Source organism: Enhydra lutris, unplaced genomic scaffold (assembly GCF_002288905.1).
Source record: "Enhydra lutris kenyoni isolate GAN:26980312 unplaced genomic scaffold, ASM228890v2 scaffoldscaffold94, whole genome shotgun sequence".
NCBI classification, from domain to species: domain Eukaryota; kingdom Metazoa; phylum Chordata; class Mammalia; order Carnivora; family Mustelidae; genus Enhydra; species Enhydra lutris.
Genome location: NW_019154178.1, coordinates 3,821,012 through 3,950,019, shown reverse-complemented (window position 1 = coordinate 3,950,019; position 129,008 = coordinate 3,821,012). Strand labels below are relative to the sequence as shown.

At 44.1% G+C, this 129,008-nt stretch overlaps 7 protein-coding genes across 9 annotated transcripts in view; 4 read left to right on the top strand and 3 right to left on the bottom strand.

Moving 5' to 3' along the window:
- Positions 1-18,325: 18,325 nt before the first annotated feature.
- On the bottom strand, positions 18,326-36,582 carry LOC111139016 (interferon-activable protein 203-like). 3 transcript variants are annotated; one of them, XM_022491102.1, is made up of 8 exons: positions 36,357-36,581; positions 31,908-32,192; positions 30,643-30,773; positions 29,877-30,044; positions 25,728-25,895; positions 21,012-21,431; positions 19,471-19,656; positions 18,326-18,465 (listed from the first exon to the last, which is right to left on the bottom strand). In XM_022491102.1, exons 2-8 carry the CDS (start codon positions 32,170-32,172, stop codon positions 18,397-18,399), a joined length of 1,407 nt encoding a protein of 468 aa, XP_022346810.1. In that variant the 5' UTR covers positions 32,173-32,192; positions 36,357-36,581; the 3' UTR covers positions 18,326-18,396. The 3 variants fall into 3 exon arrangements, with proteins under 3 accessions (XP_022346810.1, XP_022346811.1, XP_022346812.1); XM_022491103.1 differs by lacking the exon at positions 29,877-30,044 and having other exon boundaries at positions 36,357-36,582; XM_022491104.1 differs by lacking the exon at positions 36,357-36,581 and having other exon boundaries at positions 30,643-30,775; positions 31,909-31,965.
- A 21,692-nt stretch (positions 36,583-58,274) lies between these two features.
- On the bottom strand, positions 58,275-69,531 carry LOC111139017 (myeloid cell nuclear differentiation antigen-like). The gene is made up of 8 exons (XM_022491105.1): positions 69,459-69,531; positions 69,211-69,351; positions 64,661-64,945; positions 63,402-63,544; positions 62,791-62,958; positions 61,388-61,810; positions 59,804-59,992; positions 58,275-58,584 (listed from the first exon to the last, which is right to left on the bottom strand). Exons 3-8 carry the CDS (start codon positions 64,923-64,925, stop codon positions 58,450-58,452), a joined length of 1,323 nt encoding a protein of 440 aa, XP_022346813.1. The 5' UTR covers positions 64,926-64,945; positions 69,211-69,351; positions 69,459-69,531; the 3' UTR covers positions 58,275-58,449.
- A 21,095-nt stretch (positions 69,532-90,626) lies between these two features.
- LOC111138807 (olfactory receptor 10C1-like) lies at positions 90,627-91,571 on the top strand. Its single transcript, XM_022490709.1, has one exon. It carries the CDS (start codon positions 90,627-90,629, stop codon positions 91,569-91,571), a length of 945 nt encoding a protein of 314 aa, XP_022346417.1.
- Positions 91,572-98,475: 6,904 nt separating this feature from the next.
- LOC111138806 (olfactory receptor 10C1-like) lies at positions 98,476-99,420 on the top strand. Its single transcript, XM_022490708.1, has one exon. The coding sequence runs from the start codon at positions 98,476-98,478 to the stop codon at positions 99,418-99,420; it is 945 nt and encodes a 314-aa protein (XP_022346416.1).
- Positions 99,421-114,197: 14,777 nt separating this feature from the next.
- Positions 114,198-115,151, top strand: LOC111139059 (olfactory receptor 6N2). Its single transcript, XM_022491185.1, has one exon. It carries the CDS (start codon positions 114,198-114,200, stop codon positions 115,149-115,151), a length of 954 nt encoding a protein of 317 aa, XP_022346893.1.
- Positions 115,152-122,468: 7,317 nt separating this feature from the next.
- On the top strand, positions 122,469-123,407 carry LOC111139062 (olfactory receptor 6N1). The gene has a single exon (XM_022491189.1). The coding sequence runs from the start codon at positions 122,469-122,471 to the stop codon at positions 123,405-123,407; it is 939 nt and encodes a 312-aa protein (XP_022346897.1).
- Positions 123,408-127,031: 3,624 nt separating this feature from the next.
- LOC111139009 (olfactory receptor 6K6) overlaps positions 127,032-129,008 on the bottom strand; it is a 6,338-nt gene continuing 4,361 nt past the window's right edge. Inside the window, 1 exon segment of the mRNA XM_022491090.1 lies at positions 127,032-127,069. Coding sequence (XP_022346798.1) covers positions 127,032-127,069 — 38 coding nt within the window.

Sequence of the window (129,008 nt, the reverse complement as noted above, 5' to 3'; positions counted from 1 at the left end):
CAATGAATCATGGAACACTGCATCAAAAACCAATGATGTACTGTATGATGACTAACATAACACAATAAAAATAAACAAACAAAAAAAGAGGTGGCGATGTGAGTCGTACCTTCATCCATGACAGCTTGCCACTGAAGAACATGCTTTGGGTATGAAGTTCTAACACTATAGGCCTGACATTGCCAGTCTCTGAATCCAGGCAAACCTGCAGGACAAGGTGGATTCTCACATATTCTGTATTGTTTTCTGGGACCATTACAATCCCTTGCTTCAGAGCCTAGCCTAGAAAAGATAGTACAAATAGTCAATTTTATCTTATTTTAATGTTAATTACTCATTTAAAAAAATTTAAAGGCATTAAATTAAAAAGGTAGAATCCTTCATATTAAATCTATTTTGGAAAATGTGGACACGTTAAATGATTGCTAATGGTAGGAAATCTATATGCTTATTAAAAACCATATAAATATATATATATTTTATATATATATATATATATATATTTTATATATATATATATATTTTACACAAGGAATCATTTTGAAGTAGGAGAGGGAGGTTCTTGTCTCATGGAGTTGAAGAACGAATCTATGAATCTTATGGACAAAGGAGAGTGAGTAAAGCAATAGTTTTATTAAGCAAGGATACAGAAAAAACTCAGGAGTGAGAGGGGTCCTGACAGGGTTGCCCCTGAGGGCTTTTAGGGTTGGTCTGTTATTGAAGCCAAGCCAGGGAACGTCTCTACTGATAAGTAGCATCTGTTGGGTAAAGACTAGTGATAATGCCTTTAATGGGTTACTTCCTTTTTAGGGCCTGGTAATGCTTTGTTGGTCACAAGTGACTCTTAGAACAAGACCCCACCTCTGACACCTGGGGCAGGTGGTCTGGTTTGTTCCCTTATCTCTGGTTTCTTTACTACTCTGCCTTTTTGGGATTTCCATGAACCTGATCCCATAGCTCCCACCTATCTCTCTCTACATAGCCCTGCCGTCCCTTACTCAGTTTGACACTTTTTGCCCAATGAAAAGGTAGTTGCGGATAGAAAGCGCAGAGTGCCTGGATTCAGAAAACTTAGATATTATGTCCTTGTACTTCCCTTTACTGTCTGTGTGGCCTTGGGTCAGTCATTCCACTTCAGACACCAAATTTAATCTGTAGTAACTGGTGTAATCAATGAAACTGGGTATCAGGCACACCACGCTGAGTAATTTATAGCCCCTGTTTTTTTCCAAGCAACCCTGAAAGGTTCCCATCTCAGAGGGAAGCAGCAGGTTGTCCTTCTACCCACCTGTCAGAAGCCATGTGAAAGGGCTCTGGGGATGGAAAGGTGCCAGTGTGATCAGCCACATGCGGGGCACGGTGCTAGCATGTGCCCCCCTGAAGTCCTGGGGCTGTAAGAGAGAAGAGATCTGAATGCGTTTTCTTAGGGCATAAATGTTACCATGCGACAAATACTTTAAAACATTTTTTAGGTCAACCGATCTTCTGCAGTAAAATGCAAATTTTACCTTTACAAGATAAAAGCAGATCTTCTGAGAAGCAGCCAAGCCTTTATTTTCTTTTATGGTATGTAAAATGTATCAAAACGCCATTGCCTTTATGTAAGTGGCTTATACAAGAAGAAATTCTTACAAAGTGGTGGGAAGCGTGCTGACCGGACTGCTTACATGTTGTAGATACTCAGCCAATGTCAGCTCCCCTTCCTCCTTCCCTAGACAGGACGGGGGGCACTTGGGTGACTTTGTTACTCTTAGAATTTCAGATGGATTTGTTAATTGGAAAATAGTTCTGATAATAGCTTGAGTTTGCACTTACGAACACGACACGTGGAGGTCTTCTCCCATCGTTACCAGTCTGCAGGAAAAACATCCCGAGGCTACAGTGATAGTGGTCTCTGGGGCCCATCAGCTCTGACCCCACTGACGGGGGCACTCGGGCTCCCCACACATGCCCTCGGTGATTCTCAGCTCATGACTATTCTCTCTTGTTCTCTGGCTTATGTCTTCCACACCACACACTTGCTCTGAAAGTCACTATTGCCTAGTGAGGACAGACGTCCTTTTTTAATGTTTATCAGACATGTGAATAAATTGCTTATCCATGTCTTTTGTGCAATTTTCAGACAGACTGATTATTTTTTTCCTTATTAGTAGGCAGTTCAGCATGTGTTCTGAATTCAAAACTTCTGTTAGTTCTACATATTGCGCACATTTTCTCCACTTGGGCCTTGCACTTTCACTTTGAGCGTGTGTGTGCATTTCTTCCCACAAAGAGCATCAGAATTCCATGCAGTTACATGTGACCAAATATCTCTCTCTGGCTTGTCCTCTTGTACCTCGTTGGAGCAGTCCTCCCCCACCCCAATGAGAGATTCTGCTGTGAGTTTCTCTGCAGCACACTTTCCTATTTAGGTAGTTGATAGATGTATTTCTGTACGATGTGGGATAAGGCTTCCATATTATATGTCTCCGCATGGATTGCCATTTGTCCCAACCTGCCTGTTCTTTCCTTGTGATGGGTACCGCCACCTCGTTATAGACCATATTCATGAACATGTGATTCTAGTCTCAGCTTCTCTATTCATTAGTTGATTTTTCTTTGTGCCACTATCAAATTACTTTAAGTGTCATGTATTCATAGAAAGTGTTGATATCTAGTAGGGATGGTCCTTCCTAACATATCTCTTCAACTTGGAGTATTTTTGTCCTTACTTTCTTGTGGAGGTCTTAGGCTCAGCCTGAAGAGCACTCCAGAAAGCCCCTTGAGTTTATAGGTTCATTTGACAAGTGGCCATTTTCATTGTATTGAATCTTTATTGATTAAAAATATCATAGATATCCTTATTTACTTACATCTTCTTATAAATATTTCAATAAAGTTTTAAAATTTACTCTTTAAAGAACTTACAGATCTTTTGTGAGGTGCTCTTAGGTATGTCATAATTTATTTCTTACTGGAAATTGTACCTTTTTATTCAAGATTTTTTATTTTTTATGGAGTCTTCTTGAAATAAAACAATACAATTTTCATATGTTCATCTTAATATCTAGTAGCATTGCTGAGTTGTTACTTTTAATATTTTATATTTTGGGTATCCCACATAGTAAAATTATGATAAAGGGGTATTGGCAACAGGACAGAAAAATCCATGGCACAAAATAAACAATCCAGAAATGGACCTACTTACATATGGACAACTGATATTCATCAAAGGGGCAAAAATGAGCAAGTGAAATCTGTTTCTAAAATACCTGTAGAAGGTGTGCTGTTCTCTGGGAATCACAGAGGTGTTGGGTGATCTCCGAAGACTTCTTTTCTTGGATGTGGAGTCTGTACATCACCACAAGTTCTTTTTTTTTTTTTTTTTTTCTTTTCGACAGACAGAGATCACAAGTAGGCAGAGAGGCAGGCAGAGAGAGAGGGAGAAGCAGGCTCCCCGCCGAGCAGAGAGGCTAACGCGGGGCTCGATCCCAGGACCCCGGGATCATGATCTGAGCTGAAGGCAGAGGCTTAACCCACGGAATCACCCAGGTGCCCCTCACCACAAGTTCTTAAAGCACCATTTACACAAATATATAGTGCTCTGAACCTTTGCCACAGGCTTTACATAATAGCATAATAAGACGATAGCCCCAAACACTGCAGCATGGGTTGTAAACCCATTTCCCCTCCACATGCCCTGCCTGCCCCCTTCCTGGTCCCCAGCCTGTGTATGACCTTTCCCTTCTGACTCAGGGGTTCCTTCTTCTATCTCCTGCCACTGTTGACAATATCAATATCCCACAAGAGGCTACCTTTTTTTTTTTAACATTTTATTTATTTATTTATTTATTTGAGATAGCACGAGAGAGTGAAAGCACAAGGGTGGGGGGGCAGAGGAGACAGAGAAGCAGGCTCTCCGCTGAGCAGGGAGCGCAACCGGGGGTGGGACTCAATCTCAGGATCCTGGGATCCTCACCTGAGCTGTGCCGACTGAGCCACCCAGGTGCCCCAACACTTTTTATATCATTCCGAAAATCACGAATGTCTCAATCTCAAGTACCTACAGTTCTTTACATCCCTGATTTTGTTCCCTAAGAGCAGTGGATACCTCTGGCTTTATATCTGGATGAGGATGAGAGCCAGCAAAGGAGCATCTCGCCCAAAGACCTCTCCCAAGGAGAGTCTCCAAAAGCAACAATTCTAGGATTCTACATACAACGTCCATAGCAAAAATCACAACAGCTTTTATAGAATATGTGTGTGTGCAGGATTCTCCAGTGGGTGCTCGGTGAATTCAGATGACCATGTGAGCACATGGGGCTACTCAGGTAAATGCTGCGGCACCAGGGACACTTAACTGAAGTCTCCCTGTGTCCTGCATTTTCTTCTCCCTGGCCCTGTGAGGTTAGAAGGTGTAGCTCTTACAGTTGGCCCCAAGAGGGCAGTAACTACACGTAATTGCTCCCAGAAGCGAGCGCGCCAGGTTTTTCTGATTCTGAGCTGGGAATCTAGAAGTTTGGACGGTAATAGGTTGACAACATTTAGAACTGTCTTTCATTTTTTTCTCTCAGATCAAGAATTCCTTCTTCTCTCTGTCTGGGATAGCACCCAATTTCCCTTCCTGCAGCCTTTCTCAATTTTGCTGTGGTGATAAGGACCCTAGGATTTTATTACCCCAACTAAGTAAAAGTGATCCAGTTTGGGACCAGGTGGGAAACAGGGGTGACTGGTAACTCTGTAGCCCCTAGAAGAACTCAGCTAGGTTCCTATTTTGTAACTCTAACATTCCTTCCTAGGTCATTCTTAAGCCAACTTTGGATGGGAACGTTTATCCAAGCTGCCCTGAACTATTCTGCTAGGAAACCAGGCTTTGCTCTGTTTCCTGTGGGTTTCACTTTTCCTTTGTGGAGTGTTCTCCCTGCCTAGCCACTGCCTGTCCACACTCAGAGTGCTGCGTGCTGTTCTGCCCACGACCTCAACTCGTGGAAGCTAGAGGAGACCTGGGCGATCCGTGAGTGGAGTCAGAGTCGATAGTCAACAGAGGGGACAGACTGCTGCGGGCAGAGAGGTGAAAAACAGGAGGGCGTGGAGCCCAGAGGAGATGCGATCAGGGTCTGTGAGAGCTCTGTAAGAGGAAAGCAGGGGCTGGAAATGATAAACGAGATCACGCAGGGAAGTGTACACCTGACTGGTCGTCAAGGAGAGTGAGATCCTTGGTACCACGAATGCTCCTTTGGTACCACTGTGTGTGGGCTGCAATGGTTGCCGTGCTGGGGGTCACATGCTGGTGATGCCCTCCTCTCTATGGAGTCTGTGTCTCTCCCATGCTCTCAACACGGAAGGGAGACTTGATCTGCATACCTCCTGAGACCCCTGTTTCATGGACCTAACTTCCCTGGGGAGGGCGAGTTTCTCTTCTTCGGGGGCAGAGACCTCCCTGTATTCTCCTGACAGACAGTCGACCACTTTCTACTCTGAGAGGTAGTGTCAGAGAGCACACTGCCCCCTGAGACAGCTCATTCTACTCCTAACAGCTCTAATAACTGATCATTCTTCTTTCTAGAAAATTCAAAGTTTAAATTCAAAGATTGTTATTTTTAGCTCAGAACTACTCATTTTTAAAAAAATATTTTATTTATTTACTGAGAGAGAGAGAGCAAGAGAGAGCATGAGGGGGGAGAGGGTCAGAGGGACAAGCAGACTCCCCGACGAGCAGGAAGCCCGATGCGGGACTCCATCCTGGGACTCCAGGGTCATGACCTGAGCTGAAGGCAGTCGCTTAACCAACTGAGACACCCAGGCGCCCAGAACTACTCATTTCTCTCAGAAACAACATTGAATAAATTTTCACCCCTTCTTCTCTGCGAGAGTATCTCAAATAATTGACCATGACCATCTTGGTATTTTAAAAATCATGACTGAACTTTGGTGTTTCATGATGAAGTAGAACTTGGCCATCAGCCTGGGGCACCCAAGCTGGATTTTACAACTGCATTATGGTGGCCTTGGTGAGAAGCCAGCACGTCATCCATCCACCTATCCATGTGTCCTTTCAGTAAATACGCATTAAGCTCCTAAGAGACAACAGGAACTCTTTTCTGGTGATCCAACAGGGAATCAAAAAGAAATCCAAGTTTTGGAGAGCTTATACTCTAATGAGGGATGTAGATATTTTTCTGATTGATGGAGATTAATGAATTAATAAGCCGAGATACAGACTTGAATGAAGAAGATAGTCCTTTGCGAGCAAGTGTCAAGGGAATGTATCAAAATCCAGGAGTGAGAGGTGGAGTCAGATGAGGCTTCTTGGGACAGGCGAACCTTGAGCTCAACTCTGAGAAATGAATAGGAGTGGACAGTGCCTTCAGTCAGAGGGAACACAGCATGGCAAAACCCTGTGGTGGGCATCATCGACTTACTTACTTACTTACTGGAGCACAGAGTATCACGAGGGTGGTGGAGGTGCCCTTTGGGAGACACCCAAGGGCTGGCTGGGTGGAGCATATCAGAATCTCTTTGGCTGAAGAGAAATCAGACCTGATCAAAAGGATTTAGGCATGGGAATGACAGCAGGTTTGCTTTTTGAGGCCATGCTTCTGATATTGTGGGGAAAATGCGATGGGCCAGTTTGACTGTGGGAAGAATAATTGTTAAGGTCAGGAAGAGTAAGTCGTAGCTTGGATTAGGTTATAAAATGGAAACGGAGGAAAATACACTGAACTGAAGGAGATTCGGGATGAAGGATTAGGGTTCCTGACAGACTGGGAGTGGGAGGCTAACAGACGCGCGCTCTCAGAGAGGCTGCTTTGGTTTCACTCAAACAATTCGGTTTCCCAGGGTGAAATGTACACGTGCCGCAAGAGGTGACAGGCAGTCAGATCTCTTTTGTGGACATTTTCGTAAGAGCTAAAAATAAATTCACTCCCCAAATAATTATAATATCCAGATATTATTGATGCTGTCATTTCCTGGAAGAGAATGGTGCCTCATTTGTGTTTGATGCAGATCTGTGTCCCAAAGCACATTATCAGAGACGCTGCTGAAGCCCCAAAGATCAATGAGCTTCAAACTCAACCCCTTGGAATAACTGCGAAGGGACTATTTGCAGTCCCGAAGGCACGTTTTTATGTATGATTTTATATTGCTTACTAAGACTAGCTTATTCTCCACTATGAGCTTGCAGAGGATTTAGAAATCATTCATTTCAAAGTCTCTTTATATAAAATAAAACCAAAAGTAATAACCTCTCTTCCAGAACCAAGAGCTGCAGCGTGAATACGCTTGAACCAAAATACATTAGAAGAGTTTTTATTCTCAAAAGGCTGTCACAATCCTCTTCCAACTTCCTTTCATCCTCATAGCCTCTGAAAGAGGGATTACTTCATACACAAACAGTATTTGCCCTCTGGGTGATTTCTGTCCCTTATATATACGATCTGTATTTTAGGTGACTTTTGTGAATACAAAGCCACTGTTGTGGAGTGATAAACCAGATTAATCGACTGGGAAGACCAACAAGTAGAGCAGGCCGCAGAGCAAGGAAAAGAGGAAGAAGGAGAAGGAGAAGGGGAGGGGAAGGAGAATGAAGAGGGGGAGGAAGGGGAAACAGCAGGAGGAGAGGGAGGAGGGGAAAAGAGGAGGAGGAGAGGAAGAGCAGAAGAACGAGTGCGAGGAGAGCACTGGATGTGAGGACTAATCACCTATTTGCCTTGGAGCCTCAGAGGGACTGGCTGTGACTGCTTCCCTGGTCTGGGGTCAGACCTGAAGGACCGAAGGGAGGGACCCCACTCACCCTGCCTCCAGAAGCCTTAGATGAGCCCTGCTGTCTTAGGGTTATTGGCAGAGGAACTGATAGGGTGAATCTGTCCTCCTGGAAAATTCAAGCCCAAAATGACATTGGATAAGAAGGCCATATTCTCCATTCCAGTTTTGAGCCTTCAATCTGGTCAACCACTCTCAAACATACTCATTTAACGCATTAAATTAAACCGACATACTACGATCTTCCGCGTCAGCGATCAACACGCGGCTCCGCTTCAACTTGTACTTGACTGTGATTATCTCTTGTCGGCGATTCTGTAGGAGTGGCAGACTTTCCCCTTCTTCCCTTCTAGGTTCTTTGGCTGATCTAATAATTAAATTGACATAAGACAGATAAATAGGAGAAAAACTTAATTTTGTATGAACTGGGGCCTCATAAAAAACACAGAGACGGTCAGGCAGTTGAGGCTTATATAGCGTTGGGAGCTAAGGAGAAAGGGACAGGGGTCTGGGGCTCTGGAGAGGGGCAAGGTGGTTCACAGGAAGATGAGAAGATCCAATGTTTGGTACACAGATGTTTCCCCTGCCATGCCACCAAGTCTGTCTTATATAAACAGCTATTTTGGGTAATAGTTCTTTACTGGCTCACTGGCCATCTTCGCCTCCCAAAGGAGGGGATCTCTGGACTGGAAAGATGGACACAGGAAGGAACTCTTCTAAGTAAGAGAGTTATGTCTACCTGAATTTGCTAACATCTGTTACGTATGTACCTGACTCTTTCAAAGCTGAATTTGTTCCCTTCTACAGACTTATGATGGTTCGACTTACCATTTTTAGACTTTATGATGGTGCAAAAACCATATGCATTCAGTAGAAACTGTACTTCGAGTTTTGAATTTGGATATTTTCCTGGGCTAGTGATGTGTGGATGGTCGGTCCCCTCTCATGATGTTGGGTAGCAGCTGTGACCCCTTGGGCAGCCCCATGATCACCAGGGTCAATGATTGACAAACAACCCTTCTGCCCCTATAACCACCCCATTTTTCACTTTCAGGATGGGATTCAATAAATTACATGAGATATGCAACACTTTACTATCAAGCAGGTTTTATGTTTAATGATTTTACCCAACTGTAGATTCTGAGCGTTCCGAGCACAAGTAAGTGTGGCTAAGCTGTGATATTTCATAAGTGAGATGTATGAAATGCATTTTCAACCTATGATGTTTTCAACTTATGTTGGGTTTATCAGGATGTAAACCCCCATGATAAGCAGAGGAAGATCTGGATTTCCTTCTGGAGGCTGTTGCTGGCACTTCTGGTATCTGATTGATGAGTCTTAATTAGACTCTCAACGGTTGGATGTTGATTTATTTTTGCTGCAGACAGAAGAATCATATGTTATTTGACTTAAATGACAACACAGGGAACATGGAGGCATTGGTGTTTGGAAAAGAGAACAAAGTCAATGTGAGGAAGGGGATATACTTTGACTTACATTCTTCAGGCTGTCAAAAACTGGAGAAAAAGTATAGTTGAAATCTGGGGATCACAGTTTCATTAAGGTGGGTGTTCCATGGAGACAAGTCTCCCCTCTGAGGAGATAATATTTTGTATTTACATTCAGAAAGCTGGACAGGTGCTCTAGAACAGGATATGGTGTGAAATTCCTTGATATTTAGTACATCTGCATCTGACGGAACTTAGGAACCTCCCTTTTCCGAAACACACATCCTACACACACAGTCAAGAGGACATGGGTTTCATAAGGCAGAGACATACATGAAGGTGCCCACACAGTCCCACAAAGTTTGTTGATGACACTGTAAGTCTAATGCAGACAGCTTGCCCAACGTTGGAAAAATTATTCTGAGTGATGTACATAAAAGTAGACAAAGTCCAAGACATCTTGAGGACATTTTTCAGAGTCAAGCCAGACAACCCTGCACTTACCATACTCTAGGGCAATTGAGTCAGGATAAATGCCCTCCCTCTTCCTGTCCTTTGCCTCTTTCATACTGGTGCATGCTGCTGCCACCAGTTGGCGCTCTTCCCCAGGCCCCAACAGTGTTTCCGCTGGCTCCTGTCTTTGTACTGGGAGTGCAGACAGGAGACAGTGACATGGTCTTGTTCAGCAGGTGTGTGCATCTCAGTCCAGATATACCTTAAGGAGAGAGACTCAGGAGTGAAAAAATGTACTAGAAGGAAGGGAAGGAGAAAATCTTATGAGAAGTAAAAGAAAGATACACTTTACCAGGATGGAGTCCTACAGGCAGCAGAGGGCTTAACGATCAACTTCTTCTTAGAATATAGGTATTTTTTCTTAATGCAGGTTTTTAAGCCCAAAAATTACAGTGAAAGGAGCAATTCAGATCAACTGGTCTAAACAGCATTTAACTGAAGAATCTCTGATTTACCCCCTTCAGCCAGACTGAGCTGCCCGAGAACAGAAGTGTGCAGACTCCCCCACATTTCCAGATTAGCCAGGAGGGGGTCACTGCTGAATAAATAACTACAAAGTCACAACATATTGTGAATAAAAGTTTATTTCTCATTCACTGCAGCACTGTGTCAGGTTTAGTTTGGGGTAAGGGTAGGACTCGACTCTATGTGGACATTCAGGGAGATTGTTGTTCAATAAATACCCATCGAATGAATAAAATTGAAGCAAAAGTCTGCCATCTTTAGGACACAGATGAAAACCTATTAAAACAGAGGGAAGAAAAAGTTGTTCTACTTCTGTGGAAAGAGTAGAAATTGGTTCTGGGAGCAGAATATAATGGGTTTTCTTACATCTGAGGGAGGGACAGGATCAGGGGTGAAAATCTCATCCAGAAGACTAAGGATGTAATGCCTGCCAAAGGCCAGTGCTGAGTGAGGAACTCCCCCATCACTCCACAACCTGCTAATGACTTCAAGACTAAATAAGCACCAGATAACAAGCCCATAGCTAGGGGATGATCAAGAGCATGTAAAAAATATATCTTCTTAGGTTCAGGTGTGAGGGAAGACCCAAAGCTAATGGTGTAGCACTGGGGGAAATTTAAACATGCGGTGTCCTGAGAGCAAATAGCACCAGTAAATCTCAAAGCCAGCTCTACTCCTGACCAGATTAATTCAACCACTATGGTAAAGTCATAGCAAAAGATAATCTGTGCTCATTTCCAGGTAGAAATACTGTCTACCTTGGTCTCTACCATCATGGATAGCTTTTGATAAAATGTGTGAGACAAATAAAGAAGTAGAAGAAAAAAGATCTGTCAAGAGACAAATCAGTCTTGGGGCACCTAGGTAGCTCAGTTGGTTAAGCCTCTGATTTTAGCTGAGGTCATGTTCTCAGGGTCCTGGGACTGGGTCCCATGTCAGTCTCCATGCTCAGTGGGGAGTCTGCTTCTCCGTCTCCCCCTCCCCCTGCTCTCTCTCTCTCTACCCCCCCTTCCACATAAGTAAATAATATCTTTTTTTTTCTTTTAAAGACACAAATAAACCAAAACAAAGACAGATAGGATTCAGATGTTGAAACGATCAGGTTGGGTATTTAAAATAGATTGAAAACATGAATCATTAGATGGACAATTCCAGTACAAAAATGGAAAATAAGAAAAAGAATGAATTAGAAATACTAGAAATGAAAAACACAGTTATAGAGGTGATGAAAGTCTAGAATAGAATCATCAGGATATTTGACACAGCACAAGAAAGAATCAATATCCTAGAGATGGATTAACAAAATACATGGAAACATCAAAAAGAAAAAAAAGAAGAAGAAAAAAAGAGAAAAGATTAGAGTATCTAAGAGATGTGGGGCAATATCAAGCAGTTTAAAATACCAACAGTTAGAATCCCATAAAGAGAACAGAGATTGAGGCATAAGAAATACATGAAAATAGATGAAGGCAAAGAATTTTTTTTTAAACTGATTACAGAAAAATCATCACAGATCCAAGAATCTCAGAGAACATCAGGCAGAATAAACAATAATAATGAGATATTAGTAATGAACCACACACACTTAGGTATACTATATTCCAATGCTTAAAAGACAAAGCAAAAATCCTCAAGGCAGCACAGGCAAGGGGAGAGAAACATAGACACAGGCAGAAGAATGACAGCAGATTTTTCTTCAGAAACTATCAAAGCCAGAAGCCCATGTACTGACATTTTAAAGTTCTGAAAGATAAAGACAGCTGTCAGATCAGAATTCTAAACCAGCAAAAATATCCAAACATGGAGGAGAAATAGACATTTTCAGACCCATGACATTGAGGTAATTTATGCAGTGTGGGACTGAATTAAAGGAAACATTAAGAAATGTTAGGCAAAGGAATTTACTTATTATTGTTTTTAAAAGATTTATTTATGAGAGAGAGAGAGCATAAGGGAGAGAATGAGAGACAGCATAATCAGGGGGGAGGGGCAGAGGGAGAAGCAGACTGCCCACTGAGCGGGAAGACCAACGCAGGACCCAATCCTAGGACCCCAGGATCTGAGCTGAAGGCAGATGCTTAACCAACTGAGCCACCCAGATGTCCCAGGCAAAGGAACTTGTGCAAGTCCTGTGGGAATTTAAATCTATACAAAGAAAAGTACCCTAAAGGTATTATAAAATTTGCTTTTCTTATTTTTTAAGTACTCTAAAAAATAATGAATATTCAAAATGTGGAATTCGCAAAATGTTTCTGTAAAGGGCCAAACATTTATTTTAAACTATACATTCCCTACAGTCTTTGTCACAGCTGCTGACCTCTGCACTGGCCACAAAAGTATTCTTGGACAATTTGTCAATGAACAAACAAGCTTATGTTCCAGTAAAACTGTATTATGGATGCTGAAATTGGAATTTTTTATAATTTTCATGTGTCATACAATCTTCTTTTGATCTCCCCCCCCAAACATCAAAAACATGTACAGACCATCCTTTGCTTGAGGGCTACACAAAAACAGGTGGATTCTCAACAAAAATAGGCAATGGGCTGGACGAAGCCTATGGGCCATCGTTTGTCAAGTCCTAGTCTAAAGCAAAAATATTAGCAAAGTATTATGTTCATAGGATCAATAAAAGTAAAATATTTGGCATTAAAAGCACAAAATAGGAGAGGGAGGAATTAGGAGCATACTACTGGAAGATCCTTACACAACGTGCCAAGTAGCATAATGATATTAGAAGAGACATTCTGATTGAAGACATGTGTTGTAAACTCTAAGGCACAGGACGAAGAAATATTTTTAAGAGACATAAATAATAAGATAGCTTGTCATATCAGAGAAAGGATAGGCACACAGACCCAACGGAAATGATAGTTCAGAAATAGACCCACACATACACAATCTGTTGATTTTCTACAAAGGTACAACCACAACTCAATGGAGAAAGGATCATTTTTGAACAAAGAGTACCAGAATGAAATATTCATATTTTAAAAAATGAACCTGATTCATACCTTGCTGTCTGCATAAAAATTAGCTCAAATGGATCCTTGACTTAAATGCAGAAACTAAAACTGTAAAACTAGATGAAACACAAGAAAAAAATCAGTAATGTTAGTTTAGGCAAAAATTTCTTAGATATAATTCCAAAAGCACAGAGGATACCTTTGTTGATACTTTATCAACATAAAAAAATTCTCTTGAAAAGTTACCTTTAAGGCATAGAAAAGTATGTCATAATTTGAGGCTTACTATTTGATAGTCACACAGCTGTTAACGACCCTGTTCCCAGAACTTATAAAGAACTCTCAAAACTCTGTAAGTAAGAACAAACAGCTGAACTTTTAAAAAGGAAAAAAAAAGGTGCACAGGTGGAAAATGAGCACCTAACTAACTGCTCAAAATAATTCGTCTTTAGGGAAATTCACATTAAAGTGCGGTGAGATGCCATTATGCACCAACTCAATGGGCTGAAATTGAAAAAGACTGGCCACACCAAGGACTGACCGGGTCAGGAAAGAACTGGAACTGTGGGAGCGTCCAATGCCACAAACACTTAGCAAATCGTTCTGCAAGCTTGTTAAGAAGTTAACACATATGTGCAAGGCAGAGCCCTGGGAAGATGCAGGGCCAGCGAGATGGTCACACACTGCTGCTGGGAATGGACCGTGTCACAGTCACCTTAGAGAACGGTGTGGAGATTTCGTGTAAATTTAAGCATATGCTTGTATAAAGCTGCATCTTGATCCAAGCTTTCCCACGCGACATGCTAACCTGTGTCGACACAAGCATCTGTATGTGAGTATTTATAGAAGTTTGACATGTATTAGGCCAAAATGTACACAACTCAGTGTTCCTTACCTGGGGAATGGATACGCAAGCTTGGTAGATCCACACAATTGAATTCCACACAACAAGACAAGAATAAACTGCAGATACACACAACGGCAGATGGATCCTAAATGCCTCGGACTAAGTAAAAGAAGCAGGCTTAGAATTCTATACACATTTTTAGTTTATCTTATTGTTTTAGAGAGAGAGAGAGAGTGTGCACAAGCCAGGGGTGGGGCAGAGAGAGAGAGGGAATCTCAAGCAGGCTTCATGACCCATGGGGAGCCCATCGCAGGGCTCGATCTCATGATGATGAGATTATGTCCTGACCCAAAGTCAAGGGTAGGCCGCTTAACCAACTGAGCCACACAGGTGCCCCATGTATACATTTTTAGTTCCACTTTGTGAAATTCTGGAACAGGCAAAATTATGAAATAATAAGTCGTGGAGATGGAAAGTGCAGTATAGGGAACATAGTTGATAATATTGTAACCACGAATGGTGACAGAGGAGGGTTGCACTTCTGGTGGCTACTGAATGATGGACAGAATCGCTGAGTCAGTATATTGTACACCTAAAACTAATAAACACCATACATCGATAATACTTTAATAATAAATTTAACTTAAATTTAACTTAAAAAACAGAAATTGTATCAGTGGTTGTCGGGAGCCTGGAATGGGGAAAGAGTTAATAATAAGGTTGCATGAAGGAAATTTTGGCTACAGTGGAACTGTTCTAGATCTTGTTCAAATCTAGAACTGTTCAAAATCTAGATCTAGATCTTGACTGAGGCATGCACGTGTAGGGTGTTTGGTGGCTCAGTTGGTTAAAACATCGGACTCTTGATTTGGGCTCAGTGTCATGATCTCAGGGTCATGAGACTGAGCCCCGTGTCAGGCTCCTCAGTCAGTATGGAGTCTGCTTCAGATTCTTTCTCTTCCCCCGCCCCCGTCATTTTACCCCTTCCCCTGCTCATGCGCGCTCTATAAATAAATCTTTAAAAAAAAGCCTCAAAGAACTTTGCACTAATAACAGTGAATTCTACTGTATGTGTATTAAACCTTAATTTTTAAAAAATGGAAAATATGTATACCACATAGGAAGAAAAATTGTAGCTGTTTTTAATACTCTTTTTTAAATTTAATTAATTTATTTGTCAGAGAGAGAGAGAGGGAGAACACAAGTAGGCAGAGTGGCAGGCAGAGGCAGAGAGAGAAGCCCGCTCCCTGCTGAGCAAGGAGCCCAATGCGGGACTTGATCCGAGGATGCTGGGATCATGACCTGAGCTGAAAGCAGCAGCTTAACCCACTGAACCACCCCGGTGTCCCTGTTTTTAATACTCTTGATTGTGCTTTTTGATCTCTGTAGAATAAACATCCATTGCTTCTGTAATTAATAAGATAAAACTATTTTTTAAAAGATTCACAAAAACTGGATCAAGGATTTTATTATGACTTTTATTATTATTATTTAAATGATCTCTATGCCCAGTGTGGGGCTTGAACTCATAGCTCCAAGATCAAGAAGTCACATGACTGAGGCAGCCAGGTTACCCTGGACCAAGGATTTTAAAACAATTAGTGTTTCTTATCCATTTGATTAATAATATTCAGTTTATAAATGTGAAAATGATATAATTACTAGGAATAGTGTTCTTAGAAGTATTTAATTGGGACATCAATTTGGCAATATTATTAACACATATATTCATATTCCTTGATCCAAAAACCCCACTTATAGGTATTTAACCTAGAAATATGTTGACTTATGGGCATTACATAAATATTGCTTTAAATAAAAAATAATTCAAAATAATTGAAGTTAACAATGAATTAAATTAGTCATGATAAATTTGTTATTGAATATGACTAGATTTATGACTATGTTCTGACACATAAAAATTTATAACACATACCATTAAATAAGAAATGTAAGTTACAAACAGCAGTGTAATAGCTTTCTTTACTAGGTATTATAGGCTTGTTAATTATTAAGTGCTTTATATAGATGCCTTGTTTAATGGCCACCACAGATATAACTGTTATATTTTCACCATTATTAGCTCTGTTTTTATAAATGAAAAAAAACGAGGCATTCCGTTTGGATGTACATCTTCTAACCAGAGCCATATGGCGACACTTTGAGATCCCTGGAGATATTTCTCTGCCTCTTGCACACCTTAAGACCACTTGGCACAACTATAGCAATGAGCTGTTTGTGATGAGAGATGCGTCTCTGAATTGTGAATTTCTCTTGGATCCCACACTTCAGATCTAGGGGAAGTTCTAGCTTCTCACCTACTTCATGCTGGGGTAGAGGAGAAACTCCAAAAGGTACAAAGTGCAAAAAGAGACAAGGTCTATAGTGTTAGAGGATGAAGCTATTTATGTCAACACAAAATCAAAGACCCAAATACTTTTGTGTCCCTCAAGTTTACCTCCTTTGGAGATACACTATGCTTGGAAATACCAAGCTCATGAGGGAATCAGGACTACAGTAAGGGAAGTCAAGTCATGGACTAGGCAGGTCCCTGGAAGAACTCATTCTTTAACTCTTAATCACCATTGTCTACATACCATAGAATAGTCAATTACAGAAAGTTTGTATAAAGTAATAAGAATGTGAATAATAAGAGTAAGAACATAAAGACTATGAGTATGTAGCTCAGAATACACATCTTTTCTGTGTGACACCACATATATCCTGAGGGTCCATAAATCAAGTCTGATTTGGAGGAAGTTTTAGCAGTCAGTGACATCTTCTCAGCATGGAATCTGTTCCCTAACTAGCTGAGTGATGTTATGATCTTGACGACTTTTCTCAGTTTCTCTAAACTTCACTTTTTTCATTGCAAATGAAGAAATTGGACTCGGTATTTGTATGTTCCCTCACTGTCTGGTTTCCCACAATGACCAAAATTACCTTGAATGTATATATACTTAAATACTATATATATACTATATTTAATATATATTATAGATCTATCCTAATAATATATATTATTAATATATTAATGCATATCATTACTTATATATGTTATTGGAATGGTATCAGGCAAGGAGATAAAAATAAGTCTCCATTTTACTCTTGGCATCTAAGCCTCCGGAATAAAAGATACACCATCAGAAAGGAAGCAGTACAAGTGAGAACAACTCATTCTTTTCCACGGACCCTGGCCCTGAACCATGAAGGCAGATCTGTAATGCTGCTTTTCCTTAGATTAGTTGCACATGAACAGCCTTGGACCTTCCCAGAGGGAGACATCCCATTCCGTCCTTCACAGCTTCCTCCTCATCCTCCTTCCGTCCCCCTCACACACCTACCCCAAAGCAGGACCACAGCCTGATTCTCAACCGAAGACTGGGATTGACCATTTGAGTATCATTAGGAAAGTGATTTCACCTTCTGTTCCTTGCTTTTCTCATAGTAGGAGAGTAAAGAGGAGAAAACGATCAACCATCTCCAGCAAGGCTGGAGACTGACACAAGGTAATTGCAAAACACCGGGTAGTAAATATGTGATCAATAAATATACTGTAAATGTCAGCTTGGGGATACCTACGTTCTGCCATTGTGCTCTATAGTAAATTAAGGATACTTCAGTGCTTGCTTGATGTAGATCTTTGCCTGGGGCAACTTCCTGATGGAATCCACCTTTGCACAGCATGAGAACCAGGAAATATGGTTGCGTAGCTACAGAGCTGTTGGTGTTTGACTAAAGGAATGGAGCCAGTTATCCCACATTACACAGGGCTAGAATCACAAGCCACACAAAGTGCCTTCATGCAAACTACCAGAAGGTGCCTCATTTGGCAGACCAATGAGCCATTATGCCCCCTCAGGGACACGATTCTGAATGGAGTGTTCTGAGCTAAAGCAATCCTTCCCTAAGACACAGCTCTTGGCAAACCAAGCACAGAGGGTTTCTGGGCTGACATGGGCTCTCAGCTGGCCTTCTCTGAGCAGGGCACAACCCGTCCAACATGCCTATTCTTGACCCCAGCCTCAACTTGTTAAGATCACACCCAGAGTATAAATGCAAATACTGCTTGGGATTTGGGGGGCTCAGCCTGATCTGCAGGCCACAGATGATTTGCTTTGAAGCAACACACCAAAGAGTTAGACTCCTGTTATAGAACTCCTTTACAATGAAAAAAGTTTATTATTTTTTCCAAGTTATAAAAATTATACACGCAAAATATGGTCACAGGCACAGAAAAGTATAAAAGTATAAAAAATAAAATAAAAAGTACCCATTACCACTCTATTCCCCAGAATTAATGCTGGTATATCTTGAACTTCTCTCATATATATGTGTGTGTGTTTTTTTTTCTATACTTAGATTTTACCTCCATAGCATCATTGTTAATGGCATCCAGGTTTTTAGAAGGATATTACAGTGAGAGTTCCATATGTGAATCAGGACCAAGTGGTTGTTTTTTGTTTTTCCTGGGCTTGATCACCTTAAAGAGGAAAGAGATGATGATAAAATAGTTGAGATGCAACTGATTCTTTCTCCCTGCACTGACTTTTTCTCCCAGCCACTGGCTATATTTCTTCTCTCCTTTTACCATAAGGCTCTTGCTCTCACTTCTCTCCTTCAATGAATTCCTGTCCTTTGAGTCACCCCACCCACCTTGGTTGAGACCATGAAATGAGGTAGTCACTCACACGCAGCATGAGTGCATGTGGACAGGGCAGAAGAGAGGAGGGAGCAGGTGTACTCAAGGCCAAGAGCTTAAGGGGAAGGTTCTCACTGTGAAGATGAGTAGGAGGAGAGTGTGAGGCTATGAGGGAAAGGCTGGAAGTTTGAGGGCCTCAGAACTGGAGAGACCTAAAAGTGTGGGAACTGCTGTGTGTCTGGAGACATCAACTTTTGTATTGACCTGTTTCATTCCAGTATTATCCTTTGGTGGTCTTCCCACAATCCCTCATGCATGTGTGTAGTGTGTGTAGTGAAGAGCGTGGACTTAGTCCTGTAGTACCAATGCCCTCTGTCTGTGTAGACCGGTCTGTATATCTCACTAAAGGCAGGTGACTTTGTGTTTTGAGATATTCAGCGGCATTCTTGATCATTTAGGTCTGGTATGAACTCTGTTTAACATCCTCTGGGATAGAGGATATTCTCCCCATATCATAGATGATGAACATGAGGTTCCTGGTATTTAAGTTCACTAGCCAGTTAGGAAATCACAGAGCCAGAATTTGAAACAAATCTGCCTTAATGAAGCCCAAATGTACTAAATAATCTCCCTGCTTTGATACATTCAACCAACTCTATAATACTTAGCTAATTTTCTATACTTTGAAGGCCTCTCTGGGGTTTCTCTTGTCAACGTGATTAAAAATGTCTCTCCCTCTCTCTCTCTCTCTCTTTCTCTTAAAGAAAGAATGGTGGAAAGGACAGTCAATCTGGTTTTCTTAAAGTCTTCTATATTGGAAAAATGATTTTCCCCAGAAGTTCCCACCTTGATGAAACTGTGAATTACAGATCTCAGCTGTCTCGGATCTGTGCTGAGTTCAAAGCAGATGAGGTTGAGTTTATCGCCTTCCTCACAGTTGATCTTGGTCAGTCGTCCATACACAAAGACCTCTATCTTCCCTGTATTATCTTGTATTTCATACAAAATGATGTGCTCACTCAACACGTTTTTCTACAAAAGAAAAGCAATGCCCATCTCCTGAGAACTGGATCAGATTTCCACATCTATGAGAAACACAGGGTGTGGGTGTATACTTTTGTCTCTGACAGGTTAATATGATCTGGGGGTCCAGAATGAGGGGTAAAAAATAGCTTAAAATATTTTGTTCAAAGAATTCTCCTTATGAGTCTGAAGATAGCCACTAATCATCATTAAGTAGATTATGTCATTTCTGTAATTCTTCTCCATTCTCTATTTATTCACTCCTCCAATTCTGCCTGAATCTTGAATCTAGATCATCTAGTCCCTTTGTTCTAGGTTTCTTCTCACTCACTACTCACTAATTCTGCATATGCACCTGTGTGCAAAGCCACTTACACAGAAGGCACAGGAAAGAACAGGGGTAGAAGGAAAGAGCCACCCTAGAAGACACCTTTAATGGAATATGGAATAAAACTTCCCATAGAAAAGTAAGGTCGGCCCCACTTAGTATTTCCATGATGTGTTGGGACAGAAATGCCTTCACTAATTCTAAGAATAAACCCAAATTATGCATTTTATTGACCATATTAATAAACTGAGTAGTTTAAAAAAAATTTGGGGGGGAGGGACCATCAGAGAGGGAGAGAGAATCTTAAACATACTCCACACCCAGCATGGAGCCCAATGTGGGGCCCAGTCTCACAATCCTGAGATCATGACCTGAGCTGAAATCAAAAGTTGGATGCTTAACCACCCAGGTGCCCCATAAATTGAGTATTAAACAACATAACTTCTCTAGTGTTTTCAATATCCATAATTCCCATTAGATAATGCCAAAATCAGTTGCCCAACAATATTGATGAGTGATTGTGAAGAGAAGAGCACTTTAAGATTCAGATGATCAGAATCTGAGCTAACTATTGGAAACAGCTGCATTTTAGGGCAGAGTCATCTCTTTATTTTTTTACTCTGGTTGTCACAACTAGCATCCAAGTTTGAGAGGACAACTATTCACAGTTAACTTAACCTGCTACTGAAATGGATGAAACAGAACTTAAACAAAATCATAAGAATATGTATACTAATAGAAAGTCTGCACTTTCCTGGACCAGGATCCTTGTGACCAGATCATTATATCTGATAAATGCCAAGGGTTCTGGGAAATATCTTTCTGTAGAGATTGCATGGCATTACCTCGGGAAGCAGATCATGAAGAGTTTTTCTAGCCCATATCCTGAAGCGGGAAGCTTCTATCCAACTACACTGGTCAGTGAGCCCTTGAGTTCGTATATTTCAGAAGTTAACCGGACTCTACTTGGCAAATCCAAATCTTCAAACTCTGGGGTTGCAGAAGAAATAGTACAAATCAATGGTGTTGGGCTTACCTTATGCACCTGATATATCCCACTCACAAATGTTCCTGGCTTTTGTGAGTAAAGAGTATTGATTTTAGGAGTTGCTTTTGCATTTTGGATTAGTCTGCTTGAGATTTCCATCTTTTGGTCAGAATTGACGTCAGACACCTGAGAGGTACCGTACAGCTCCAGGAACCCATTGCGACCATGGTAATCTGATATGGCGATGATATTCTTTGGGATGAACTTACTCTTCAGGCTGACATGAAAAACCTTTACATGGAAGAATTGGCTCTCAGTAGCCACGGTGGCATGGAACATCTTTTTCTCTGCTTTCATGGGATCATATGTAAATGGTTCTGTTGCTTTCAACACCATCACTTCCTTGGGGCCCTTCTGGAAACCCTCTTCTATGGAAGCTTCTGTGGGTACAACCTTCAATCTTGGTTTCTACTTGGAAGTACACACCAAAAAGAGGCACCGTTAGGAAAGGGAAAACAGTCACTTTCTAGTGAGAGCCACCTATGCTCAATTTTGAGACTCCAGAAATACCTGATTGGATGGGTTTGGGAGAAAAATGAGCTAGGCAGAAATGGCTGATCTGGTATGATGTAGCACATGAAAGGCATGGAGAAGAGTTAAACATAATTTTATTTTTTTTTCATTCTTTTATGAGTTTGAGAGGAATAATATTTTTCTCTAAAAGTGATTAACTCAAGATAAAATGTGTTTCTCCTAGGAGAGCTCTGTCATGTGTAGAGGAAGTAGGCAATAGCCATGTTGTCATGAAGGGATTCCCAGTAGAGATGACGATGAATATATCATCTTAATTTACTAATCAACTCATTTTAGTGAACACAGTAAGCTGTAAATAGGGAAGAAAATAAATCGTCTTAACAGCACTGACAGTGGGAAGGGCTCTAGTCAGAAACCACTGATTTCATCTGGAATCAATTCCAGTAGATGTCACAATAAAGACAGAAACCACTAACCCTTTTCCAAGAAGTGCTGTGCTAAAAAGAGGTTAAACAAGTACTGGAGAATCTCATGAACTTTCCTAATTTGGAAATGTCCTGGCTCCAGGCTCTTGAAGAGTAGCAGAATGAGCCATCTGAAAATATGCTTCCTTGGCATAGAATTATATTGAACTGATTATTTAGAAAAATAGCAGATTCAGGAAAAGCTCTACAAAGAGAATAGAATTGCCCTTCTGTAAGGAACATGCGTGTCTCTCTCTCCACCAGGAAGAGGACATCTCTAAATCACAAGAAAATCTTATGATGAAAAACAATCTACCGAAATCTGCACAACAAACACCCTTGTTTATCCCCTTTTCCTGGTAACCTCCCTATGTGGCCTCCACACTTTCCTTTCTCTTGTCTTTAGCTGAAGATGGTATTTCAGCGGGTAGTTTTGGCCACCTCAGGGAGTTACTAATTTTTCCCTGGTTTCTCCCAGGTATATGTGAAGCATATTTATTATAACAAACTTCTGCTTGCTTTTCTCTTATTAATCTGTCGCCTATTAAAGGGGTCTCAGCCAAGCACTTAGAAGGGTAAAGGAGGAGAATAATTGCCCCTTGTACCATACTGTTCTGTTGGAATCATGGCAGACCCTGAGGTCCATGTCAGTGGAGAAGCCAAGTGTCAGGGGAATTTCTCAGGCATCCTGTCTCCCGAGTGGTCTGAATCACGTCAGAGTTTCAGGAGAGCACTTGGAATTAGAGGGTATTATCGATCTGTAAAAGGAAGTATGAAGGCAAGGACCAAGGTAGAAGTGCCAGGATTGCGTACAAAGCCGCGAGCTAGCTGTACCACAGACCAGCAATGCTTCTTGTGATCTGACCTGGAAAACGATTATGGATCTACCCTGGCTCATGCATATCTGATGCACACGTGTTCTTTTGCTCATTGCAGGTCTGAGGAATTCTGGAAATAACCTAAAGTCAAATAATACAGTTATTTTTCTAATTTATGGAATAACCATGTAATTTTTCTTATACATTAAAGTAAGAATTTAAATCTACATTCGTTGAGTTAAATAGCACTTCAAAGCATATTAAGTGACAAAAAAACTCCTCAAATTGGATTATAGAAAAATATATGTCATGGGACAAAATGATATTCTTTGTGCATACATAACAAAGGGTAAAATCAGAAAGACTATTTTCAAAATGTGATGTTTGATGTAAGAGAGATCAGATAATAAAATTTTACTTATTTTTGTCTGTGCATCTCGGTTTCCTAAATTTCCTAGGATAATATTATTTATGTAATAACAATGGGAGAGGAAGAATGGGTGATAGTGCTCTGACTCTGTATTTCTACACTCTCTTCCACAATAAGTGGTCTCTGTTATGTATTGAGGAAAACACAAAAATAAAATCAAACAAATGACCAATTATATCCCATGTGGAATAAGGATTATTAGCTGTCCACTGGCTCTTAGGTTATTTTAATGCAGAGGGGAACCATAATAAGAGTTGGAATTTGAATTTAGGTGGGATCTTAAAATATACACTCAGTAAATAAGTAAATAAATGAGTGATTTAAATAACGAAGTAATTGTATGCAGTTCGGGGTTACTAAGAATCCCTTCCTCGGTTCTGTTGATCCTTGACATCAGCTAACAAGGAAGGAAAATACTGGAAAGAGGCACTGGATACTTTGGTTAAGGAACTGCTGGTGGGGTTTTTGGCAGAATCTGCGGAATGCAGGGAGGACTTGCATTTGGGTCTGGGCTGGTTGCTGAAGTTTCTAGAAGCTGACTTTGTGAGCTTTTCTCAAAAAACAGTTAAACTGAAAGCTTCTATCTTAATAATAGCATTTGCATGCTGACATATACTTTCTGATTGGATGATGTTTAATCATAACTGATCATTTTCCCAGAGATTATATCCCTTATCTCCATGAACCATTCAGCACACAGGATGGTCTGTCCAAAGCTGTTTGCTTCAGGAGAGTCATACCAACAGGTCTCAAGGGTAATATTAGTTGGTGTCTGCTTTTAAGGCAACAGAACAGAGCCCACACCTTGGAGGAAATCCTTGGGAGACCCCATGATGAGCCAGAGCAAGGCTTTCCTGCTCATGTAATGAAGCATAGAGTGAAGAGAAGGACCCTTTTTAGAGGCATCCCGTGCAGGTTGCCAGACCCCAGAGGAAGGATGACAGGTCAGTGGTGTGTAGGTTTAAGAGGGTGAGGGGTGGAGGAGCCTGCCTGGGGTTCCTGTGCTCCAACGATGTTTCAGGGCAGCAGAAGTATTCATATGTGAGAAGAAATGACCATGTCCCCTGTACAGGCAGATGGGGACGTAGAAAGTATCTCTTCCAAGCCAGTGTGCATGGAGAGATTAGAGTTGTCCTGAGATGGGTGCCTACGTCACTGTCATGCCGGAGAAACAGAGGGCTGAGATGCCAATGACCAGACACTGTCACAGGCACGGCCGCCTGGCCTGGAGACAGACAGGCAGGGGTTACTAGCTCCGTCCCATAGGTCTTGGAGATACTGTGGAGGGAATATGAGTTATGGGTGCTGACAACAGCAGGAATAAGAAGACAGACTTGAGGGACACCTGGGTGTCTTAGGCAGTTAAGGATAAACCTTTGGCTTAGTTCAAGATCCCAGGGTCCTGGGATTGAGCCCCTACAGGGTCCCTGTTCAGTGGGGAGACTGAGTCTCCCTTTATTCCTGTTGTTCCCACTTCTTACACACTCTTTCTCAAAAAATAAATAAAATAAAATAAAATAAAATAATAAATAAAAAAATAAATAAAATCTCAAAAAATAAAATAAAAAGAAAAAGAAGACAGAAGTTGAGAAAATGTGTCCATAGGAAGCTGCCTTTAGCTGCTATGTGTGTAGTGGGGGCAGGGTACAGCCTGGGTCAGGGGACAGCTTGGGAGGGGTAATAAACCACACTAGAGGTCAGTGATTGATATGCTGCTGTGCCATTCCTTTAGGTTGCCTGTGTATTCGACACAGAATGGGCATTGTACCCCTGAGTGCTGGCAGCCACTGTGGCCATGTCAGGGCAGCACACAGGCAGGCCAGGAAAGAATTGATACTCTCACACCTCCACCTGGCTTTCCCTATCATCCTAGGTTATTGTCCAAGATGAAAGGAGAGCACAGGCTCATTATAATATTTTCAAAAGCTGGGTGGGAAAAATAAAGGGATTCATGAAAAAGAGCAGTGGGAAGATGTGACATATTGTTGTCAGGGCATCGGGGAAGGCTTGCCAGAGGAAAACAGTCAGGCTGGTGTCTAAAGAGTGGGTGTCTCTGGGCCAGTAAAAAGATAGGAAGAATGAATTCCAAATCTCAGAAATAGCATGTGGTCACACAGCTGACATGGGAGGGAGCACTGAATGCTGGACATGAATCCAGAAGAGTGGTCAGTAAGCTAAGAGGAAATGGCTGAATGAAGAACTTAGGGGATAAACATCCTCTTAAACTCATCTTCAATTGTCTGCCCACTTCCCACCCCTACTCCTGGACCAAGCTGGTAGATGTCCTGAGATGAGGAATTATGTCAAAATGCATACTTTGCAAGTAGCAAAGGACTTTTAATACAACAAAATCTCTGTTGTCTGCATTTGTGTCTGCATTTGATAAACTAATGATTGGTAGTTGTTATTTAGGGAATTTATACACAGTACGGAAGTACTAAGAAGCTCTCTCAAGGTCATGGTGAGTCTTGTAGCATGTTGTGGAGGGGTACAAGTGGTGGGAAGAGGGTGGTGGTACCTTGGTTGTGGAACTGCTGCCTGGGGTCTGTGCAGACATCTGCGGAGTCTGAGGGTAGCTACAAGTTGACTGTGTGCTGGTTGCAGAAGGTCCTGGAAGCTGACTCTGTCCCTGGGTTGGCTGGGTCTTCTTAGGTCCATCATTTTGTGTGGTTTCCATTTTCTTGTTCTGAAAGTAGTTTTTTCCCCATGCTTAATGGTTTTCAGTATCAGATAAATCAGACCATCTCTCTCTCTCTCTGTTCCTGTCTTTCCCTCCCTCACTTTCCCTCCTTCTCTTTCTGTCTGTCTCTCCCCTTCTCTGCCTAACACAGACCAGGATCTTCACTCTGGAATTAAAGCACATAAGAAGATACCTCCAACATTCCCCCAGCTCAGACACTGACAAGGATTACCAGTGTCACTCTGCAAATTTTAACAAGTCAGATAATTCAAATTTCATTGCTCTGTTGTGGAATTCTGTTCTACTTCTGCAGCAGACTGGCCTATGACACTTCCTCAGGAGAACACGGATTCATGGACTGATAGAAAGTCCTCCCATGCTCTAAGGGAAGCAGGTCTCAGAAGAACATCGGCTGGGGTGAAGGATGTTTTATTAGCCAGGTCTTTATTTCCGTGCACCTGTTGCAGATAAGCATATTGGTTTCCATCCCCTGTTCTTTGGTTCTAGAACATCCCAACTTCATCCATTTAGATGCTTTGTTTATCATCCCAGAAAGATTCCCTTGGATTCATAATTCTGGAGGCAGGATCCTGACCTAGCAACCAAATCCCTCAGAGATCTCAACAACACACAGGCTCATGCAGGAATTCACCCAGGCTGTTCCCAGTATCTGGGTTTTCATAATTGTTTAGTAAGTGCAGGAAGTGTCAGTAAAATCTTTGCCCTTGACTACCATTACTTTTACTAATGAAAGCCCTTTTGTACCATTCTACGTCCAATATAAGTTTGCCACATCTCTGCCACTTTTAGGATTCATTTGTTTAATTCATAAGGCATAACTAGTTGATGAAGCTGTGCATGGGGGAGCTCCTGGAAATAGCTTCCTCTTCCGTACAGCTTCCTGATTAGAGAAACCTCAGACCCTCCACCATCCACAACCAGCCATTCCCCCCATGCTGTCAAGACCTCTTTCCTCATTAGAAGGCGTTCAGAGCCTGGGCTATGGAAACAATATCCAGACATGCCCCTGTCTATTCATCAATTTTAAAAAAATAACTTCAAAAATATTGTAACACCCACCCACCTACCATGGGCTCAGTCATGACCACCAAGCATTCAAGTGTTGAGTTCTGACCTTCACTGCCTGGGTGGCCCTTGCAGAAAGCTGTGAACCTCTACAATCCTCATTTTTCCCATTGGTGAATCAGGACTAGCAATAGCATCCGAGTGACAAATGATAAGTGGTCCATCAAGGAAAGATGAGTTCACATACAGGAAGCACAATTTCTAGAATCCAGTCACTAAATTTTCAATACAAAGATGTGTCAAGATTGTTGTTAGCACTTCATGTCTATGCAGGGAGCTTGTATTTCCACTGAGATCCACAAATTTTTCATGCTTTGTGTGTGACCCTCTCCATGCATGAGAAATGCTTTCCTAATACAAATAAAATCCCAAAGAGATATTACCTCATACCAGTGAGAATGGCTAAAATTAACAAGTCAGGAAACAACAAATGTTGGTGAGGATGCGGAGAAAGGGAAACCATCGTGCACTGTTGAGGGGAATGCAAGCTGGTGCAGCCACTCTGGAAAACATCATGGAGGTTTCTCCAGAAGTTGAAAATAGAGCTACATTATGACTCAGCAATTGCACTCCTAGGTATTTATGCCAAAGATACAAATGTAGTGATCTGAAGGGGCACGTGCACCCCAATGTTTATAGAAACAATATCCATAATAGCCAACCTGTGGAAAAAGCCAAGATATCCATCAACAGATGAATGGATAAAGAAGCTGTGGCATAGATATATACAATGGAATATTATTCAGCCATCACAAAGGATGAATTCTTAACATTTACATCAAAATGGATGGAATGGGTGGGTATTATGCTGAACAAAATAAGTCAATCAGAAAAAGGCAAGTATCTTATGGTTTCATTCATATGTGGGATACAGGAAACAGCACAGATGCTCATAGTGGAAGTGGGGGGAATGGAATGGAAAAAAAGTAGAGAAGGAATCAAACCATGAGATGCTGTTAACTATAGGAAGGAAACTGAGGGTTGCTGTAAAGGTGGTGGGTGGGGGGATGGGGAGCACAGGGTGATGGGCATGAAGGAAGGCATAAGATGTGATGAGTACTTGTTGTTAGGTACAACTGATGAATTGCTGAAGTCTATATATGAAAGTAATGAGGTGGGAAATGTTGGCTAATCAAATTTAAATTAAAAAAGAAGCTTCTCTATTTCTGCCACATGTAGTAATTTAAATTCATGGAGAAGAACTTTTGGAAGCTTCTCCCAAAATTATTTATACTGAAAGCTTCTATCTGAATAATAGATTTGGATGCTGAATTATACTTTCTGATTGGACAATGTTTAAAAATCATAACTGGTCATTTTCCCGGACCTTACTTCCCTCATCTCCCTGTCCCATTCAGCAGAGAGGATGTTCTGAGCTGTTTGCTTCAGGAGAGACAGAGCAGCAGGTCTCAAGGGCAATATTGGTCTGTGTCTTGTTTTGAGGCAACAGAATAAAGAGAGCCCACACCTTAGAGAAAATCCTTGGGAGACCCCGTGATGAGCCACAGCAAGACTTTCCTGCTCACCTAGTGAAGCATAGAGTGAAGAGTCAGATACCTTTTTACAGGTGTCCCGTGCAGGTGGCTGGACCCCAGAGGAGGAATGGCAGCTCTACAGTGTGTAGGTGTAAGAGCCTGAGGGGGTGGAGGAGGCCCCTGGGGTCCCTATGCTCCAAGGCGGTTTCAGGGCAGCAGGAGGATTCTTATGTGTGAAGAAATGACCATGTCACCTGTATAGGCAGATGGGGACATATAAAGTGTCCTTTCCAAGCCAATATGCATGGCCAAAGTGGAGTTGTCCTAAGATGGGCACCTGTGTCACTGTCATAGCAGAGAAAATGGGGGGCTGAGGTTCCCATGACTTGATAAGGTCGCAGGCACAAGTGTCTAGCTCCCCTGTAAGTTAGTTGTGGAGAGACTGTAGGGGGAGTATGAGTTATAGGGGCTGACAACAGCAAGAATAAGAAGACAGAATTCGAGAAATCTTGTCCCTAGGAGTCGGCCCTCAACGGCCATGTGTGTGTATTGGGGGCAGGCTACAACCTGGGTCAGGGACAGCTTGGGATCAGGTAACAAACTATATGAGAGGACAGCGATTACGATGCTATTTTGTCCATCCCTCAGGTTGCGTGTGCACTTGTCACAGAATGGACATTGTACATCTGAGTGTTGGCAGCCGCAGGGGCCATGTCATGGCGGCACAGAGGCAGGATACAGAGGAGGGGATGCATGTTTGTAGCACTCACCTGCCTACCCTTGTCCTGCGTTTCTGAGGTTATTGTCCAGGAGTAAAAGAGAGCATAAGACTCATATAATGATTGCAAATGCTGGCTAGGAAAGATAAAAGGACCCATGAAAGGGAGCAGTAGGAAGATGTGATGTATTGTAATCAGGCGTTGGGGAAGTCTTGCCAGGGGAAAGCAGTCAGGCTGGTATCTGAAAGGAGCTGTCCCTGGGCCAGTGCAAAGATAGGAGCAATGAATTCCAAATCACAGAAGTAGCATGCATTCACATAGCTAACATGGGAAGGAGCACCGCATGTAGGACACGAGTCCAGAAGAATGGCAGTAAATCAAGAAGAAATGGTTGAATGAAGAACACAAGGGATAAACATCGTCTAATGTTCATCTCCAATTATCTGTCCACTTCCCACCCCTACTACTGGACCAAGCCAGTAAACCTCTTGAGATCAGGAATTATGTCAAAATGCACATCTTGCAAGTAGCAAAGGACATGTAATACAACAAAATCTCAGTGGCTGCACTTGGTAAACTAATGGGTGGTTTTTGGTATTTAGGGAATTTATACATAGTAGAGAATTACTGAGAAGGTCTCTCAAGGTCATGGAGAGTCTTGTAGCATGTTGTGAAGGGGTACAAGCGTGGGAAGAGGGGGATGGTACCTTAGTTGCAGAACTGCTGCCTGGGGTCGGTGCAGGCATCTGCGGAGTCTGAGGGTAGCTACAAGTTGACTGTGTGCTGGTTGCAGACGGTCCTGGAAGCTCACTCTGTTCTGGGGTTGGCTGGGTCCTCATAGATTCATCTTCTTGTTTTGTTTTGATTTTCTTTTTCTGAAAGTAAGTTTCACCCCTGGTTAATGGTTTCCAATATTGGATGAAACACATCATTACTACTGAGCAAATCAAGTTTTTATTACTAGTTTCAAATTATGTCAAAACTTCTGTGTTCACGAAATCCAGGAGGTACATGGATTCAATCCCGTTAAGAGATGAGAGTAAAGCAGGCAGCCCACAGATATCATTGATTCATACCAGAGCCTGGGAATCCTCCTCATCCTTGGGAAGAATGCTGTACTGAAATTTATAAAATTTACGTTTGAATTTTTGTCTCTTTGAGCAGGCCTGGCAAGCTATTCTCCTAGTGTGACTTCCAATTTTGTGCACATGTAAGGAGGGGTCATGACTCCACATCTCCTTCATGGGGACTTATCCACACTTGTGATGTGCACACAGTTCCGAAACATCATGGGTGATCATAACTATGGGCGTGCTGACTCTGAACCTTGTTTTCACTCTGCTCCTGGAATCCCTTTTCCCTGATTCTTGTATTTGCAGGTTGAGGAATGAGTAAAGCACTTGGTGTACATAAGAAGGTAATAAGTGATAGAGCCTAGAAGAAGCTCCTTCCGTGGGGCCTTCTCCATCCTACCTTGGACATGACTGCATCATAGACTGATCCCAAAGCTTCGTTCATGGTAGATGTGGATTCGTCAGTACTGGGTAAATCCCGCTTTCTTTTCTTCATGGGCTCTTTCCCTCTTGCTCCGCTTTGCCTCATAACTGAAGCAGTTAAAAACAACATGATGAATCCCAGGAGCTGGTCTAGGGCAGCTGTAGCATTTCCATTACTGCGTCCTCTCAGCTCCTGTTTGTGGGTCTGGGAATGCTGGTGTGCTCCCCTCCTGCATCAGCCCACTGACCAGAGCACAGGCGCAGACTCACAAGGCCAGTTCCCTTTCTCCCCCAGGTACATGAGCACACCCCTCCAATCCCCTGCACTCCCAGGTACCTCAGTCAAACCCTTTTCCCACCTTATCTTACACGTTCTTTTTAAGAATCTGTAGTTTTAGGACACCTGGGTGGCTCAGTCCGTTAAGCGTCTGCCTTTGGCTCAGGTCATGGTCCCAGGGTCCTGGGATCCAGCCCCTCAACAGGCTCCCTGCTCAGAGGGAAGCCTGTTTCTCTCTCTGCTCCTCTCCCTGCTTTGCTCCCTCTCTCATTGTCAAATAAATACATGAAATCTTGAAAAAAAAAAGAATCTGCAGTTTTTATAATGCATGTGGTGGGTTAACTCCTATGGAACGTCTGTTTGAATTACAGAAACCAGAGACGGAAAATCTGATCTAATTGGTGATATGACAAGTTGGTGATACTGGACTTAATGTTTTAAAATGTTTTTAGGATCCAGTGATTTTAGAGGAGACAAAATCTTCACATCTCTGAGAATTAGGTTTTTCTTTTAAAAAAGTTATGTTCTTTAGCAAGAAACTTTTAGTCTCATAACTTTTAGTAACTTTTAGTCATGTTTCTTGCTAAAGAACATAGTAATGATGGCATAAATAATGTAATAGAGCACCATACGGACTGAATGAAGAATTTTTAAATCTTATGATTTTTCCTAATTTTTCTTTGTCGCTCTTCAACCTTTGTAATATGTAGAAGCCTCTGCCTTTTTCAGCAACTCTTTCTGCTTTTTTCTTTACCCACACCCCCAAAATACACCCTGTAAAATATAGTGGACCTCTTTATAGTAAAGGGATTGTCTAAACTGTCAACTTGTTGGTGTCTGAAGGGCTACCTCATCTCAGCTACCCAGTTGGAAATTGGGAAAGGGATCACTCAGCTGTGCCAATTCCAGGGCTCCCTCTGATGTGGGGGGCCTGGACCCTGACAGTGAGTGCTCCTGCCCATTACCTTTTTTCTTCTCATTTTTAAGAGTTTTAACAATGTCTCCAAGCCCTTCTATGTCTTTGAACAGATTTACTAGCTTGTCCACACAGGTAGGCCCTGGGAACTTCCTTTCCATTAGGTCAGCAATCTGGACCTTGTTACACTCTTCTTGCATTTTTCTGGTGAGTCTCAGATCGCGGGCCAGCAGGGACTTGACTATGCTGAACTGGTACTCGTTGATGACCTCCAGTCCCTTCAGCAGAATAATTCTCTTGTAGTCACTCCCCATCTCTCCGGGTGTGGCTGAGCCTGAAAGAGAAAAATACCGTACGGTGTTACACCTTCATCCGGATGGTTTAAAAGTTCGGTTGTGTCTATGTGAGGGAGGCACCCATGCCAAGGTGTCATCCTTGCGTGTGTGTGACAAAGAGGAACTTAATTTCCAGGTGTGTCACTGTGGGAAATGGGTTGAGAACTGCTATATTCGGGACTTCTAAGAAATTCTTTCCTTTTAGTAATGATAGTTGAGTTGGGTTGGGTTGGGAGTGGGTGTGGTGGCAGGAGGTCTGGAAAGAGGCAGTTGATGCCCTGTGTGGAGTGTGGGCTGTAGGGGGTCAGAATCACAGTCCTAATAGACCAGGACTATTTAGTAGTCGTTTTGTTGGAGTTCTACTTTCTTGCTAGAGCAGGAACCCAGCAGTTATTGGCTGGAATTATTTCAACAGTTGCTTGATTTTACCCTTCTAGGCTGAATTCCTCTTATTAGTTCTTTTTGGAGAGCCAGCTCTCCCTCTATGGAGCCCCATTTTTATCCCAGTTGACATCCTCCAATAGTTCCCCATTTTGGTTTTGAAAAATTTCTTGCTTTTTAGCCTAGCTTGGAAATCCTTGAATAATCTGCATCATTTTTACATCTGTAACTTTTGTATTTTGTATGTCATATGTTCCAGAAATATACAATACACCTTGTCTTTCCAAGTTTCATGAGTTTGCTAATTCCCTCCCTGTTTCCCAAAGAGCCAGCCTCACTTTTCTTTCTCCCACCACCTCCTTACAGCCTTCAAGACTCCACTGAGGCTTTGTCTCCTGAAACCCATTGGAGTCCCCTTTTGGGCCTGGGTGTCGTCCTCTGGGTCTCTTTATCACCGTGTGTACTTCCCCCATGGAACTCAGTACATGGTAAGGATTCCAATTTTCTGTTCAAAGTCATAAATTCTTTTCATTTAGGGACAGCGTGTTTGTGTGATTTTTGTATAATTAGCATGTTCAGATTCCCAGGGCTAAGAATTATTCCTCCTTGAGAGAATGTGAGCATTTCCAGATTCATCAGGCCCATAGAGTGAAGGATAAAACCTCAAGATATATTATGGGGGAATTGAAGATTATTAAAAACAAAGTTAAAAACTCTGAAAGCTTCCAGAGACAAAGAGTGGGTCACCTGTAAAGACTCAAGGATGAGATTGAAACTGATGTTCAAAGCAAAGCTGCCCACCACAGGAAAATAAGGTCAATTTTCATGTAGTACTCATCCAAATTCCATTATCTATTTAAAAATCGAGTAATTTTTAAAATGAAATTTTTGTGTTTTGTGTGTGTGTGTGTAACAACATAATTTATTTGCAAAATAAAACCAGATATGAGGTGACAGGAGGCTATGTTTAATCTTTATTCATTCCACCTAACTGTGAACATTCCTAAGTTTTACTGTTAAAATATTAGTGTATTTGGGGCACCTGGGTGGCTCAGTGGGTTAAGCCTCTGCCTTCGGCTCAGGTTGTGATCTCAGGGTCCTGGGATCAAGCCCCGCATAGGGCTCTCTGCACAGTGGGGAGCCTGCTTCCTCCTCTCTCTCTGCCTGCCTCTCTGCCTGCTTGTGATCTCTCTCTTAAAAAAAAAAAAAAAAAAATATATATATATATATATTTATAAGTGTATGGTGTCTACTATTACAGTATTTAAAATAGGTGTATTAAATAGCCTTTCCTTTCTAAAATGCCCCAGTTCTGAATTTCAAAACATATGTAGCCCCAGGGGTATCAGAAGAGGTACTGTCTATGTATCTTGAGGGCAAAATAGTTTTTTTTTTTTTTTTTTTTAAAGATTTTATTTATTTATTTGACAGAGAGATCACAAGCAGGCAAGAGGCAGGCAGAGAGAGAGGAGGAAGCAGGCTCCCTGCTGAGCAGAGAGCCCGATGCAGGGCTCGATCCCAGGACCCTGAGATCATGACCTGAGCCGAAGGCAGTGGCTTAACCCACTGAGCCACCCAGGCGCCCCGAGGGCAAAATAGTTTTAAAAGGTGAATTTTAAGCTAGCCCAAGTCATATTTAAATGTGAGGGTCTCAGAAACTATTCTCTGATATTCAAGGCCTTGGTAGTTTAGAAGATAAAGTCCTATACAGAGACATCTATTGGAGGAAATATTCAACACCAAAAATAACACATAGAGCCAAGAAATACCATAAGCCCAGAGGTAAGTAAGAGCAGGAACCAAGCCTGATCTGGTGTGCCTAGGCCTTCCACATGAATACAGCCCTGACCGAAGACAAGAGAGACAGCATATCCATAAATGGCCTACCCAGGTAAGTGACAAATTTAGTCAAATTGCATTTGTGAGGGAAAATGCATTTATGCAATCTGCCAATAGAGTATTAACAAAAGATCACTTAAAGGTGGGAAAATGAAAGAAAAATGCAAAGAGTATCTAAAGAGCATCTAAATGCAAAGAGTATCATGCAAAGAGTAACTAAAAGAAAACCAGTTTATCTATACTAGTATTGCTTGAAATAGACCTGCAGATGAAAAGTATCCTCAGAGTGCAAGACAACCATAAAGGCTGACCTCCTAGGGAAACAAAACAGTTGTCATTATGCATTTACCTGCTAATAGTAAATATATATTATTGCTACTTTATATTCCTTTATAGTGCTACAAATATTACATATTGTATTTTATAACATGATTGACATATTATAATATGGAAATTGCATTTGTAGTATTATGTAGCATATTTCTCCTCACTCATCCACACACACTTTTATATACATGTGTACATCTATACATAATTACATATGTAATGTACATTATGTTATTGTATATATAAATTTGAGGGAACTACAGGACAAAAACCTCACAATTTTATGGTAGGAGGTTTTTTTTAAAGATTTTATTTATTTATTTGACAGAGATCACAAGTAGGCAGAGAGGCAGGCAGAGAGAGGGGGAAGGAAGCAGGCTCCCCGTGGAGCAAAGAGCCTGATGCAGGGGTCGATCCCAGGACCCTGAGATCATGACCTGAGATGAAGGCAGAGGCTTTAACCCATGGAGCCACCCAGGAGACCCTATCGTAGGAGATTTTAACATATCTCTTAATTACTAAATAAACAAGGTAAAAAATTCAGTAGAGACTTAGGAAATAGGACTAACATTATTAATAAGCATAACCAACAGGTTTATGTAACATACATAAGATTCCAAAATCAGCATTAAAAATCTCACACTCTGATCAAGCACATAGGAAATATTGTTATACTGGTCGTACAGAAAGTCGCTCAACAGTTCTGAAACTCTGTTTGTAGCTAACTCTCCTCCTCTTTCCCCTATACTTTGCCACTAGGAAAAAAATCAGTAATTTTCAGGAAGGCAGACAGTAATGCTAAAAGGAACTGGAAAAACAGCTCTGGTGGTACAATCTGGAGTATAATATAAAAATTAAACTGCCTTACTAGAGGTAAACATATTTTTGCATAACTGTGTCTGGGGAAGTGAAACTTTTTCTGCTCTGTGCATGTATATGTGTGTGTGTGTGTTTTCTAAAATCAGGGTAAGACCACAATGCAGCTTTTTTTTTTTTTTTTAAGATTTATTTATTTATTTAACAGAGATCACAAGTAGGCAGAGAGGCAGGCAGAGAGAGAGGAGGAAGCAGACTCCCTGTAGAGCAGAGAGCCCGATGCGGGGCTCGATCCAAGGACCCCAGGATCATGACCCAAGCTGAAGGCAGAGGCTTAACCCACTGAGCCACCCAGGTGCCCCCACAATGCAGCTTTAAATCCAGATGTATTTTTTTTTCCTTATTATTATGTTCTGGTAGTTTCCTTTTGCTCCTAACTTGACTTCTGACCAGAACTGTACCAAGACTACCAAGAGCTTCCTGAACACCACCGAGGGAAGAAAACCAGACCCTTTTTCTAATGTAACTGGTGCCAGTAGTCACCTGCGGAATAAATTTTAAAGTTTTCCACAGTCAAAATGCACCTCCTTTCGTTCAGGTGTCAGCTATGGTGGGATAAACATGCCTGTTCCTTGTCTAGGTAGTAAAGGATTAGAATCAAGCTACTAATGTTTTCATGTCCCCAACTATAGTTGATACCAGCCCCCCTACCCCAATTCTTCATACACTAACCCCTGCCTACTCCCCGGTTGTTTTGTGTTCAGGCAGCAGGTGCCACTGCGGAAAGCCACAAGCCTCACCTTGCTGAAAATCTCCACGAGTTTGGATCCTGATGTCTTCTTCAGCAATTCAGGAATCTCTGCTTACGTTGTTTGAGGAGGGAGATAAGTCGACAAAGCCTTCGGAGGATGAACTGCAGGGTGTGATTACCTCCTGGAGGGCGGAGGGAAAAGAAGTATTTGGAAAGCTAGCAAGCGCAGATGGCGCTACTTAGCGTCCCAGAAAACTCGACGGGCGGGGGTTTCCTCACATGGTGCCGCCCCAGGATGGAGAAGTTGCAACACAATGTGGAGACTCCTCCCTCCGAGGCTGTTAGCTTTCGATTTCTTTAGTCAGAGAAAATCAGCAGTTTCCTTCCTGTATGTGCCTAATCAAAATGAAAGATTATAGCAAAGGTATAATTGAGTGTTTTGTTACAAATGTCAGTAGATGGCCGAGTGCCAACATTACAACTCCAGCACACTTGCAGGTGGGTCCTTAGAGACCTGTATTCCTGTGGGTGATGCTCAAATGTAAGAAAAGTTAGGATGAGTCACTGGACTGCTTATCCCTCACTTCCTGTTCTCAGAGTGGCAGGAGGAGATGCTGGAAGAGGTGTCTCTCTCTGCTCACCCTTGACTGTACCTCCTGGAAGAGGGTAGGTCAGCTATGAAATCACTCTCGGTTTAACTAGTGCCTGAAGCATTCACCCAGCTAGTAACTGACATACCCAGAGCTTGACAGAAGTAGAAGGTCATTACCAATGTGTGAGTTCTTCGTCAGAGAGGCAGCCCTTTCAGCTGTGTCTAGGCTACTTTACCTCACTGGTCAAATTAATGATCACTCACACTTCCTGCACTATTTGTGGAAAAGACACAGGTGGGTAGTCAGCTCTTATCTCAACAGCATAAGCCTTTGCTGTTTCTGGAAAACACTGAACCTCTGGACTGAGGGACTTGGTAAACCTCTCACTCTGCAGTGTTGTTTCCATGAAGGACAGTGGATGTACTCCAGAGCACCATGAACCCTCACATGTTGAATAACTGGCGCCAGTTGGCTGACCTGATGGTTGTAACCCACCAGCTGATCTGCAAGTAGGATGGAGCCATGGCTGGAAAAGGGTCCCAAAGGACAGCTGGTTCTGGTGGGTGATCCGAGGTTATCTAAAGGGAAGAAAGCTGATTGTTTTAATCCAAACGATAGTCGTGGAGTGGATAGCTAAAGTCTAGAGGTGGGAGCGTCTGAAAACTCCACCCAAGTGTGAGTAAGTCATGGGAAGGCAAGGGGATCTGGCGAGATGTCCACAAACACATGTGGGTATCCCCTCCTTCTTTGCTGTAGGTTGTAGCTTTTATGGGTCCGTGGAGCTGCTCTTAAGGTAATGGGTGGAGAGGGACATTAGAGAGGTCAGAGAGGTCCCCATCCCAGAGATCAGAGATCATATGGGAATGACCATTTCAGGGTATTTTCCTGCTCCTTTTCTTGTCATCAGGTGGAATAATGTCCTTGGTTGGGACTCCAGCATGCATACATGGATTACTGTCTTCAATAAGGACAATTCAGAGCAATGCCCCATAATTCATACAGTGCAGTTGGAATTTTAATAGATGAAACAAAGGAATGTTAAAAATGTGCATTTTTCCTAATAGCAGTAGTCAAACAATTGGTGATTTCTGCTGTCATGCAGAAAGCTCCCTAGTAGAACATGGAAGAACTCTTGATACAGAGAACAGATACACTTACGTGACTCTTCATTACCCGAAGGATTAATTCACATAGTCAACATCTTCAGGAGAAGTCCCCACTGGATTGGAGTCCTGTGTGCCAAAGCTAACACACTCTCTGTTTTTGTGAGTAAAGCTTTATTGCAATACAGACATGCTCATTTACTTATGCATTGTCTATGCCTGTCTTCATGGTGCCGCTGTGGAGCAAACCAGCCACAGAGCCTAGGGTTCACTCTATGGCTCTTTATAGAAAAACAAAAATGTTAGTCAATCTGCACCCTAAGCCATCAGTCTAGGAGACAGCAGAGAGAATCTAAGGATAAAAGCGGAAGTAAGCAGAAGAACAATCACATCAGGAAACCACGATTAGGCCTTCTCAAATCCACACTGGCTCATGGAGGAAAGCTTAGTGACAAAGTTTGCATCTCAGAGAAAGAAACAGAAAGGGAGGGTATAGGCTGAACTGTGTCCCCCCAAGTTCATGTGTTCCAGCCCCGCCCCCACCCCCCGTGACTGTATTTGGTCGGAAATCAGGCCTTTAAGTAGGCAAGTAATTTAAGGTGATGTCCTAAGGGAGGGGCATTAATCCAATGGGACTGGTGCTTTTCTAAAAAGAGGAGGTTTTAACCTACCCAGAGAGCAGGGAACACCGTGTGAGGATGCAGTGAGAAGGTGACGACCTGCGAACTGGAACTCAGGAGGAAGCAAACCTTTGACAATTTGATATTGGATTTCCAGCCTCAAGAACACTGAGAAAATAGATTTCTGCTGTGTAAGCAGCCTCCCCACCCCCAACCCCCAGTCTGTATATTTTGTTAGGGCAGCTGTAGCAAAGGAGTCCGGGGAGAGTGTCAATATCCTTATCTTCAAGAGCTGGAAGGAAGCCCGACAGAGTGGAAGCCTTGGCCGGCTCGATTTATGAATTCACAGGACCACTGGTCACTCAAACAGCCTGGTGTCCTGGGGCAGTCAATGTCTCCTTCCACGGAAACGCAAAGCATGATAGAGGTTTCCATGTGGAATCAGTGTTGCATCCCTGAGTTCAAGCACAGGGTCCCAGGGCTCCCTATCGCTCATTACATATTGCTAGATTCAATTTTTAAGGATTTAAGAAAATATGTTTACATTTACTTTCATGAGGGATGTCGGCTTCTATGTCTCTTTTTGCTTGATCTTTATCTGATTTGGGTATAATGGTGATGTAGGCATTTCTAAAAGCATGTGTCTAAGATCAGTAATACTTCCTCCTTAGTCACTTGATAGAATCATCAAGTGTTTATTCCCAGAGCTTTTGCTGTGGAAAGATTTTTATTACAAATGAATTTCCTTGTGTAGATATAGGGATATTCTGATGCTCCGTTTCTTTATTGAGGCAGTTTCAGTAAGTTGTGTTTTATAGGAATTTTGGCCATTGGATCTTAGTAACCAAACCTACTGTCCTCAGGTTGTTTAAGTATTTTTTAAAATTATATTTTAAGTATCTGTAGGAGCTGCAGTGTCCCCGGAAAGTGGTCATTTCCATCATCTCCGTATTGGACACTATGAGCAGTCCCACTAGACAGACCATCTTTGAGGAAGGATATGCGGGAAAGCCTCACTACCTCACTACCAGAGTAGAAAACAAGAGTCTGGCGCTTAACCAGCTGTGCCATCCAGGCCCCCCCAAATCATTTCTTTTACAGAAAACCTCTCAGTTATTTACCCACTTTTTACAGTGAAGACCCAATTTCTTTCTGATGTAAAGTAGGTTACTAGGAAACACATTTTTCCCCTCTGCAGCCGAATTCCCCCATACCCTCTCACATGCATCAAGCTTCCGCGGGAGGGACCCATTCACACTGCCTCATGCTTCGAGCATCTGCACGTGATGCTTCCTCTACCTACCAACAGCTCCCATTCCTCCACTCTGCCAAGAACGGTACTACTGTGCACTGATGAGCCATGAGGACTGTGATGAGCGATGTGTATGTATTCTCTCACTTACCTTTCTAATCGACCTGTGAGTGAGAGAGTTTCTCCACGTGAGGGAAGTCCATTCAAGCTCTTTTCCCCACACAACACAACGAGGGATTGATGGAGCCAGATCTGAGCCAGGCCTATCTGAATCCAGAGCCCTCGCTTTTAACCACCCAGCAAAGTCCTTCCCAACACTGCTCATGTCTACAAATCTTCTATCACTTAGCACAAGTTTCATATCCCTTTAAAACCTAATATTAACAACTCTGGAAATAACATGTTGGCAAATATGCAGAGAAAGGGGAACCCTTGTACACTGTTGGTGGGAAAGCAAACTGGTGAGCCAGTTCTCAAAACGTTCCTCAAAAAGTTAAAAAGAGAACTACCCTATGACCCAGCAATAGCCTACTATGTGTTTATCTAAAGATACAAACATAGTGGTTCGAAGGGGCACCTGCACCCCCAAGCTTCTAGCAGCAATGGCCACAATCGCTAAAATATAGAGAGTCCAGATGTCCATTGGCAGATGAATGGATAAAGAAGATGTGATATATATATATATATATCCCAGCCATCAAAAAGAATGAAATCTTGCCACTCTCAACAATGTAGATTAAACTAGAGTGTATTATGCTAAGTGAACTAAGTCACTCAGAGAAAGACAAATACCATATGATTTCACTTATATGCAGAAATTAAGAAACAAAATAGATGAACATAGGGGAAGGGAAGGAAAAAGAAATAAGATGAAATCAAAGAGGGAGGGAAACTCTAAGAGATTCTTAACTATAGGGGATCTTAATTGAGGGTTGCTGGAGGGGAGATGGGTGGGGGTGTGGAGTAAATGAGTGATGGGCATCAAGCAGGACACTTGTGATGAAACTGTGTGTTGTGTGCAAGTGAAGAATCACTAAACTCTACCCCTGAAACCAATGCTACACTAGATGTTAACTAACTAGAATTTAAATAAAATCTTGAGGGAAAAAAATAAAGTCTATATGAAGGTAAGCTTACATATCCTTACTTAATATATCCTAATAAAATTCTTCATCTAATTTATTAGCACATTGTTGATGCTCTCATACTTCTGGTGTCAGCTGAATTCCTGTGGTAGGAATATAGTTTTCCCAAAGTCTACACCATTTTTTTTTTTTTTTTGTCTCTTTGGAAAACTAATGTTGGTCTATAAGGCTCCCACCTGTATGTAACTATAAATTCCATATATAAGCTTTGACCTCTGGCTTGTTACTTTCAGTTAAAAGCAAAAGAGGGGATAATTATCTACTACATTACACTTGATATTGTACAATTTTCCTTCCCCCACTCCATATATCTTTTCTATATTATTCTCTGTTTCATAGTGTTCTTATTCCTCTACAAAATGTGACTATCTTGATATCTAATACGGCTACAGGAAAATTAGATGTTATAGACACATTAGGACGAGGGGAAGTTGGGGCACAAGCACCAAGTAGGAATTCATTTGAATTATCAGGTGACATTCTTTCCTCTCCAACTTGAATTCTTCTTCCACTAAGCTCTTCTTCCCTGGCATTTGCAATCTGTGTCTCAGTTTTAACTTTCCGTGTTCTTTCTTTTGCCCCCAAACAATGCCATAACACGCAAACAAATTCTGGTGGCAAAAAGGGCATCTGTATCCCTGTGGGTGATTTCTCTACTTTGACTGGAATAAAAATGAGACTCTGTGGAGCAGAAGAAATGAGTGATCTGTCCTATGTGCCTGAAACGGACACCCTTAATCTTATCTTCAGAGCACAATGCAGGGAAAGTACATGAACGTATCAGCTTCTGACTCACCTGAGATCCTATCCTCTGTCCCTCAATTTAACGGGACGAGGTATATTTTCCCACCTCTCTGCCTTTATCTCTGCTACTCCCATTCTTTATTTGATCACTTCATCTAAAATAGACCATCTTCTGGGAAGGCTTCTCTGATGATCCTTCTGGAACGAAAGTTCCTGTACTCTGCTTTATTTGAAGGCTTCACTTTGCTCTCAACATCTCCCTGATACGATTCCATTCTAAAATGGTGATGAGATTCTTTACTGTTGCTAATATTGAGCTTCTAACCCACCATAAATACCTAATTTTGGGAGATTCTTACCACAAATTACTAAAACCACAATTTATGCACATTTACTTAGCAGTAAGTACAAAATGAATTGGAATTTTGAGAAAAGCGTAATAATTTACAACTGATGGAAAGGTTTGACCTCAGACTTGTGTTCCCTTTTAGTTTCAGGCAAGGGCTTAAGAGTCTTTGGCCCAAGAGAAGAAGCTCTATGTACCCAAATAAATGTTTCTGTGTTCTTAAAGTGTTTAAGATATCACCTCATGAGCATCAGAAGGGAAAGAAACAAAATGGGGTGCCTGGGTTGCTCAATGGGTTAAAGCCTCTGCCTTCAGCTCAGGTCATGATCTCAGGGTCCTGGGATCGAGTCCCGCATCAGGCTCTCTGCTCAGCAGGTAGCCTGCTTTTTCCTCTCTCTCTCTGCCTGCCTCTCTGCCTACTTGTAAAATAAATAAAATATTAAAAAAAAAGAAACAAAAGATATTATTGATGTGCAAGATGGTAGAAAGTTTGTGGGTGGAATACTCCCTAGCATGGTCTCTCTTCTTCCTCAGCCAATGACAAATGTAAGGAATTTAAGATTCTGAGTTCAGTTCTAAATTACAGCAAAAACCGTGACCACTTTTATATAGTACTCTGTGTGTGTGTCTGTGTGTCTGTGTGTGCGTGCGTGGAAGCATGTGTGTCTGTGTGTGTGTCTCTGTGTGTGTGGGGGGGGGAGCATGTGTATCTGTGTGTGTGTCTGTGTGTCTGTCTCTGTGTGTATCTGTGTGTGTGAGTGTGTGCCTGTGTATGGCCTGAATATTGTGGCTTCTCTCTGATGATTTCTATGAAGGCCAAATGAAACCATGTAAGTGATGGTATAAGCCCATGGTGCTGTGCACTTGTAGACGCCTCACAGTGTCTAAGGCACTTTAGAGAAGGAACCAGTTGTGTCTTGCACTGTATTTTCTACCTGAAGGTAGAAGCTGTAGCTCTTAGAGATGGTTTCAGGGTGGCAGTAATTACACATACCTGCACGAAGTTACCAACGTCCATGTACAGGAAGTCAACTACATTTCTACACGGCACTAACATTCCTTCCTAGGTCATTCTTAGGCCAACTTTGGATGGGAACGTTTATCCAAGCTGCCCTGAACTATTCTGCTAGGAAACCAGGCTTTGTTCTGTTTCCTGTGGGTTTCACTTTTCCTTTGTGGAGTGTTCTCCCTGCCTAGCCACTGCTTATCCAAACTCAGAGTGCTGCGGGCTGTTCTGCCCACGACCTCAACTCGTGGAAGCTAGAGGAGACCTGGGCGATCCGTGAGTGGAGTCAGAGTCGATAGTCAACAGAGGGGACAGACTGCTGCGGGCAGAGAGGTGAAAAACAGGAGGGCGTGGAGCCCAGAGGAGATGCGATCAGGGTCTGTGAGAGCTCTGTAAGAGGAAAGCAGGGGCTGGAAATGATAAACGAGATCACGCAGGGAAGTGTACACCTGACTGGTCGTCAAGGAGAGTGAGATCCTTGGTACCACGAATGCTCCTTTGGTACCACTGTGTGTGGGCTGCAATGGTTGCCGTGCTGGGGGTCACGTGCTGGTGATGCCCTCCTCTCTATGGAGTCTGTGTCTCTCCCATGCTCTCAACACGGAAGGGAGACTTGATCTGCATACCTCCTGAGACCCCTGTTTCATGGACCTAACTTCCCTGGGGAGGGCGAGTTTCTCTTCTTCGGGGGCAGAGACCTCCCTGTATTCTCCTGACAGACAGCCGACCACTTTCTACTCTGAGAGGTAGTGTCAGAGAGCACACTGCCCCTGAGACAGCTCATTCTACTCCTAACAGCTCTAATAACTGATCATTCTTCTTTCTAGAAAATTCAAAGTTTAAATTCAAAGATTGTCTGTTATTTTTAGCCCAGAACTATTCATTTTTAAAGAATATTTTATTTATTTACTTGAGAGAGAGAGAGCATGAGGGGGGAGAGGGTCAGAGGGACAAGCAGACTCCCCACGAAGCAGGGAGCCCGATGCAGGACTTGATCCTGGGACTCCAAGATCATGACCTGAGCTAAAGGCAGTCGCTTAACCAACTGAGCCACCCAGGCACCCAGGACTACTCATTTCTATCAGAAACAACATTGAATAACTTTTCACCCCTTCTTCTCTGCGAGAGTATCTCAAATAATTGACCATGACCGTCTTGGTATTTTAAAAATCATGACTGAATTTTGGTGTTTCATGATGAAGTAGAACTTGGCCATCGGCCTGGGGCACCCAAGCAGGATTTTACAACTGCATTATGGTGGCCTTGGTGAGAAGCCAGCACGTCATCCAACCAAACAAGGTGTGTAAAGAAAGAACACTGGTCTTGGAGTTCTCCCCTTCCCCCACCTTAGATGCTCAATAAATGCAAATAACATTCTTGTCATTGTCATTTTACGGTCGGGAGCTTGTGTGTCTTCTCTGATGTGCAGAGTTTTATGGTTTATGATGACCCCATTGACAGAAATCCCAGAAGCACCTTAATAAAAAAAGTCTCTGTATTCACATCAGTCATCTATAGTCATGCAATCCCATCAACAGGAATGGCTTGATTATTACCCTTTAAAAATCAGTTAAATAAAATGTTTCCATCACAACAATAGAATTTAGAGATCTCAAAGATAAAGTTTGTTGCATAATATTTCAGAATGGCAACTGATTATTTTTCCCTCTAGCATGATGCCTTGTGGACTACCATCCCTTTTCCGTGTTTGTTCGTGCCCTTCTATGCTCTTGGTGTGAAGGGAGACATAGCAGAACAAACAAAAGGTACAGGTGGTCTGCTTTCAGCTCCAAATACAGAAGCAGCAAGAACCCACATCATAGACAAAATCTTTGGCAGAACCCAGGAAGAATAAGAATACAGATTCTTGGAACTAACAACAAAATAAAATACACATTTTTTAAATGGAGAAAGCCAGTATTCTAGCAGTCTGTCTTTAGATGGGATGTATGGGGTGGTGGAGGCTGGCAGCTTGAGTCAGAGAGCAGCGTGGGTGTGGGTTGGAAACTAGATTATATGACAGTGACTTAGCACCCCTCATGCCTGTCTCTCAAGTCCCCTGCCAGTTCACTCCAGACACAGGCTTCTGTGCCCTGCATGGAGGTAACTGCAGAGTCGATAGCATCGCCCAGCGGAATATGGGCTGGGACAGGATTTCATGCACACAGGAGTGAACTCACTCTTATAATGGCTTCTGTTGCCTCTGAACAAGGTATCTATAATCTGAATTTATTTCTAATAGGAAAGAAAACCGTAGATTTATTAGTTGTGACAAATCCCCTACCAGAAATTAAAGAGGCCAATGAAAGGAGGCAGTAAGAAGATCTGAGCTGGGTCTTTGCGGTGGCTCAGTCGATTACGTGTCTGACTCTTGATTTGGACTCAGGTCATAATCTCCACCTGAGTCAGACTCCAGGCTCAGTGGAGTCAGCTTGGGGATTTTCTCTCCCTCTGCCCCTCCCCCTCCTTGCACACACATTCTCCCTCTCTCTAAAATAAATAAGTAAATTAAAAAAAAAAAAGGCTCTGAGTTATTCTGGGTGGGGCATCAGGGAGGACTTAACCGAAAATGGATTGGGTCAGCATTGGAAAAGACTGAGACAAAGAGCAGACAAGAGAAAGGGATTCCAAGCAAAATAAAAGTAGTAAAGTAGCACACGTCAAAAGTCATGGTATGGGAGCATGAAAAGTACAGCATAAGTGGGAAGCGTGTGGGCGGGCAGAAGTGAGAGGTGGGAATGGGCACTGGAACACAAAGAATGAGCCATCATCTGTGGCCACCTCTACGTGTCGCGTGTCTGGCCATCTCCCCACAGCTTCCCTCTGAACTTGGACCAACCAAAGACAAGAATCATCTTGAGGTCAGGAGTCACTTAATAAACATATACCTTATAAATAGCAAAAGTTGTAGGATCTGGTGGTGTGTCCAACTGCATGTTTGATAAAGGAACAAGAGATGGGGTAAAGGAATCATATTCAGTCCAAGACTAGATGAGAAGCTCTTTCAGGATTTGATTGCACCTGTAATTAATTTCAGGGAGGTGTAAGGAGCAGGGACAGAAGGAGGGCACTTTGTTGAAGCAAGTGATGTGTGGGGTTTGTGTAAGTATCTGAAAGTATGGGGCGGGGGAGGTGACCTAGCTGGGAATGCACGGATTGCCACCATCCCCAGAGGCTGGCTCTGCTCCTGGGACGGACACCATTGTTCTGTCATGTTTGTGTGAGAGTGTCTGCCGTTGTTTGGAGGTTTTTTTGGTAGATTTTTTTGGTAGATTTTTTGGTAGATTTTGGTAGATTTTTCCCCTACTAATGGTTTTCAATACAAGGTGACACTTACTTGTCCTTTACTAGCTGTGCTGACTCAATTTTTATTTCTTCATTGAGTAAATATACTTATTGAGAGTCCCTATGAGGCAGGCATGGAACTAGACTCCGGGTTTCTTTGCTCTGGCAACCCTACCAAGGTAATAAACTGGATGTTGGACCCCGTTCTCTATGTCCCAGTGCCCACACCATCGTTCTCTTGCTGGACTTCTCCTTGCTCCCAAGAGCAGGATCGCAGTATTTATGGAATGGGATTACTTTAGTGGCTTTACATGTTTTGTTGTACAAGTATCGGCACGTTCGATTCGGGGTCATAACCTGGACCCCGCTGAGCCATCTACATCATACACTACATATAGTGTATGAATTAAATACCCCTTCTTAAGTTACTCAAAATATGAATTCCAAACCCTATGGAACCCTAATGGCTTCAGGGAGGTGTCCCCAACCTACATCAAAGGAAAAATAATTTTGAAAAACTAGAGTTTTATATCTAGCCAAAATTTTATTTTAATGTGAGGACCTAAAAAGTGATTGTCTGGTATTAACCAGCACAGCTAACAACCAGGAGATTTGGGGGGGAAAAAAAAAGACACCCACCAAAATACTATTTTGGAAATCACATTTAATAAGAAAACACATAAATAAAGCCAGGAAATGATTCAGGATAAAAGGTAAGTAAGAATGAACAACCACCTTAATTAGGTCTGTCAGTGTCTCAAAAAAACCTACACCCGGACTGAAGAGAAACGAAACGGAGAGGAGATTAACCGCGGCCGAGGAGTGAGGAGAGGATGCTGATGAGGTCCCCAAGTTACCTGTCCTTAGGAGACGATGGGAACACGCATGTTAAAGTATTGACAAAAAAGGAAAGTAGGAAGCATAGAATAAAGGTACAAACTGAAATAATGATTTCCACAGAGACTGCATCATTAAGTAACTGGAATCAAAATGAGCACTTAATAGGGGGCACCTGGGAGGCTCAGTTGGTTGAACGTCTGTCTGACTCTTGAATTTTGGCTCAGGTCATGATCTCAGGGTCGTGCAATCCAGCCCTGCGTCAGGCTCTGCACTGGGCATGGAGTCTGCTTGAGGTTCTCTCTCTCTCTCTCTCTCCCTCTGCCCCTCACCCCGCTCACGTTCTCTCTCTTTCTCTCTCAAAAAATAAATAAGCAAATAAATAAAACACATAAAGGGCAAAACCTGAAGACACGAAGTATTTTCTCTTCACCTACCTACATGTTGTTGACAAAAGGTCTTTTGAGTGTTGAAGAAGAGTTGGGGAAGTTTTGTCACGCGAACTGTAATCTAATCAAACAAGTTTATCTCAGTCGGTTAATTAGAAATTGACTGTAAGACAGAGAGCCTTGGCAGAAGTGGGATTTCATTGCTGAAGGTCAGCAGGATGCCCACCCCTCATGGGCCACTTCGCCGTGTGTGAGCTGGAGCTGCTCAGGAAAGGTCCTTTTCCTCCCTACTACCTGCGTAAAAGAATTTAGAGAGCAGGCCTGCGCCAGGGGGAGGGATGACCAGAGATAACCAGGACTCATCTGCCTGACAGGGCGAAGCTTGAGTACCAAACATCTCTGCTTATCTGCCTGTGAATCACCTGCCGGCCTTCAGGACCTCAGACCTCTGACCCCTGCTTAGCTCAGAATGGTCTACAGGCCTCAGGCTGCCTCTGTGGCTCATTTCTTGGTGGGGTCCTCATACTCTGCACCTAAAGTTGTTCTGCTCCCGTTAATCTGTCTTTTGATTACAGGGGTCCTCAGCCTAAAAATTTGAAGACCCTGAAATGTACAATAGTTGTAATTATATATTTCCTAATAGTAATAAAAATTTATTATTTGTTATCATTTTATATTCCTTCATATTACTAGAAATAGCTGTAGCTTATTTTTCTCTATATATATACATATTTAAATACACACAAATATATAGTGCAATATTTATATTAGAAATTGGGAAAACTGAATGGAAAATTGAACAAATTCCTCCTTACGTTTCAAGATTTTAGCATTTTTCACTTATTAAACAGACAAAATAAAGAAAAAAAATCTCAGAAAATATTTTTTTAAGCTGACCCCAGACTTAAAGAGGTTAAATAAAAAACTTCATGTACTACTTGGGAAATTCTAAAACCTACATTTCAATGTTATCTTCCTCTCGAGCACACCTGGAACCGTTGTGTACCAGACTCTACAGAAAGACTAAAGCGTTTCACAACGTAGGTAACACATTGAACTCCTGCCACTTCCTTCCTGTAAACCTTCCTCACCAGACTTGCCTCTGCCTCCGAGGAGCCTGGGGAGCCTGTCTGCCATGACCTGAGACGCTGTCCGCCACCCGCGGTAGAGCGGCCCCACAGCACTTAGGACAACACTAGGACGCCATGCGCTTGAGTGAGCGTGCCCGTGAACTTGAGAAGCGTTCTGCTGTGTGTGTGTGTGTGCGCATGTGTGTTCTCTTGTTTTGTGAAACTGGGATAATACCACAGAATATAGTTGTGTCCGGATGTGTTTTCTTGCTTCATATCATTGCCTACTACTTTTTTCATCCCACCCCCCTGTGCCCTACCCCAGCTGCCACCACCGCTGGCAAGTTCCCTGGGCCCCCTCCAGGCAAGAAAGCCAAAGCCCGCTTCGAAACATCAGCGCGCGCCGTGAACACCCGCAGGATGGATTCTAAAATCTGCAACAGGCAAATGCTGTCTTCAGGCCTCAGCGGTGGTGCAATACAGGGTATCTCTTCTATTCACAGGTAAATGAAGGATTAGGATGAAACCACAGAGGTTTCCACGTTCCTGAACACAGTCGGTCCCCTCTCCCCCACCCCAAGAGCCAGACCGAATTCTGCCCCTTGTGAACTTAGGGTGACAAGCTAAGCACTGGGTTCCATCCATTCGGAGAATGTCCCAGGACACAACCAAGGCTAATCTGCCAGCCTGGTGCGTAGCTCCTGAGGCCTCCAGGAAAAACAGAGAATCACCGCTCGTAGCAGCGACAGAGAAATCAGCAAAGATCTCACACTCAGACCTACAGGATGTTAGGGTCGCCTGAAGGGCAGAGGAGAATGAAATGTTTTGAAAGATGACAAGGCAAAGGCAACGGCTAGAGCCACTCGACGAGGGCCGGCTGTGTGCGGCCTTGCTGTCCTTCAGGCCAGGAGTGTGCCCTCATGAGATAATTCGAGACTCCTCCTCCCATCAACATCTATAACTTTTGGTTTCATCAGCCAGAGAAACTGAACAGTTTTCTTCCTGTAAACATCTGAGTCACAAAGAAAAATTACAGCCAAGTTTTTTGTTGTTGTTGTTATTTTTTTCGTTGTTGTTATTGTTTAAAAAAAAAAAAAAAAAGTCTGTGGCTGCCAGGAGTTGTAGCACTGAACTTTTCTTACCCGGTGGGCAGACTTAAACGTGGTTCAGCAGATGCCAACACCATTAACCAGGCTCAAATTTCAAAGGGGAGCCATGAGTCCCCCAGCCACTTCTCCCCCTTTCTTTCTCCTTCGAGCCCCCAGTGGCAGCGGGAAAGGACGGTAGAGGCCTGTCGTTACGAGCACTTGAGTGCACCTCCTGGATGGAGGCAGGTCCTTTGATTTCAATGCCACAGACACACAGACGAGGGGCCTGATGAAGGGACAGAGTCATTACAAGCATGCGAATCCTTCCTGGAGCATTTGTAAATGAATCGGGCACTGTGTATCTCCCCACCCGTGCCTGGGATCCTTGCCTTCAGCGACTGGATTCCGGTTTTAGTCTAGCCTTTCTCAGTTATAGAGAGAACAACTATGTAAAGTGTGTAATCGGCTTCTGTAAGTCTGATAATGGAGACTTCCAGAATTTGAAAAAACACCAACCTCTAAAAGGGTTGAAGTCCCGAAACATGCTTTTGCTTGTTTTTCGGGATTTTTTTTGTTTTTTGATTTTTGGTGTTTTTTTTTTTTTTTTTTTTAATTCTATGAAGGGCACGGGAGACACCCTGGAGAATCTCAGGAGGTCAAATAAATGGAAGGAATCCGGAGGCAGTATTGCTCTAACCTGCGCTGTGGTCTTCAGGGAGGAGGCGGCCCTGGCTGGAAGGGAGGTGCTCAGAGACCAGCTGCATTTGGCATATGACGTGAAGTCATCTAAAGGAGAAAAAACTTACTGCACTGATCTGCACTAGGGGGATGGAGACGTTGCGGCCTGAATTTGGAAACCGGGTGGATAATTCCACCAAAGCAGCAGTAAGTCATCAAAAACCCAGGAAGACCTGCCAGGGAGACCCAGACCTCTGTGCGTTTCCACGGTTCCTTATAGCAGACTTTAGCCCTGCTGAGATGGGTGCATCGGGCTGGTCTTCAGGTAAGGATGGAGAGGAACCCTAGGGGGGCCTATCCTCAGCAGTTAGAGCATTGCTCTGTATGAAGGATCTCCGTGAGAGACTGCACACGGAATAATAAAGGTAAAGTGGAGGGACTATCCCAGGAGACCAGTATGGCAGGGTCATGAAGCTGCTGATTATATAAGAGTTAGCTGAGATGACAGTGGCGTGCAAATAGTTTTATGAATTGAAATATTCCTTCCAACTATAATTAAGCAGCAGCAACAGTCCTGAATGTTGAATCACTTGCTTAACTGTTGAAGGTACTTCCAACCCAGGCAACAGCAGCCAGTCTATTTCTTATTCTGACAGCACGTCACACCCAGAATCCAAACTTGGTTGGAAATGCATTATTTAAATGAAAATAAATTGACTATTGATACAATTCAGTTGGGCTTGAGAAGATTGTATCTCACAGACACAAATATCAACTGTTCTTCTTTTGTCATTGATCATTGTGGCAAAAAATAGATAATCATCACTGATTACATGCCAGGGCTGCCTAATGAATCTTTTTCTGTAGAACTTTCAGGGAGATATCTTGAGAGAATGTGTATTAAGAGGGCCTCCAATCCATACCCTGCCAAGTAGGAAGACTTCACCACCATCGAGAGAGTGTCAGAAGATAGTCCTGGTTTTTTGTATTCAGTTACCAGCCAAAGCTCCCTCTGGCACATCAAGACGTCTAATTCCATGTGTTGGAGAAGACAACCGAGCAAGCACTGGACGGCTCGCCGTATGAACTTGAACAACCCGTTCACAGTTGTCCCTGAAGTTTATAACATTGGCCTTGGAAATCTTGTTGGCTCTCTAGATAAAAGAATAATACATTTAAATATACTTTTAACCACTTAAGTGGCCAAGGAAAATAAAAACAGTAAAAAAAAAATAAATAAATAAAGGAAAGAAAGAAAAAAAGAAAAACAAAGCCCACCTTGCATAGCATTGGAATTGGAGACTGAACCACAGCAAGACACAAACAGAAACTGCTTTTCATTGTCACGAGTGTGCACGGGGCTGAAAGGCCAACTCGCAGTGTCCATTTCCAAACGACGAGCGCCGGGTTGCAAGGACTGAGAAAGACGTGCCGGCAGACCCCCATGCGGCCCAGAGGGCCTCAGTCTCAGGGCTGTTCTTATAGCCGTGGCCTTGAGCTTCAGTGAACAGGACTTCTCAAGGCCACAGCTGTAGGAGCCAGCGTGCCAACAGACAGCCTAGGAGCAGACCGGCTCGCCTTCCTCGTCCTTTCTCCACAGTGGCCTCGGGTCACGCGAGCTGCGTCAGGATGCTTTATGAAGAGAAAGTCGCCTCATCTTTAGAAGGAAGTGTGAGCAGCAAGGATGGGAAATAATTCCACGGAGACAGTGGGCCACCTCCTCAGACCAGAGATACTTGGGAGTACTGTGAGCTTGGGGTGCCCGGGGGGTGTGGTTTGTTCAGCATCCGACTCTTGGTTTCAGCTCAGGCTGTGATCTCAGGACCATGCCTCGGGCTCTGCGCTCAACATGGGTCTGACTGAGATTCCCTCTCTCTCTCTCCCTCTGCCCCTCCTGCTCATTCTCTCTCTCTCTAATAAATGAATCTTCAGGAAAGGAAAAAAAAAAGAGTGGTGGGAGCTGGACACCACACGAGGCAGTCACCTGTGTGATTGGACCTTACTTGTGTCTGACTGCTCACCGATGTGACCCATCTACCAGAACCCAGGAAAGCACTTTCCCAGGGAAGTGAATCAGCAGTACTGATTTCTATTTGAAAGTAACAAGAGTAACAGTGGAGTGCAGCCTGGAAGAAATTGTAAAGCTCCTCGGGGTGTTGGAATAGGGCAGTGGAGAATGTCAGTATGTGCATGACAGACATAACTGCAACACAGGGTTTGAAAAGTCATACTCCATGAGATTACCATCGTTCCAAATGCACTGCAAGACATCCGTGCAGTTTACATTTTACTTCTTAAATCTTTTGCTCCCTCTCCAGTGCACTCGTAAGATGATCATAAGGTCTTAAAAAATAAAATAGGCTACAGATTATTGATTAATGTAGGATGCCATTTTCAGAAAAAGTTATGTGTATCCTATGCAGTGAGAATTGGAAAGGGTGCACATGAGGTTACCCAGATGTTGGGATTTCAGGTGAGTTACATTTTGCTTCAGTGACTTGTGGTCTGGATTTGGTCATTTTTTGCTAAGATAATTATGTATTAATTGCAAAGAAAGAAAGTTAAAGAAAAAGAAAGAGAAGGAAAGATAAAAAATTGTAGCTGATATAGTTTTGCCATTCTGGCCCATGTAAGCTTGCCCCTTTTTCTTGTATGGAATTTAATTCTCTTCTTTTACACGGGGGGTCATTGGTATTTCCATGACCTATTAGACCGGCTTTCATATTTATGGGACAGAGCAAGAGTCTGGCAAATCCAGGTTTCAGGGCAATATAATCAGAGCTAATAAAATCATGCAAGTATAAAATGCAGCTTACTCTTTTTCATTTCCAGGTGTTTGTGGATGGTTTTCCTTCTGCTTACATTTCCCTAGACCCTTAAATGCTTGGCTTTTCCCCTGTACTTTCGTATATGTCTCTGGGTATGTGGATGGACATCTTTGTTCTCAGCTTATATATTACTTCTTGCCTCAATTAGATGACCCTCGTGTATGCTCCATTGGACCCTGTGAAATTCTTAGTTTGGTACGTGGTGCTATTTTGTTGGGTAATGGTATTTATTGAGAGCACACTCTGAGGAGGTCCTGAGTTAGTCACTTGGATAAACCTACCTTAAAAGACAGAAAGGGCACGTCTACTCTTGAAGCTTATAGTGCGGGTGAAATGACAACTGATGATTACAGTTGTCACAGGTGGTAGAAAAGGGAAAAAAAGATCCGATGCCAGTAAATACAAAGAAGACTTCTCCCAGCCTAAGACGGGACCTACAAGAAGATTTCCTGGGAAGGAGACACTAAATTGGGAACCAGGGGATGAAAAGGTTGTGTGAGTCCTTCAGTAGAAGGAAGTAGTGTATTGAAGATACTCTGGGTAGAAAGCAAAGAGAAAACCCTCGAGAGACTGAGTCAGTAGACAACGAACCCAGTGCTGTGTTCACATGTGTTCACTTGTGAAAGCTGCATGGTTCTCTCCTTCTGCCAGGAAAGCAAAAGACAGAAAACGTCCTGAGGTCAGAAATGTCACGTGCACCAAGGGATGATGCTCAGTCTATGCATTTGATTAAAGTGACAGTTGGAGTTACTTTTGTGGAAGACAAAATGAGATGCTATTTTAAGACTCAAACACAATAATATGGGTGGTTTTTTTTTTACCTTTTTTTTTAAATTTCTTTTCAGCATAACAGAATTCATTGTTTTTGCACCACACCCAGTGCTCCATGCAATACGTGCCCTCCTTAATACCCACCACCTGGCTCCCCCAACCTCCCACCCCTTGCCCCTTCAAAACCCTCAGGTTGTTTTTCAGAGTCCATAGACTCTCATGGTTCACCTCCCCTTCCAATTTCCCTCAACTCTCTTCTCCTCTCCATCTCCCCATGTCCTCCATGCTATTTGTTATGCTCCACAAATAAGTGAAACCATATGATACTTGACTCTCTCTGCTTGACTTATTTCACTCAGCATAATCTCTTCCAGTCCCGTCCATGTTGATGCAAAAGTTGGGTATTCATCCTTTCTGATGGAGGCATCATACTCCATAGTGTATATGGACCACATCTTCCTTATCCATTCGTCCGTTGAAGGGCATCTTGGTTCTTTCCACAGTTTGGCGGCTGTGGCCATTGCTGCTATAAACATTGGGGTACAGATGGCCCTTCTTTTCACTACATCTGTATCTTTGGGGTAAATACCCAGTAGGCAATTGCAGGGTCATAGGGAAGCTCTATTTTTAATTTCTTGAGGAATCTCCACACTGTTCTCCAAACTGGCTGCACCAACTTGCATTCCCACCAACAGTGTAAGAGGGTTCCCCTTTCTCCACATCCCCTCCAACACATGTTGTTTCCTGTCTTGCTAATTTTGGCCATTCTAACTGGTGTAAGGTGGTATCTCAATGTGGTTTTAATTTGAATCTCCCTGGTGGCTAGTGATGATGAACATTTTTTCATGTGTCTGATAGCCATTTGTATGTCTTCATTGGAGAAGTGTCTGTTCATATCTTCTGCCCATTTTTTGATATGATTATCTGTTTTGTGTGTGTTGAGTTTGAGAAGTTCTTTATAGATCCTGGATATCAACCTTTTGTCTGTACTGTCATTTGCAAATATCTTCTCCCATCCCGTGGGTTGCCTCTTTGTTTTGTTGACTGTTTCCTTTGCTGTGCGGAAGCTTTTGATCTTGATGAAGCCCCAAAAGTTCATTTTCGCTTTTGTTTCCTTTGCCTTTGGAGACATATCTTGAAAGAAGTTGCTGTGGCTGATATCGAAGAGGTTACTGCCTATGTGCTCCTCTAGGATTCTGATGGATTCCTGTCTCACATTGAGGTCTTTTATCCATTTCGAGTTTATCTTTGTTTTAACAAAAATGGAGCAAAGGAGGAGCGAGAAGAAAATATCTTATTTAAGAGAAAATGCCCTTTTGTACATGTGATCTTTAACCCAGATCTTTCTCTACGAAATCCCTAATGGTCTTACCACACAGAACTTCGTATAGGTGTCTAGACGTTGAGTTAGTCTTTAGAAATGGCAGAAATCGCTGTTTGCTTTTAAGAGTAGAAAGTTAAATTAGTGAAAACCTCTGGAAACTGAAGTGCAGAATGTTAAAATCTTGTGAAATCCTAAGAAAATGAAGTATTTTGAAAAATTGCAATGGAAAATCATACTAGTTGGACTGATTTAAAAGTTGGCTAGTGCTGGCTCTGTCATAGAGTGCCATGAGATTGTTTTCTCCCCTCTTTGCTTTTCTCCCAGAAAAAGAGTTTTGATCTTTTAGTTTTGATCTTTTAGGAGGTGACTTGGAGACTCCATCCACCAATGTTCACAGTTTTAGATATTATTAGGAAAACCCCAATTTCCTTCCTGCAAGTATCTTATTCAAAATGAATGAAATGATAGCAGAAATACCCTCTTTTGTCTTGAAACATATTCATAGCTGAAAAGAGTTACACCATTAGACCTTTCTCATCCAGGAACCTTAAATATGAGTCAGTGGAGATCAAGTCCCTTATATTAGACCCAAATGGGAAGGTGAGTCACCCAATTGCTTGTTTCTCCTTCCTTGTTCTCAAAGTGGCTGTGGCAGGAGGAGATCTTGGGTGAAGTACGTGTCATCGTCCTCCCTTGATGGCACCTCCTGGGTAGAGGAAGGTCTGCTCTGAACTCCTTGAGGTTTCAGTAATGTGTGACACATTCTCCTAATTATTAACAGCTGGCATTCCTGGAAACTAACAGAGGCACAGCACCAAGAACATGTGAACCTTCCTGGAATATTTATAAATGTCTTTTTCACTGGTTGCTTTCTTGACTATGCCTAGGATCCATGATTTCAGTGATTGAATTTCATTATTAGCCTTGCTTTTCTCAATTACACACAGAAAACACAAGTGAGTAATTAGCTCATATGACCACAACAATAAGGCTTTCATATTCCCAAAGAGCACTGAGCTTGTGAGAGGGCTGAGGCTCTGATAAACACTTTACTTCTCTGTCAGGGATAAGGAATGCACTTCGGTGAACTGTAAGCCAAGAAGTCAAGTGAACGGAACCCACTGGGAGTAGGTATTGTAGTAAGCTGTTATCTGGGCTACAGGGATGAGGCCATGACTGGAAATAGGGTCCCCACATAACAGCTAATCACAGACATTGCAGTCATCTGAAGGCAGAAACTGATTGTGTTAATTCAGGCTTGTGACATGGAAGAGAAGATGAAGTCTGTATTTACAAACTGTTTTACTTTACTAGAGTGTGGATAAGTCAGCAGAAACCAAGGGCGATCGCCATGAGTCCTACAAAAATCTGTGGGTTTTCATGATTCTTTATCACAGACTTTAGTATTCCTTATGAGGATGCACTGGTCCAGTCGTAAGAGTAGAGAGGAATAGGGCTGTCTGGTGGCTCAGTGTGTTAAGCGTCTGACCCTTGATTTGAGCTCAGGTCATGATCTCAGGGTCATGAGATTGAGCCCTGAATAGGGCTCCAAAGTCAGTGAGGGGTCTGCTCGAGATTCTCTCTCTCCATCTCCCCCTGCCCCTCTGCACTGCTCCCCCACCCCTGTTATCTCTCCAAAACATACAGATCTTAAAAAAAAGAAAGAAAGAAAGAAAGAAAAGTAAAGAAAAGAAAAGAGTAGAGAGGAACATTAAGGACCTCAGAGAGGGTCCAGAGAAAAGACCTGTTCAATCAAGTTGAGGCTTGGTTTCAGTCTTGGCCGGATGGGTCTAGAGCTGTCCACTCTGCTGTTTACCCCTAATGTGCAGCCTCCTTGTCTGGTTAGTTGGTTGCCCAGATTGGAAAGATAGGTCTTACTGGGCTAACACTCACCAGCCGGCACTGTGTCATCCTTCTGCTCTGGGCTCAACCCCACAGCAGTTGCTGGGCCTCCCTTGATCCCAGCCCCAGTGAGGGCAACCAGGACTCAGCTGGTCAGTGAGGCCCCTGTGCGGAGCTCTCGACTCTCCGGATGCCAGTGGTGTAGGTGCCACACAAAGTGAGGTTTACCGAGTGGCCGGCGTGGCTCCCAGGCTCGGCTCTGACACCTGCTCCCTGGCTGCGGTCAGGAAACCCTCCCAGGTAAGCCCCTCACCCCCGGGGCCTCTGTGGTACTTACCTGCTGAGTCTGCTTTCTCTCACCCCCGTCCCAGGATGGAGTCATGCTGTTGCTTCTGGGGGGAGGCTACTCGGCAATCCCCAGAAACCGAGTCAACTGTGTGCTTACATATGGATTTTAGGAATTTAATTTCTTTAGGTGGTATGTGCCGGCACTTAGAATAGATGCCAGTCACTATTTTATAACTTTTTGTTCTTTGCATGTCCCTCCTTGGGTCACATGGTCTGGAATCCACACACTTAAAATGTGAGAATAAGAAAACACCGCTGAAGGGTAATAGCGTGGTGTGCCTCCAGATCGGGGGATGGGACCCGGCACTTCACCGCAACTGGAGATGGGGAAGGGTCTTGAAAATATTGGCCTCTCTGTATAAAACAGCAATTGTGCTTCTTCCAGAGAAACCAGTGACACAAATGCTCCCCTTCAGAGAGCATAAGTGCAGAAAGGAGTTATTTTTTGCGGGGGGAGGAAACTGAATAAACCTTTCTCCAGGGCCCAGGATTCACTGATCTTCAGATAGGCTGTGGGACCAACCTGTGTCACCTGAGGTGACCCCAGTGAGGGCCTTGCCCTCTGGAAGTCACGGTCTGCATGCAGACCCCATGCTGGTGAGGTCCAGAGCTGCCCCACCACCCCTGGTGGCTCTCAGCACACAGACCCACCACCATCACACAGCTCACTGCTGGTTTAGAGACTTCGGCAGACGATGCCCTTTGTAAAAGGAAGTTTTATTTTTTTGCACTATAACTGTGTTAGATACAAAATGTAATATTCTTAGAAAATACAGAAAAATACAAGTAAATTTTATGAAATAAAGAAATATAATCTACAACGCAGATATATAAAGCCCTTAATATGCTGGGCTACTCCTGCTGCATCTCTCTTTAATAGAAATCCTCAGTCTTGACCAGACCACTGTTAAAACCCATGAGCTGATCCAGGGGCGAGTTCATCATATCAAATTCCACCTTCACATCAAAATTGACTGGTTCCTTCTTGCTTTTCTTAGCCTTGACGACCTTGGAGGGGAGAGGAGAAAGACGTGGTGAGACCCTGCTGCGAAGGTGTGCAGCTCTTCCTCCCACCGGCACTGGGTCTCCGGCTCCATCAGCGCCCCTGTCCTTTTGGAGGCTCCTTCTCTCTCTCCTGCATCCTGCACTGTACCAAGGAGGGCTGTCGCCTGCCTTTCAGTGATAATGACGTCTGTCAGGGTCTCTATCAATGAAACGGGAAGAATGGCCGTGTCCTTGTCACTGTCTCGGCTCCCAGCACACACTAAGCCCTCAGCCAGGTGGTTTCTTATTTGTATGAATATACACTTCTTATAGCATTATTTCTCTTGTGCAATATCCTTCACACCCATGGCTCTAAGAATTATCCTTTAACTGGCAAGTGCGGCTGCTGCTTGCTGTCCCTGCTTCCAAACCCAGCCTCTCCCTAATGCATCTCTCCGGAGAGTTACTAGGATACTTTTTGCTAAAGTGTCAAAGTCATCAGGCATTCTTCTGCACGAAATTTTTCAAGTGGTTACTTACTTTCACAATGAGTGTTCCATTTCCGTTGATTTCTCACAAAAGAAAGACACCACCTGCTTCCTGACCCCTGTTTTTACTCCCTGGCCTCATCTTGCCACCGTCTCCACATCATGGCATTTCTGTTGTACAGAAACTATGTTGTCTCTCAGTTTCGAGGATATGCGTCCATCATGGCCTTTGCCTAGAACTCTTTCCAGTGCCTACTTTGCTGCAGAAAACTACCTAGTGCAGACTGATTTCCATTTTTGTGTTGGGCAGTTAGATAATGTGTATGGTCTCCCCTAACCATGTACGGTCTTACATCAACCCTATGATGCAGAGACTGTGACCCTTTCAGAGGACCTCAAGCTCCTTCCCCAGCGTCAGGCAAGTGGTGACTCCTGAAGCCAGGACTCTAATCACGTCCGTCCTATTCAAAGCTCTGCTCTCAACCATTATGAGAAGTTGCCTCCCTGCCTTCCTGACGTCTTCAAATATTTCCTTATTTAGCCTAAGCGTCCTATCTTTTTGAAATTTATGTGAATTTCATTTCCTCACAGCCTTTTAAAAATCCTCCACTTAAGAATGAATGCAAGGCATGGCTGTGTTCTCCTCCCACCTGCTGGACCCTATGTGTCCGAAAACAGGAACCTGGTGCCCTCAAAACCTGAACAAAATTATTTGCCTCTTTTGGCAAACTAACATGCCTCTGTCCAGTTCCCACCTGGATGAAGCTGTGAGATCCACATGTCAGTTTCAGCTTCTGCTCAATCGTCTTCAGCTGAAAGCAGAAGAGTCGAAGTTTATCTCCTTTCTCACACTTGATGTCGTGCCACCTCTCGGTCCCCACGACCTCCATCGTTCCTGTGTTATCCTGTATCTCGTACACTGTCGTCTTCCGATTCACTTTTTTCTGTAACAGAAATGCAATGTTCAGTCTCTGAAGTCATAGTAGTGACTTTCACATGTACGAGGAAGCACCTGGTGGCACAGGAAATGCTGGACATGAGAAAGCAATCACAGGCGCGATGCACACACCGCTGTGGCAAGGGCTTCTCAGAGAACTTGCCTTTGATTATCCTGCTTTCGTGTGTTCTTCCCCTTTCTCGTTCTAGATATTTTCTATCTGCAATTCTAGAACAATGAGATTTCTTCCTATTTTCTGCTGCTTCACCACAAGGGAAGCGTTGATTGCTTAAGATAACTGGAATCAGAGGAGCTGAACTCTGGCGGACTCCTTTAGCTCCTGTTCTTAGGCAGAAAGGAACGGACACGGCCATGACTGTTCGTTCGGTCGGTTATAAGAAATTGATATAACAAGTAAGTTTCCAGTAACTCACTCTCTTTTTGAACCTTCTTCCTTTACCCACTCTTCTCCAAATCTTATCTCCACTGAGCAGGATCCTACAGTTCACAGTCTATGGCTTCTCACTTTCTTAAGTTATAACCTCTCAATTCTATAAATGCATTTCTATGGTCTCTTAAAGACAGTGTAAGAAAGGAATGGGAGTAAACTAAGGGGCCATCTCGGAAGAGAGGCATTTAGGATCATGAAGCATATAAGATCGTGTGAGATCCTCTGGGATACCAGGGGAGCTCGGGACAGTTTGTAAATTCTGGGGATTATTGAATGCATCACACCAACTAGTACTCATGGATATGCCATAGCAGTAAAACTCTCCAGCCATCCCTCCGCCTTTTGGGGAAATAATGGAATTAGACTGCCACGTCTTCCAAATATCATGCAATATGAAAGCTTAGTCTTCAACTCTTCATAAATAATGCATTAAATAAATAGGTTAGAGGACAGAGCCTTGAATGATTATATTATTTGCCTACATGCTGACAGTATTCCCGTTCAGGAGAATAGAAGCCAATAATATTTATCGCTCTGAATGTGTGTTACAGCCAGAATTAATCTTGGTTAGGGCAATCTGTTATTCAAAGTAAAAAAAAAAAAAGAAAAAAAAGATTTATACAGTCATGGAGGAGCTCAGCGATATAATTATGATTTATACCCTGTGCTGTCCTTGCTCATGAAGGGTGAAAATAATTACTACTGGTGAAATGACAAGGTTTCTAGGGACTCTTTTTCAAAGAATTTGCATGAAGGTATCTCGGTTAGCAGACGAGCAGAGCAGGCCCCTAGTCCTGTTTCCTGTCACGTGGCACACTCGACCTCCTATCTGCAGTCAGGTCACAGGCTGGAGCCAGGCTCCACCCCCGGGCCCATGGGCAGAACCTGGACAGCGAAAATACTCAATTTCAGGTACGGATGGAGAGAATAAAAACCATTTTAAGGGATTACCTCATGCAGCAGAAATAATCCATACACAAACGTTCCTGATGCTTGCTTGTAAAGATTATCGATCTTGGGGGTTTCGTTTGCTCTTTTGATGATGCTGTTTGGGACCACGATCAACTGGAAAGGGTCTGCTTCGTACACGGATGAGGTTTTGTTTATCTCCAGGATTCCTTTGCACTCGTAGTAATCTAATATGGTAATGATATTCTCTTTCGTGAATTTCTCCTTCAGGCTGCTGTTCAAAACCTTCACGTGGAAAAACTGAGTGGGAGTGGCCACCGTAGCATGAAACATTCTGTTTTTGCCCTCTTCCGGGGACTCATATTCGAATGGCTCCATTGCCTTCAGTACCAGGACCGTCAGGGGGCCCTGCTGAAGGACACGTCCTCTAGGAGCAGCTTGATGTGGGCCCTTCACCATCTGGTTCTGTGTTGGAGAGAAACAGGGAAACAGACTTACGCGTCTGGGCAGGGAATTCCAAGCAGGTCACTTTCTCACATACGAAGCCTTCATGGTAGCAGGGGGACCGCAGCAACCCTCACAGGTATTTGGAGCTGGAGCCGAGCTAGAAGGGAATTGCCTGCCCGAAAGGAAAAGCTGACGAGCTGGCGGCTTCTCTAGCAGACATGCAAGGGAGCAGACAGCGGCCCAGAAGCCCGAACACCCGCATTTCGACAGAATCTTTCTGAATGAAAGCCTGATCCTTGTAGAATCGGGGATGACTAGAGCCTTGCCCGGAAGGAAGATTCAAGTATTTTATTCAAATATATCCCCCACCCATTTAATGTTCAATGACTAAAGAAAACAAAGTGTGAAGAACAAACAACGGGGATGGCCCTGGAGTGGGGGACTGACGCCCACACAAGCCACGGAGATTGGGGCTTCTCAGTGTATGTGGGGCCCTGCTGAGGGTCCAGCTCATGTCATCCCCGTTCGAGAAACAGGGCTGTTAGGGGTTCCCAATTCCCCATTCTCCTTGGCTCTGGGGGGGATATGTGTGAGTCCACAGCAGTCCTGGGGGCAACAGGAGGACAGCTGTGTTCACCTCTAGTCCCCTTGCTCCCTGTGTCCTGGTCTGCATGAGGAGCCGGCAAATCGTGTCATGAAGAGGGAATCACCTTGTCTGTGCCGTGAGTATGGCGGGCAAGGATGGGTCTTGGGTTCATGGCACATGGAGCCGAACCATTCACCCCCACAGCCCCGACATACTTAGACTGGTCTGGCCCGGGGTAGGCCACACGGCGACCGCCATCGTATTTTCTGTGGCTGTGGCTTCTCCTCATGTGACCAATCTACCCATAACAAGGGGAGCCTCTTGGCCCAAGTGAGCTGGGATGCCTGCGACGGACAGCGGCGGCGGCTCTTGGCTGTGGGAAGACTTGGCAAGGATAAGTGGGAAGCGGTACCTGGGGAAAGGCGGGGAAGAACGGAGCTGACGCTGAGGCCTGGGGCTGTGGAAGATAGGAGGCGGCTGCGGACGTGCTGCCTCCCAGATGGCAGACCGGCCCAGTCTGCGGCGGGGCCACCTTATTCTTTTTGGCCACGGCCGTCCCTTTGGCTGCAGTTTTTCTTTTCTGAAAGTAGTTTAATGCTCCTGTTAGCTGTTTTCAGTATTAAAAGAAGCACAACACAGTTTCATTACTTTGCTGCAGATTCTTCTTACAGGGAGCGTGGTGTCCTGAGAAACGCCAGGCGTCCCCGGCTGTCACCTAGGGAGACAGGCAGTGGGTGAGGGCGGGCAGAGCTGACAGCCCAGGAGGGCGATGCTCATGGATGCAGACGGGTGGCTCCTGGAGCCGCCCCCGAGTGGGGACAGGAAGAGCTCCAGACTCCGGAAAATCTGCATAAACGAGGTGACACCATCACATTTATGTGCCTCCCTTTGCCGGGCACAAGGCACGAAGCACGTGACCCATTACGCCTCCATTGGGCAAATCGGCGCTGTTAGGAAACTGACGGAGTCCTGTGGCAGAGCTCCTGCCTGGGCCCGGAAGCCCCTGGTCCTCCCCTGGCTTACCTGAGACGCGGCGGCCCCCTCCTGTGTCTGGCACATCAGAGCGCTGCTACTCCTACTCGTGGTGGCAGCAACTGGCATGGGGCCCGCTCCTCCCTGCTGCTTCTTTTTCTTGGGAGTTTCTTCTGTTCTCGTTTTCTTTGCAACTGATACAAAAACAAGGAGGACACACTGAACCCGGAGCTGAAGCACTTTCAAAGCCAAGTCCTCTCAGCTCCCGCTTGGGATCTAGGTACCCTGGAGTGTGTGCCTGCCCTGCAGGAGCCAGCCTGGCCCAGGGGGACCGATGGCCACACCGCAGGCCGGGAGACTGTGTCCTGCTCCGTGGTGGTTTCCGAACTCACTCCCCATGCACTGAGCACGTCTTCCCCATCCTCTGGCTTCCCATGTGCCTCCATCCCATCCTTCCCCAGGCCTGTTCTCCCATCATTTTCTTAAAAATCCAAGGTCTTCATGACACTGACTGCTTGGTCATATTCTTCAAAGGATCTATTAAAATAACAGAAACCAATGAAAGGACATAAGGTACAGGTTGGTGAGGTGACAAAATGGCGACATCGGCCTTTGGATTTTTAAAAATTTTGTTTCACTGCCTACCAGAGGCAAGTAGTCCATCTCTCTGAGAAGTAGGTTTTATGTTAAGAACACTGCACCCTTGTTACCAGAGGGCAGATGATCATGTGGCAAACAGTGTTAGTAGAAGAGGCACATTCAGGGACGCCTGGGTGGCTCAGTGGGTTAAACCTCTGCCTTTGGCTCAGATCATGATCTCAGGGTCCTGGGATCAAGCTCCGCATTGCGCTCTCTGCTCAGTGGGGAGCCTGCTTCCCCCCCCCCCCGCTCTCTCTGCCTGCCTCTCTGCCTGCTTGTGATCTCCGTCAAATAAATAAATAAAAATCTTAAAAAAAAAAGAGAAAGAAAAGGCACATTCATTGGTCAAATGTAATTATTTTAAAATTAGTGATTATTTTGTGATTTGCTAACATTTCCAAGGCACTGGAAGCCTCAAGCTCTCATGTACTCCCTCTATCTTTCATTCTTGTCCTAACACACCCTCCAGCACAGATTGATCAATCGGTCCCCTTCCCAGGAAAGGGGACACCCAGGGCTGTCAGCATGTTGGTCCCTGCGTCCTGTGTGGTCCCAGCCGCTGAGTCATGCCCTTGGAAAGGGTATGCCAGCCCCAACCAAGTACTCTTCTACTCAATTTGGGGAAGGGGGACCAGGGGGGAGCAGTCAGGTGTGGGGGTCTTCCTTATTACCTTTCATCTTCTCATTTCTGAGTTGCTTAACAATGTCCTTAAGTGGTGGCATGTCCTTGAATAGGTCTATTAGCTTGTCCACGCAGGCAGGTCCTGGGAACTTCTTTTCCATCAGGTCAGCAATCTTGACCTTGTTATACTCTTCTTGCATGTTGGCGGTGAGTCCCAGATCGTGGGCCAGCAGGGACTTGACTATGCTGAACTGGTACTCGTTGATGACCTCTAGTCCCTTCAGCAGAATAATTCTCTTGTAGTCACTCCCCATCTCTCCGGGTGTGGCTGAGCCTGAAAGAGAAAAATACCGTACGGTGTTACACCTTCATCCAGATGGTTTAAAAGTTCATTTGCGTCTATGTGAGGGAGGCACCCATGCCAAGGTGTCGTCCTTGCATGTGTGTGACAAAGAGGAACTTAATTTCCAGGTGTGTCACTGTGGGAAATGGGTTGAGAACTGCTATATTCGGGATTTCTAAGAAATTCTTTCCTTTTAGTAATGATAGTTGAGTTGGGTTGGGTTGGGAGTGGGTGTGGTAGCAGGAGGTCTGGAAAGAGGCAGTTGATGCCCTGTGTGGAGTGTGGGCTGTAGGGGTTCAGAGTCCCCGCTACCTCCTGCCATCCCCTGTTGGGGCTGTAGTCTGCCCCTGGATGTCTGCCTGCTGGCTCCTGACTCTGCAGCCTCTCACTCCCAGTGACCGTCTCCCCCCCCCACCCCCCGTTCCCCACTGGGTGCCTGCCCAGCGCACCTGATTCTCCCCTAGTTAGCCCTTCTCACATCCTCTCTCCCTGAAGCTCGGGCCATGTTCTCCGTGTTCTCTGTGCCCTGGCTCCCTGCTCTCTCGTGCAAAATCACAGCCCTGATTGGCCAGGATTAGGTAAGAGTTGCTTGAATTTCTTCCTTTCGGGCTACTTTGTCTACTCAGTTATCTCTCCATACACTACACTTCTAGCCATCTTGAAATCCTTCAGTAGTTCTCTGTTTTCTTTGGGAAGTACTCCTTGATCTTTAGCCCGGGTTGGAGGCCTTGAATACTGTGTCTTCCTGACTTCTCCCCTTTCCATTTTTTATATTTAAGCTCAAGAAATTTGCATGGCATTGTGCTATGTCAGGCTGTCTGCATGAAATGTACTTCTTACCTTTTCTTTGTTTCTTCTTCTTCTTTTTTTTTTTTTTCCTGAAAGGTAAATCTAGAGAATATATGGTCTTCACAAAACTAGTATAATGCAAATTCAAATTCTGGCAAGTTATGTGCATGTACAGACATGTTCAGCCTGAATCCATCGTATTCTTATGCTGGATATTTTTACGTAGTGTCCTAAACTCGGAATCTCAGCTTATGAAAATCACTACGTGTGAAAAATACCGCTTTTGTCATTATTTTTTTCTCTCATATCTTCCCTCAACCCATGGCTCTGTAAGCAGAAGACGATTGTTAACAGCTTAGACTTGGGAGTTCAGAAGACTTAGCTCCTAGATCATAATCATGTGACCACATACCTCAACAGATAGACTCGGATAGGAGTGAGTGATTTGTACGATGAGATTGAAGCCTGTCCCACAAGAAGACAGAACGGATTCAGAAATAGAAGATAGAAAACGCATGTGGGACCTCTCAGGGTACAAGGTCAAAGTGTCCACACCCACATGCTGTTATTTGTTAAAAGAATAAAATATAAAACGAAAAGGAGAAAATATTTGAAGAAATAATGAGATACACTTCCTGGGATTAAAATAACATGAACATCCTCGAGGAACTGGCCAGCAGAGAGCCAAATAGGAAAGGACAGGAAAACCCACATCAGGACATAATGTAGAGAAACTGAAAAATATCCAAAACAGCAAGAAAAATTTGACATCCAGAGGAAAAGAGTGGATCATTTACAAAGTTTCAGAATCACATTTTCAACAGCAAACTGGCGTGGAGTACCTACATATAGTATTTCACCCAAATTCTAAATCCACACTTTTGAAATTTCCCAAAATTGTGAAAACAAAAAGTTGTGTGGGTACATGTCAATTTGATGACAAAATTTGTTAGAAAAATATCTGATGTGAGATCTCAGGAGCCTATGTAGTTTTTTTTTTTCTTTTTTTAAAATTCCACCTTAAAGCAGGTGCTCACTTGTCCTGCTGATGTGGTTCTGAGTGGCGTTGTTGGGGCCTGCAGCTGAGGGCCAAGAAAGAATTCCTGAGACATCTTTGGTGCAAAAAGGCGGTTTTATTAAAGCACGGGACCAGGAGTACTCATGGGCAGAAAGAGCAGCTACTGCACTGGGGTTGAGGGGTGACTGAAGGCAGACTTTGGGTTTGTGGGAAGTAAAGATAAGGGAAGTTTGAAAAGGACTTTCATATGCTAAAGAAGAGGCACAGGCTACTGAAGGCTTAGCTTTTGCCAAACTCAGGTTGTTTTTCCCTCTGTCAAAGCATTACCACTGAGACAGCAAGGAGCTTAAAAAACAAAACAAAACAAAAACAAAAACAAAAACAAAAACCCAGACAGCTGGGAGCTTCCTGGAGGAAGGTTATCCTCTGCTGGCCTCAAGTCCTGCTCAACGGGCTGTAGGCTACAAGCACATTTAATCTTTTCTACATTTCTTTTTGTCCTTGTTTCCCGCAGCATTGCCCTACAACTGGCAGTGCCTGTTGCCTGAGAGCCAGGACTCAGGTCTTACTACAAAATCCACGAGATGTGGTATGTGCCCCAGACAGCCTTCCTAAGTCACTCAAATTCCAAATTTCAAAACATATGTGAACCCAAATGTTTCAGAGAGGTGTTGCCAGCATAAATTGAAAAAAAAATAATTCTGAAACCAGAATTCTGTGTCTGGGTCCAATGGCGCTGAAATGCAACGCGACAAGATGAATCTGTGATATTGACCAACACAACAGACAGAAGACTTGCCACAAGAAGAGGCCAAGCAAGCAGTGCTTTGGAAAGTGTTCCCCAAGAAAACACAGGAGGTCAGGAAAAAAGAAAAAAGAAAAAAAAAGCTGCCAACTAAAAAGAGAGAACAAGACCTTGGTAGACTCTTCCAATATTTTAAAAATAAATAAGGCCCCAACCGAAGAGAAACAAAACAGGAAGTAGATCAGCATGGTGGGGTAGATAGGGAAGAAAGAGGATGTGTACCCACACAGCTATGGCCTGTTAGGCGGGGTCGAAGATATACATTTGAAAGTATTGCGAAGAAGAAGCAAGCACAGAATAAACAGTATAGATGAGTGTTACAAGTTATCAACACACAGCAATTCACCTGATGAATTTTATCAAGTGATAAAACCACTAAAAGGCAACATGTCTAAACTGGTTTAAAAAAAATCTACATATGTGTTATTGACAAAAAGTAACTAAAAGTTTGTTAAAAAGTTGCTCCTAGAAGCTGTAGGTGGAAACATTCAAGACAGCAATCAATCTGTCAGTACAGCCTTCAACAGACCTTACGACAAAGATTTCAAGCAGAACTGGAGTTTTAGGGCATGACAAAGGCTCTACCTTCCAGAAAGACGCAGCAGTTTTAATTACGTATTGGTCTAACAGTCATAATACATATTTTTTATTATGAGCTTCTATTATTCATATTATAAATAGTGTCATAGAGCATATTTCTCACTATATATCCATATACATGTGTTAACAATGGAGAGAACTACAAGGAAGAAATGGACAAAATCTTGATTATAGTTTGATCTTAGCATATGTTAGACTGAACAAAGCAACAAAAAATCAGAAAATACTCAGGAAAGTGGACCAACACCGCTCAGCTTAAATAAAAAGCTGATCTAACACTTAGGAAATTCCAAAACTTGTATTTGAGATGTTACATTTGTCTCCAATGTACATGAAATGTCTGTGTATTGAGCCCTACCGAACGACCAAAGCATCTTCCAAAACGTGGCTACAGATTTGTCTCCAACCACCTGTTTTCCACAGACTCCACCATTTCCACAAACGTGACCATTTGCCTCTGCCTCCGAGGAGCCCGGGGAGCCTGTCTGCCACCACGACCTGAAATGCTGTCCGCCACCCTGGTAGAGCGGACCCACAGCACACGCTAGGGCGCCATGCGCTTGAGTGAGCGTGCCCGTGAACTTGAGAAGCGTTCTGCTGTGTGTGTGTGCGTGTGTGTTCTCTTGTTTTGTCAAATTGGGATAATACCACAGAATATAGTCTGTGTCCAGATGTGTTTTCTTGCTTCATATCATTGCCTAATACTTTTCTCTTCCCAACCCCCGTGCCCTACCCCAGCGCCCACCACAGCTGGCAAGTTCCCTGGGCCCCTTCCAGGCAAGAAAGCCAAAGCCCGCTTCTAAACGTGAGCGCGCTGTGAACACCCGCAGGATGGATTCTAAAATTTGCAACAGCCTGAGATACCTATTGTCCCAGGTAGTGGAAGGATTAGGATAAAGGCTCTGAAATTGTCACTTTGCAGAATACAGTTGATGCCGGTCCCTCCCCCCTCCCCAAAGTTTCAAACACTCGCCGGCCTCTTTTGTGATCCTGAGATGGAGGGAGGACCCACATGTCCTCTACACAAAGCCTGACCGGACTCACCTCACTGAGGATTCTCCCGTATTCCAGATCCCGAGATCTTCCTCAGAAATGTAGCAGTCAGTATTTGTTCAGCTTGAGGAAGAAGATAAATCAGCCAAGCTCGCAGAATCTGAACTTCAGGGTGCTGCAAACTCCTGAAAGCTGAGAAAATAATTTCTGAGATGAGAAAATGGCACTGGGGAGCGTCACAGAGGAGCCCGCCTTGGCTGCCTCCCCTAAGCTTGGCCCCCAGAGGCAGATTACGAAACTGAGTCTGAGACTCCTCCCCGCCAGGCCTTCAGCTCTGTGTTTCCCTGTCAGAGGGGCTGAACGGCTTTCTCATCAACGTCCTTGTCTGAGGTAAATTATCACTTATTTTATTTTATTGTATTTTTTTTTAAACAAATGTCTGAAAGGAATTGCAACATTATAATTTTTTTAACCAGCAGGCTTCGGTGTGGGTCAGAAGACACCAGAGCCCGTTCAGTGAGACTCAGAGACCATGAAGGAAGAGTGAGTCACCAACCCCAACTTCCTCTCCGTTCACATAGCAACCAGGGCAGGAGGAGATTGTGGGGGATTTTTCATGGGTAAACAAGAGTGACTAACAGGCTCATATCGCAGCAATAACTGCTTTGATTTTTCGCGGGGCTAGAAGCTTCTAGAAGAGTTGAGGGCCCAATAAAGACTGTTGTCTACAGTGTTTTTTTTCTGTATCTGACAACGGATACCGTATGGAGAATTGTAATCCTGAGACATCGGATAAATGGAGCTGTCAGCACCTAGTGCGGTGGTGACCTACCATCTGACTTGCAAGGAGGAAGGGGCCAGGAAACGAAAAGGGGTCCCAAAGACCAGGGCATGTGAAGGGAGAAGAAAACTGATTGAGTTAATTGGAACCCAGTTTGCGAAGGAGGAGTGTTGCCCTTCTGGGTTTGAAAACCTTTGAATATGCAGGAGTGAGTCAGGCGAAATCAAGGGGGGTCTGGCTGGTGCCCAGAAAATCAGCGTGTTGTCATGACTCTTTATTACAGACTTAGGTTCGGCTTACGTGGGCGCATTGGGTGCTCTTAATGATGAAGTTCTAGAACCTAGGTGAGGTTCTGTGGGCTGAGGTCCGGAGCTGATGACCAAGAAAGAATTCTTGAGACATCTGTGGTGCAAAATGGTGGTTTATTAGAGCACGGGGACAGGACCCATGGGCAGACGGAGCTGCTGCCCCGGGTTGTGAGGGCGGCAGGTTATGTACCTTGCCGTTGGGGGAAGGTGAGGGGAATGGAGGTTTCAACGGAGCTTTCATATGCTAAAGCTTTCATATGCCTACAAGGTGCCGGATACCGAAGGCCTTGCGGCTTGATCAATGTTGTCTTTTGGCCAGCCATTAACATCAAGATGGGAGATTCCTGGTGGGATGTCACAATCCTGCTCTCAAGCGTCTTTGCTAGTGAGATTTAGGTTCAGAAGAGATTTAACAATATTTACATTTCCTTCTACCTCAGCCTCCTTCAGTTTTGTTTATGGTGGGGAGGGAGACATTAGGGCTTGAGGAACTGAGTTATTTGCTTCTGGAAATTGTGCTATTGATAAGGTAACTTCTTTGTAGATCTCTAGGACATTTGTAAACCAAGGGAGACTCCTGTCTTGCAGGATTGTGATCTCTGCAAGTTAACTATTTGTTTATTGTTTATGGCAGTCAGGGGTTCCTGAGCAATGTCACACACATTACCGAGGGGGAGCAGGTGGAGAGGGGGTGCAAGGTGTCAGCTTTTGCTTTGTCTTCAGCCAGCCTCCTGCTCCCTCATCATTAACATGAGGAGTGGAAGGATGCTGGGGAGGTCAGAGGGCCCCAAACCAGAGGCCAGGAGGCAGAGGACAGGAATATCCATAATTCAGGATGTTTTCTTTTCCCTGTACTAGAAACTAACTTCCGTGGGGTGATGCCCTCCATTGTTTCTCCAGTGAAAACACACAGGCTACTGGCCCAAAGGGAAGTCAGAACAAGACTCCTACATCCTTATGATGTAGGTTTAGAATCTTGGTAAGCTCTGGAAGCCACAGCCAGGAAAGGATTCTTGAGACATCTTTGGAGCAAAAAGGTGATTTTTATTAAAGCACAGGGACAAGACCCCTGGGCAGAAAGAGCCCTGCCCTGGGGTTGTGAGGAATGGTGAATTATATACCTGGTAGTTGGGGGAGGTAAGGAAAAAGGGAGGCGTCCAAAAGGACTTTGAAATGTTAAAGACCCTCAGGATACTGGAGGCCGGCTGTTGTCAAGCTAAAGTAGTTTTCCCATCTAGCAAAGAAATAACACGGAGACAGTTGGGAGTTTCCCCGTGGAACCGTTCTATCCTCTCCCATCTCTAGTCCTTGTCTGTAGGCTACAGGTCAGGAAGAAATTTAACTTTGTTTACATTTCCTTCTGCCTCAGTTTCCCATATCACTCGTGGAAGGGAAGGTGATGTTAGGGCTCTAGGAAATTGAGGTAAGGGTCTCTGAAACTTAGCCTATTGATTTGTAAACCAGTAAGACATCAGTAAGACTTGAGGGATCCTCTTGTCTTGCTAGACTGTGATCTCCGTTAGTTATTCGGTTTTCCCCCCTTCCCTGAGCTTTAGGGCAGCTGGGAGTGCCTGAGGAATGTCACACATATCCAAGGGTGGGGGTGGGGTGGTCGCGGGGTGTCAGCTTGTGCTCTGTCCTCAGCTTGCCTTCTGCTCCCTCATCACATCTGTGCACTTAGAAGTATAAAAGGCAAACCAAAGAGTGAAAAACAGATACACCTTTTCCCTAGTCAGTGGTCCAATAATCGGTGACTTGGGTCATTCTAGAAATACTCCTTGACTTATCAGGCCCTCAACCCAGTGAAAGATCAGTGCTCCAGAATTTGCAAGGCTTCCTTGTTGTAATGATATCAGCCCACTGGGAAATGGAAGAACTCTTAATATTGGGGGTGGGAATGTCTGGGAAATGTGCGTGATCTCCAGTCATCTCAAGTCCTATTCCCAAGTGCTGACTGAGAGGACCCCTTAAAATCCTCAGTCAAGAGTCACCACCAGGTTGATGCCCTTTGTCTGTGTTGCTGATAGAGAGCTCTCCTACGGGGAGGAGCTAGAGCAGGGAGAAGGCATCCACACCGAGAAATAACAGGCAGGTCCTTAAATTCCATCTTAGACCTCAGGCTCCAGATGAAGGTCTAGAGAGCTGTAGTTTCAAAGAAAACTGGAGGGCGGGGGGCGGACATCGGGCCGAATACCATCCAATCTAAACTCCCCACCTCTGGTACTTCAGGGCCCAAACAAAACCTGTTCCTGAGCCAACCAAGCTATTTACATGTTTACCAAGTTATCCGGCACTGGAATCAGTATCTTATAAGAACCGACACTTGGCTGTATTAATTTTCTTTGTGTTTTTTGTCTATTTTACTGTTTGTCTGTTTGCTGGTTACTCCTTTGTTTTGTCTGTTTACCTCTGTTTCACAATATACAAAATCAAATTTGTGCATCGACTTCTGTTTATAGCTTTGTTATTTCTATATACTACTTATCATTTGCTTTGCTCCTTTTTTCCCCTAATGTTGGAAGACATCAATTTATATCAATTATATTAGTACTCTCTTCTTTTAAATGAAAACACTTGAAAAGTAATGTTTGTTTCTCTTAGCACTACTTTTGTCTGGCTCCCTAGGTCTTAAGGGGTGTGATTTTATCATCCCCAATCATCTTTGGCATTAAGTAATGGCTTATTATAAAGTGTGCTACATGATGTCAAGTAAGTTGAAAATGTTCTAGATATTATAATGTTGATTTCTAATTTAGTCTTGTTGCGGTCATGAAACATGCTTTAAGATTTCAGAGGTGAGTTTTACTGAGACTCACTTTAAGTCCCTGCCTATGTCTTACTTTGGTGAGCAGAAAGGTGTTTTTCTTCTTGTTCTATCAATTACTGTGTCAGAGGTTTTAAGTATCCATTATTGTTGATTTATCTTACACTGTATTAATGCTATTAAGTTTTGCTTTATAATTTGAAGCTTTAATTAGATGCATTTTGTGAGTGGCTATAAATTTCTGATAAATTGGCCAAGGTAATTCTCAAGCTTCTCTTTTTGTCCTGTCTCTAACCAGCTTTCTCTGACTTATGTCAGAGCTTGGCTTAACCTTAGTTAAAGTGGATTTGTGTAACTCCCACGCTGTTTTCCTGCTCCTGCTTATTTGTCATGATTCAAACTCAGACTCATGTCAGGGATTGGTCTGGGTTTTCTTGGGGTGTGTTTCATAACAGCCCCTACTCTGGTGCTTGGGCCTTCTTCCCAGGATTCAGGCTTTCCGGAGTCAAGCTGGATGACAAGAGTTTCTGTCTCTACTTCAGCCATCTAATATGTCCCCCAGCACTGTTTTCTATCTTGTGACTCTACTGCTTTTCAGCTTTATTGACATGTCACAGACACATAACACTGTGTACCTTTAAGGCATGTGTGTTGATCTGATACACTTACATGTTGCTAAATGATTGACATGAGCCTTAGCTAATACCTCCTTCACATCACTTAATTGCCATCCTCGCTTGTGCTGAGAACGTTTGAGGTCTGCTCTCTCAAGTATGTGATCCGTGTTGTTGACTGCAATCACGAAGCTGTGTATCACACCCGCAGAACCCGCTCAGTTTATACCTGCCAGTTTGAGACTTTGACCAACATCTCATCATTTCTCTGCACCTACCCAGCTCCTGGTAAGCTACACTCTACTCTGTTTCAGTGAGTTCAGCTTTTTTTTTGGATTCAACGTAGAAGTGAGATCATCCAGTATTTGTCTTCCTCTGTCTGAATTATTTCGCTTAGCTTAATGCTTTCTAAATCCATCCATCCATGTGGTCACAGATAGCAAGATTTCCTTCTTCGTGGCTGACTAATATTCTACTGTGCATAGACATCGCATTTTCTTTATCCATACACCACGGATGGACATGTACATTGTTTCCATATTTTACCTATTGTGAATAAACATGGAGGTGACATATATCTCTTTGATATCCTGTTGTCCCCTTTGGATATATACCCAGAAGTCGGATTGCTGGGTCATATAGTGGTTCCGTTTTCAGTTTTTTGAGGAACCTCTATCCTGTTTCCGACCGTGGCTACACCAGTTTGCATTCCCACTGACAATGCATGAAGGTTCCCTTTTCTACAACTTTGCCAGCATGATTGTCTCTCATATCTTTGATAATGGCCATTCTAACAGACATGAGGGGATGGCTCATTGTAGTTTTGGTTTGCATTCCCTGATGAGTGATATTGAACATCTTTTCATGTACCTATTGGTTATTAATATGTCTCCCTTGGAAAAATGTCTATTTAGTTCAACTGCCCATTTTTGAATGGGCAGATCTGGGGGTGGGACTCGGTATTTCCCTGTGGCTGGAGATAGGGAAGCATCTTCAAAATATAAAACAGCAATCGTGCTTCTTCCAGAGAAACCAGTGACACAAATGCTCCCCTTCAGAGAGCATAAGTGCAGAAAGGAATTATTTTTTGTGGGGGGAGGAAACTGAATAAACCTTTCTCCAGGGCCCAGGATTCACTGATCTTCCGATAGGCTGTGGGACTGACCTGTGTCACCTGAGGAGACCCCAGTGAGGGCCTTGCCCTCTGGAAGTCACAGTCTTCACGCAGACCCCATGTTGGTGAGGTCCAGAGCCGCCCCACCACCCCCGGTGGCTCACAGCACACAGACCCACCACCATCACACAGCTCACTGCTGGTTTAGAGAGACTTCGGCAGACGATGCCCTTTGTAAAAGGACATTTTATATTTTTGCAGTATAACTGTGTTAGATGCAAAATATAATATTCTTAGCAAATACAGAAAAATATAAATTTTATAAAATTTTATTTATTTACTTTTTGGATGTTATAGGTAAACTGTAGTTTTCCAGAGAACAGAAGACTGTAAGATGAATTTTTTATTTAAAAAGCAAGCTAACCTACAGCTCAGATATAAAAACAAACAACAAAAAAGAGACCAACAAATAAACAAAACAGACCCCTGAAAACAGACCACATACATCTGTATCGTCGGGGTAAATACCCAGTAGTATAATTGCTGGGTCATAGGGAAACCCTATTTTTCACTTTTTGAGGAATCTCCGTGCTATTTTCCATTCATTTCCAAATGAATGACTTGCATTCATACCACCAGCGCAAGAGGGTTCCTGTTCTCCACAGCCTCTGCAATGTTCACTGTTTCTTGCCTTGTCAATTTTCGCCATTCTAACTGCTGTAAGGTGGTGGTATCTCAACGGGGTTTTGTAAATCACACTTTTTAAATTGAAGTAGAGTTGTCATGTGGTGTTTCTTGGTTTCAGGTGTGCAGCAGAGCGATTGGACAATCGTATACATTATGCACAGCTCACCGCCATGAGGTGCAGTTCCCATCTGTCACCCTATTACTGGCTATATTCCCAGTGCTGTACTTATTAACTTTATACCTGGAAGTTTGTGCCATTTAATCCCCATTACCTGGTTCACTCGTCCCCCTCTGGCAACCATGGGTTCTCAGCACTTGTGAATCTGTTTCCTTTCCTTATTTTCTCTTTTCTTTTCTTTCTTTTTTTCAAAAATAGTGTTGGGCAGTCAGGACGTTCATATGCAAATGCATGAAATTGGACTTAGACCATATATTAAAATTAACTCAAAAGGATTAAAGATTTGAACACAAGAGCTATAATGATAAAACTCTCAGAAAGCATCAGGATGAAGGTTTATGACCCTGGAGTTGGCAATGGGTCCTTCAGTGTGACACACAGTGTACCAGGAACAGAAGAGACAGGTGACTTGGAGCCCATCGAAATGAGAAACTTGAGTGCATCAAACTATGAGAGCAACAGAGTGAAAAGGAAACCTTTTCCTTTGGAAAGACAGAAACTGTTTGTGAATTGTGTTTCTGCCTGTGAGGAATTAATGCAGAAACACTGCTGCTAATCAGTGAAACACAGATTGTAAGGACCTATTTTATATTTTTATTTTAGCCAGAGGCTTCCATTGAGGTTAAACAATAACTTTGTTGTTTAACCCTTAAACTGTCCCTGCTCCCCTTCCCCCAGGGGACTTAAAAACAAGTACCAGAAACCAGCTCCAGGTGTGGAGGCCAAGAAAAACAAGGCTGTACCCACCTCGAGTCTGGCCCTGACATAAGTACAGCCATCTTGGCAAAGCAAAAGCCAGCACCTTGCGCTGTAAGAGTGGGTTAGCATAAGAATGGCCATTCTGAAGGCCGGGAAGCCATTTTACTGAGCGTCCCTAACCAGCCCAAAGGGCGCATGTAACTTGAGATAAGAAAAAGTAGCTAAAACCTAAGAAACAACCTAATCATATACCACCAGGGCGATTAGGCAGTAGTGCCACAGGGACCAAATGTTGAAGAAAAGCAAATAGTTAACTTGCAGAGATCACAATCCTGCAAGACAGGAATCTCCCTTGGTTTGCAAATGTCCTGGTGATTTACAACAAAAAGGCCCTCTCTTCAATGGCCCAATTTCCAGAGACAAATGGCTCAGTTCCTCAAGGCCTAAGGTCGCCCTCCCCACCATAAAACTGAAGGAGGCTGAGGCAGAAGGAAATGTAAATAAAGTTTAATTTCTTCTGAACCTAAATCTCACTTAACCGGCAGGATGGCGCCAGGGTGACGCCGGGGTGGCAAAAGGTTAAAGTTAACCTGTCAAAGTGGGGTGCAAGAGATGTATGTAGCCATGAAGAAGTGCCTTGAAAATGCTATATACACCCTTGGCGTTGAGTGCTCGGGGTCCTTGTTGAAACCCACTGCGCCGGGCGGATACTTGGACCCCAGCGAGCTGGAAATAAACCACGCTGTGTGACTTGCATTGTCGAGAGTGTTCTCTGTCTGATTGAGGGGTGGTCAACTCCGTACCCTAACAAGATGACCGACCTGGTTTAAAAATGGGCAAAGAATTTGAATAGACTTTTTTTCAAAAACTGTATACGAATGGACAATGATCATAGGAGAAAATAGGCCCTAATACTCGATACTCATTGAATAGTCATTATGGAAATGAAAGTAAACACAGTGAGCTACCACAGCACGCCTGCCGGACAGCCGCTCCCAAACAGAAAACAGCAGGAACCATCAGGATTCAGACAAGTCACAACCCTTGTGCACTGTGGCTGAACATGTAAAACAAGGCAGCCGTCATGCAGAGAATATGAAGCCTCAAATAAATTAGAAATAGAATCATTGTGATCCAGGAATTCCATTGCTAGGCTCAGAGCCGCAAAGAAATGAGAGCAGAATCTGAAAGGAACACCGACAGACCCTGGATAACACAGCAGCCTTCGCAGTAACCCAGACATTGGAGCAACGCAAGTGTCCATGAACGGGTGAGTGGGTTAATAAAGCGTGGTGTGTAATGCAATGGAATATCAATAATTCTACCTTAAAAAGGAAGGAAATTCTCATTACGATCAGTGCATTCCTCATCCCGCCCCCAACTTCCCCCATTCCCTTCCCACTTCCCCTCTGACAACCACCACTTTGTTCTTTACATTTAAGAGTCTCCATTTTCTTGTGCATCTGAAACTACTGTACCACCGTATATTATTATACTTGAATGAAAATGAATAAATAAATAAATGTGATCATTTATAGGAGAAAGAAAAAAAAAAAAAAAGAAAGGAAATTCTGGCACCTGATCAACCTGGATAAACTTTGAAGACATTATGCTAAGTGAAGTATGACAGTCACAAAAAGACAAATACTGTATGACTGCAGTTCTATGAGGTACCAAGAGCATTCCCATTCACAGAGACAGAAAGCAGTGTTTCTGGTGCTTGCTGGGAGTTGCAGGAGGGAGACTGGGGACCTTGCTGCTTGTCAGGGACAGAGTTTCCGTTTTGCAAGGTGCAAAGAAGTCTGGGAGTGGTCACACAACCCTGTCAATGCCCTCCACGCTACTGAGCAGTAGACTTAACGATGGTGAAGATGGTGAATTTTATGTGAGATGTGTTTTTCCACAATGAAAATTAATCTCGGATTCAAAGCTTCAGCAAGTGCGCAGTGCAAAGACCCACACTGACAACCCTTTGGCAACAACTATTCAATAGAAAAGAGTAAGTCTAAGAAGCGCTGGGGGCCCAGAGGGAAGTAAGTGAACACGTGCCTCCATCAGCAGTCTTACAAATACACCCCAGGCAGAACCACAGAGAAGAAAGCAGAAAGTCTATCCACATAGTAACAGGATGTTAGGAGCCAGAGGCTATGAGAGTTTGCTTAAGGCATTTGTCTTTAAGGAGAAGAGATAAAAAATTATTAAAAGAAACTTGGCAAGAAAGGAGAAAAAGAAAGCAAACTGAAATGAACGAAGACGGCAGAATCAAATTAAAACATATTCACAGAATAGGTACATAAACGGACCAAATTCCCCAGCTCAGAGACAAGGGTTTTCAATTTGGATTAAAAATACATCCCCCTAGCGGCGCCTGGGTGGCTCAGTGGGTTAAGCCTCTGCCTTAGGCTCAGGTCATGATCTCAGGGTCCTGGGATCAAGCCCCACACTGGGCTCTCTGCTCAGCCGGGAGCCTGCTTCCTCCTCTCTCTCTCTGCCTGCCTCTCTGCCTACTACGATCTCTGTCTGTCAAATAAATAAATAAAATCTTAAAAAAAAAATACATCCACCTATATGTCCTTGACCAAATGCACATAAAGCGTTAAGTGGCTTAACAAAAACTTAGAAAAAGTTATATTCTCCAAAGCTTAACTTGAAGATAGCCAGTTTAGTAGTGTAGCTTATAATAAAGTTTTAGGGAAAAAAATGTCAGTACAGATGGAGTTCACTACATATTGATGAAATATTCAATCCCCAAGAAAACAAAAGTTAAATTATGTATTTATATAATAATAAAAAATGTATATAATTTGTTATCATTTTACTCAATACAGAACCATACAGTAAATTTTTCTTTATTTTCCCTTGTGCACACGTAGTATATATACTTGCATAGATAGGCAAGCTATCCATAAAATACACCCTGAAATCAAGAGAATGACAATGAGAAATTGACACACTCACCCTCAGAAGGGGTGATTTCACCATCTCTCCATTGCTGAAAGAACAAGGTGAAAAATAGTGAAGATTTAGGCTTAGATTCTATCAACACAAGTCACAAGCAATAAATAAAATCTTAAAAAAAAAGAAAAAAAAGAACCTTTATCTAAACTTACAGGATGTGGAATCCCAGGCTGGTAAACTCTTCGCAAGCACACATGGAATAGTAACAAAATGTTCACCACGTGCCAGGCCACACAAAGTCAAAATGTATTCCCCAAGCTAGGTCATGTATTTAAAACTCTTCCTTACCCCTTGGCACCAGTGCAAGTTGTCTGTGATGCAGTAAAGGAGGAACCATCCAAAAAGGGTTGAGATAATGCCTCTGTCCCTTGTTGTAGAATGAAACTCAAAACAAAATTAAACAGACTCACGAAAAAGTAAAGAAGCTACATTTTGGTGCAGCTGTGTTTGTGGAAGTGAGAGGTTGTCTCCTGAAATACTCTAAAATTGGGGTAGCCCCTTAGTATTAATGCACACAATACAGCGTTTATCATGATTACTGGATATTAGCTCGTGATGATTTTCTCACTCTACTGTCTTGTGTTTTACCCAGGCCCAACACCAGTCACCAGATTTCCTTCTCAACCCCCAGTGGACAAAAGCAAAGCTCTCCTCTAAATGCCCATTTACGCCAGCAGACATGTGACAATGTTCCATTTGCAAGAGTCCAAGCGCATTCCCCTTTGCTCAGGCTCCAGGGTCGCAGAATGAAAGATGTCTATTTTCCACCTGGATAGGGGAAGGACTAGAATCAGTTTTCACTTTTCTGAACACGGCTGATACATCCCTTTTCCTCCCAGACAATCCCATAATTAATTCTCCATGGTGATGGTGTAGTTGCCCACTGGGTACCCTGGGGCTTTCCTAGAGAAATTCGCACGGGTCTCACCTCCCCGGCTATGTCCTCCACACGGATCCTCGGATATGCAGGTATCACGGTCTTGTCTGAATGGGAAAACAAAACAAAACAAAACAGAAAAGCTCTGCCAAGGCTACTTTGCGATGTTACAATCTCACGAAGGGCAGAGCAGATGACGTTTTCTGAAAGATAACAAGGAAAAATGGCAGTGGTTAGAGTCCCTCAAAGAGGTGGTCATTGACATCCATCTCACACTGTGCTAACATCTAAGGGGAAAAGAGTTACGTATTTAGGGAACAATTTTGAGGCCCCACCTCTCAAACTTGTAGGTTTCTATTCAGCAGCCCGAGAGACTGAAGTTTCCTGTCTGTAAATAGTAATCTTGCACAAGGAGAAATGAAAGTTAAGTAATCCCTCTTTGCTTTTTTTTGACTTAAAAGTATCAGTGGCTGGGGCGCCTGGGTGGCTCAGGGGGTTAAGGCCTCTGCCTTTGGCTTGGGTCATGGTCCCAGGGTCCTGGGATCAAGACACACGGTCGGCTCTCGTCTCAGCAGGGAGCCTGCTTCCCTTCCTCTCTGTCTGCCTGCCTCTCTGCCTGCTTGTGATCTCTGTCTGTCAAATAAATAAATAAAATCTTTAAAAAAAAAGTATCAGTGGCTGAAGTGAGTTTGAACGTTAGAATTTTCTTTTTCGGCTCACTTACATGTGGGTCATTAGAAACCTATAGGCCCTTGAATGAGGCTCAGCATATCACACGGGAAAGGTGTGCCCCCTAGCTACGTTCCCCTAGGCTCCTGTCCACGGACCAGCCGTGGCAGGAGAGGTTGGTAGAAGCTTCTCTTTTTGCTAGTGCCGGACGGGATCTTCTAGAATCGGGGTGGGCCTTCTGGGACACTGTTTTTGTTTAAATGGTTCCTAAGCGTTCACCCAGTTTTTAATAATTGGCAAACCTGAAGCTTCACAGAGAAGTTCATTATAAATATATGTCCTGACTCAAATTTATGAAAGGGGCTGGACACTACTGCCTTTGGACTAGGCTGCATTACCCCAGTGATTAAAATCATGGTATGCGTGCTTTCTGCCCTAGTCGGTACGAATGGGTGGGGGGCTTATTATTAAAGCCTCAGAAAGTCTGGAAGAGCACAGAGCTTCTGGAAGGTTAGGGGGCCTGACAGAGCCTTTGCTCTGCAGTGGTTTCCAGAGTGGGTACAGTCTGGAGTTCCATACCCCTGAGATGTCAAGTACATGGCAGCAGTCAGCCGACGGTATTGTGGTAACCCACCCCCTGGTCTGCCAGAAGGACGAGCCTTTCCCAAAGCTAATGCAGGACAATGTTCTGAGGCCGTCTACAGACACGAAGGAAGCCGATTTGTCTCAGTCCAAACCAACATCACACAGACATTTGGACCATTATTCAATGCTACAAAGAAACAAGCTTTGAGCCATGAGAAGACATGGAGGTCCCGTAACTGCACATTATTAAGTAAGAGAAGCCGGCCTGAAAAGACCCCAAATGGAGTAATTCCAACTATGCGGCATTCTGGAAAAGGCAAAGGGGTGGTCACAGGAACAAGAGTGGTTGTCAGGGAGTAGGGGAGAAAGCAGTGGAAATCAGGGCTCCGAGGGCAGGGAAACTGGACGGGGTGACAACACAATGGACACCCTTGCCATCACACCCTTGTCCAAACCCATAGAATGTGCAGCCCCCAGACCGAAGCCCCACGTGACCGCGGACGTTGGGTGGTAACGGTGCGTCAGTCAGTGTGGGCTCATCCGTGGTTGTGAATGGACCCTTTGGTACTGCATGTTGAGGGCAGGGGAAGCAGGGCACGTGTGGGGGCAGGCGTAGAGGGGAGCTCTGTAATTTTTGCTCAGTTTTGTTGTGACCCTAAAAAGACCGTAAAAAATAAAGTCTATTTAAAAAATGAAAAAGGGTGTGTTACGGTGTTTAAAGGCAGCGGAAGCACTCTCTGCACCAGAACACACAGGAGGACCGAAGCTGGTACAAAGCCCCGTGGGCAAGAGGATGAGTGACCCCACGTTGGGGGGGGGTTTCAGCATCCGGGGCACTTCTAAAAGGGAAGAAGACAGGGACTTTCATTAACTAAACATCTCCCCTGTACCAGGCGTTGGTCAGGTTCCTTTCCTGGGTCCCTTGATTCCTCCCGGGAACTCGTGAAGGCTGGTTCGGCTTAGCTGAGACCTCCCTCGCTTCTAGATGGGCTCTCTGGTGTGCTTTGCCCCTTGTCAGAAGGAGTTCAGATCCTTGAAGGGAACGGTCTGGCTCAGCGTCCTAAGTGACCACTTCTAATTGGTGCGGATGTGGTCACAGGGCTTCTGAAGGGACACGGGGACTCCACAGACCTACAGCTTGATCGGGGTTATGCCCTTTCTTGAGCCTTTCCGTGGACTGGGGTCATCTCTCTGGTTCTATGGAATTAGGGGTGTCCCTGTGACTGATCTCAACAGCCGTCAGCAAAGGTAGATTTTATTCCTGAACCACTCACTCCGTGCCAGCGGGAACTAGCTCACATCTTGCAGCCACCTGAGGAGTAGATAACGATTCACATTCTCAGTTCTGAAAACGGGGCAGGAAGGGCTTAGCTAAACTGCACTACGTCCCCTAACTGCCGACTTGTGGGCGTGGAATTCTAACGCCAGGTTTCCTGACTGATGCGCCGACTTCCCACTGACAGTCCCGGCGACCAGGAGACACAGCGCCCCGCACTGTGTTAGACGCAGACGAGCAGGGATGTGCTGACGGGCAGGTGATCAGAACCCACTTTATTATTTTTTTTCTAGAAGGAAATGATCTTTTTTTTTTTCTTAAAAAGGAAATGAGAGTTTAAAAAAATAATCTGAAAGAACAAACAATGTGGCAGCACCTTCCCTTGTGGGATCTCAGATGGTGTACGCCCCTCTTTGCGGGGGCTGGGCACACCGTTGTCTGTCTTGCTATTCCCTGTTTCCTCCTCACTTCCTTCACTCTCAAGAAACTTTTTTTTTTTTTTAAAGGCATAAGTTAGTCTACTACTCTAGATCCTTGATGCTGTGCTCCTGGGTACCAGAATGAAAAACACATTATTTATCATAGTTCAAAAAATTGGAGTTCAAAGAAATCATGGAATTCACAAAATCCAATCTCTGTATTTCAGTACTACAAAGATAGGGGTCAGGGAAAGTGTTAGACTGACTCTGAGTCCGTTAGTCAGTGGCAGAGCCTAGATTCATACTCAGGCCTATTGGCCCCCAGCCCTGTACATCCACAGCTCCTCCCGTGAGCACAGGGAACAGATAGTGGCTCCGGGGACACTGGGACCCTGCTGTCTCCTGACAGGGCCTGGGGAAGGGACTCTCTCGGAAGTTGCATGTACTACAGCTGCTTCCTTGACATCCTGGTCTGCATTCCCATGTTCCCAATTAGTACAAAATGAGGGAGGCAAGCAGAGAAGACAGGGGCCTCCCCAAAGTGCCCGCTCCCCAACTCAGGCAGGGGGAGGTCTCTGCAGACGTCATGCTGATAATTACCAAAGTTGAGACTGTGCCTCATTAAGCAGGCAGAGCCCCTGGGAGCGGTACCCTTGCCTCACCCTCTCGCTCGCCCAGCTTAATTAAGCAGCTTGTTTGCCTTCTCATTAGCAAACTTGTTAGTGCCTTTCTCTGTCCCCTGAGCTGCTCAGAAGAAAAGTTTTGCAGGAGGGAGTCCTTGGCTGGATGGGTCTGGCCGTCCTGCCTCCCTACGGGAAATCTAGGTTATCCAGGTCCTTCAGACAGGCTCTGTGTGGCACGAAGGTTCAGTGTTAGGTCCAAGGTGCCTTTGTTTGACCCGAGTGGAGCGGAAGCAAAGCCTGATCTGGTTAAGGATATTACAATTCAATCCTACTGTCTGAGACCCACTGAGGACCAGGGTACCAGCAAGGCTTGTTTTGGACACGTTGTTCAGAGACTGGCAGCACCGTCTCTGCTAGGTGTGAGCTGGGAGTCTCTCCATGCACGCAGGCTCTGTGTTACACACGACAGAAACAGAAGACTCGGTGTATCAGAGGTCTCAAACCCTGCCCTGTCTCCCCATCCTCGCTGTCCCCCACCATTTGTAGGGATTTTTAACTAAGTTAGATCATCACTCTGTCCTTGGACGTTTTCTGGGCTCCCCATCCCCACCCAGAAGGACTCTCTGAGCTCTGTACTGTCCACCACACATTCCCCCGTCTCAGGAGTGCCTCAGCACCAAGCAAGGCAGGACAGGACACGCGCTGACTCCCCATGTAGCAAGCAGAGGTCCATGGCTCTGGGAGTTTACCCAGAAGGGACACTGACTACGCAAGTGGGGGGTTTGTAGCCCTTGGTAAGGAAGGTCACGTGAAATGACGTTCAAAGTGACCAGATCTTTCAGCCCCTTCAGACCAGCCATCAGTAATTTTATTCAATACCTATATGTCTACCACCAACACATTAGTAGGGACAGCAGAAATGTGATTTGAGAGTCCACTGAAGTGGTATCTACACTTACACTAGGGAAACTGAGGCTCAGAATGTTCCAAGATTAGTCTAGGGAAGAGATGGATCTGGTACTCATGCCCAGGTGAGTGGGGGGAGGGGAGGAGCAGATTTTAGGTGAAGGACCGATATAGGTAGGAAGGAGGTGGGTTCCACGATTAGGGACAGCCCAGAATGGATGGAGAGGAAAGCACACAAGCAGGGGGTAACTGGGAGACACAATTAAAGGCAATAGGTTCAGAAAATACTGGAGCTCTGCGTTACTGCGGTTCACCTGCCCTGACCTGTGGCTCCGGATCAGCTGAAAAATCTCATCCTTGGTCTCTTAATGCACCCAGGTTCCGTGCCAGGCATGGCAGAAACGGAAGAGTCATTAGTGTGTCAGGGGTCTCAGACCTGCCTGTCTCCCCATCCTTGCTGCCCCCCTGCCAGTAGGAGTTTTTAATCCTGTTAGATTATCATCCAGCCCTTGCTTCCTGGACCCCAATCCAGATGCCTGAGGCCCAAGTGTTGTTTGTTCTGATGGGGACGCTGCATTGTCTCACCGTTCAGGACGCACCCTGGCCGGAGTCCCCCACAGGTGGGCACACACTGGGGACGGGGATGCTCGTTCCTTCTTCGTGTCCGTTCAGCAATTGTAGCCTCGCCTAGCAAGAAGCAGACCCTCTTGGAGAGTCAGCTGAGACACCCAGGAAATCATTTGGTCCCATATTTTCAAACAAACAAACAATATTAGAACCATAATATATGAAGCAGATATGCACAAAGTAGAAAACAGACTCAGGAGAAAGAAGTGGGGACTGGAAGGCCCAGCCACTCCTGACCCCCGTTCTTCTCCCCGACCCCTCACTAGTTCCTCCTCCTCTGAGGTCGTAGAGTCCTGTCTTCTCGCTCTTCAGACCAGTGAACTGCAGGCCGGGAGGTGACCAGCCTTCCTGAGGATGCATGGCTTGTTGGTGATAAAGACAGGACTGTGGCACGGCAGAGACAGGTCTTAGTCCTCATAAAATTGTTTTTAATTGTTTTTCTGTAAAGATTTAAAAAATTAACAAAGATTCCTAGAGCTGCTGTGGAGAGACATGGACCCAACCCCAGGTCCCGGTCCACTCCAGCAGGTTTGACCTTGGCGACACCCATGACCTCGTCCTCTCTTCCCACCAGAGCCTCAGCGCGTGGCTGCTCATTCCCTCCTGCTCAGGAAGCTTTGATTCTGTGATTGTGATACTTCCTAGAGAAAGCAGGGCCTGAGATCTGCATATCCAGGACAGAGGGGGGGAGGTATTGGTCTAAACCCCAGTTTGCCACCTCTATGCCCATAAAACACATAACCTCTCTCAAACACCCGTTCTCTCATCATGTTATACGTCTGTATATTGATCTCCACACAGTTCTACAAGGATTAAAGGAAACAACACATACAAGGTCCTAACCCTGAGCGCTACTGACAGTGCAGAGGTGTTCCATAAATAATAAAGCACCTTACTATCCCGGAGGCAGGGCAGTGGGGTGGTTCCAGAAGGGCCTTTGAAGCCCGGATTCCTGATTCCATCAATCATTATCTCTACCGGTTTCTCGTTCCATGACTTTGCACGAGGCACTCAATCCCATCTGGAAAATGAAAATTCCGCCACAGTGGAATCTTACTTAAGTAAATCTTGTGAGGGCTCCATTATTTTATACCTGGAAAGCATATAGACTAATAAACCCTACATATGAGATGGTTGGTCATTATTATTTCAAATTGGCCACATAGGTTTCTGCCGTGGGAATTCCTTTCCCCGAGCAAGCCCCATTTTGCATGAACCTCTCATGGTCTTCACGTGTGCGTCAGTGGAATTGGTAAGACTCCAAATCAAGCATCTTCTATGGGTCTAGGTTTCCAAAATCGCCCTGGAGCCTCCTGTGAGTTTCTCCCTACCCTTGCAAAATTAACCCTTTGCTCTAATGCATGGTTCTGGGGTCTTTATCTTTGCCTGCACTGTGGTCTCTCAGTATCTCTTACTGAGAGGAGCTCACGGGTCAGGGCATTCCTCGGTGGCAGGCCAAAAACACCTCCGGTGAATGTTCGGGTCCTACTCTTCAGTACTGCACAGTGAGCCGTAGAGATTGTAGTCCCGCCATGGGGACAGACGTGCTGACCTAACAACTCAGGCAAGTCCATATCCCACCCGACTCATCATATGCAGCCTATGTGTCTGTCCATTGACAGTAAATGAAAAAGGAATGAATGAGTGATTAGAATTCCCGAAGACCTAGTGAGGAGGACGGGGAGGAGGTGCTTTTCCCAACCCCACCAGCAATCATTCCTCTCTTGGACCTCAGTGCAGTGTGTTGGATTCACCCTCCCACTTAATTCATGGGCTTTTCAAGGTCTTTCCATTCTGGTTGTCCCTAGAGCAGGGCTTCCTGCCAGATGCAGACATGAGGGGAGAGACTGACTCTTCTCCCTGAACCTCTCCCTTTAAGTGGGAAGCGAGAGCCCCAGGAAATCAGCCCTCTGGGCCATGTGCATGGGTCAGCAAGCAGCCTTTCTGTACACCTCATTGCATCTTACAAATACTGCTTTTTTTCTTCGGCTATGAGGCGGAAAGAAGTCAGAAGCCACACATCCATGCGACTCATTGGGGGGATATAAGAGAGGATGTGCAGTGAGCCTAAGTATTGCTAGATTTTCGTCCTCCTATGAGCAATGCACCAGAATGTTTCCCCACAGCCCCGCCAGCAGAGGGTGTGTTTAAACTTCCGAATCTTTGTTAATCTGAAGGTGAGGAAAGCACCTCAATGTATTTAAATTTGTATGAATCTTACTATGAGTCAGGTTGAATATCTCTTCAGACATTTAAGTGCCCCCGTTGTTTTATAAATGCCTATTTTGGGGTGTGTCTTACTCATTCCAAATTAAGCATCTTGAGGAAAGAGATTGTATTTTATACATCTCATACTTTTCTTAATAGTGTGGAAAAAAAACACTTAATAAAAACATTTAATTCATGAAGAACAGAATCACTGTTGTTTTCCCTCTCCTCATACTATTTAAGCTACTTTTGGTAACACCTTTTTTAACCTTTGGATCCCTTTCTTTTGTTCCCCTTGAAGAACAATATTATATATAAACATGTCCATAATATAGGATATTTAGTTGAATAAAAATGAAAACTCACTTATACAATTGTTTTTAAATAATTACTCATCTCTTATTTCCGACTGCTTCCCATACATAGGCTTTTTTTCTCTTCAAATATTAACAATCATATTGTAAAATTTTGACACTTTGGAAGTCTTACTTTCTTCACTTAACACCCTGGCCCAGTCCTCAGTTGCTACATTGTTCCCTTTTGCTACACTGTAAATGCTTGATGGAGGCATCAGAAGGTACCTCTTGGTCTTGCTCTGCTGCTAATACAGAACAAATGTTAGGTGAGCACAGCTGGCTGGGGGAGGATGACGTGGAGAAAACAAGTGTCTTCCTTAGCCAAGAAAAGTGTACCCTTGGAACACTCCAACTTTCATATTCTTTCTTCTTGCTACTTTTAACTTAATCACTGCCAAATCTTTAGCACAAATTATTGCATCGATCTGGGTTTGTGTATAAGCTTCTTATAAGCGCACGTGCGTGATTCATTGATTGCTTTCTGAAGGCAAATGCAGTCAATATAGTACACTCCATTGCCCAGCCAGTAGCTTTAGAATCAGGCACTACAGAGCACGGGGAAGTCCATCTCAGAATCTCACAGATCCATAAGTGAGGTGCAAATTCAGGGTGTTGGTGTTTGGGACTGTGGGGGATGCAGCAACATTGCCAAATGGCAGTAGCAAACGTCCATCCTGGAGGAAGGGCAGGTGTTCCGGTGACAGGGAGTATAGGGTCAGGGCTAGAAATGACTGAATGAGAACCTCTAACTGTCCAACCATCTGTGAAATATTTACTCAAGTAGAGATTCATCTGATCTCGAGGTTACATTGTTTTCTAAAGTAAAATTGTCAAAACCAAGTAAACTACTCTAGCTCTCGCAGGAAAATTTTCTCGGTTGACCCGAAGGCATATGATGTTTGGTTCTAAGTCTATGTAGTCTATGTGCAACTCTCTCATGGTTAATGTATTGAGGGCCCATTCAGTTATGCTACAATCTTATCCCGTGTCTCTGATTTCTAAATGTTAAACCACATTTGCATCTACAAGTGAGAATCTGTTATTCTCCAATGGGTTAATGATTTCTGTCTGTTATTTATATGGGCTTTATATCCACCCAGGGCACATACATGTATGGTACCCCGTTGAGGTCAGGGTTCAGATGCTGACTGCAGGACCTTTATGAAGGTGATACTGACAGCCATAACCTGAGAGGGATGACAGGAAGCTGGATCAGGAGCACATAGGTGTCCCGCCTACCAGTAATGGTGGTGGTGGGCTAAGGGGAATGGCAGGGGTGGGGGAGGTGGTGGTGGTGGTCTGGGCCAGCACTTGGCACATGATGATGAGTGCATTGGTGAATGGGCGATAGTGGACGTGGACAGCCATTGCTGGTGGTCATCATGATAGTCACGGACAGGAAGGGAGCCAAAGAAAAATGTTGGGGCAATTGACCTTTCTCAAACCATGGCAAGACTAATTGTGGACAAACTGATGGTTTAGTCTTCCTGGGTCATCCAGCTCTTGTCTTTGGTGGCAATGAAGCTGATCAAGAAGTCTTACAAGGCAATTTTTAGAAAGATGACACTCACTTCTCTTACCATCCACGTGTGCACAGGATTATGTGAGACGGGCTGTGTCTCCTCAGAGGAAGCCACAGGGAACTCGCACAGACTTGTAGTGGCCCACCGAGGCAACGCCCCAAGACTGGATTCTGAGCCCTACAGCCAGGGGGGCAGAGTTGAGAAAAATAGCTTGAGAAATGGAGAAGATCTGCCTCATCCCCCTGCACCCAACTTCCTGCCTCAGAGGAACCCCGGGGGAGACCCAGTCACACCCAGCAACCCTAGGGAGCACACAGCAAGTGCCCAGGGAGACTCGTGTGTCTGGGTACATGAGCTATAAGTAGGGGAGAGTCTTGGGGTAGAAAGGATGCTGAGGAGGACGCTGTGAGTGTTAATGTCATCCAAACAGAGAGGTACTGGGCAGGGATGGGGCAGCAGAGGTGAACGTAGGGAAGCGGAGGACGAAGGGAGGGCACTGACCTTTCCTAGGAGAGACCATTAGGGTGTTGGGGGTGGGAGGAGAAGTCTGGGACCTTAGTGTAGGTCACTTATCTCAACCCTCACCCCAAAAACCTTTCTTGGTGACTTTAGGGAACCATACATTTTCTGTGTTGTAAGAGTCTTAGAAAACATCTGCTCAAACTTTTTTTTTTTTTTTTAATTTTATTTTAGACAAGAAGTGGAGCATATGTGAGGAGAAGTTGCTTAGCTCTGTGTGCATAGCCGGTCAGTGACAGAGCACGCACCAAAGCCAAATCCCCAATTCAGAGGTGCCTCTTCTTTTTATACCACAGGACTTCTTGCCCTCACGGACTTTTGACCTCATGGTTTTCCTCCATGAGAATTCCTGTTGCATTTCTCCTGTGGAGATCATCTTTCAAAAGACACAGCGTGTCTGCTGAAGGAACCACCTTCAGGCACCACGGACCCGAGATGTCAGGGCCTGTTCCCAGAGCCCCCGCAGCTCCGTCATTCCCACCTCTCCCTCCAGAGCTTGTGGGCACAGTCCATAAGCACCAGCGGGGCTTCCAGAAAGAATCTCTGACAGTCACATTTGGGGGATGACTCCTTTCTTTTCCACACCCCAGTTTTGCTGGTCTTTTCATCATTGGAAAGTGTAGGAAGGATACAGGTAGGAATTTTCCTATGTGTCCTGTTTCCTGATGGTGGAATGGACACAAAATCCAGGTGCCTGGCTCTCTAGAACCCAATATTATAAATTAGGAAAGGATTGGGCTGGGACTGGGGGCCTTGGCTTCTAGTTCCTAGGAGACATGGACGCGCTGAACCGCACATGGACCCTGAGTTTCCTTCTTGCTGGTTTCACGGCCCCCAGGACGCTGCGGCCCCTGGCGTTCTTGGGCACCCTGTGCATCTACATCCTCACGCTGGCCGGGAACTTGTTCATCATCGTGCTGGTGCGGGCAGATGCGGCGCTGTCCACGCCCATGTACTTCTTCCTCAGCGTCCTCTCCTTCCTGGAGCTCTGGTACGTCAGCACCACGGTGCCCACGCTGCTGCACACGTGGCTCCACGGGCGCTCACCCATTCCGGCCGCTGCGTGTTTCATCCAGCTGTACGTCTTCCACTCCCTGGGCATGACCGAGTGCTACCTGCTGGGGGTCATGGCGCTGGACCGCTACCTGGCCATCTGCCGCCCACTGCACTACCACGCCCTCATGAGCAGAAAGGTGCGGTTGTGGCTGGCGGGGGCCACGTGGGGGGCCGGCTTCTCTGCGGCACTGGTACCAGCCGGCCTCACGGCCAGTCTGCCCTTCTGCTGGAAAGAGGTGGCCCACTACTTTTGTGACCTGGCCCCACTGATGCGGCTGGCGTGTGTGGACACAGGCTGGCACGCTCGAGTCCACGGAGCAGTGATTGGTGTGGCCACTGGCTGCAACTTTGTGCTCATTTTAGGACTCTATGGGGGTATTCTGAGGGCTGTGCTAAAGCTGCCATCAGCGGCCAGCCGGGCCAAGGCCTTCTCCACCTGTTCCTCCCACATGACCGTGGTGGCCCTCTTTTATGCCTCTGCTTTCACGGTGTATGTGGGGCCACCTGAGAGCCGCTCCAAGGGCACGGACTCGCATATTGCCCTGGTGTATGCCCTTCTCACCCCTTTCCTCAACCCCATCATCTACACACTCCGCAACAAGGAGGTGAAGGAAGCCATCAGAAGGGTCACCCAGAAGATCAGGGCTATGTTGGAGGGACCCTGATGATCTCTATTGTCACAGCCCAGCTGCCTGGCCACAGTGGGAAGCAGCTGATCACTTAGTCAGTCATCTGTTCAGAGTGACGTCAACACCAGGGAGCAAACCCATCGGTCTATTTGTCAAACATGCAGCCAACGGCCGACTCAGGAAGACATAGTCCAGGATAATCAGACCTGGAAGATGTAGAGGGAAGGGAGATTTGTCTTTGATTCCATTCCAGTCTCATGGGGGGAAAAACGCCACAAAAGAGAAGGGGAGAAAAAAAACAGGGGCTCAATGTAAATGGTTTTGCTGAACCCCTAACCTGGGGAGAGAGCACAGCCCTGGGCGGGGAGACAATCTGAAGCTAAGGGGGGTCGTGTCCCAGAGGAAGGGATTCGTGGCAGAAAGCAGCGGCCCGAAGGTCTGACTCCGATGTGAGGCGGTGAGCACGGGCAGAGTGGCCGGCCCTGTGGGTGAGGCTGGGAGCTGGACGCGAGGGCTTGCTCTCCCCTGGGGCACGAGCGCGGTGGGAACGCTGAGGGTGTTGTTTGCTTTCTCACCAAGCATCATGTTTCTAAACAGAAACAGAAACCAAGCAGCAAAGAGCCTTGCCTGTCTGGTACGCTAGGCACACACGTGCCAAGTAGAAAACAGGTCGAAATAGAAAGTCGGGTTTCATTCTGCGCCCTCTTCCCGCCCCAGCCCTTCCCTCCCACCCCCACCCACGTCTTCTGCTGAGCCAAGTTGGAGAACTAACACTTGGGCTCAGCTTCTGGACTTTGCTGATGCGTGAATTGTTGCTCCAGTGCCTGACAAATGGTGTCAGAGGCTTAGGGAGAGAGACGGGCCCCGGTGGAGACCAGGCCACTGAATGAGTCTTGAATACCCTCTCTCCTTTTCAGTTTTATACAAATTACTGCTGAAAAAGTCAATCCAATGACTTTTTGTTACGTCTGCCCTGGACCAGAGAACAGTGACAGATGCTTTCAAATGTTTTTTTTTTTTTCACCTTTGTGAGATCACCCTGAAGAAGAAAGAATCACCCCAACATTTATGTGAGGAAGATAGAAACGTTCCTGGAGCTGCTGTGAGGAGTCATAGACCCTGCCCAGGTCTGTGGGTCTGAGAGTTGATGGGTCCTCTCTGGTGGGCATGACTTGACGAGACCGGTGGCCTCATCCTCTCTGACCAATGAGAACCACAGCGTCTGGCTGCTCACACGCCCTCCTGCTCAGGGAGCTTTGATCCTGTGATTGTGACACATCCTAGAGACAGGAGGGCCTGAGATTCGCATATCCAGAATGGGGTGGGGGGGCGGGGTGTTGGCCCAAACCCCAGTTTTGCTGGCTTTTTGACTAAGATCCTAAAATTAAAAAAAAAAAAAAAAAAGTAACTCTTCTCTTTGGACTTCTTTTGTTTTCTTCAAAAAAAAAAAAAAATCCTATAACAAAGAGTTCCGGCGCACCTGAGTGGCTCAGTGGGTTAAAGCCTCTGCCTTCGGCTCAGGTCATGATCCCAGCATCCTGGGATGGAGCCCCACATTGGGCTCCCTGCTCAGCGGGGAGCCTGCTCCCCCCAACCCCCTGCCTGCCTCTATGCCTACTTGTGATCTCTGTCTGTTCAATAAATAAAATCTTTAAAACAAAACAAAACAAAGAGTTCCTTTACCACCCGTCTGCCTGGGCTTGAACATTAATTCTACCATTTGCTTCCTGTGGCCTTCAACGATGCATTTAACTTCTCTGTGCCTCAGTTTCCTGATCTGTAATACAAGGACAGTCATAGAACTCTGAGCACTGTATAAACATTGTTATCACTTCAGAGATTTCCACATCCATTCTGCAGTGGAAATTTCTTTCTGTGAAAATGCTTCGTTTCACACGTAGCTCCCATTTTTATTTTGTGTGAAGCCAGTAGAACAGGTAACATTCCAAAGGAAGCATCTCCTTTGGATCCGTGTCCAGCGCCCACCGTGCACAACCTGAGGAGTTGCCCCTGCCTGCGTGAAGCCCACATGGCCTCCCAAATGCAAGGGGCAGCACCCTGCTCTGCTGACGGGCTAAGCCCTGCTTCCGTGCTCTGGTCTTTCCTCTCTTCTCCCACCTCTTCTCACTCGGAAGCCGTGTGCGGAGTGGTGGCAAGTGCAATGGAAACGACTTTGTTCTCTGTGGGGGCAGCACCAAGGAATGCCGCGGGGTTGCTTGTCCTTGCCATGGCTCGAGTCATACTAAGTCAAAGCCCCGTGGATCCCGTCTCTGTGGGTTAAGTTAAGTGCGTGGTGCACCTCGGAACTCACCATCCCATTTTGGAGACACAAGTTGTTAACAAACAACTCAATGCAGCCCCATTGGTTTCTAGTACTTGGTATTCCAGTGGATTTATGAACAAAGACACGAGCAGTGAATGAACTCTTGAGACTCAAATGAGTGTCACAGAGATCAGCGCCCGCTTATAACCCCAGGAGACAGGATCTTACTTAGGTCTCTTCACTGCTCCAAATTCCCCCTCACCTTCATTTTACAACTTTTCCCCTCTCCCACTCTCCTAAACTAGAAAGTTTAGGTCTCCCTCAGTGTAGTTTCCCAACTGATACAAATAACTGGGGTGCTGAGGGGCTGCCTCCTACCCCTGACACCTGCCCAGCAGAAGCAGCCTTTCTGTTCACCGAAGGGCTTTCTACAGATGTTGCCAATTTTTCCGTGTGCTGCCATGTGAGAAACATGGTTGAGAGGCGATGCCTTGCTGGGGTGAGGCTCAAGGCAAGGCCGGACTTTGTCTGTTTCTCCCCTGCTGACAAACGAGCCATCAGGAGAGACTAGTGGGTGAGAACAAGCCAGCACTTACACCGTAACCGGGCTGTCGGCTCCGTATGGGCATCAAGGCTGACATTCTATCCCGCAGATGGTTTTTCCTACCAGCTAAATGCACCATAAGGGAAAGGACTGTGTTTCATGCATCTCATTTTGCCGACTTCCTACATAAGGCCTAGGAATTAAGGATGTTTGAAAGATGTATTAAATAAAGGAATATAATGAATGACTATGATTTCCCAAATTTCTCACATTATTTTCGTGATACTTGACACCATTTTCCAACTTTTAAATCATGATTTTTAAGAAGGCCTTATACAGGAATATGGCACATAAAAATGTTTAGACAAATGAAATTTTAAATCACTTCCAATGTCACCACCTTAAAATGATTAGTCACTATTCACTCTCAGTTTCTAATAAGCATACATTTTTCCAAATATTAACATGACATTGTGTCATGTTAATGACACATTGAGCCCTACTTTTTTCACTTGTATTTAAGCATAAACAACTTTAGATGTCATCTCCCTGCCTGAATCATGAATGACTTAAGGGAGTCAGGAGTTCTTGTGTCTTTCTCTCATTCTATTCCTGATGCAGAATAGATGCTGGAGAGGCATTCTCTACGAGAAGAGGACAGACAAGAGCAGAAACAGCTTTTTTGGCTTGGCAAGGCCAAGTGGAAGCGTTTGGCCCTTTCATAGATATTTTTATTTCTTTGCTATTGATTCCAGGTTATGTCTACAAGTCCTATGCCTGGGTCCTTACATCCCATGGACAGACAGCCTTCTAATCCTGAGTTAATGTCAAGACATCCAGGTGTACAACTAGGCTACGCGAGTGAACATGCACGTCGGTTTCAGAGTCTGGCTCCTGAAAGGCGATGTAGGGATGCCATTGTGATGTGATACAGAGATAGCAAAGAAATAAGTATTAATAGGACCGCTCAAGTACAGCAGGATCGTTCATTTGAAGAGACTAGAGGAATGGTAGTCTATATGGACCCATGAAATGAGGATAACAGCGAAGAGTGTTTTCGTATCTGGGACTGCAGAGGAAGCCATAACTTAGTAAAAGGCCAGTTGCAAAACTCTGTACCCAGAGAAAGGTCAGTCCTTCTCATGAAGTGGGTGCAGGTTCCGTGCCGGCTGATTGTCCAGATACTTGAGATTCCCCCCCAGAGTCTCTTCCAATCCTGAAATTGCATGAGCACGCTAAAGGCAAATATCTTCTTTTCCTTTTGCTCCAAAGTCTTCAGTCCCAGCAGGAAGCTAGAGCATGTAATGGCTCCGTCCACCTCAGTGTTGATCTCCTTGGTCATCTTCTATGCTTATCTCTTTACCTTACATTTAAATTACCGACTGTCTTGTCCCCACCTTTGATTCCAAATATAAGTACTTTTGGATCTATGAATGATTCAAACACATTGCTTTCATTAGATAAATACTTTTCTTCTGTGATTGTTCTGAGTTCCGTATTTGTTCACGTATATACTCACGGATAGTGCTCAGGTGAGGTCAGGGCTCCCATGCTAATCTCAAGGCTTTTGGTGAAAATATTGAGGATATGAACACAAACAGAGTAATCATGAAGGAGTAGATAAGCCTCATGAGGAAGTCCTGGGTAGCCATAATGGAGTGTAAGTAACAGCGGCCGTGCTGGAAATGGAGACTGCGAATGTGCACTTAGGGCAGTGGAGTGGGTGTGCAGTGAACCGTGACTGGACCAGGGAATGACAAGGACACCAAACGTGACAACACGGAGGTGGAGATGCTGGGCACAGAGTGATCTTAGTGCTTATACTGACTGGGCTCATATGGTGCCAAGGCGAGGGGTGGCCGGGAAGAGAAGCTGGATGAGGAATCTCATTGCAAGGAAGATGTGAGGACTAAACAGTTGCTAATTTAAAATCAGTTTGTCTGAACTGACAGCGAAGAGTGTTTTCGTATCTGGGACTGCAGAGGAAGCCATAACTTAGTAAAAGGCCAGTTGCAAAATTCTGTACCTGGAGAAAGGTCAATCCTTCTCATGAAGTGGGATGCAGGTTCCACGCTGGCTGATTTACTTTTTATTCATCAGAGATTAGGGTTCTCTTGTTGGTTTGTTGTTTGTTGGTTTATTAAACCATGATATGGGGAAATATCAGCTTCACCTTCTCAGTAATGCTTCAATGCTCCCTTGTTGGCTTTTAAGCTTATCACCAAACCAGTAATTGGGAAGTAATCGGCATTTATTAAATATTATAAAAGAATGAATGAATGATAAATAAAGTAATTAAATGCGTATTTACTGCAATTCATGTATAATTTCTTTGTACTTGTTTCTGGATGTGATTTAATGGACAAAACAAAAAATAATTATATTAAAATGAGTTTGAATTTATTTTCCAAACGATGTGGAGTCATGGAGAGGTTGTTGTTGTTGTTTGTGCTCAAGGTGTTACTGTCGTGTGTGCACAGGATTATGTTTTGTTTTCTTTCTCAGAACCTTTATCCAAAGATACTCCCTCTTGTGATATATGCTGTACTTTGATAGTCAGAAGTGGTTGTATTTCACTTATTTTATTAATTAATTATCACACATTCTATTTATTAATGTGATGCATGTATTAATGTCATTGTTTTGTGGTCTAAGAGACCCTATGTCACTTGATAAGCTCAAGGTGTTACCATCCATGTGTGCATAGGTTTATGTGAAAGGGGCTGTCTCTCCTCAGAGAAAGCTACAGGGAACTTGCACAGACTTGTGGTGACCCACCGAAGGCAACGCCCCTGAGACTGGATTCTGAGCCCTACAGCCAGGGGTGCAGAGTTGAGAAAAGTCGCTTGAGAAATGGAGAAGATCTGCCTCATCCCCCTGCACCTAACTTCCTGCCTCAGAGGAACCCCGGCGGGGATCCGGTCACACCCAGCAACCCCGGGGAGCACACAGCAAGGAGCCCAGGGATACTCGTGTGTCTGGGTACATGAGCTATAAGTGGGGGAGAGTCTTGGGGTAGAAAGGATGCTGAGGAAGGTGCTGTGAGCTTTGAGAGGTAATAGGCAGGGAGGGGCAGCAGAGGTGAACGTAAGGAAGCAGAGGATGAAGGAAGGCATTGGTCTTTCCCAGGGGAGACTCATTAGGAGGTGGCGTGTGGGAGGAGAACTCTGGGGACCTAAATGTAGATCACCTAGCTCTAGCTCTACCCTCACCCCCAACATATTTTTCAGTAACTTTATGGGATCACAGATACCAAGGCTGTAAGGTCCTTATAAGACATCTCTTTAAACCTTTTCATTTTAGAGAAGAGGTAGTTGAGGAGAAATGGCCAGACTCAATGTTCATTTTGAGTTGGTGGCAACACAAGTTTAGAAAGCCAATTCCAAAAAAAGAACGAGTTCTATCTTACACCTCAGTTCTTCTAGACCGATGCCATAGAGTCCTGACTTAATCTGTTCACACGCACCTGCCTTAGGGACCTCCTGGTACAGAATTCTCTGTGGCAACCCTTCCTCAGAACGCACTGAGTCTACTCACTGATTCCTCTTCTGGCCTTACCATTCTGAGCTCTGAGGGCGCTCTCAGAGAACACTTCTCTCACTGCTTCCTCCTCCAACCTCTGCTGAGGGCATCCCCAAACTCCAGAGAGGTCCCCCCAAGAGACCCAGCAGGCACTTTCGAAAAGGTGTGTTCTCTTCTTGCACAGGTTAGCACAACTGACTGCTGGGTACGGGAGGCCAGGTGTGGATGCTTTAAAGGGTCAAGGGATGTTTCATCTGGACCATCAGGGGATGACCTTGAGGATTTCTTGTCTCTACTGTTTCCTGTCGGGGAGTGTGGGAGGAAGCCCTGGGTCCTGACTCTAGGGTCACATTCTGTCCATCCGAAAAGCACGGACAGCAGCAGGACCTGGACTCCACTCCGGCTGTCAGCAAGCCTGTGACTTGCAGACTTCTTTTGCCTTCCAGCCTTCAGTTCCTCTTTTGAAGAATGAGGGGTTGAAAAGTGTTCTTGATGACATTTCATTTATTGTCAGGTTTATTCATTCCATACTTTTGGCTTGGGGAAATTTTTCAAAAGAAGAATTCAGAAGTTAATGAATCTTCTGTCTTTGTCCCTTATTCTTAGGAGTCATGGACCTGCTGAACTGCACATGGACCCTGAGTTTCCTTCTTGCTGGTTTCGCGGCCCCCAGGACGCTGAGGCCCCTGGCGTTCTTGGGCACCCTGTGCATCTACATCCTCACGCTGGCCGGGAACTTGTTCATCATCGTGCTGGTGCAGGCAGATGCGGCGCTGTCCACGCCCATGTACTTCTTCCTCAGCATCCTCTCCTTCCTGGAGCTCTGGTACGTCAGCACCACGGCACCCACGCTGCTGCACACGTGGCTCCACGGGCGCTCACCCATCCCGGCCACTGTGTGTTTCATCCAGCTGTACGTCTTCCACTCCCTGGGCATGACCGAGTGCTACCTGCTGGGGGTCATGACGCTGGACCGCTACCTGGCCATCTGCCGCCCACTGCACTACCACGCCCTCATGAGCAGAAAGGTGCGGTTGTGGCTGGCGGGGGCCACGTGGGGGGCCGGCTTCTCTGCGGCACTGGTACCAGCCGGCCTCACGGCCAGTCTGCCCTTCTGCTGGAAAGAGGTGGCCCACTACTTTTGTGACCTGGCCCCACTGATGCGGCTGGCGTGTGTGGACACAGGCTGGCACGCTCGAGTCCACGGAGCAGTGATTGGTGTGGCCACTGGCTGCAACTTTGTGCTCATTTTAGGACTCTATGGGGGTATTCTGAGGGCTGTGCTAAAGCTGCCATTGGCGGCCAGCCGGGCCAAGGCCTTCTCCACCTGTTCCTCCCACATGACCGTGGTGTCCCTCTTCTTTGGTTCTGCCTTTGTCGTCTATGTCGGGTCAGCTGGGAGTCATGCTGAAGGCACAGATAAGCGTATTGCCCTGGTGTATACCATTCTCACCCCTTTCCTCAACCCCATCATCTATACCCTCTGCAACAAGGAGGTGAAGGAGGCTGTCAGAATGGTCACCCAGAGGATCAGGACTATGTGGAAGGGACCCTGAGGATCTATAGAGTCATTTGGTGACTGTAGAATTTATTTGGTTAGTTGATCAAAAAATCAATTGAATAATTTTTTCAAACACACTCCATATTCCAATTCAAGTGGACTGATTCTTGGATTGAGCAAAGCTGGGAACATTGTGGAGATCGGAGAGACACGGCCTCTAAACCCATATCTACCTAACATGGGTGAAAGGATGCAGATGAGAAAAAAAACAAAAACAAAAACAAAAACAAAAGTAAGGATGTAGGTGCAGATATTTGGGCAAACTTAGAGCAATGGAACTGTGTTTGAAAGAATTTGGAAGAACCAAAGCTGGCTGTGGAATTATGCTCAAGACAGGATTCCTGGGGAAGCTCTGAGAAAGGAGGGAAATGTCATTAGCAAACAAAAAAATGAAAGGACTCTCTGATGAATGTTCATATGTGGATTGGAAAACCATGGGAAAATGGCTTGTAGAAGCGCATCTCCATGTTCCCAGAATCCTACAGTACAAGAAAGTTTGAAGCTGGAGCTGGGAATTTCTTCTTTAAAGGGGAAGATTGGGGGTTAGAGATGAGGGTGCTGGGGTTGCTGATGGTTAGAAGTGAGTCATAGAAATACGCCTGGCACTGGAAGCTTGAGATCGCCAGTTAGTCGTCAGGGCAACATCATGGCAGGAGTCCTGTGACTTTGGTGCTAGCTCTGGGAAGCAAGAGGAGATAATAAAAAGAAGGCATGATTTCTGTTTTCAAAGAATTTTTAGTTTTGTTTTGAAGGTTTAGTCTTCCATCCCCCTCTCTCTCTCCCACCCTCCCCTTCCCTTTCCTGTCATACCACCACCATCACCACCATTACCATCATCATCACCACCATCACCACCACTATCACCATCACCGCCATCATTGCCACCATCACCACCACCATCACCACCATCACCACCTCCATCACTAACAGTGACATACGGACTAATAACAAGAAATAAACATTTGTGTTTTGCTTTATGTGCCCTGTGGTGGTGGGATGTCACGAAAGGGAGAGAAGTAGTGCCTGCGTTGGCAGAAAGGGACTGAGGGAATGTAAAGTAGCTTCATAGACGTTGATTCTGATATTTCCCCAACCCTTAGACCTCAGAATCCTAATCCCCTGGGGATCTATATGGGACTTCAGACCAGATGTGGAACTGTAGGATCTTCTAGGAGATGTCTTGTTTCAGGATAACATGGCAGCAGCTCTACTAAAAATACAAAAAGAAAATTTATTTTTAAAATAATTCTGGGGAGCATTTTAAAAAACAATAAGAGTAAATGAGTTTTGGATTTCCCATTTTTTCCTAATGATGTTAGGATACTTTATCTCTAATGCAAGGATGACTTGGTGTTTATTTTAACTTTTTTTACTGGAAGGAAAATGTACGTGGGGTGACATACCATAGCACTGACCTCATTCCCTAATCAGTAATCCTCACTAGAGCTATAGAATGTTTAGGAACCCCCACTTAGTAAATGAAGATGGATGGTCCAACTTGAGGTTTTTCTAAGGACAATGTAGCCTTGGTCTCAGGTCAATTTTCCCTGACCATCCAGCCCACATATGGACTACATTTTCTGCTCTGAGCTTTGGATGTGGGGGGCTCCTAAGAAAGAAGAAACTAATTTTTTTTTAAGATTTTATTTACTTATTTGACAGAGAGAGATCACAAGTAGGCAGAGAGGCAGGCAGAGAGAGAGGAAGAGAAGCAGGCTTCCTGCTGAGCAGAGAGCCCGATGCGGGGCTCGATCCCAGGACCCCAAGATCATGACCTGAGCCGAAGGCAGCGGCTTAACCCACTGAGCCACGCAGGTGCCCCAGAAGAAACTAATTTTAATATTATAAAACCATGAAGGTTAATCTTATAAGAGTTACAACATCAGAAATCGAACCTGTGACCCTATCCCATCCCCAGTCAAAGTGATTGTTGCTTTCTTGCGGGAGTGGATGGGGTAGTGGAGGGGTTTATCCTGCTGAGATAAGGGGACAAAATTCAAGCCCAGGTTAAGCCAACATAGAATGTTTGAAGACTTACTTGGAACGGATATTGCCTGCAAGTAGGTGAAATTCTGGGTCAGGCAGGGCCTAACCCTCCATCTGTCAAAATCCCTCTATCTTTACAGAAGATAAGAATGAAGTCAGTAGGTGAGAAATAACCCGATCGAGTTACATGGGAATTTAGAAACAGGCTGGGACTGGACAGTACCAAGGGTTTCTAACCCTTCCCACTGTATCACCAGGGCACAGTCTCTACGTTGCCACGCTGACCTGAAGCAGAAGGTCTGTGGCCTTGACGGAGCGCCACATGGCAGGAGAAGTGGTTGGTGGCGTGTGAATTTGGTGGGTCGTGGTAGTCAGTGGGGGACCTACCTGTCTGTCCCACAGAGTAAATGTCCTACTTACAGAGAATGTGGCCTGCCATGGGGCACATACAAAGATTTCTCTGGCCAGATTTCGGCCTCGAGCTTCCTGCCATTTTTACTTTCCCTTCCAGAAGTAGGAGTGGGTTCCCTCCTCCATAATCTATCCTGGGCTCCTGTCTAACCCCACAGCTCTTACACAGACATGCCATTTTTACTGGCGTATTTTGTCTCCATTTTTTCATTACATTTCCCATAGCAGGAAAATGAATCCATTTTCTTTCCAAGATCAGTTAGTAGATGAAGAGTCTGAACTCATTTTAAACGTATTACCTCTCCCAAGCAAGAGGAAAGAACAGCATTGCTACGGATTGGAAGGGGACTGTCCCTATGGAGGAAGTCCTACGATCAGGTGGGAGAACCATCAACAAAATGATCACACTCACTGCCAAAGTAAGATATCCACCCCACTCCAAGTAAATAATACTCCAGAGAGATAAAATCGTAAGTAAGGAAATAAAACATTTAAGGATACTACTTGTCACGACCCACACGCTGAAGGCACGTAAAGTACGGATCGACTTGAAGCACGTATGGCATCAAACACACACTAGGTTGTAAAATAAGGTTCACTGGAGCTGTGCACCCCTTGTTCTGAAGACCTAACAGAGTTTGGTGGCCAAAGTGAACATACTGTATCGTCTATTTGACGTTTGCGGAGAGGATAAATCTTCCGAGTTCTCTCCTACCCCCCCCCAAAAAAAAGAAAGAAAGAAAATGAGGTATGTGAGATGGTGGGTAGTTTATCAGCTTGATGGTGGCAATCATTTCACAGTGAGCCGTTCTCCCCAGAAATCCACGGTTACTCCGGGCTGCAAGCAGAGGCGCCTCCTTCTGATCTCCTTCTGATCTCCGTGAGGTCAGGATAGCCCCACGCTCTGCCCCTCGCCTCCTTCCCCCCCAATGCAGGAGTTTTACCATCTCATACCAGCACAAGGAGAGTGAGTGCAGGACAACCAGGTATGCTGGAAGCGGGAGAGCAAGCACACTCACGCAACTTTTACCACAGTATCTCCTCCTGATTTTACTTAAATGCAAATCAGTCAACACACAGTGTTGTTTATTAGTTTTGGGGTGGAATTTAGTAATTTGTCCCTTGCATAGAACGCCCAGTGCTCATTACCTCCCTTGCCCTCCTTAATGCCCATCCCCAGTTACCCCATCCCCCGCACACCTCCCCTCCAGCAACCCTCAGTTTGTTCCCTGTAGTTAAGTCTCTTACTGTAATTTGTGAATTGAACTTGTTCATAGGTATGTATGTACTGGAAAAAATATAATATGTATGTATTTCCACAGTCTTGGGCATCCATGGGAGGGCTTAGAAGACATTGCCTACAGACAGGAAGGGACTACTGCATACGTAAATCAAAACCTCAAATTGTACACCTTAAATACATATAATTTCTCTTTGTCAATCATTACTCAAAATAAAACAAGCCTCAACACGTTAAGAGAATTAATATTGTATAGACTGGCTTTTAACTCATGACATAATTAAATTTATAATAAATAACAATGATAAATTTAAAGTGTCCATATTTTGATATTAAAAGAGCATTTCTAAACAATTTATGGATTTAAGAAGAAATTGGAAAGGAAAGTAGAAAACATTTAGACCCGAACAATAATAAAAAAATCACAATTTTGAACTTCTGGGTAAGGCAAAAGTGGTTCTTAGAGAGAAATTCATAACCTTAAATGTTTACATTGTTAGAGAAGGAATGTGCAAAATTAATTTAAAGTAAGAACTTAGAAAAATAATTTCAGAGAAAAAATGAAGAAGTTTGAAGAAAAAAAGGATGCATAAGGGAGCAGAAATTAATATAATAAAAATACAACAAAGAGGATATAGAAATTAAAAAGTTCATTCTACAGAAAAAAAAACTTATAAGAGTAATAAACAAGAGGAAGAGAGCGGTAAGAAATACAAAGAATGAAAAATAAACTATCAGTTTAAGTCACAAAGTTTAAAATGATAAGATGATAACTATAAACAACATTACCAATTAATTAAAATTTAGCTAGCCAGATTCGTTCCTAGGAAATTTAAAATTACCAATGTCAAGTTCGGAAGCAGTGGAAAATATTAATAGCAGATTAGTTAAAAATTTTCCTGTAAATAAAACTTCGAGCCCCAATAGCTTAGCAAGTGAGTTATTGAGTTCTACCAAGTTTTTTTAAATTTAATTTTATTTTTTCAGTGTTCCAAGATTCATTGTTTATATACCACACCCAGTGCTCCATGCAAAATGTCCCCCATTAATACCCACCAACAGGCTCTACCAGGTATTAAAGAAAAAGGTGACTCCTGTGTTTAGCCCCTCCAGAGAACAGAATTCCTGGAAATACCACTCAATGATGCATTTTAAGAAGCTCTCCTGATGCTGATTCCAAAATAAATAAAACCAGTGTAAGAAGAAAGACTTGGAGGCCTGTCTCACTCGTTAACATCAATGCAAACTTTGCCCTCCACTTACCCCTGAGCCCAATTCAGTCATCTGTACTAAGTGGTTATGACTGAGATTGGTTTATCTCAGGAATGCAAAATTGACCTAACATTTGAAAAGTGAATAAAACAATTTATCATATTAATGATTAAAAAATAAAAAAACCCTGATGATAATCTCTTTTGATGCAGGAATAAAAATACATTCAATAATCATTCATAATTTAAAAATGAGAAACTATAACAAAATTACAAATAGAAAAAAAGTTTCCTGATAAGGCATTTTTAAAAAAGATTTTATTTATTTATTTGAGAGAGAGAGAGACAGAAATATAGAGAACAGGAGCGGGAAGGAGAAGGAGCAGGGAGGAGAGGGAGAAGCAGGCTCCCCACTGAGCAGGGGCCAGACAGGGGGCTCCCAGGACCCCGGGATCATGATCTGAGTCGAAGGCAGATACATAACTAACTGAGCTACAGGCGCTCCTGATAAGGCACTTTTAAAAATCATGCAGCCGACCTCATGGTGAATTATGAAAAGCATTTCCTTTAAGATTGAGAGTGAACCGAGATTAATGGCTAACACAACTCCTGTTCAATGTTGGTGGAGGTACTGGTTATCACAGCAAAAAGCACAAGGAATAAAGAAGTTAAAAGAATCAACAATGGGAAAAGCTGTATTTATTTTTAGATGTATTCTTACTTATGTTGAAGCACAGACAAATTATTAAAATTGACATGGAGGGTTGACCAGCCTGCTGGTTCAATGAGAAAAAAAAAAAAAAAGCCAACTGCATTATTGTATAACAACAGCTATCATAAAATATAATTAAAGAGAAATCGTGTGTGTGTTAGGCATTGTATATCTTCTTTCACGTACATGAATTTAAATAAAATCTTAAGAAAAGAGAATTCATCGTAGCAAAAATATATATAAAGTACTTAAGAAAAGATGTTCAAGACTTTTGGAGCCTCTCTTACAAATTTGTACTCAAGGTCATTATCTAACACTTATAAATTATAATAAGATAAACACATTCGTGGTTCAGGAAATCGATATGAGGAAAACATCTCTGCACTCTGAATTGGCCTTTTGATAAAACAATATGTCATACAGTTTCCAAATGTGGTATTCATGGGATTTGACAATCTTCCCCAAAGTTAAGAACAGTCACGACTTTCAAGAAGAAAAGGGAGAAAAGAGGCATATGGGGGTCGAGTGGGGAACGGTGGCTGGTGACAGGGTTTCCACCAGACATCAGGTGAGTCAGATTATAAAATAATTCAGGTATACTCAGTGGCCTCTGAAAGTGACAGCTTTAGAAGAAATTGTCACTGAGACTTTGGTTTGTACAACAAAGTACATCTTTTCTTTAATGGCTTTTTAGAAGCAGAACTAAAATATGCCACGTGGGGGAGTATTAAATCCACACGAGAAGCCGAACAACATTCAGCATTTGGAACCCTAAACAGTAGGCTGTAGGGTGCCTGCCATGGTTTATAAATAGATGCATATAATTTATCTTCAAAATGGCCAAAAGGACTTTTATTTTTATTTTTTATTTTTTTTAGATTCGTACACATGCGAACCGAAGGGAGGAAGAATGTGAATGTGATTATCACTTTAGAAATTGAGAGCTGTTCTGCATTTTCATAATTTTTTGTCTCAGGAAACAAAGGCCTTTTTGGGGGGCTGTGGTAGGGAACTGCCACTTTCAGATCTAGCAGAAATGATTAATGGCAAGTACAAGTCCGGAACCATTTGTAGTCTCTCGCCGTAGACGCGTGTATGACGCCCTTGGGGTCTACGAGGTAATTTGCATAGTGAAAATTAACGTGGAGACCGAACAGATGTGCTCTGTGCCCGCGGCACACTGCCGGACGGCGTCAGCGTGAAACTCAGCTCGGCTCGCTTCCGCGTGACTCCTGCGCATGACCGTCTAGTTTCCAGGGGCTTATAGAATTATATTTTTATGCTTCTCTTATTAATAATAATCAAGAGATTTATTTAAATTCTAAACCAACTTTGAGGCCCCAGTGATGGCTTGATAGTGTCCGTTTAATTATAGCTTATTTCCTTCCTCATGGGCTGGCTCTTCTGAAATTTTCATTTGTCTTCTTCAAAGGGGGTTTATATGACACTCCCGCTGGCACCGCTGCTCTCATGGGGGCATGTGGGTGTCATCTCTGCCTTCCACCTGTCACACGAAGGGCTCCGTCTACGAGTCCTGAGTGACAGGGTGCGGGGTGTATGTGTGCTCCCCAAGGTGTGACAAGTGACAGGAAATGTCAGGGTTGACGGTGGAGTTGGGGGGCCATTAGAGAGGTGGGTCTCAGGCATGTCCTCACTGATGGGACCATGAACTCTGAACTGGGCCAGACCTCAAGTACTCCCGGGACCTTGCATAAATGTCTGCAGCTCGCTGGGTCACAGACTTTGCTTGGTGAGAACCCTCGCCACCAAGGATGTTCAGCCAAGATTGGTTTTCTACCTCCAACGCCGATCAAAGTTCTTTGTAAGTCACACACACACACACGTGCACACTCACCCTCTGCCTTTAAAAATTTCTATGTTAGGGGCACCTGGGTGGCTCAGTGGGTTGAGCCACTGCCTTCGGCTCGGGTCATGAACTCAGGGTCCTGGGATCGAGTCCCACATTGGGCTCTCTGCTCGGCGGAGAGCCCGCTTCCTCCTCTCTCTCTCTGCCTGCCTCTCTGCCTACTTGTGATCTTTCTCTGTCAAATAAATAAATTTTAAAAAAAATTTAAAAAAAAAAGTGGGGAAAATCCCCAGTTTAAAAAAAAAAATTTTGATGTTTGTCCCCTAGGAGGACACAATTTGGGTGACCACCTCAATCTCTGTTCTCCGAATTACAATGATAAGACCCCAGATCTATGCTTCTGTTTGCTTCATTTCGGTTCTGCCTCTTTTCTTGGTGGACAGAGTTTGTATGTATAGATTGATTTGAAGCTCAAATAATAGAACACTTGTCAAAGGATATCTATTTGCTTGACACACAAATTTTAGGCTGGATGGAGGCTTTTGGGGATGCGGAGAGATATCTTCTAGGGTTCATGACATGGAAGCCGTGTCGAAACACTAGAGGTAGAGAAATGTTAATCAAAGCAAAGTGTGTATGCCTGTGTGTGTGTGTGTGAGTGCGTGTGTGTGTGTATGTGCACATGGAAGGGAATTATGAACTAAATCCCAATCCAGCTATGGTCCATGGTCCTAATCAGATCTGTAGCCTGTTTTGGAAATAGACTTCGGCTGGAGCCCAGCTCTGCCAGGTCCCTTCAGCTGCTGTCTGTGGCTGCTGCCCTCCACGACAGCAGAGTGAATAGTTGTGACACAGCAAAGGGCTTGCAAAGCCTAAAGTATTCACCGTGTGGCTCTAATAAAAAGTTGGCCCACCCCTTCCTACGTATTTACATGTCACCTACAAAGTAGAGACTGGGAAACTCTAACAGAGGAACTCATCACCCCAAGACAAATTATGTGCTCAGGACAAGTTAATGAAGCGGCCGCTCCTTGTTCTCTGTTTGTAATTTGGCACCTCCCCGCCGATGGCTCTGGCTCGGAGACAGCATCCTTAGGAGCTTTGCAGAACACTTTCCTTAGCTCTTTTCAGCTACTCCTCAAGGCTTCTTACCCTCTGTCTCTCTCTGCCTGCATGGCCCCATCCCATGAACATGTCCTAGACACATGGGGAGACAAGGGAAGGTGTGGGTTGGGTGACAGCGTTGTTGGGAGAGCTTCTCGTTAGAGGAACAACTTTTCTCAAAGAACATGCATTTTATAATAACTTCAAAGAAAAAGATCTAGGGGTCTGCCCCAGGGGTCTCAGTCAGTGGTGACACTCGGAAGTTGTAGAAATAACCTCACAGGGTACCTAGAGTATACTCGTCAAGAGTATAGGTGACCTGAAGTTGGCAGATGACAGAGCCAGACTCTAGCAGCGTCGGAAAGCTCGTTGGAAATAGACTGAATGTCACAAGAGGAGCTGTATAGGGGATAAGGAAGGGTCTTGGGTCTGGGCAGAGGAACAAAGTGAACAAGTACGACAACACATGAAGCCGTCCAGACATGTAAGGACAGGGAGGCGCGTGTCTCTCTATCGGTTAATGCATGACTAGGGTCTTCTCTATGCTGGCACTGGGTTAGACAAGAGGCGTCTGTATGGAACAGACAGACACGGAATAGAGAAACCCAGTCCCTGCCTTTATGAAGCCTACAGTTCAGTATGGGAACAGACATTGCTCGCAAGTTATTAGAAATGAGACGAATTCGTAAGTACAGAATTCTCTGGAAACAGGTAAGGGGAGACTCTGGCCGATCCTGCTTGTAAATGTTGAGTACGCTGGTGGGGGTGGGTGGGGATAGTTATCAGGGAAACCTTCCCTTAATTTACCCAACAGTTACTGAATATCTACTTTGTGCCAGAAGAAAAATCCCAGGCACTGAATGATCGTGTTAAACAAACTTGGTCTCTGTCTTCACTGCCTTTATAATTTATTGGTAAAAAGAGAGAAATAAGCATATAAATGGATAAATAAAACGTACACTATGAATGAATGGCTGGGCTGCCATGAGCAGAATAATGGTTGGGAGGTAGGCTGTTCACGTCCCGTGGTCACGTGGGACTCCTCTGACGAGGTGTGACGGTGAAGACCAGAGAATGAGGAGATGCTACCTTGGTGGAGGGCAGCCCACACGGAGGGCACACGCCAGGATGTTGTTGTACAGTGTCGTAAGCCGAGGGGAGCATGATTTAGGAACTTGGGGGATATAGTTGGTTTCTATTTTTTAAGACTTTATTTATCAGAGAGAGAGAGAGAGAGCACAAGTAGGGGAGCCAAGCAGGGGGAGTGGCAGGCAGAGGGAGAGGGAGAGGCAGGCTCCCTGCTGAACCGGGAGTCAGACACGGGGCTCGAGCCCAGGCCCCTGAGATCATGACCTGAGCAGATGCTTAACTGACTGAGCCCCCCAGGCATCCCGCTGATTCCTGCTTTTACACAATGTCTTTGTGGTCTTGCTGCTGTTTTCAGTAAGCAAGACAGTGAGAAACACAAACCAGTCTGAAAAGGAGTGACTGGTCAAGGGACTTCAACATTCAAGACGGATCTTCAGCTGGAAGAAAGGTGGTCGAGGCAGGACAGGAGAGCTGTGTTCTGGTATTTGTGAATCTAGAGTTGTGCGCAGTCCAGACCAACGGCTTCAGGACGAGGGTGTGGGAGTGACAAGGAGCTGAGTTTCAGTTTCTGGAAACTAACACGTTAACCATCCAAACTGGTCCCTTTGTTTTTTAATGGAGTGAACTCTTCAATAGGGAAATTATAAATTAATGTTAGAAACAGGAGAAAGGAAAATGGCGTCATGGCCGGGAGGGAAAGAAACGGAGACTGTGGATCTCCTTGTATGTACTAGACTTTATAGTCTACCTTTCATGCATTTTACCTGAGAGAGAGAAAGACATCAAAACCAGCTACGGCGTTCTCACAGAATAGCAGCGTCAGCCTAGGTCCCTCTGTGATTGTAATGATGTGAGGAAGAAAAAGGCCATTTCATAATCATGTAGAAGCATGTACAAAAATGGCATCACCACACAAACGATAAAGAAAGGATCTCCCTCTCCTAGTGAATGTGAGTGACTGCTTCTTCATTGATGACTGCTCTCACCGACCTTCTGGGTAAGATTCATTAAGATGCTCCATCATAGAACCCAGTTCACACCAAGCCCTGCTCTCTGGAGCCGTCTGCAGACCGCCTTCATGAATCCTTTAGGAATTCCATCTAATACCCCCTTACTCAACCCTGCATGGTGCCCGTGATGTGCGACCCCTCATGGCGGGGAGTCAGTGGGACTGACGTCGTGAAACTACAGGTGTGGTCCCATCCTTTGGCTGGAAGAGAAGTGACTTTGATGTGGTTGCAGAGTTATTTTGGGGAGTTTAATTAACACACATTTACATCTACAACAGGAAGTTGGGAGGTACACAGACACGTTCTAGAATGAACGAGGTGACTTTGTGTGTTCATCGCACTTAACCTCACAGCACACACGTATGCAGGGACAACACAGACTCGAAGACGCGCAGGACTGTCTGAGGGCACGTGGCCGTGAGCGGGGCTCAGCAGGACAGCCCAACCACGACCGGGGTTTCTGAGCTTAGTGATGAACACAGTTCTGCGGTCAGAGCATGGGCACTTTCAGCTGCGTGCCCTGGGACACACATTACACTCTCTGTGCCGTGGTTGCCCCACATGGGCAATGGAAATGACCCTTGCACCCACCTCACAGAGTAACTGCAAACATCGTATTTGCACATGTGCTGTGCTCAGAAAGATACATGTGACCTAGTAGAGGCTTCGTAATTGGGTATTTTGGTAGAGCTGGGGTTGAAATAAAGGTTTCTGAGGCTCTACAACCCATACTTCTCCCCACCCCCAGAGCTGTCTGCTCCTATCAGGGAGGCTTCCTGAAGGAAGAGAGATGTAGGGCTGGGTCAGGCACATGATCAGGTGGAGTATCTGGTTGGAAAAATGCAGGGAAATACAAAGTCTTTGGATTTGTGAGGCCAGACAGGAAATGTGAGGGATCGTGTGATTATGGGAAGAGGAGTAGGAGAGTGGGGCCCTGTTTCAAAGCCAGAGTCCAGGAGTCTGTGTTAAGAAGCTGGTGGTGATAGGGAGAGGGGTAGGTGTCAAGGAAGGGATGGTGAGATGGGGGCATTTGGGAGAACTTCTCGGAGCCCAGGTGGTGGAAGGTGACATGGCATCCGTCCAAGTGCCTTCCCAGGAGGAGGGCTCTGATCCCCACTGCCTCTGGGGCTGGAGGTCTTTCTGTTGCTTGTGCCCCTTGTGGCCTGAAGCAGGGTTGGCTCAGGGGACCCTGCCCCATGGGGATGGCCTCTCTACAGAGAGAAAAGGCTCCTAGATCCAGTCTTGGTCTCCCACGTACGTCTGAGCCCAGCAAGACAGAAACAGATGCAGGAGACACGCAGCTGCTGGTAGGTGATCCGAGGGCCACACTAGTGATGCAGACTGGGGATCTGAAAGGTGGGACTGATACTGAAGGATTTGAAAACGGCTATTATTCTGATATTGGAGAGCTGGCTCAGTGGAAAGATGACTTATGTGAGGACTTGGAATGTCTGACTTTGAGAGTCATAGACGACCAGATGGGAAGACCCTCCCCATTGTCCTGAGCCCCCCGTTCAATACTTGAATTCACTCCACAACTGATAGTGGCTAACTGGGCTCACACCTGCTCTGAAAATGTGGAGAGACAGGAAGCTGCCACATATGCGGCCACAGACTGGCCATGTGCTGTCAGGAGGGTCGAGAGTGGGGTGTTCAGAGACAATCACTCATGACCCAGGAGCTGTGAATACAAAGATCTAGTGAGATGGGTTGTCCCGGGAGCAGCTGCAGTGGGAAGGACTCACCTAGAGAGGCCTGGACGTAGGTTCTCCAGCTGCGGGGTGAAGGACACTTGTTGAGGTTAGAACTGGAGATCCAGAGGGTGGGCCCTTCTGGAATCATTCCCTGTTTGCCTTGATCTACACTTGCAGATGGCTTCAGGAGAGCTAACTGGTAGGAAGAGAAAACGTCATCAGTAGCAGTTACTACACAGTGAAGGTGATCAGAAATACTTGTGGAATTTAATTCCTGTGGAAGAGCAAGGAATGGGCTCTTGAACAGGACTAGGGGAAGGGATGCAAGCCCAGATCTTCCAGGCTAAGTTCCTGTAGGTACACTGAACTTGAGATGCCACGGGGACGGCAGGAAGGAAGTGTTCAGGTGCAACTAAAAATATAACTTAAATTCAGGCTACAGGAAAGTTCAGGTACATTCACAAAGCCTTCACTGAGCTCGTAGGTCTGAGCTTGTCGCTCTGGGTGCTGGTGGGATGTACAGTAGTTAATGAAGTTCTGCCTCTCAAAGATCTTGCCAGGTTCCGGGGAAGACAGACTTCTCACGAAGGTGATGCCGTGTGCTAAGTGGGCACTGCAAACGTGGAAGAGGGAATCAGTCACGTTTTCCAACAGAGCCAGGAAAGGCTTCACCAGAGAGCTGCCATTTGACCTAATTTTGAAGGATGAGAAGCGGTTGTCAGACAGGGGAATAAGAAAGAGGGCAGGAGCAAAGGGTTAAGGGGGGCACAAATGACAGAAATGCAGTGAAGCGAAGATTTCTGTTCTAACCTCATTTGTCTCCTGTACGTGGAGTGGAGAATGCACAGTTCCTGTAGATACAAGAGGTTCACAAGGACCTCCTTACACACGAAGTGCTCTGAGTCAATCGAGCATTTTAAAACATCAAACTCAAAATTTATCGGTGCTACAGGGCACTCGGGTTTGGGAGGCATGTTGGGGTTTGGGTGGGTGGTATGAGCCGAGGGGAAAGTGTGGGGGGGCCCTACCAGTTATTAAATTAACTAGTTTTATTAAAACATTGGTTCCATTGAATACTTTGAATGTGAAAGCCATTGTACCAAGTATTAGGATTGAAAAATAAGTAAGAGACGGCAGATGGTCAGCACGGCATCTAGAATTTGCACAGCCTCTCCAGATGCACCAAGACACACACAGGGTATGGCGTAGCTGTCACCGGCTGCCGTGTTTGTGTTCACACCCGCTGTGATGCTTTATGTCGGTGGTTCGGTGGTCTCTCCCTCTCTTCTTGCATTTGCTTCTCACGGTGCTTGAAAATCATTAGAATATGCAACACTTTTTTTTTTTTTTGGTGTGAAATTTTGCCAAGCCAGCTATGATTTCCCCACCTCTACTGATAACAATTGATTTTCTGACATGCAGAATGTGTGCTTCTTGACTCTTGGTGGGGTTCTTCCTGATGTGTGAACCACCCATTTGGCTTTCCACCAGCAACACCCACAAGGCAAATTCACACCTTTGTGTCTGAGCTGGAGGTCAGGATAGTTAACTATCAGTGATGTTTTAAAAACTGATCATGCCGTCCATCCATTCCTCCTAAGGGGCCAAGGTCCCAAATTATTGGGCAAACCTCCCAGCTATCTCACCACAGAGGGGAACGTGCATTTCCCGAGGTCCCGCTCTTCCTGTCCTGCACCTACACATGTGCTTTTTGTCTGAAATGTTTATTTTCTTCTTTTAGCTAACTAACTGCCACTGTTCCTGGAAAATTCAGTCCGGGAGGTTTTCCCTCTGAGAAGCTTCTCAGTCAGCCTGGTCTGAGGAATCAGCCCCTTCCTCAGTGCTCTGTGGCTCCGCACTTCTCAGGCGATACCAGGAGGACTGACTGGTGTGCTGCTTTCCCTTTGAGGCCGTCATCTGTCTGGGGGCAGGGACTGCACCTTGCTGAAGTCGGATTCTTTATGCCAGACACCCATGTATTCGAGAAGTGTTTGTGTTAGTGAACGGGAATGACAGACTTGCCCCTGCCTTCATCTCATTTACAAAACTCACCTTTTGAATTTGACTGAAGGAAACACTAAGACCTGGGGAAGTGGATAGAATGTTTAGGGAAGGGCACACAGTGTAGACAGCATGAAGGGCAGGGGTTCAAATCCTGTTTTTGTCACATGGTGTCTATAAGAAATAGAAGAGTTTTGTCATCTCACCCTTCTATCTGTTCTTGAACTTTCCCATCTGTAAAATGGGTATAACAAGGGTATTCATCACTTGTGTGAAAATGAAGTAAAATACAAACCACTTGTAAAAATGCTTGATGCGTCATAAGCATTAGCTGTTGTTATCTTTAGAGCAGTATCCCCAGTAGTGGCAGTTGGAGTAATGAAATGCTGCCTTTAAATTAAAAAAATAATAATAAATAAATAAAGACAAACGAAGCTTTGAGTTGGGTTTGGCAGTCACCTCTCCCCACATTTGTCTCCCTTCCTCCCTCCTCCACCCCAGCCTTCCATGGAACCACACAACCACTCGAGCTTGGCTGAGTTCGTGCTCCTCGGTTTCCCCAAAGTGGGCCACATCAAGGGCTGGCTTTTTGTCCTGCTGCTGTTGGCATACCTGTTCACTATCTGTGGTAACACGCTCATCTTCTTAGTCATACGACTGGACGCAGCCCTACACACCCCCATGTACCACTTCATCAGTATACTTTCCTTCCTGGAGCTTGGGTATACAGGCACCACCATCCCCAAAATGCTGGCCAATCTGCTCAGTGAGAAGAAGACCATTTCCTTTGCAGGATGCCTCCTTCAGACCTACTTCTTCCACTCTCTAGGGGCCTCTGAATGCTACCTTCTAACAGCCATGGCCTATGACCGATACCTGGCCATCTGCCGGCCCCTCCACTATGCCACAATCATGACCCCAGCACTCTGTGGCAAGATGGCTGCTGCTTGTTGGACTTGTGGCTTCCTGTGTCCCATTTCTGAAGTCATCCTGGTGTCCCAGCTCCCCTTCTGTGGCTATAATGAAATTCAACACATCTTCTGTGACTTTCCACCTCTGCTGAGCCTGGCCTGCAAGGACACAGCCACTAATGTCCTCGTGGACTTTGCCATCAACTCCTTCATCATCCTTATCACCTTCCTCTTCATTATGGTTTCCTACGGAAGAATCATTGGTGCTGTCCTGAAAATAAAAACAGCTGCAGGGAGAAAGAAGGCCTTCTCCACGTGTGCCTCACACCTCACCGTGGTTCTCATCTTCTTTGGCTGCATCATTTTCATGTATGTGCGCCTAAGGAAGAGCTATTCTCTGACCCTTGACCGGACACTTGCTGTGGTCTACTCTGTACTGACACCACTGGTCAACCCAATCATCTACAGTCTTCGTAACAAGGAACTCATTAAGGCCATCAGGAGGACCATCTTCCAGAAAGGGGGGAGAGCCAGTCCCACTCACCACTGACCCTCTACCAAGGTCTTTCCTCCACTTCAATGTTGGCTCATTCAAGTTCTATGGGGCTTCGTCTTGACCTTGAATAATCTTCCCATTATCACACATGCTATGGAACTCATCCCCTTTTGCCTTCTCAAAGACATAATTTACATTTTTCTTTAATTTCCTACATCTTTACTGTTTTCCATTTTTTACTTGATCAGTGCTTTGAACATTTAAGAATACTTTAGAATTTCCCTTCTTAACAAGCACACGTATTTCCTTGGCCTACATTCTCAGCCAGCTAGAGGTCTATTTCTCTCTGCTCCCATTTCCAGTTAAACTTCTCCACGTGATTAATGACACAATCTACCTCCCCTTCTTCACTTCCTACCCACTTTACAACCCGTTGCCATCTGGAATTGGCTCAGACCTTTCCCAAAAATACTTTGCCAAGATCATTAATGACCCCCATGCTGAAACCATGAGACCCTTTTCGTCTTTCCTCTTTCTTGAACTCTTGATACATGTGACCAGTTCTTCCTTCTCAAAAAGGTTTGTCTCTCAGCTTCGATTACATCATTATCTCTTCATTTTCTCCTTATTCCTCGAATCCATCTTTTTATCTTTTTGGTCCTATCTTATTAGATGCTTGAGTTATTCTTGGCTCCAAGAAACGTCGCACTGTTTCCCCCCAGTGTTTCATTTGGTTCCCTTCTCATCGTGTGAGTGATGTTCTGATGTCACATTCCAGTGACATTATCTTGGAGAGGAAAATGTAGATGGTCACCTAATGCATGTTATCTAATGTATGGAACCCATTTTTTCTCTTTGAAGTTATGTTTGTTTCCTTCTAAATATGTATCACAATTTGTATGCATATATGTAGATAGAGACATCAAAATAATATATCATTTGTTGTTCTTTCCTACAATCTATAAACTGCATTTGGTTTGAAATCATGTCAGTTTTGTTACTTGCTGTATGTCCAGAATCTAACAAGTGTCTAAACTTGCTGAGTATCAGTAAAAATGTCAAGAGTGAAAAATATAATGAATCTGACCCACTCCTTTCACTAACACATTCTGGTCCCCACTCTAATCACTACTGCCCACTCTTTTTTTCCAGTCCTTTGATCCACTCCAGGTGAACTCACCCACTGTCTCCGGCACAACCAGCCTCAGCTTGCTGACCTCCGCCTTTAAATCCCTTTGGATAATACTGACAATTAATCATTAATTACTGCGTACCACTCTCGGTTATCCTCTCTGGATCTCTATTTCTTATTCACAAACTGTGGTGGGCAGGTAAGCTTTCTTTAGGTGATGTTCACTGTTAACATTATGTGGTTCTAAGACCCCATTTAACCCTTTATTTTCTCTTATATCAAAAGATGTCTTGAATTCTAAGTCTAGCTTTTTGTCACAAAATGAGAGGTTTGTTTTTTTTTCCTGAGTCACACATTTCCCAGACTCTTTTAAGATTAATATTCTTATCTTGAAAATTAAGATTAAGATTTTTATCTTAAAATAGATTTATTAAATTTTCTAAGTATTCAAGCAATTCCTTCAAACATAAGACTTTTCTTAGCCATGCAGTTTAATTGGATGCTGAAACTATTTTTCTTGTGTACAGCATATGGTTATGAAGTTATGAGAGTTCCATATTTGTATGGACATATGTATATGTGTGTATACATATATATGTATTCATACATACACACAATATGCAAACATATAAACATAAAGAAACTGACAACTTCTGCAGAACAAAGAGGAGAAACCATGGTCCTCCTTTATGGACGAGACAGCCCCACTTCACCTATTTTGATTTCTCTCCTTTCTGTTTCTGCATCCATTTTTCTCTATATATTATTGTACATTACAACTCTTTCTTCTCCATATGGTCCTCAGACATATGGAGAGCAGAAGGTATTCTCACGATCCCTTCCTATTCCCTACTCTGAGAAAGGCAGCACATTCCTCCTTGCCCATCCGTCTCCTCCGTGCTCACCTGAAATGCGGCAGAACAGGAATCTCCGTGGAAAACAGAGAGCAAAGCATTCAGAGACTACAGAAGGGTGCACTCGCCTGTCTCTTGGCTTGTCCCCTAGTTTGTTTTACACCCCCCACCTGATTTGTCTTATTTTACTTCACTCGAATTATGCTCTTCAGGCAGCTGCCGTGTCTGGAACCACAACCTTTTATTACACAGAGCCTACAATTTGAAAGAGAAATGAAAATGTACAAGATAGAGGGTGATTCCCAGTCTTAAAATGTATTGAAATATCCATAGAAAACTCAGTGATGTGCAGCTCAGTGAACTTTCACAGATTAAACCTTCATGTAAGGAATGTTCAGAATAGGACAGTGGAGACATCTCCAAAACCTCCCCCATGCTCCCTGGCAGCCAACATAACTCCTCTCCCGCCCCTCGTGATTAGCTACCTGGCAGCTGACACTGTCGGGGGATTTGACGTGTTTTGGTATTTTGTTTAAGTTGATTCGTACAGTTTACACTTTTGTTTCTGCTGCTATCCCTCAAGATTGAGTTCATGAGACTCCCCTCTACCATGTTGTCTTCTTGTAGTTCTCTCTCTCAGGGCTGTTGTAGAATATGCCACAATTCGATGCTATTTATTTACCTTCTGCCATTTCTCGTGCTCTTCGTTCTTTGTGTAGGTTGAAATTTCTATCTAGTCTGATTTCCTTCTGTCTGAAGAGTTTTCTTTAACATTTCTCATAATGCGTGTTTACTGACAATAATTTCTTTCACTCTTTTCCTGAAAATGTCTTTATTTTACCTCTTTAAAAAGCATTTATTTTCTGTATTGTGATATAACTCACATGCCATGCAGTTCACCTCCTAAACTGTGCAATTCAATGACTTTTGGTATACTTACAGAGTTGTGCAATTCTCACCACAATCTACTTTTAGAACATTTGTACCACCCTATCCTTCCCTAATCCCTTACTCCTAGGCATCTGCCTATTTTAGCCATTGCATATACATGGAATCATACAATATTTTTTTTTCAACTAGCGTCTGTCATTTAGCATGAGTTCAAAGTTCATCCATACTGTAGCATAGATTTTAATCCAACCACATCAATACTTATGTTAAATGTTCACATTTAGTACTAAATAATACTCCATTCTATTTATCCATCCATCATTTGATGGACAATTCGGTCACTTCCGCTTTTTAACTATTACGATCAGTGCTTCCATCTACAAGTTCTTCTTCCATTCTCTTGGGTAGACATACGTAGGAGTGGAATTGCCGGGTCATCTGGTGATGGTAGGTTTAAATTCTTGAGAAACTGTTAAACTGGTTTCCAAAATGACTGCACCATTTTACATTCTCATCAGCAGTACCAGGGTCCTATATTTTGTATCCTTCCCTCTACTGTCTGTCCTTTGATCCTGGTCATCTCAGTGAGTGTGAGGAGTCCTATGACGCAAGGAGTAGCCTGTCCGTAGGAGATCCAGGAAACATAACAGTCCATTGGGCATCCAGTGTCACATAAATGGCTGGGAGAACAACCCAGACTTAAATCCAAAGTCCTGAGGCAGGGCTCTCTTCAAGCCAAGAGAACAGGAGAGTAAAGGGGAGGGTCCTGTGTGTGAGAGAAGATAAAACCATTGTAGGAAGGTGCAACAGGTAGGATCAGGAATCTGTATTAACAGTGTTGTGCACCGACCTGTTCCTGTCCTCACTCAGGGTCCAAGAGGCCAGTCACATTTTAGAAAGATCCTATTATCATTCGAAGGTGTATGCTTTCTCGCAGGTCTCACAACACAGGAACCCATTTGAAACTCAGGTTCCCACCCCAATAACTGTATTGTGCTGAAAAAAATCATTGCCCTGAGAGATGTTCTATCTCAACCTGGGCAGGTAGTTACTATTACTGAGGCAAACTCACAGGTACGAAGGACCACTGGCTTATGAACTTCCTGTGTCTCGGTCCCCTCCCTGAGAGAGCACTTTGGCAACCCCAGGAGGGCTGCTCCAAAGGCCCAGGGGCTTCTGCCTCTATGAGGACCTAACAAGGACACAGGCCACGGGAGAGGAGGCTCTCATGGTGTGACTGACCCCCAGGGGCTCCGTCAAAGTGTTGCACTCCCTTCCTGCCCCAGGGGTGCCCCTGTGACTGTAAATGAGGGGGAGAAGTGAGCAGGGAGCTCTTCCAGCTCCAGACTCTGAACAGTGATTGGACTCCCCAGCGCAAGGCCCGCTGAGCCCTCCCCACCATTGAGCTCTGGGTAAGGACATTGTCACTCAGACATTTTACTCTCCTGTTTTTCCCTGGGTGGAGCACTGGGAAGAAATGGGGCGTTCAGAGATAGGGAGAGGTATAGAATAACCAGGGTCCACAGGCATATCATTCAGAACACACAAAAATTTTTTAAATAAAATGCAAAGATATTCTGCTTTCCTGATGCAATCATACAGTCTGGGTGCAGAATCAGCAAATTGGCCATGTTTTAACCTGTGTGATCCTGAGCAAATCATTTGCCCCATCTGGGTCCTAGTTTCCTCTTTTGCACAATGAGGACATAGATCGAGATGATCTAAAATTGCATCCCCTCTTAACCCAGGTCTTTGGTTCTATTCCTAAATAATTAGGTGGTATGAATAATGCAGTGGTGAGAACTAGAAAATAAATGAAAAAGATTTGCTCTCAAAGTGTTTTGCAGTAAAGGGACTTAGTATTGTTGCAAAGGACCCAAGTAAGATTGATGCTAATTTATACATGTGTTAGGTTTTATAAGAGCCCTGATTCCAATATCAGGAGACCCATGGGAGGAGTTGAGCAGCTGGTGAGCTAAGGGTCTGAACTACTCATCCTGGCTATCATCAGTTTTTTCATTTTTTGCCACAACTCTGAGGCATCAGACATGTGCCATGCACTCTGGGAGGTGGGCCATAAAGTGAGATTTTAATTTCACAAACCTCACAGAAAGTTGCTTTGGAATGACAGGACAAATGAAAGGAAAATATTGCAGCTCATGATAGGTTGTAGTTGGAAGCGAATTGAGGAAGGACGGCTGGGAATTCAGATGTGGGAAATGTTGGTGTTCGCTGCGGACAGGGAAAGAAAGTGGGGAACTTGAGCCCCCCAGTTATGAGATATTTATGTGCGGACTTGGGAAGAATTATGTTCTAGGAGGGTAGGCCGTCAACAGAAGGGTCAAGACTAAACACAGGGACCAATTTGGCAGACTGAAATTTCTGTGATGATGGTGAAGACAGTGTTTAAAGCATGAATCTGGACCAGAACAACAGGGATTTTCCACAGAGCAGCGCTGGGGATAGTGGGTGAAACTCAGATGTCAGGTCAGTGAGGGGATTCAGTTTATCACTGAGGTTCTTCAAAGACAGAGAGAATTGTCTTATGGAGCAAGGAGCTTCCCTTCCCTTTCTTTTTTCTTTCTTTTTCTTTTTCTTTTTCTTACTCTTTTTCTTTTTCTCTTCTTTTCCTTTCCTTCCTTTCTTTCTTTCTTTTTTTTTTTTTTTGGTGGTGGTTTGAAACAATCTTTTATTTTTATGAATTGATGGGACTCTCTGTTACACTTAAAAGATTTTTAATGATCCAGTGAAACCCAAGATCAGGCGACAGACAGATAAACACGAAGGATCTGGTAGGAGTCGATTATAGTGACGGAGGTGAGAGATGTCCTGGCTGGAGCCTAGTGAAAATCGATCCTGGATTTGAGAGAAAGACAGAAACAAGGAGCACGGTGAGGATTTGGGTGCGTGAGCCACAAGACTGTGACTGCCCAGGTTGGAGAGGGGAGGCCTCCATGGGGGGCGCCTGCAGGAGTGAGGTTTGAGACGGCTGTTAGTCGTCCCAAGGGAGGTGGGACCAGGGTGTTGAGTCTGGAATTTGGGACACAGTGTTGGCTGAGATTTGATTTGGAAAGTCTTCAACCTATTTGGTGCTTTCGGCCAGGACATTGGATGGCATTGACAAAGCAATGAGTTCACGAAACAAAAAAGAAGGAAGAATCAACACTGAGCTCTGCGAATTAGAAAGGTAGGGCAGAGAGAAAGAACTGGCAAGGGCGACTGAGGAGAGACCACTCTGGTAGGAAAACTGGAGGATGGCACCCGGAGAACCAATGAGAAGAGCGTATCTAGGGGCAGGACCAAGTCCCTGGTCAAGGCTGACTGACAGTCCATGCAACCCAAGGACTGGGAACTCGTGGCTCTTACATAACTGGTGTGAGTGAGGAGGGGCAGGGGCGAGGGTCTGACTGCAATGCTTTAAGAGAAAGCTAGATCCTTGGGGGAACATTGTTGAGGGAACAGGGGAAGAAACAGACCGGTGGCTGTGGGATAAGTGAGTCAGGAGAAGGAATTTGTGGGGTTTGTTGTTTAATTGTTGAGTAAGTGAGAATAGGAGCGTGTTTCTGTGATGAGGGAATGTCCCAACACACACACAGTTGGTTCACAATTAGTTGTTTCTCTATTTTCTCTTAGAATATTCGTTTCCTGACTTCAGGTCCCCTCTATTACTTATTTGTTTAGCTCCTGTTCTAAGAATAATGCTTCCCATACAAAAAAAAATTCAATAAATTTTTATTACATTGACCTCACCGTACAATGTAAATATTTACCATCTGTGAAGCAATAAATCTGAAGTGTGCCTGAGGTTGGTCGAGGCAGAGTAGAGGGAAGTGGCCACAGTTTGGAATAGAAATGCAAAGAGAGAGATTTGCCTCCTTGTTTTCTGTGACTCACAGATTTTCTCTACCCCCTTTTGCATTGACTGAGATTCATGTCAGTGTCCAGAAGACTGAAACTCTGACCTCCATGCTCCTAGAGGGTGCTGCTAGAGCTGGGTCTCCGTTAGGACAAGGGAAGGGGCCCAGGATGGAAGGGCAGATTCTTTGGTATCCAGAAGTTGAAGAAGAAAATCAATTGAAATTACAAATAAATACATGCAATTGAAGTGATGTAATCTTGGTCTATTACACGACCAATATTTTATCCATGTAAAGGATGGTTTATACCTAAGACAAGGAATGTAGATAAGTAACAAGATAAACCCTTGATGAGGAATATTTAAGCTTCTAAAACCGATATGGTTTCCATTAAGCAAGATAATTGGGTTACAGAGTGGATTATGGGACTACAGAATGAGCTGTGAGACCAGAGTGCTTAAAGTCTGATGACAAGAATGGACGCTGAAGGAGGCTGCTGGCAGGGATCGATTCTCTGGCTTGGGAAAGCCTTCGCTGGGAGCACTGTACTCTGCAGGGGGTGGGGGCTTCTTGCTCACATCTGCTCATTCTTCTTCATCCTCCCATGCCTCACATATAGAAACATGACTTGAGAGCCATGGACCCCGGCAACTGGAGCCAGGTGACAGAGTTCATCATCCTGGGCTTTCCCCATCTTCAGAGGGTCCAGGCGTACCTCTTTGTCTTGTTGCTTCTAATCTACCTCACCACCGTCCTGGGAAACCTGCTGATATTCCTGGTGGTGCGCCTGGACTCCCGTCTCCACACACCCATGTACCACTTTCTCAGCGCTCTCTCCCTGCTGGAGCTCAGCTACACCGCGGCCACCATTCCCAAGATGCTGTCGAATCTGCTCAGTGTGGAGAAGACCATTTCTTTCTCTGGATGCCTCCTGCAAATCTATTTCTTTCACTCTCTTGGGGCTGCTGAGTGCTATCTCCTCACAGCTATGGCTTATGACAGGTACTTAGCCATCTGCCGGCCCCTCCACTATCCCACCCTCATGACCCCAGAACTCTGTGCCAAGATTGCTGTTGGCTGTTGGTTGGGAGGCCTGGCTGGGCCAGTGGTTGAAATTTCCTTAGTGTCCCATCTCCCTTTCTGTGGACCCAATCGCATTCAGCACATCTTTTGCGATTTCCCTCCTGTGCTGAGCTTGGCTTGTACGGACACTTCCATCAACGTCCTCGTGGACTTCGTTATCAACTCCTGCAAGATCCTGGCCACCTTCCTGCTGATCCTCAGCTCCTACGTCCAGATCATCCACACGGTGCTCAGCATCCCTTCAGCTGCGGGCAAGAGGAAGGCCTTCTCCACCTGTGCCTCCCACCTGACTGTGGTTCTCATCTTCTATGGCAGCATCCTCTTCATGTACGTGCGGCTGAAGAAGAGCTACTCCCTGGACTACGACCGGGCCCTGGCTGTGGTCTACTCGGTGCTCACGCCCTTCTTCAACCCCTTCATCTACAGCTTTCGCAACAAGGATATCAAGGAGGCCATCAGGAGGCAGTTAACGAGGTCAGGGATACTGGGATGAAGGTGGGCAGGGCAGGCCAAGTGGGAGGCTGACATATGGTGATGCTGGGGGTCTTCAGTCACCACCAATGAGAAGTTGAGCCTTGAGAGCTTTTCTGCACAGGACGCAGAGCTGGGGCAAGGACGGTCTGGCTCCCAGTGCCAACACAAACATTCTGTCTGCTGGAGCCACACACAGCTAGCGGCCAGACAGGAAGACAGTACAGCGCGGTGATTTTCAAATCTCAGATGCTTGTATGGCACATATGGGATTTTTGTCAGCTCTGCGCCTTAACTACTATGAATGTATACACACACACACACACACACACACACACACACAGTAAATTTGTTGTATATTTAATATACATGCATTTAGTCATATTCTAAACAATAATATTTGTGAAATAAATTTTAGAACAAAAACAACTGGTTTTCCTTGTATCACTTACCCTTAAATGGTATTTCATGTATACTAATTGTTTATGTATTAAAATGGAAAACACCAGCATAGTAGAGGAAAGCATTCTAACAACATACGTCTGGGTTTAGATCCTAGTTCATTCAGTTACTTATTGATTACATAATCTTTAGAAAGTAACTCAAAATCTCACTCTTAATTTCACCATCTGTTAAAAATATTTTCTTGAAGGTTGTTTTAAGAATTAGTGTTAAGGTCAGGGCACCTGGGTGGCTCAGTGGGTTAAAGCCTCTGCCTTCGGCTCAGGTCATGATCCCAGGGTCTTGGGATTGAGCCCCACATCGGGCTCTCTGCTCAGCGGGGAGCCTGCTTCCTCCTCTCTCTCTGCCTGCCTCTCTGCCTACTTGTGATCTCTGTCTGTCAAATAAATAAATAAATAAAATATTTTTAAAAAAGAATTAGTGTTAAGGTCTATACAGCACAAAGTGTCTGGCATGTAACTGATAGCAAAAAATATCTATATCTATATCTATATCTATATCTACATCTACATGTAGATATAGATATAGATATATATTTTATTCTGCCCCAAACCTTTCATCATTACACTGAGCCTTAGAACAACATCCAGGAAAATGTAATTATGCAAAAAAAATTCCCAGATACTGTTCCCTAGAGGAAAGGAGTAAAGGAGCCAGAGGGTGTGTGCGGGAGCTGAGCCAGCTGGTGGCCCTAGGGTTCTGGCCAGTTGTGCATGTCAGTCTTGGTGGCCTTGACATCCATTCCCAGTGAGAGTGCAGGAGTCAAGCCAGGATAAGATTACTCTTTACATTGGACTACTTCTTTATTCTGTTTCAAGCTAATTATTTCCTTAAACATATGAAAATATGTGAAAAATAATCCTATAGCTTACATATGAGAAATGTGGTGATTTCATTATTAGCTGGTATTAGGGTTTATTATGTATCTGAATATCTACTATGAGTCGAGAATCAAACACTGGCTGTAAGAAAACTGCAATTTTATAGAATTTTCTATGGAAATCCTCAAGTGTTTATATTGCAACCCCCTTAAAGATACCCGTTCACCCACCCATCCAGTCCAGGAAGCACATGTTTATTCAGCTCTAACTGTGTCTGGTGCCATATTAAGGCCTACATAAAAGGATGAACACAACAAACTCTGTCCAGTTCCTGCCCTTAAGCTAGTTGGGAAGAATTGAGAATACAGATATTAACATTGTAATTAAATTATACTTAGTTACAACTAGTTATTGTGGTAATTAGTTATAAAACACAGCACACACACACACCCACCTCTCTCTTCTGGAGGAAGTTACATTGAAGCTGAAAAACTAAAGGATACATCAGAATCAGCTGTTTTATGAAAGCAATGATTGTATCTATTTCATAAAGTTGGAGATTTAAACCCAGGGAGGTGGAACAACTTGTCAACACTACAGAACAAGTCAGCCAGGGACTCTGATTAAGAAAACAAAAGCTTTAGCCTCCCAGCTGGGTCCCTCTTGTCTTTAAAAGGGCCAGGAAAGCACAGGAAAAAGGAGAAAAAAGATGGATAGCTAGGTTATGGGTGGAAACAAGCAGACCATGGCAGCCAGGGCACTGGAATCTGAACACTTGCAGAGGACAACTCACAGAATAAGACAGATTATTTGCTAACCCTGTATCTGGTAAGGGATTTACAGCTATCATATATTAAGCACTCTTACAGCTCAATAATAAAAAAGCAAATAACACAATTGAAAAATGAACAAAGGATACGAGCAGACACTTATTCAAAGAAGATATGCAAGTGGCCAACAAGCCCATGTAGAGATGGTCAGCATCATCAGTTGTTGGGAAATGCGAATCAAGCCCACAGTGAGTCTGCACTTCACACGCCACGGGATGGCGAGCATCACAGGGCCCAATACTCACATATGCCGGAGGTGGTGTGGCAGGGAAACCAGGACCTTCATATAATGCAAAACAATGCAGCCACTTTGGAAGACAGCCTGGCATTTCCTCAAAAGATTAAACGTAGAGTTGTCACACGACCCGGCAATTGTACTCCTAGGTGTATACCCAAGAGAAATGAAAGTATGTGTCCACACAAATACTTGTACATGAGTATTGATGGCAGCATTTTTCATCATAGCTAAAACATAGAGAAAATCCAGAGGTTTGCTGATGGAGAACCAAATGAACTAAACGTGTACCTATCCAAACACTGGAGCATATTTATGCAGAGCAAGCAATGGGGTCTGCATACCTACCACTACATGGATGAACCTTGCAAGTATTGTTCTGCACAAAAGAAGGCAGACACAAAAAAAGCCACGTACCCTATGATGTCATTCATACACAATATCTGGAATAGAAAAATCTATACAACAAAAACTGGATTAGTGGAGGAAGTGGCAGGGGGGACACCTGGGTAGGGAGTGGGGATGGCCAAAGGATACAGTGTTTCTGATGAATCAGTGAATTCTATCCCTGAAAATAATAATGCACTATATGTTAACCAATTTGAATTTAAATAAAATCTAAAAAGAATGCTCTAACCTAAAAAAAAAAAAAAAAGATACAGAGTTTCTTTTTGAGTGTTTAAAAAGTTCTGAAGTTGACTGTGGGGGTGGTTGCAGACATCTGTTAATATATTAAAAGCCATTCTATTGCACACTTTAAATGGGTGAACTGTATGGCTTGTAAAACTATCTCAATAAAGCTGTTTTAAAAATTAGGGTTGAAGTTTGTTTAACTTGATAAATATTTGCTTTGAAACTGACTGCAGTGCCCTGGCTGGAGTCTGGTGGGAACTCGGGGCTTAACAGGTGCACAAACACAGTCTCGTGGGGACATGGCCACACTGTCCACTGGCTTGTCCACTGGACTTTGCTCTGGATGTCTCCACAGGGCAGATGCCTTGAGACATGATTTTTAGATTTAGGGAAACAGGAAAGAGAGAGACACAAAGTGGGGAAAGGGTGGGGGTGGAGTGTGAGTAAGCGCTATTTTAAATTAAAAAAGACTTAGAAGACACAACAAACAAAGTCACATGCATCTTGATCCAAATAAACCAAATGTGAAAGGACATAAATTATGGGGTGGATGGAGGCACTGGGCCACGGACCAAGTATCATGCGCTATTGAGAAATTATTGAATCTTTAGAATGTGACAGTGTTTTGTGGTTAGTGAATAAAATGTGTTTAGGAGGAAATGTCATTATCTTTGGGATTTATTTTAAGATATTTTGGGGGTACCTGGGTGACTCAGTTGGTTAAGTGTCTGTCTTTGGTTCAGGTCATGATCCCAGGGTCCTTGGATGGACCCCTGTGTCAGACTCCAAGCTCAGCAGGGAGCCTGCTTGTCCCTCTCCCTCTGCTGCTGCTGTCCTGCTCGCACTCTCCCACTGTCTCTGCATCAAATAAATAAATAAAATCTTTAAAAATATATGTTTTTAAAAAGGAGATGAGGTAAAAATGACAGAATATTATATATTATTAGTTGAGATCTATGGGCTTAATATATTCTATACTTTCATGAATATTTGCAAATGTTGCATAATAAAACATTTTAAAAAAAAGGCACTGAGTGGCTCAGCCCATTAAGCTTCTGACTCTTGATTTTTAGGCTCTGGTCATGATCTCAGGGTTGTGGGGTGGAGTCCCATGGTAGGTTCCGTGCTCCATGTGGAGTCTGTTTGAGGTTCTCTCTCTCTCTCTCTCTCTGTCCCTCCCCCTACTTGCAGGTTCTCTTTCTCTTTCTAAAATAATAATTAAATCTATCTTTAAAATAAATAAATAAGGAAAAAGGATAATCATTAAAAGGAGAATTATTATCTGTATCTTCAAACGAGCAGAGAAAAAAGTTTGTAGTGAAAAATATAAGAAATTCTATCATTTCAACTAGAAAAAGAAAGGAAACAAAAATTTTGAGAGAATTGAATAAAGAAAAGAGGAAACACAAGTATTTTAGTAGAAACAGTTCCAAACCTATTTAGACCACAAACATGTAAATGGTTAAGCTCACCTACTATAATAGAAAGATTATCATACTAGATCTTTTCAATCCTGCTGTTCGCCGCTTATAAGAGAATCGATCTAAATGTACAGACGAGACAAAGTATGGAAGGAAAGATAGAGAAAATGTTTGGTGCAGCAATATTAATAACAAAATAGAATTTATGACAAAGACATATTAGCAGCGATATTGAGAGGAACTCTTAAGATACGATAAGGAAAATTCCACCCAAAACATAACATTGTTATCTGGGTTACATCTAACAACATAGCTTCGAAGCATATAAAAAAAATGATAAAAATATGGGAGGAAACTAAAGCTTTTTGACATCTCTCTGAAAGAAGTGAAAATAATTATACCAGGAAATAATAAGTAAGGATATGGAAAAATTAAACTAAAGCTATATAATTAAGCTTTAGTTATATGTAACATATAAGTTATATACACAAATATAATATACAAGTTATATATATAATATATTGTTATAAAATTCCATGTGTACGTGTATATATAAATAAATAGGTCCCACATATCAAACATTTAGAGGAAATACACATACGTATGAAGCATTTATAGAGTTGCTATAACTTGTAAAGAAATTCTATTTTGAAATATAGATATCTTAGGGACACCTGGGTGGCTCAGTGGGTTAAGCCTCTGCCTTCGGCCCAGGTCATGATCCCGGGGTCCTGGGATCGAGCCCCGCATCGGGCTCTCTGCTCAGTGGGGAGCCTGCTTCTCCCCTCTTGCCTGCCTTTCTGCCTACTTGTGATCTCTGTCTGTCAAATAAATAAATAAGATATTAAAAAAAAGAAATACAGATATTTTAGTGACTACTTTCTCTGAACATAATGATTTTAGTTGGATGAAGGGGACGGGTTGGAAAGATATTTTTTAAAGGAGAAAAATGCATCAAAATAACTGTTATCTTCATGATTATTATACTTTGCCAAACATGGGAGTTGTTTAGTTCAACGAAGTAAGACACATGGAAGGAGATCTAGTGCAGCAAAACAAAGAATAAAACATTTATTTTTTTTCATAGAGAAAGCATGCACGCAGCTGAGGGATATCACCTGTTAAACTGACCCAAACCAGGGGTTTGCGTGGCCAGCCCATGTGCCTGAAGCAGGCTTGGTGCTTTGTTCCCTGGGGTTTCAACCGTGTTGGAGGGGATGA

What these genes read in the sequence shown, in the direction of transcription:
- LOC111139016 (XM_022491102.1), bottom strand. Translation starts at nt 32,172, where the DNA reads ATGGGGAGTGACTACAAGAGAATTATTCTGCTGAAGGGACTGGAGGTC. An exon ending in ATGATGCAGTCATGTCCAAG is followed by an intron (nt 30,045 to 30,642) that starts GTAGGATGGAGA and finishes ACTTACTTTCAG; the next exon opens with AAAAAGAAAATCAAAACAAA. An exon ending in GCAGCAGTTCCACAACCAAG is followed by an intron (nt 21,432 to 25,727) that starts GTACCACCACCC and finishes ACTTCCAAGTAG; the next exon opens with AAACCAAGATTGAAGGTTGT.
- LOC111139017 (XM_022491105.1), bottom strand. Translation starts at nt 64,925, where the DNA reads ATGGGGAGTGACTACAAGAGAATTATTCTGCTGAAGGGACTAGAGGTC. An exon ending in CAGAAATGAGAAGATGAAAG is followed by an intron (nt 63,545 to 64,660) that starts GTAATAAGGAAG and finishes TTTTTGTATCAG; the next exon opens with TTGCAAAGAAAACGAGAACA. An exon ending in GATTATTTCTGCTGCATGAG is followed by an intron (nt 59,993 to 61,387) that starts GTAATCCCTTAA and finishes TTTCTGTTACAG; the next exon opens with AAAAAAGTGAATCGGAAGAC.
- LOC111138807 (XM_022490709.1), top strand. Translation starts at nt 90,627, where the DNA reads ATGGACGCGCTGAACCGCACATGGACCCTGAGTTTCCTTCTTGCTGGT.
- LOC111138806 (XM_022490708.1), top strand. Translation starts at nt 98,476, where the DNA reads ATGGACCTGCTGAACTGCACATGGACCCTGAGTTTCCTTCTTGCTGGT.
- LOC111139059 (XM_022491185.1), top strand. Translation starts at nt 114,198, where the DNA reads ATGGAACCACACAACCACTCGAGCTTGGCTGAGTTCGTGCTCCTCGGT.
- LOC111139062 (XM_022491189.1), top strand. Translation starts at nt 122,469, where the DNA reads ATGGACCCCGGCAACTGGAGCCAGGTGACAGAGTTCATCATCCTGGGC.